Below are 109,286 nucleotides of genomic sequence, written 5' to 3' on the forward strand. Positions count from 1 at the left end.
TTTTTCTGTGTACAGGAAAGTTTCTTATCTTTGCGCATGCGCTGTTGTCCTAACCTTCACCCAGCGAGGACAATATTACAGACCGCTGGATATGTCTGAAAAGATAAAAGTTACGCTGCATATTTGTGTGTTATGATGTGATAAGATTTAATGTGTTTTGGTGTTAATTCAGATGTATTAAACTACAGATATTGTGAGACATGGGCTCTTGAACATGTATGTGCCCCCTCTGTTCCCTATTTTTATATACAGTTTATTGGTTTGCAGTAATTAATATTATCAGATGTATTATATTATTTTTTGTTTTATTGAATAACTAATTACAATTGTTTTGTTTTCACACATGAGGCGCGTGCTATGGTGCTGCCTAAATGTTATTTTGGAAAATGTGAGATGTTTTACAGGTAAATGATTGCAAGTCATTTTAAAGATAAGATGATTGTAAGTCATTTTTGTTCCAGGCTGTTGTGTATTACAGGGGGTTAAACTAGTGCCCCCCAGATAGAGTGCCCAACCTTATGTTGAGATGTAGTTTTGAACCCTGCTACATTACTTTCGCAGAGTCCACAACGGGGGGAATGGTGAAGGGAATGATCAGGTACAATTTTGGTTTGTTTTGAATTAATGAATTTGGTTCCAGGAGATCTACAAAATGTGTATCAGACCCCAATGAGTAATCCACATTAAGGCTATGTTCACACGGAGTATTTTGACGAGTTATTTGACGCGGAAACCGTGCCAAAAAACCCGTCAAAAACGGCCCGAAAATGCCTCCCGTCGATTTCAATGGGAGGCGGGGGCGGTTTTCTCCCGCGAGCAGTAAAACCGGCTCGCGGGAGAAAGAAGCTACATGCCCTATCTTCGGGCGTTTCCGCCTCTGACCTCCCATTGACTTCAATGGGAGGCAGAGAAAGCGTATTTCGCGGCGTTTTATGCCGCAGTGCCCAATGGCCTCGGGCGAAAAACGCCGCAAAAAACACTGCGAAAATCGGCGTGCAGGGAGAGGAAAATCTGCCTCAAACTTCCAAACTGAATTTTGAGGCAGAAATTCTGCCTGCAAAATACTCTGTGTGAACATAGCCTTAATGTGTATGAGAGTAACCTAAATGTTCAGGTTTTTCGGTGTAGATCCTTCCAGAACAGTAAATATGGCACTGGGTATGCTGTGCTGTAGTCTCCACCAAATATGAGGTATTGTGTAAGAGACCATCCCCCCTCCAGCAAATTGACCCAAGAGGCTGAGGTCACACATAGATGAGTCTTTACAGATTTAGGAGGGAAGGAACCTGATAAAGTGAGATTCCCAAAGTGTTCTGGATTATCAGATGAGTGTGGAGAAGTGTATAACATTTGTTTTATTTTAGAGAATGAAGACGCCATCCCTTTGAAATGTTCTATCTATATGTGACATGGGTTTTTAATGTAAATTTGTAATGTAGAAATACTTCATCATATACAGCATGTGTAGAACAGGATACGAGGCACCAGGTAAATCATCCAGAAACCACTCTCACCTTCTCATTCATCTCAAGGAGTGGAGCTGGAGGTGCTCGCTGAGGCTTGTAACCTGGCAACAGGTAAGACGGCCGACATTTACACTGACTCTAGGTACGCTTTTGGCATCGCCCACAATTATGGGCCCATTGGTAGTAGTAACTTTATTGGATCATCGGGTAAGCCAATTGAGAGCGTAAGAAAAGACAGAACTGACAAGGGTATGTGCGGTCAGGTGTCAGTAAATTGGCTTGTCCCTGGATACAATAATGCCACCGCTAGGTTTGTAGCAGCCGGCATGATGTGCGCACACATAGGTAAAACAGCAAAGGTACCTGTGAAAAGTGCAGCCCGGCCAGATTACCCGTCCCAGCGACTGCAGAACATACAACTGCCCAAGGTAGAAGTGTATGACAATGTGCTCGTGTGTGTAGACCTGTTCTCAGGGTGGCCTGAAGCCCGGCCAGTACCTTCCCCACTGCAGACGTTGTGTGTAGTGACAGGGGAACAGTGTTATCCCAAGTATTGACCTGGTGTTTGTACAATGATAAGATGTCATCAGTTCTCCAGATGTTATTCCAAAGTTAGTTTGTTTAATAACTGTATTTAAAGAGGCTCTGTCACCAGATTTTGCAGCCCCTATCTGCTATTGCATGTGATAGGCGCTGCAATGTAGATTACAGTAACGTTTTTATTTTTAAAAAACGAGCATTTTTGGCCAAGTTATGACCATTTTTGTAGTTATGCAAATGAGGCTTGCAAAAGTCCAAGTGGGTGTGTTTAAAAGTAAAAGTCCAACTGGGCGTGTATTATGTGCGTACATCGGGGCGTGTTTACTACTTTTACTAGCTGGGCGTTCTGATGAGAAGTATCATCCACTTCTCTTCAGAACGCCCAGCTTCTGCCAGATCACGCTGTGACGTCACTCACAGGTCCTGCATCGTGTCGGCACCAGAGGCTACAGTTGATTCTGCAGCAGCATCAGCGTTTGCAGGTAAGTAGCTACATCGATTTACCTGCAAACGCCGATGCTGCTGCAGAATCATCTGTAGCCTCTGGTGCCGGCTCGTCTGACACGATGCAGGACCTGTGAGTGATGTCACAGCGTGATCTCTCGAGAACACGCTGTGTCTGCACTGCCAGAAGCTGGGCGTTCTGAAGAGAAGTGGATGATACTTTTCGTCAGAAAGCCCAGCTAGTAATAGTAGTAAACACGCCCCGATGTACGCACATAATACACGCCCACTTGGACTTTTACTTTTCAACACGCCCAGTTGTACTTTTGCGAGCCTCATTTGCATAAATACAAAAATGGTCATAACTTGGCCAAAAATGCTCGTTTTTTAAAAATAAAAACGTTACTGTAATCTACATTGCAGCGCCGATCTGCTGCAATAGCAGATAGGGGTTGCAAAATCTGGTGACAGAGCCTCTTTAAGAAGTATTGTGGGAATATTAAATACTGAGGTTAAGTTTTATGGATAATTCGTGGTGTTGTATATCCCCCACCTGGATTATTGTGAATTCACTTCTCCGTAGTATCAAAATAAAGAAAGAATAGATCCGGAGTACTAAAATATAACTTTTACTGGTATAGGTAAAAAATGGACAAACATGTAAAACAACATGAGGATCCTATCTGCCAATACTGCGTACAAATATGTAATTATTTTCCATTAATTCGGAATATTGTCAAAATTTCCTGTTGACAGCAATAAATCAGTCCACTTTTTGTGTGGTTTCCTAGTATGAATGGTGCTTGATTCTTGGATCACATGTGGAAAAAGTGTAAGAAACAACAGTGGGGCAATTGCCCTCCTACCCCGTATTTGGTTGGTAGTCCTCCACGTGAATGTGTCCAGCGGAAAATATTGAATCCTCTCTTTGGAAGGTGGAAAACGACAGGTAATTCTCCCAACGCGTTTCCTGCTGACCAGGCAATTCCTCAGGGGAGATAGGTCGATGAAGCAGTGATGTCCAAAGTCAGGGCTTGCTGCTTGAAATGTAGCTGTCAATCTTGGTAGAGAGGAATGCTCAATAACTTAGAGCATGTTAGATCAAAGCAGCAGTTATTTTCAATGTGCTGCTTGGCTGTCATTTCTTGCACAAGGGAAAGCTCGATTAGAGCAAGTTTGCAGTGGCAAAAGGAATCCTTTAGAACAATCTTGCAGTGGCAACGATTATATCCTTCCTGGTAGGAGGTAAACAAAGAACATTTCAAGCAGCAAGCCCTGACTTTGGACATCACTGCTTCATCGACCTATCTCCCCTGAGGAATTGCCTGGTCAGCAGGAAACGCGTTGGGAGAATTACCTGTCGTTTTCCACCTTCCAAAGAGAGGATTCAATATTTTTCGCTGGACACATTCACGTGGAGGACTACCAACCAAATACGGGGTAGGAGGGCAATTGCCCCACTGTTGTTTCTTACACTTTTTCCACATGTGATCCAAGAATCAAGCACCATTCATACTAGGAAACCACACAAAAACTGGACTGATTTATTGCTGTTCATTGCTGTCAACAGGAAATTTTGACAATATTCCGAATTAATGGAAAATAATTACATATTTGTACGCAGTATTGGCAGATAGGATCCTCATGTTGTTTTACATGTTTGTCCATTTTTTACCTATACCAGTAAAAGTTATATTTTAGTACTCCGGATCTATTCTTTCTTGGTTAAGTTTTATGTAAAGTTCTGGACCAGCCTTAGCATTGGACTATTGGAGGCGTCAGTATTATGTTTGTGTAAATGATAACTTCACCGTGCAAGTAGATTCCTATTTGAAAATATTTTTGTTGTGAAAGGAGAATTTTAAAGCAGAGAATTCTGTGCAGTGTATATGTGTATGTGTAGATATAAAAAGAAGAATCAGTTTGTAGGTATCACTTCTAGTTACTGCCCAGTGTGAACGTTTAACATAAATCTGTCATAATTAATTTGAAGAAAAACATTAACAATCTGATTAAGATCAATTACTGATTATGCGATGGAAAGCTTGTTCTCCACAGGAAGTGTCCAACTGGGAGCGAAAGGCGTGAGAACCAGATTCTGACAGAATGTGGACTGATAAAGGCAGGTAAACCGGTAGCACCCAAGGCACTTGCATTGATGGTGTATGACCTCACATATGCCCCAAGACTGGAAGGATCGATGTGGTAAGAGCTAATTGGTATGTCCCAGGCTTTACAGCTGATGCTGATAAATTCTGTCCGAGCTGTTTGATTTGCCTACAGAACAGTCCTGGCAGACCGGTGCCAACCTTATCATACCCACCTCCCACAAAGAGAAGAGACCTTGAGAGGCCTTCCCAGGTAGAACGAACCAGAGTTGGGGGAGAAAAATTGGTTTGAGACACTTGTCAGATAAACATGTGGAATCTGTGTATATTTCTGTGAATAGGAGATGTTCCAGGTAATCAGCTCAGATCAAGGTACAAATCTTGCTGGAAAGTGTAAACACCAAGTGCAAATACAATGTGCCCAGTAATTACACGTCTTCTAGGTGCCCTGTCCAGTGGAACAGAGAAGGTTTTCTTACATAAAGGTGTTTGTTTGATGTCGTTTAAAGAGGCTGTCACCAGATTATCAAATCCCTATCTCCTATTGCATGTGATCGGCACTGCAATGTAGAAAACAGTAAAGTTTTGTTTTTTTTAAAAACGATTTTTGGCTAAGTTATGAGCAATTTTATATTTATGCAAATGAGCCTTTCTAATGGACAACTGGGCGTGTTTTCTGTTATTTCCAACTGGGCGTGTGTTGTGTTTTTAGCAACTGGGCATGTTTACTTGTTTCACTGCACAATCACACTGTGCTGTGGATCATGCTGGGCTGGAACAATGAGAAGTGTATGACACTGATTGGTCACTGATTGGTCAGCGTCATACACTCCTCTGTACAACACCCAGTTGGTAAAAAGTAAAAACACGCCCAGTTGTCCATTGAGATACTCATTAGCATAAATCTAAACTAGATCATAACTTCCTGAAAAATGATCGTTTTTCAAAATAAAAACCACTGCTGTTATCTACATTACAGCGCCGATCAGATTATGTAGGAGACAGGGCACTTATAATCTGGTGACAGAGCCACTTTAAGGGCCTGATTATTGTTGTATGTACTTAGAACAACGTTTATAGTGTATGCAGATGATGATATCACCAGATTAGTATTTATTTTAACAATAGACAAGGGTTGGGGGTCCCCGGCAAGTGCCAGTAAACATGAACTAGAAGACTTTTACTATGATGAACTCCATCACTGAGATGCGGCAGGCGCAGCCGGAGCCAGTACAATGCGTTTATCATGAACTGACGGCAGCAATGAGAGCCCGGAGGTTATGTTACTCGGGTGTCTTTAGGTTTGGGGAAGATGCTGCCCATGACCTGTTATATCTTCAGGGGTAAAAGTCCCATTAGGACAGTAAGTGACAGTGCGACAATTATTACCATTAATAAAATGTAGACTGGATTAATTATTTATATATATATATATTTATATTACAACCAGCAGCGGAGTAGCTCGTCTCAAGCTGGTGAAGAAATCTAAAACCCCTGCCTGGTTTGAGTGGTCAGTGGTAGGTTGCTAGGCAAGACTCCGGGATAGAGTAATAATATTTTTAGGGGGGGACTGTCAGGGATCATTACCATGTATATTGTTTGCAAAAATATTATCCTTACACATATATATATATCAGTATATTTCACAAAGAAATCGAATCAATGGAACACAAAGGAGCCTGCATGAGGGACACGCCTATGGAAGACACCGCCCCTGGAATGCAAGAGGAGTGTACAGAAGAACTTACAGCTGAGGAGCCAATGGGGCTTAAGCACGTCCCACATCTCTGGGAGAGAGGGGGGGGGGGGAGGAGGAGAAGAGAGATTGTGTTTCTTTCTTTGTTCAATAAAAAGTCTAGTTCTTACTTCCTACTTGACGGAGGGAGGATCTGTACCAACTTGTCTGCCTGGTATATTTTCTCCACGCATGCCCTCAGATTCCAACTTACGGCGGTGGTTATTCGGTGTGAGATAACAGGGAGAAGGCAGCTACCCTGACAAAGGATGTCATTTCCGACCATGAATTATAATTACGGAAACGGCATAGCTCATATGCTACACTGGTTCCGTAAATGCCATTCACTACTGATCGCTCGCTAAACTACGCAGTTTCCGTAACTGTGGTTTTCGTCTTCATAGTCGGAAATCACACTTCAGCCGTAACTGAGCGGTAGAACGGGTTTAGGGGACCGTGTTCTAGAGAGGTGCGGGTCCCAGAGGTGTAAAACTGCAGCTGTGGAACAAAAAAAGTCTATGATATTTCTATTTACGGTCAGTAAGTAGGGATTTTAAACAGTGAGGAATTAAAACCATCAATTAAAAAGCTGCAAAGTTCTGTGAATCCTTTTTAAAAGTGGTTTTCTGGTTTCAGTAAATCTGTGTATGATCGGCTTTCCAATATACTTTCTGTATTCTGTTTGATTTCTGCTTGCTGTCCTTCAGTGGGACCCTTCATAACCGGTCATGTGGCGGACCCAGGTGTACGGCTAGTTATAATCACATGACCGGCCAGGACAGATTTGTATTCACAGGAAGTAAACCATTGAAACGACAGCAAGTAGAGATCTTGAGGAATGGCTACCGAAAGTATATGGGAACATTGTATAACTTCACTATATGAATAATATTTATGGATATGTTCTTACAGGATATCAGACAAGGCCTCATGCACACGACAGTAGCCATGTGCACGGCCGTGTTTTTTGGGCCGGCCGCAGAGTGCCACCTGCGAGCCCACTATTTTCTACGAGCCTGGACCGCAGAACACGGCTGTAATAAGACAGGTCCGTTCTTTGTGCAGTCCGGGCTCCTGGGCAATGCACGGACAGTGGAAACCATGTGCGTGGGCCCATGGAAATGAATGGGGCCACAATTCTCCCATGGATTTTCGGGGAAATTGCGGCTGCAAAAGCACGTTTGTGTGCTTGGGGCCTAATCTCAGTCTCGGGATGGCCACATGTGCTTTCCTCTGCCTAGAAACACAGACTTGTAAATATACAGGGAAAGCTCTTTGGTTGTCACAGCTGCCACCATAGGGCCATGGTTATAATACATGGCAGGAAGCGGGCGAGGCTGGGGCTGTATTACTGCAAGATGCTCTGGTGCTAATATTTCTGCAGCTGCATCTCCTCCCCCTCCCCTCCTGATTTTTTTTTTTTTTAGTCTTATCCGCGGTGAATTGAATAGCCGGACACTGGAGCATTTCACATCTAGAAGCTTTTATTTCAACCTTTTACAATAGAAAGATCCACGATGTGGTGGAGATAATATTGCTATCAGTATAGAGGAAGAAGCAGGAACAGTACAGTCAGGAAGCCGCCATCGTGGCTTCTACCAGCAGCATGTCAAACATTGTCCCAGTCTTGTCCACATGAGACCTCACATACTGCAGGTACCCGCTCCTGGCTAGAGGGGGCGTTGTTTGCGATACCTGAACTGCCATTGAAGCAGAGTGAGCCATAATACTACAATGATTTGGGGCCTTGGTAGAAATGATAGATTACAAATACAACCCCAAATCAGCGAGGGTCCATGATTTGTCCTGTGCTCGTCGCTCTACAGAGATCTGATACAGGAGCCGCAGTGACGCAGAGCAGAGATCCCAGACATTAACTCTTCTTTGTCCAGGAAGTAACACGTAGCATTATTGTATCTTTCATCTACTTTTCATTTAGATCATGTCTTGTACTCCAATCACAACCAGAGCTGCATTCATGACCAGGGCTGATTCACCGTCAGCTCTTGGGTTGCATGATCTCAACACTGCCCCCTGTACAAAGCATGCTCTGATAAAGTGCATTATGGGAGAAAAATGAACTACACTAGATTGCAGTGAGTTCTGGTAACTCAGCAAATCTGTTACATGCGCGCCCTGCCCATCAATACAGAATTATGGACACGACAATATAAGCAGTTCGGCTGCGTTCACATCTGCGTTTGTTTGATTGTTACCTTATAGGAAGAGAAAAAAAACTAACAGCTGCGCTAGATCCGGCCCATGTGGTTATATTTTTTCTGGGGTCTGCGACGGTGGCTCCTTAACAGATGTGAAGAAAGCCTAAGCCTCGTGCAGCCGTCAGTATTTTGAAGCCAAAACCAGCAGCGGAACAGAGAAAACATAATGGAAAGACTTGCAGCTCTTCTGTATTTTGGACCCACTCCTGGTTTTGGCTTCCAAATACTGACCAGAATACGGACGTGTGTATGAGGCCTTATTACACCCCTTGACAGACCTCAGTAAACTTCTGATTCCCCCATTAGTGTCGGCTACAAAATGCATCCTGTAAATCTGCACTTATCCCGGGACCTCGGTCTAGACACAAGTTGCAGACGTTTGGCACTTAGTGACAGATTGTGGTGAATTCCGCTCACTGAGGAGGACGCGGCCCGGCCTCTACATCTCGCACAGGTCGCCCAGCCTGGCCCTACAGGGGGAACTACTATAGAGCAAGCTCACGCATGTTAGAAAGCAAACACATTCACCGGAGATAAGGGACACATTAGGGACACATATGTACAGAGTCCCCAAGACACCGCCCACTGCGCTGCCGGCGTCCTGAAAGACTGAGAAAAATCAACAAAACAGACTCCTAAAACGGACATCGCTATAACAAGTTTCTTTAGACGGACTTCCACCTTAAATCCCCATGGAACAGAGATCCTAGAGTTCTCCTTTATTTCATGTTGAAGGAAACCCTATTCAGCCGTTTCTTCGTTATATCAGTACCTGGGGAAAGCTGGGTGACTACCAATATTGAAACCGCCACAGGTGTGGCTGACCAAGTCCTTTAGTCCTGAATGAAATATCCTCAAAGAAGAGGCAGCAATACAAGAGCAGAGGATGTATCATGCCATACAAGATTTGCCATTCAGGAGCCTTGGAAAGCTGTGTGTTGAGGTCAGCCATATTTGTAGTCACTTAGTTTTCCAGTTAGACACAAGAGGATAATGCAAAGTTTTAAAGGGACATGCACTTTTAAAAAGAACCTATCAGTTAGTAGAAGCTTCTAAGAAAACCAAAACCCAACATGGAACAAAATTGCAGTGCCATCCTACAGGACAGTGCCCATCACACCCGCTGCTGCCCGCTCAGCACTACACCAGCCTCATGCTTTGGTTCTTGATCACATCTCACGTTTTACACTTCATCTAAACCTCAGGCATGAAGATTTCAGGATAAGAAATAAATGGCCGTGATATATACTGGTGAACATCGCGGGGGTCAAGCAGGGGCTGGACTAACCTGGAAGATACCAACACACAAGGGGAAGGGGGGGGGGGGAGAGAAACTGCAAGGAGTAGACAATACATCTTACAATAAAGGGATTGGAGTCCAATACAGCTGGGAGCATCTTAAAGGGGCACATACAACATGAAAGACGTTAAAGCCCAGTCACTCCACAATGCCCCCTCCCCCCCCCCCCATACACAGATCACTCATAACTTACTATCCACCTCATTTCTTTAATCTCTTGCCGCAGGGAATGACAAAAAAAACCAGGCAGAGTCAGTCTCCTGTATAGCACATAGAACCATCTACGACCAATGTACTTCATCAGTTGTCCCCCAGAGAAGGACCGGTCTAAAATCAGAGCACCTGTAGGGGTGCCTTTGGTTCCAGCTTCACTGCAGTCCACCCCAAACACTTGCAGAAAAATGTTCCCCTCTGGACCACAGTATTGGAGGTTGAGAGTCCGCGCTCCAAAGTAACGGGGCGAATACTTTCCATTCTAAAGCCCAGGCTACTCGGAGATACAAGTCCCATGAAGGCCGGACTTATGGCAATAGGCATCTCATGTGGCGCCGTAAAAATGACTGGACTGCAACACTGTGCAGCAAAGACAGCTGTGAAATCCAGGAGGACACTAAGATCCCGCAACTTCTCTCCCTGCTACATTAAAACAAACTTGTGACTGAGACCCCAACATGTTAGACCCCCCCCCCCCACCCTCAACTCATGCAGGATCATAGTCAGGGACCGGACACCCCACACAGCAGCACAGGGGGAGGGCGGGTTATTCCACGAGGAGCGACGGGGGAGACAGAAAGTGCGGGGAGTGGGGTAGATGGGAAGCGAGAACTTCTGCACAAGACAGACCATTTCTGTGTCATCCTGAAGCGTTCAGCATGGAAAACAAAGAGTTAAAGACTACCAGACACCACTGCAATTTTGTCACATTTTAATGTCATTTTATTAGAAATCATGCAACAATTTAATATATTTATATATAAAAATACAAGTGCAATAAGAACTGTGTAGGTCCAGGTGTTGGGGTACGGTAACACGGAGCCATCCTGAGCCCCCCTCTGTCTCTGCTCCCCCCACCCCCTTATAACGCTCGTTCAGCTTAATCCGAAACCTCAGAATAAATTATTTACACGTCAGTCCTTTAGTGTCGTCACAGCACGTAAAACGTTAGTTCAAACCACAAAACGTACAAAGAAGAAAAAAAAATAATAATCCAAAAATCCTTAATAAACCTTCAAAAATACATAGAAATAAAGTGTAATCGTTCCTTCTGTTCGGGTAAGACGTCGGCCGCAACGTTCCCCTTCCCTCATGTTCCTTCTTTCATCTAAAGCTTCCCGCCCGAAACGGCCTCAAAACAAGTCACGTGACACAAACCAACATGGCGGGTGCAGTAACCGTGGGCGACCGCCCTCCTGCGCCCGCCGACGCCTCCACTAAGCGCCCTTATTAAATACTACGTAGCTACGTCTTCCCCTTCCGACCCCACGCGCCCGTCCAGACTTCACCTACCGACAACTTTCCATTCTCGACATACATTAACCATAAACCTAAAAAAAACAAAACCCGTCACGACCTCTCGATATGTTAAGAGTTTCTAGCGATGCGAGAGAAGCGGCGGTTAGAGGGATTCCACACCAGCGCGACACAGTTGCGGAGCTTCTACAGTTACAGGCGGGTCCATGTTGTGTGAGTCATATATATATACTGAACATTAAGATTAAATTATAAACACAGGTTTGCAATGAGGATGATGTCAGAGCAACCCAAGGTGATCGGGGTCGACTGCCGCTCCTTATAGCCCCTCCCCCACCCGGTCTCTGGCTGGGTGATGCATGGATTGGACAAACTCTGGATAACCATACGGGGCTCCGTTACCTCCCACCTGCACCCCCTCCCCCCCCACAAGTCTTCCACAGATGATCTACGCTACGGTATAGGTTGTGTTGGTTCGGCCCAACTGCTAAAAACGTCCAATTCATAGAAAAACCATCTAAAAAAAGAAAGCCATAGGCAGAGCGGGTACCGTAACACCGGGCAGGACTACCCTGCCCATCATCCCATCACTGGAGCCAGACCCCGGGGGAAGGTGGCGGGCTGGCCGTGGCTTACAACGAGCAGATGGGAGCACAAGCCTTGCGGTGGAAGATAAGCAGCAGATGAAACGGTGGTAGCGGACGCCATGGCGGCTGTAGCGGTGGAGGTCACACGCCCTCTGCTGGTCGGATGTGCTATGGATAGTAAGAGTGGGGGATGGGGGTTGTAAGTGGTGGAGCGGGGTAGAGTTTTTGGGGGTTGCAGACGAGTTCTCCGTGGTCCATCTCTTGCCGGCAGCCGGGCGACACATCAATCTGCAGGGAAACAGTGTGACGATTTCGGAGGTGGGTGGAGAACAAGTGGGAAGGACAGATGATGGGAGTTGTACAGGGAGGAGATCAGACAATGAGAGAGATGGAAGACGACACCACAAATTCATCATTAGATGCCTGGAAAATAAAAGCATTTTGTATCTCAGATGTTGTAAATGAGAAGTAATGGCTCGGGATCTACGGCTCATCTGTACGCGGAACATTCCTTTAATCCGGAACGGGAAAGTCTGATGGTCGGGCAAAACACGGAACCGCACGAGATCAGAAACCGATGGGATTTCAGCATTTTATTCGGGGTGGTGCGACGACCGTTCGATAATCCAGAACATTTCATTGTCATTTCCCTCTAGAGCCGGATTAAAAGGAAGTTCTCTGCAGCCCTAGATTTCCTCACATACGTCAGTAAGATTAATCACTTCTGACCTACGATCGTGTTGGAGCTGCGATCTACATTCAAATACCCCGTGATGTCTAAATTAAAGGGCCGGTGTCCAGTCTTATGTAAACAAAGCTTACAAAGAAAGTTCTGCACCGTTTCAATTCACTTCCATTTTCAAGATCTCTGGATGTAAAATAGAACGTCCCATTCAGTATCGGGAAGCCGAGACTGAAACCCGGTAAAGAACTAGTCCTGCTCATACAGCGGAGGGTGAATACAACGTAGCGGTGTAGACAATCCCATGTGAGCAGGAAAGAGCAGCAGCACAGATTGCTCTCCTGCCCTGATAGTTTGTTACAATGTATCAGTCTGAAGTCCAGGTCATTTAGACTGGATACAATTGCAACCAACCAGCATGTTCAGCATCTGGATGTAAATAATAATGTTTCTATTCACCAACAGCAAGCAAAGATATTGAGAATGGTAAAGATTAAGATTGAAACACAAAGTCTATTAGAAACAAAGCTTTGTGTGAGGAAAAGTTCTACAAATCCTTAAAGCTCCTGGAGGGGGGGGGGGGGCACAGCGCGGGTTCACACACCGGCATTTCAAGGACTTTAAAGGTCACATGATCCTTCAAGACATTACCGTCTGCCCCTTCCCACTCCTCATAAGAACCTATAAAGGGTCGTCCTCTGCGTACATATAAATAAAAACTCAGGGCATAAGGAGTTGATTTGGGGGGGGGGGGACCCTCTCTAAGACACCCCCTTCAATAATCCAAAAGAGAAGAGGCAGGGAGCGCACCCTCACACCGTGCAGCACGGACACCTTTTATTTCTGGGGTTCATAGATGTTCTTACTTGTCTCTGGTATGAGAGAATTGAAGCTCTGGGTTTCCCTTTGATCGCTGCCATCTACGGGGGGAGTCTCCTCGACGCCATTTTCCCGCGTGTCCGCCGCCGTGTTGTCTGTGGGTGGGGCCTGGTCCCCGTTCTGTGGGGGTGCGATCTGCTCTCCACCGTTCTCCTGTGTTGGGGGTAAGAGAGGTTTTTGTTTTTTTTAGAGACGGGTCACGGCACCTACTTTCCAACCCCCCATATCCCATGTCTCAGGTATCCGCCGCCGCCTCCTCGGCCCCCCACCTTTATGCTCTCTTGAGGTTCCGGCTTTGTAGTTTCCGTCTTCTTCACGATCTTATCAGGTTTGGCATCAGCCCCACCTAGAAGAGGGGAACAAAGAGGTGGTTTATGGGAACCCATAACAAACACTAAATCAGGCGTCACACTAGGTTTCCTTTATACAGAGCCAAGTCCATCCTCCTACCACAGCGGAGCCCGCCACGTCCCACCGATCCAGCACCAGCCTAGATGTGTCCACCCCTTCTACCAGTAGTGAAACCCAATTACATCCCCCCCATCACACTTCACTACCTCCCACCCACCCGCTGAACCATTACAGCCCCCCTAAACCAACAGTCACACACCTGCTTCCCACTCCCCCACCACCAGCCAAGTTGAAATTTGGTCCACCCCTCCCCTAGTCATTTGTATTCTGCCCCTCCATCAGTCCCGACCCAAATCCCATCTATTCTTGTCAAACCCATCTCCACCCTCCACAAGTCGCCTCTACACCCCCCCCATACTAACCAAAGCCGAGTCTCACCAGAGCAAAGGCTCCGCAGCACCAGAGAATCATCCGCCGTCAGAGCAGCAGATCCTCAGTGTAAAATCCTACAGTGCCCCAAGTCACCGGCCAGATAATACACGCCAGTCAAAAACCCACAGCCCCATCTCAATATCTCCCTCCTGCCGAGTCTCCCAGACCCCCACCGCCAAACCCCAGCAGTCAAAGGGGTTGTCCAGGATTAGAAAAACACATCCGCTTATTTCCCCAAAAACAGCACCACACCTGTCCATGGGTTGTGTCTTGTATGGCAGCTCAGCCCCATTGAAATGAATAAAGGTGAGCTGCAATACCACACATAACCTGTGGACGGGTGTGGCGCTGTTATTGGAAAAGCGGCCATGTTGTTCTAATCTCCCTTCAGTCCTTACCTGGCTTGGCTTTAACATTGGGTTTTGAGCCGCACTTGGAGGAAACTTTCGATACGTCCACTTTTTTGCTCAAGATCTGAACCTGCGGAGAAGACAATGTACAGAAGACATCATCATCATCATCCTCATCAGCCGCGGCATCATCATCATCATCATCATCATCATCGTCGTCCCACATACTGACACATCACCATTTACAACAGAGAATAAGAACAGAACAAGATGAACCTGTCAAGGAGGAGTCAGGACACACCCAGTGGGTGTAAATGTCCCGCACGCCCCCCTCACCCCGCAGGGGCTCCTGATCAGGACCTTTAAAAGGGGATTTCCAGATATGTAACTTTCTAATCTTTGTGTTTCAATCCCTTGCCGTTTTCAAGATCTCTGCTTGTTGTCATTGAGTGGTAACAATCTTATTGACATTTTGAAGCCGACCAAGTCCTGCTCACACAGCTGAGGGTTGGTTGCAATGTATCAGCGTAGGTAACTCTAGGAGCTTCACACTGCACCCTTTGTCCTGAGCGCCGGGCTGTAATTTCTTATATCAATCGCCGTATAGGTAAGAGCAGGACTAGAAAAGGAGGGGGTAGCTAGCCTCGGATTATAAACCAGATTGCTACCACTCACTGACAGCAAGCAGAGATCTTGAAAATGACGAAGAACTGAAATACAAAAAAAATGAGAACGTTGCAGAACTTTTCTTTATGCAATGATGAAGATTAATGAAAACGGAAACCTCCTTTAATTCACTTCTGCACGGAGGGAACCCAACACCCGAGTGACAAGAAGAAATCAAGAGGAAGAAACAGTAAGACGCCAGGAGAGAGGGACGGCTCCTCAGATGCAACGCTGCCCCCCAGATACCAGTCTGTGCCCACCACGTCTGCCAAAACATCACCCAACTGCAGGCGTCCCGCGCCCCCAGCCCTATATACCTGCGCGGTCACGCATCAGGGGAGGGTTACATATTACTACATGAAGACGGCTTAGGAGCGGAGAGATGTCTTGCCAGATAGTGACCAAGGCCGCGGTGAGTTTTTCTATCCGGTGATTTGGGTCTTAGGACGGGCGCGGTCAGTTCTTACATCACAGGCCTAATCTTGAAAGTTAAGAATTGATAGAGACAGAGACGGGTGCGGAGGAGAGACCCTGGGAGGTGCTGGCCCCACATTACTCACGTTGGCACCGCCTGACTTGTGGTTGGTGGACGCTGGCGGCCGGCTGCTGCCTACGGATGGTTTGGCTGCATTTGTTACCTGTGGATAATACGTCATTTAGTTTGTTCTGGAGTTTTGGAAGAGACGCAGGAGAGACAGGGCAGATGGGAGAACAGCCAAAGACAGGAGGTGGAATTAAAGAAAAGTTTGGAAAGTTTTTTTTGCAGTGAAGTGACAGCAAAGCAAATCTATGAAGTGAAGCTCCGACAGCGCAATATCCTCGGGACCACTGCCGGATAACTGGAGGTGCTTATCCCCCACGAGTATATTCCTGCTGCCTGCACGTACAGGACAGCGCTGATCTCCGGCCCAGGAACATGTAGAAGTATTGACACGCTTATCTCTGCCTGCCACCTGTAAGTGACGCTGCCAGAAGGGGGGGGGTGTCTGAAAACCATAGACTTAGTACTTGTCCAGATTAGGTACAGGGGGTGATTTACATTTGGCTCGGAAGCAAAGTCGCATGGAGGCACCCATGGGTGTAAAGTGCTGGGTGGCATTTCCACAATGTGGCAGGCGTCTACTTTTATAAAATATATGGGTATGGGGGTGTCATTTGCTATTTGCTTCTTTTTGATCGATTAGGTTTTATTTGTGTGTGTGAAAATTGTACTGGCAGCAAAAGGGTTAACGCCCCTCCCCCCCTGCATGTTCCACATGACCGCAGATCGAGGTCGCAGCTGGTGCGGGATGATTAACGTATAGATCTATCATGATATAGTTTTTGGGGGGGGGGGGGGGGGTTCGCATATAAATATATAGACTGAGGACCTCCCCTCCCCCCATATATATTAGTGAGCCCCCGGCTGGGCACGCAGCGCACCCTGTGAGCTGGAGGACGGCGCTGCCATCTGCTGCACTGAGCGGAGCTGCCAAGATGCAGAACTTTGAATTCACACACAAAGAAATCCAATCTGTCCGCATATCGACTGAGTGAGAATTAATTAACCTTGCGAGAGACAAACGGGCGCAGCGCGGCCGCCATATGTAGCTCCACAGGAGCCGATGCCGTGCACACGCGCTGCTCCTCTATACTGTGCAAGACGATGGCGCGGTGTTCAGGGTCGCTGATAATTTACCACAGGTCATGTGACCTCCGAACGCAGGAGCATAGAAAATACATAAATCCCCCGAGGGTCAGGATGCGGAAGTCACTTGATCAAATCCAAATATTGCTGTGCGGAGAACTCTCCCCATCTGATCGCTGTACCTTGTTTATTTATTTTCCTATATCCGCCAGTCCTGCCTCAACTCCTCTTCATCTTTGTTTAGGTAGTAGCCAAAATACAGCAGACTAGTCACAGAGTCACCCAGGCTTCATAGATGTGCATAGCCCCTGCTCTCTCCTCCCCCTCCCTGTAGCTCCTCCTGCATTACACTGAATCCAATGCACTTTATTCTTTTCAGCTTTTCACCCCTTAGGTGCCATAGATAGATACATAGGATGCCGCTGGCAGGTTGTTGCTGCTGGAGGGTTTTCTACAGGTCAGGTGACAATTATGCAGATCAGCTGGTTGTCACTTGGAATCCATCAGCACTCTGCACAGTCACTATGACCCTAGCTCAAATCAACGCTCTGCTGCACTGCATTGTGGGAGACGCTACATCACCTTTAGTGCAATGCACAGACAACGAATCAGCAGGGCCTGCAGCAAACATGGAAGCATTTGCAAGAACCATTAAGCGAACGTGCAGTAAGATGAATTTGGAGCGCAGCTTTGGACGGAACTAGAGTACAGCATATGAGGTAACTATGAAACACATTTTCAAAGCTGCACAACTTTAGATTTAAAAAAAAAAAAAAAAACATGTTCAAGGAGGCGCTACAAAGTCCTTCCTGCGGTTATCACGCCGCGCTTCTCGTAGACGCTCGTACACACAGTATAACAAGGAAGATTACTCAGTGGTGGAAGGAAAAGCAGCAGAAAGCCGCCACCTAATGACAGTAGAGGCTTCGTATTACTGACTTCAGCTCTGCTACATCTGTATAACGTATCCAACCAAGACGGAAGCAATAAGATCATGTCATTTACCCCGAGACTAATAGAGACGGACAAGGCCCATGTTCAGTGCGGTCAGGAGGGACTCCCAGCGCTGGATGTGTCCCGAGCCCTATAGACCTGACGGATGAACATGTATATATTGGTCTGTATAATATATATATTTTATGTGATGCCACATATAACGTCCGGTGACATAAGCGCTTTACTTTATGTGCCAACAGTAAAGCCTGAACGCAGTGTGAACCGAGCCCAACACAGAAGCTGCCGGCTCCTGATCGGCCTAATAGACCAGAATACAGACCTGCTGAGCAGTTGAGGGGATGCGGGAGGCTATGCTGGGGAATAATGAGCGACTACCTTGCTACGCCCGCTAGAGAACAGATTAGATTTCTGCTACAATTACAATTCCACTTCCGGCATAAATTATAGCAAATCATTAATTTGATTGGACCCGCCCCTTTTTATTAAGCCACGCCCAAAAGTGGCCATATACCGCACTAATTGTGACTTACGGGCCTTTTGTATTAAGGTTAATAAACTCCCTCTCGTGTTTAAATTCTCCACCATTTCAAGATCTCTGCTTGCTGCCCATGATTGGATACACAATCTAGTCTGATCTGCGGGAAGCAAGTTATAGAGCAGGATGAGCTAAACTTATTCATGTCTAGTTTTGTAGGGAAAGGTTCAGGAGAACGTGTAACTTCTATCTCTGCTTAATGTGCGCTAAAGAGTCCAGTGGGCGGTCTCAACCAGAAGTAGCTGGCAATCACTGATTAGGACCGCCCACTGGACACTTAAGCCCAGAGTAGAAGTGTTTTAAATCAATAAATGCAGACGACAACTAGACCTCAATCTGCTCCGCTCACAGATCGGACGGCATGATTGACGTTCCCTTTTAATTCAAAGGCTGAAAGCTCACGATGACCTAGTCCTGCTCACACAGCTGACTAGCTTACAGAAAATTCTTCACACTGTTACAATCAAACACATCAGCAGCACAAATCTCTGATACATTGTAACAAACTATCAGGACAGCAGTCTCGAGTCCTGGCTGTTCAACTCAGAGGATGGTCTAAACTGGGTTCAATTGTAACAAACACCCAGCTGTCAAAAGAATTAGAACTGAACTGGTTTTAATGTTCTCACTCACTGCCAGAAAGCAGAGGTATTGAACACAAAGTTCTACACTTAATTTTAATGATGGTTTTTGGTTTTTTTTATGAGATGTGCAAACAAAACCACAAACCTCTTCAACCACTTGATAGGAAATCGGAGAAGCTCGTGCAACTCAACGCCATAGGGACACCAGTCTGTGCAGCGAATAGCAACTTTGGCGCGACTCGGAACAGTCAAACTCAGATATAAGTGAACGTGGGTCATAACTTTCCCTGAACACGTCTTTTGGAGCGCGAGTCAAAGCACGGGATGCAGCGACCCCATCACAGGAGCGAGCGGCACAGTCCGCGCGGCTGAAGACCATCAGTCCCTGGCCCAGTCCCTGGACTTTCAGCCGAAATCAATCCTCAGCAATTAAAAACGACCAAAACCAGCACCCCTCCCCCACCCGACATTTAGACAGTTAGTTCATGGAGAAGCAAACACGTATAAGGCACAATGGATATTAAAGCCCACAGAGAAGCGACATGCCCGGCAGCCATACTTACATTCCCACCACCAGGGACATGCTTAATATTGTCCTTGGAGCCACACTTGGACTGAACGTGGCCGTAGTTGAGTTTTTTGGAGACTATCTGGACCTGGAGCGTGACAGGATGGGGAGAAAAAAAAACAAACGAGACACAGAAGTGGAGAGGCAACGGTTAGAAAATCACATGACAGAATGACCAGGACAGTGTTAAGTGAATGACGACAGGGAGGGACAACGTGAAGCGAGGGGGGGGGGGTAAGCAGCGGCTACAGAGGAGACAGTAAAGCCTGACCGCTCGCCCTCATTATGTCCTCCAGAGCTACAATCTACAGAAGAGCAACGCCGATCCTCCGAGAAGTCTGAACGAGTTGTAGCGCGGCAAACACACTAAACAGATACATCGAATTAAGATTCAGCCCTGATCTGCAGGAATGATGTCACTTGTGGGAGGAGCTTCTCCATATGACATCACTATTTTAATCCCAGATCGCTTCATTAAATGCGGCAGGTTGGACACTCACTGACCCAGAGAACAAGCCAACCCCGTCCCACAAGGTGTCCCCTTACATCTCCCGTCACTTTCACCATTTGCATGTATGGCGCTATGAGAAACGGAGAGCGCAGGGCTGGCCCATTTTCAGGATTGTTGGGGGGGGGGGGGGGGGGGGGTCACCTGCACTGGACTCGTTTTAGGGTCCTATCAAAATCAATTCTTAGGTCCTGTCAGACTTGTCAAATATTATACATGTGGTAACGGAGCCGTTCACCTGTAAAGTAATTATAGTATGTATAATATAGGAGCCATGGGTACCCAGTTAGCCCATTAAACGGGTTAACCAGAATTAGAAAAACATGGCTGCTATCTTCCAAAAACAGTGCTATGACTGGTCCACAGGCTGTGTGTGGTATTGCAGCTCAGACCCATGGAGCAGCAATACAAGACAACCCATGGACAGGAAGACGGCAGCCATGTTTTTCTTATCTCGGACAATCCCTTTATTGGTGGTCCCTTCTGCTGGCACCTCCCTTTCCTTAAAAACCCCTCGTGGATCCAGTGTCAGGGACCGGCAGCCATATTCACCCTCCGTAGCAGTAGTACTGAGTGATCCCGACATCTTGTATCAGCAGGGACCATGCTGGATGTACGAGCGGGAGGTCCGGCACGGTTACATTTATATGAATAAAGCTTCATTGTCAAATAAAACAAGTTCTGTAACTTTCTAATGAACTTTATGTTTCCATTCCTGAGGATCAGTGAATGGGAACATATCAGAAACCTCATCCAGACCCAAGTCCTGCTCACACAGCTGAGTGTTAGTTACAATGTATCAATTTTTTTTTAGTTAATATCCATCCTGACCTAAATATTTTGACAGCTGGGGGGTTTGCTACAATTGTATCCGGTCTAGACAATCCACTGTGAGCTAAGGGGGGGGGGGGTTTCTGGTTTTAAATAACAAACAAGAGCGCTCTCCTTCACTGACAGCAAACAAAGATCTTATAAATCGTGAGAAATAGAAACAGAGTATATTAGAAAGTTGTAGAACTTTTCTAAAGTGATTAAGGGTTATTTATATGAAACCAAAAAACCCCTTTAAGACCCTCTACACACGGGACGGAAGTGCTGTGGATTTTCCATGAGGATTTGCGCACGGAAAACCTGCAGTGGATTCCAAAACCAGCCGCTTCTTCCACGCGCTGCGCAACATTTTCCGCACAAAAATCAGAACATGCTCATTCTGTTACAGATGATCATTCCCAATGTAGAAGGGGTGAAAACGCTGTGAATCTGCAGCAAAATCTGCAAAAACATGGAAATTGTGGCGGAGAAACCCTCCAGGATTGCGATAACCTTACAATTTGGCCTCCAGACCGATACATTTTACCTGGACTGACACATTGTAACAAACGATCAGGTAAGGAGAGAGACTTGTGCTGCTGATTTATCTCACAGAAGACTTTCTAGACTGGGTAAAATTGTAACAAACCCTCAGCTGTGAGGTATTTGGTCTGTACACGTTTTCAGCTTCTGCATGTAAACAAGAATCATTACTGACAGCAAGCAGAGATCTTGAAAATGCAGAGGATTCGAAGCACAAAATCAAATAGGTGGTTACAAAAAAAACCAAAAAAAAATTCTACAACGATTCAGATTTACGAAAAAAATAAAAAACTTTTGACGGAAAACCTGTGTATTCACCGCCATGTTTCCTGTTGTGGGCGAGTTTCCTGTATATCTTATGGATTCCGCTCGTGTTAAAGGGGTTGTCCAGGACTAGTAAAACATGGCTGCCATCTTCTAAAAACAGCGCCACTTCTGCCCACAGGTTGTGTGCGGCATTGCAACGGTCCCATTCACTTCAATAGGGTGGAGCTGCAATACCACTCACAACCTATAGGACAGGAGCGGCACTGTTTTTGGAAAACAGCCGCCATGTTTTTCTAATTCTGGACAACCCCTATAATTCCTTCATGCCCACCAGGAAATGTGAGCCCTCCAATCATTAGTATTGGCCAGTCACGTGTGATGTGTATCTGCAGTCGATGTATACACACTACTAGAACACGGCTGCGGAGGGCGCTGTCTGCACATTTTTACCGCTCTGATCTGGGTTTTATGGTGATCAAAATTCAGGTCAGTAAAACCAAAAAGGTGTCGCTGCCACTTTACAGTCGTCCCACGAGAACGTCGGTGAGTAATACAAGCGCCATATTATATTATGCCATTTTCCGGTTGTAGATCGACGAGCCCCTTCACGGTGATTTCTACACCAAAAATGAAAATCCTCAAATAAAACCTGATGCTAAATAATCCCAGCGCTGCCCCTCATCCACATAATTTTTACAGTTCGGGTCCCGGCGATCACTCGCACAATACTTACCCGATACCCTGCACATTTGCGCACTATCATTATATACTCAGAGGAGGCGCAGGATACAGGACAGGTAACAGGAGTGAGGAGGTGAAGAAAGTGAGAGATCATTAAGGTGAAGGTAGAAGTGACGAGGAGGAGGGGGAGGGGCGGCAGCGGCTCGTTGAACACTCACTTTCCCATTGCTTTGCTTTTGCGCGGTCTCTTTAGGGTCTGCCGGCTTAGTGCCGGCTGTTTTAGTGGCGGCTGGGGCTGGGACAGGTTTTCGGGCTGTGCTGACGGGCACAGGTTTTTTCTCTACTTTTGCCTGCTGGGGGGGAAATGTAAGAGGGTTTACAATTCAGCATTAAGACAATAGATAAGTCACCCCGGCCCCTTCTACTGGGGTGACCGCCCACGTCCTCGTATTGTTGTGTCAGGTCCAGGCAGAGTGCGGACAATGTATATAGACCAGACGAAGATCAAACACGACGAGCTGAACTCATAATTCTGCAGGCTTCAGAGCTGAAATCTCCCAGCATTGCCTGCTGGTACAGTATCGGATAGAGCTCGCTCTGATGATTTGCATTCTGGGAAGTGTCTAGTCATATGATGTATGAAACATTACTTATCCTGCACAGCAGTTATTTTATGTACAGAGTGACTCCACCAGCAGAATAGTGAGTGCAGCTCTGGAGTATAATACAGGATGTAACTCAGGATCAGTACAGGATAAGTAATGTAATGTATGTACACAGTGACTCCACCAGCAGAATAGTGAGTGCAGCTCTGGAGTATAATACAGGATGTAACTCCGGATCAGTACAGGATAAGTAATGTAATGTATGTAAACAGTGACTCCAGCAGCAGAATAGTGAGTGCAGCTCTGGAGTAGAATACAGGATGTAACTCAGGATCAGTACAGGATAAGTAATGTATGTACACAGTGACTCCACCAGCAGAATAGTGAGTGCAGCTCTGGAGTATAATACAGGATGTAACTCAGGATCAGTACAGGATAAGTAATGTCATGTATGTACAGTGACTCCACCAGCAGAATAGTGAGTGCAGCTCTGGAGTAGAATACAGGATGTAACTCCGGATCAGTACAGGATAAGATAAGTAATGTAATGTATGTACACAGTGACTCCACCAGCAGAATAGTGAGTGCAGCTCTGGAGTATAATAATGCCAAACATTAGCATCATGTGACTAGAGTCATCCTATAATCTAGCACAGACGCAGCACATGTTACAAGCAGCCGGGCAGCTCTCGCTTAAGAAATAAAATTACTACAAAATCCCACATCCAACCTCAGCTGCTCACTACTAGCAATGCGGACACCTCAGAGTTTATCGATTACCCCAGAGAACTTAGAATTTGCTACAAAAACTGAACAACCAACTCTGCAGCCACGACACATGACATGAGAGGGAATGGCACAATGTATAATGTGTTACATCACAAAACGAGAGGACATCCCTCCTGCTCACCTTCCCTCCTCCAGGCTGATGCTTCAGATTGTCCGTGGATCCGATTTTAGAGCGTACGTTCTTCAGATCGGGGGCCGTTGCTGGACGAGGCTGTTTAGGGGCCGCGGTGGGTTTGCTGGAGGCCAGTGCACTCGTAGGCTTACTGGCAGGTGCTGTGCCGCTTTTGTTTAGAGGAGCTGGGCGGGTGGCAGGCAGCTTCTTGGCATCGGCGGATGCACTGGGACCAGTAAGAGTTTTGGAAGCAGCTGGTTTACTGGTTTTGGGGCGGCTGGTCGCTGGGACGGTTGGAGCAGTTCCATTGCTCTTTGTTAGATCAGCTGGAACAGATTTGGGGCGACTTAATTCTGCAATAGTAAAGGAGGGGAAGGGGATAAGCAAAGCATCCTCACCTGATTGATAAAATTTAAGGCTTTTTCCACTTTTATATAACGAAGGGTTAAAGGGGTTTTCTTGGGCTTTAATACGGATGGTCTTTCCTTAAGCTGGGCCAACAATATTTGATCGATGGGGGTCCACACTGCCGATCAGCGGAATAAAAGGGCTGCGGTGCTACAGCATGTGACGCATCGCCTTCATTTTTTACACAGCGCCATACACATGGTAGTGGCTGTGCCTGGTACTGCAGCCAGACCCTCTCCGATTAAATACGGATGGCCTACCCTTAGGATGAGTCATCAATAAAGACCCAGAAAACTCCTTTAATCCTTGTGTGCCGTAAAGTTAATAAACGTTCTTGTGTATGGCCAGCTATATACTGCACAATCTACGCCGACGTGCAGCGCATATTCCGTATAGCGGTACGTGTCAGGCAGGCAAGAAGACTTACCAGTAGGGGATCTTGTGGGGTTTGTCTTCTTGGCATCTGCCGCCTTCACATCATTCTTGAGAGCTGTAAAGGAGGAGACGTCAGACAGGCAGCACTATGTAATCCATGTTATAGGTTTGAAACATTAACCCCTTAATGACTGACAATTTTTGTTTTTTCCTCCCTGCCTTCCAAAGGCCATGACTTTATTTTTTTCGTCGCCATAGCCGTATGAGGGCTCGTTTTTTGTGGGACAAGTTGTAGCTTTTCAAGGCACCATTTAATGTACCATAGAGTGTACTGGGAAAAGTGGGCAAAAAAAAACAGCGAATGCGCCACTTATTGGGGGTTCCGTTTTACAGCGTCCTTCGTGTGAAGTAAATACGAAATGTATTCTAGGGGTTGACACTATTACGGCAATACCAGATTTATATATATATATATATATATATATATATATATATATTAAAAAAAAAAGTGTATTTTAATGAAATTATTTTGTTTTTACGGCGTTCACGTTGCGTGTTAAAATTTTTTATATTGTAACAATTATGGAACATTTTATTTATTTTTTAAATTTATTTTCCTTCAAACATTTAAAAAAATAATAAAAAAAAAAAAAATTTATATATTTTTTTTTTTTTACAAAGTCTTAGCCTTTAACCAGCAATCGTCAGATCGCTTACAGGATATGCGGCCATACTAGTGTATTGCAGTATATTGTGTTTCTTACAGTCTCCTATGAAGTGCTAAGACTTTATAGGAGTACAAAGATGACAGTAGTGGGGGCCTTCATTAAGCCCCAAGCTGCAACAACGACCATCGGCACTCCACGGTCGCGTCGCTAGGGGTGCCGACGGAACATCCTTTGGGGCTGCCCCTACATTCTAACACATTAGATGCCCCGGTAGCGATTGACCGCGCATCTAAGGGGTTAAATGAGTGGAATCAAAGTATTACACAGCCGTCACCCGCTACTTATGGAGCTAGCTCAGCCCGCTCCACACTTCACCTTAACGGGTGCCACGTACATGGCATGTCGTTAAGGGGTTAAAGATGAATTCCTCTTCAAGCCTTAAATCAGTTATTCTGGAATCAAACTTAAAATCCCCCGCACCCCGCTGCTGTGCATGCCCACCTCAGATACCCGCCTGGGTGTCTTCTGATGCCACCTACAACTGCAGCTTCTTGTACGATTTCCTGTATTGGTGGTCTATATATACATACAATAGACAAAGTGGTCATCAAGTAGTGGGAATTTCCTATATAAACCACCAGGGGGCACAGGAAGGATGTCGGAAAGCTGAAGGTTCAGTGTGGAGCACAATCCCCCCCCCCCCCCATATCCAAGGAATTTATAAAGGAGAGATCAGATTTAAATCGCTATGTACACTAGAATAGTATTTGCTTTTGCAGCTGCTGCTTGGCGTTGAGCGCCGTTGCTTATATTACTACGCTATATATTTGTATTCCACTTAATGTATACGCAGCCACAGACTATTACTGTGGCCCAATTCAGATAAAAAGGTTTTGTAGGATTCAAGCCGGCGACTTACAAATTGGTCGTTTTGGGGGGACATTGGGTTTGGGAGCAGAAGTTCCGGTCGTATGCGCAGCTGTAGACGTGCCGAGTTTGGATGCCGATGGGGTGGTCCTCAGAGCAGGGCGAGGGGAAGTTGCAGATGTCAGGGGCTTCTTGTCTGGACTCTTCACTGGACTCTTAAGATCCAGACCCTATCAATAGAATGAAGAAAAACAACAACTTCACTGTAAGACTCACAATACTAGAATAAGCATCCGGGAGCACATCCAAAACTAATTCTACGGCACCATAGTATCGTCACCTCTCCACAGTCACTGTGCATTGCTCTCTGTTATCAGCTATGTCTGGCTAAATCAGATTAATTTTAGAGCCCAGATTATGGGGCTCCATAACAACTAAGAGATACCGTGCAAATAGGGGGGGGGGGGGGTGTGTTTAGCCATTCCGCTCATTGCAGATATCCTGCAGCGCCTCCCCCTGGATACTGAGATATATATAGAATCAGGGCTGAATTGCTCTGCGGACGGCCGTGCTGTCACCCACCTCGCCTCGCCAGGTCTGTATTCAGTCCCACCTACACATGAATTGCTCTGCAGGAAGGTGGAAAAGGTTTTGCATAGGAAGAAACCCCCGTCCACAATTCATCTCCGGAGCGATTGATTCACCATCCACTGACCTGAATCTTGATGGAAAAGGCCAGCGTGAAGGGTAACTAATTGGAGCGCTCTGCTGGGAAGTGAGAGGCTCTATTGTCCTTTTAATGACTATCGGCAGCCGGCCTCAGCGGCGGTAGGAGCGGCCGGCCTCCGGTTCTGGCTAAAGCGACAGGAGGATTTTCCATAGGAAATATGGGGTTTTCCTGCAGGGACTTGTAAGAAATAAGTCGACGATGCGGGTATTAAATATAGAAGCCGAGACGCTACAGGTGGCATCCAGGACATGGGTAGGAAACCTCTGGATAGAGCTACAGCTGGTAAGTGGGCATCACAGGGACATTGAGTGAGAGGCAACGACTCAGAAACCGCACTGAAAATAGGGAAGACTAGCGCTGTACATGCAGCCCAGACAGCCTGTACCGGCAGCACCCGGAGGCTGAGCAGCTCTATACTAGGGAGACAGACGTTTATGCGCGGTCATACTGGCGCCTTGGTTACGAGCACTTACATGCGGTTGGAGCGCCATCCGACGCAAGTGTACGGAGCTGAGAGCTTGTGCTTCGAGCCCAGTGGCACACATTTATGGCGCTGAGATTGTGGGGGAATAGTAGTTATGCCCGCACAACCAGCCCTCGCAATGGCCGGGATTACAGAAAACTCAAATCCAATTTGTTTAACCCTTGCAATGAAATTAAAGATGAGGGGGTCCCCTTTACTAGCAGATCGCCCCAGTGATGGATATTGCCAGATATCACGGTTCTCGGGAACAGTCACCAGGGTTGTCCTGTATAGTCATCGGTGTTATATTTTTTTCATACTTAGTTTTCTCTTTTTATTATAATGCATTGGAATACAGATCTCACACACTACACTTATTGTACGGGTTGTGGGAAATATTTAGGTTATGGTATAAACAAAAAAAAAACAATATTTAAAAAGGTGTTCAAAGAACTACGGAATAAAAGCGAAAAATAAAATAAAAAAAATAAAAAAAAATAAAAGCACAAAATTCCCACAAAACATCAGATAAAAAAAAAAACTGAAATCCCAGCATGCTCCAAAATACAGACTATTATTGTGTGACCCAAAATCATAAGCAGCTGCAGGACATTATGGCCGACGGCCTCATATAATCCAATGCATCCCGCGATCCCATACTTCTCTGGCAGTAAGAGGGTCGTATACTGGAAGTATCTAACACTAGGAACGTCCCCAGCAGTGACCTTATAACCTTACCTTGGCCTTTGTCTCTTTCGTGTCCTTCGGTGTTGCAGTTTTCGCTGCGCCCCCCAGAGGGCGCTTTGGAGTAGCGTTATTGACGGTGGCCAGGGCAGGGCTGCTGACTTTTTTGAGCTGGGTGGGTGTAGAAGAGAGCGGCTTCTTGGGGCTGGGGGCGGCAAGGGATCTGCCTTTAGGTGTTGCCGTAGCTTTGGATGGGGTCGCTGCTGCTGCTGGGGTCTAAATATTGAAGACAAATCAGGTTAACGGAGGAAAAAAAACGGAGGTCTTTATTGGGACTGCAGGACTGTATAGATAATAGGGAATTACTAGGGGATTGTCGGATGACACTGCTGAGCGTAAGTTGTCCAGCAAATTTGTCATTCAGGAGTTTAGAACAGATGTCACGCAGCTTTCTTAAAGTCTTGCATTGCAGATCTTCCATTCAGGACATTAGGAAAGCTGGGTGAGTTCTCCTGATCTTCACGAGTTTTATTCTTTCCTGCTGACCGCCATATTAAATAGCTACAGCGCCTTCCCAGAAACAGATAAAATCACTATTCAGACTGTTCTTAGATCTAACATCTTGACATGGGGGAGAACGACTCAAGGACTATTAATAATGCATGAGACCCCCCCCTTTACTTTGACCCCTGTACGATCACTGCCCCAGTCTCATACCTTAACCTTCTTCTCAGGACTTGCAGGGAGCTCCTTGGTTGGCGGAGCAGTGATGTCACTTCCTGCTTTGGCTTCTTCTGGCGCCGCAGCCATTTCCGATTTACCTGAAACAATGAGTTTTACAGATTAAACCGATCCGGTCAATAATCATTCTTAGAGACAATCAATATTGTACAGGTTATATAAATTGCTGTTAATTAGGATTAGTGCCCCCCACCTTGTACATACGATGTCACGTCTAAGGGTCATGTGATGTAATAGGCAATAGCCTCCTGCATCTGGGCTGATGACCCTCAGTAATGGAGCAGGAGTCCATGGACGACACGTCAGAACTACAATATACATTGTATCTGCTAATCGCGCATTTACTTGGATTTTCAAAAATCACATTACCCGGTCCTTTATTACATCCTGTATTATACTCCAGAGCTGCACTCACTATTCTGCTGGTGGAGTCACTGTGTACATACATTACATTACTTATCCTGTACTGGTCCTGAGTTATATCCTGTATTATACTCCAGAGCTGCACTCACTATTCTGCTGCTGGAGTCACTGTGTACATACATTACATTACTTATCCTGTACTGATCCTGAGTTATATCCTGTATTATACTCCGGAGCTGCACTCACTATTCTGCTGGTGGAGTCACTGTGTACATACATTACATTACTTATCCTGTACTGGTCCTGAGTTATATCCTGTATTATACTCCAGAGCTGCACTCACTATTCTGCTGCTGGAGTCACTGTGTACATACATTACATTACTTATCCTGTACTGATCCTGAGTTATATCCTGTATTATACTCCGGAGCTGCACTCACTATTCTGCTGGTGGAGTCACTGTGTACATACATTACATTACTTATCCTGTACTGATCCTGAGTTACATCCTGTATTATACTCCAGAGCTGCACTCACTATTCTGCTGGTGGAGTCACTGTGTACATACATTACATTACTTATCCTGTACTGATCCCGAGTTATATCCTGCATTATACTCCAGAGCTGCACTCCCTATACTTCTGGTGGAGTCACTGTGTGCATACATTACATTACTTATCCTGTACTGATCCTGAGTTACATCCTATATTATACTCCAGAGCTGCACTCACTATTCTACTGGGGGAGTCACTGTGTACATACATTACATTACTTATCCTTTACTGATCCGGAGTTACATCCTGTATTATACTCCAGAGCTGCACTCACTATTCTGCTGGTGGAGTCACTGCGTACAAACATTACATTACTTATCCTGTACTGATCCTGAGTTACATCCTGTATTATACTCCAGAGCTGCACTCACTATTCTGCTGGTGGAGTCACTGCGTACAAACATTACATTACTTATCCTGTACTGATCCTGAGTTACATCCTGTATTATACTCCAGAGCTGCACTCATTACGTAGGCGTTAGAGCTGAAACCTCCCAGTATTCCCTGCTGGTCCAGTATCTGCATAGAGCTTGCTCTGGTGACTTGCCTTCTAGTAAGCGTGGTCTTTACACTAGCTACTGCACAGTCATCTGTTATGAAGGGTAAGGGGGAAGAGAGAACCCCCCCCCCCCCCGCACATCATAGCTGCTCAGCTAAACGGTTAGCGGTGTGCCGGTCCACAACCTTCCTGATGGTTTCCAACAACAACCAGCAAAATAGTGAGTGCAGCTCTGGAGTATAACACAGAATATCACTCAGGATCAGTACAAGGTGAGTAATGACAAGTATTTACAAAAGTGGCAACTTTTTATGTAAAATATATATATATATATATATATATATATATATATATATATATAACTGTAAAATGTGCTCAACGGAGGACTTGCCCTTTAAATTCACCGATTCTGCTGTGGTTAATAGTGGCGTGGATTAAAAATTATTGAACACAACTTCTAGAACGTGCACAACAGCAGTGTCACCTCACACAGCAAACCACAGCAATAAGTAATGCAAACGAGCGCAACGTGGAGACCATCAGTAGTCACTGCAAGATACTAGAGAGCCACTAAATCTCAGGGAACGTCGACAAAACCGGAAGCGTGTGAAGGACCGCTCTAGAGAGAGGGCGAGAGAGATTGCCCCTGGGGAGGGGAGGCCAGAAATCACACTGCTGCATCTAGAGACCCATCATCCTCCCACATTCCTGGAAGAGGCTCCATAATTTGTACTGCGCAGCAGCCGCATCATGTGCTCAGGGTCGACGGACCCGAAACTGGTCAAACTTTTCAGTGACTTCAAATAAAAAAAGAGGAAATAAAAGGTTCTTTCAATACCAGCGCAGAGTGCGTCCTCCATAACACCCCCCCATCCCCCGGTCATAATAAGGCGGATGAATATATGCATACAGAATGCAGCCCGTTCCCAGGACGGTGAGCTCCGGCCTGTCACAAACAATTCCTTCCCCTCCACAGCTCAGGTCAGTAAAATGTCACCCCCTCTGTCTGAGATTCACAAGGTGAAAGGCAACAAGTTACAGACAGCGCACGCTCCGCATACGGCAGCGAATTATGGAGATGCGTGATGCGCTGCTCCTACAGAGACGTCATCCGTATAATATCCAGGAGCAATCACAGCCGGCTGCCAGGTACACCGAGAAAAAGAGGTCACCAACATGCAACGGAGCAGCTGCTATTCACACAAGGATGTAAATATCTCTGGAGGTTCTCAACAGAAGATGTGACGAAATAGTGATCATATGATCTACACAAACCGTGGAGTCACTGCGTACATGCGTATCTTCTACTGATCCTGAGTTATATCCTGTATTATACTCCAGAGCTGCACTCACTATTCTGCTGGTGGAATCACTGTGTACATACATTACATTACTTATCCTGTACTGATCCTGAGTTACATCCTGTATTATACTCCAGAGCTGCACTCACTATTCTGCTGGTGCAGTCACTGTGTACATACATTACATTACTTATCCTGTACTGATCCCGAGTTACATCCTGTATTATACTCCGGAGCTGCACTCACTATTCTGCTGGTGGAGTCACTGTGTACATACATTACATTACTTATCCTGTACTGATCCTGAGTAATATCCTGTATTATACTGCAGAGCTGCACTCACTATTCTGCTGGTGGAGTCACTGTGTACATACATTACATTACTTATCCTGTACTGATCCCGAGTTACATCCTGTATTATACTCCAGAGCTGCACTCACTATTCTGCTGGTCGAGTTACTGTGTACATACATTACTTATCCTGTACTGATCCTGAGTTACATCCTGTATTATACTCCAGAGCTGCACTCACTATTCTGCTGGTGGAGTCACTGTGTACATACATTACTGATCCGGAGTTATATCCTGTATTATACTCCAGAGCTGCACTCACTATTCTGCTGGTGTAGTCACTGTGTACATACATTACATTACTTACCCTGTACTGATCCTGAGTTATATCCTGTATTATACTCCAGAGCTGCACTCACTATTCTGCTGGTCGAGTTACTGTGTACATACATTACTTATCCTGTACTGATCCTGAGTTACATCCTGTATTATACTCCAGAGCTGCACTCACAATTGCATTTCCTGCTTGTTCAGTTTTTGCACAAATTTGCATTCTGGTTGGAACTGGTTGCACTTTGAGAACCGCCAGACACCCGTACATTGGTGTGAGACTGATTGGTGGCAGAGACAATTCTGGATATAGAACACCACTATAGTCGGCTTCTCCCTAGACTTAAATGTCTGGTAACCGAACAGTAAGGCCATGTTCACATGCAGTCAAAAACTTCTCAAAATAGGGAGCTGTTTTCAAGAGAAAACAGCTCCTGATTTTCAGACGTTTTTTGTGCCACTCGCGATTTTCACGGCCGTTTTTGGAGCTTTTTTCAATAGAGTCTATGGAAAACTGCTCCAAAAACATCCCAAGAAGTGTCCTGCAGTTTTTTTACGCGTAAAATAATGCCGCGAAAAACGCTCCGTCAGAATCAATGGACAGATGTTTAGAGGCGTTCTGCTTCCGATTTCTTTTGGCGTTTACGGCATGAAAAACGGCCGAAAATAGGCCGCGTGAACATACCCTAAATGGTCTTTTAACCATTTGCTGTGCGGGTTCACGAAGACTTTAGGGTGAGTTTCAAAGTATGTAAATCCCATGTAGATGACAGTGAATATATGATGGAATGTTCAGTGAGTGGAGACCATGCACACTAAGGGTTAACTTCGCTATTGTACGAGGTAAACATACAAGCCGATGCGCGGGCGCGCTATCACCATGGACAATTACGTTTTTTGTGAATAGAGGTTTTCATTCTCGTTGGCACGGCTACATCCAGGGACATGTAGATGATTCAACAGCAACGTTTTACGCTTACTAATCCCTCATCTACGTAACCATGACAACAGAAGAAAACCCTCCATGCTTTACACTGCAAGCTACATCCACAGTGCTGGCAAAGAGAACACAATTTGATGTCTCACCTGCTACCGGCATAATTTCCTGTACAAAAATCTAAAATAAAAAAAAGGCAGGAGAAGATGGTGAAGCTGGCACAGCGCGGACACGACCGGGACATCTGCAGGGCGACCACTCAGACCAGTGCATGAACCTAAGCAGCAATTTAGATAAGCGGCTAAAAAGAAAAATCATTTCCATTTTTTTCCTCTGTCTTTTACTACCAATCCCCAGCAGTGATTTAATCCGGCTTGAGGCTCGCGGCCACTTCAGTAATAACTGTCCCCGAATGATCCGTGCGCTCAAATAACGATGTATAAGGGTCAGTCCCGTCACCCGCTGGTTCTACCGCCCCTACGATGGGATCCGTGCCCGTATATATAAAAAAACAAAACAAAAAAAACACGGGACTGTATTGACGAATCATCCCCATAACCAGACAGTTTCTATTCGGTTTGGAAATGCCGAGTCCTAATGGCGGCTAAACCCAACTTTCCCCAACCTCCTGAAAGGCAAAATGCCTAATGTAGACCGTTACGTTTTCCATTCGGGATGCTAGGAACGTGGGTAGTTGCCCAGTAAATTTACCAGTGTCAATATTGGTTGGCACCCAGCCTTGTCAGACTCCTGAATGGTAAAGTGCAGCGAAATGCTGCAATAAATCCCACCCCTCCAGGCAGGTTTTGAGGAATGCAGAATAATTGGCCACTAACGGCGGTAAATACAGGTAGTCACCCAGTTTATTTAGACTGTTTCAGTGATCTGCCTTGATACGTGCACCCACCTCATTACTAGCGGTTTCTCATTCAGGGTTCTGGGAAAGCTGGGTTATGACTCCGGAGGACCATTCTGACTTATTTACTAGGGATTTTGCAGTTTTAGTGGAGAACATCTTAACCATTTAAGCGCGGCGTGGTGACATCTCGTGCGGCCAGACCTCACGCTTTTCCCGCTTTCATCGCTGGCCGAGCCGGGGTCCGGACCGCAGAGATTTTATATAATGCTCGGCGTGCGTGGTCCGATAATCGCCGCGGTCGGCATTATGTAAACGGCTGAGAACATTTTTATATCATCCTGATCTGAATTGACATTATATCGGATAGAGGAGTCTCCATAATCTGCTGTAATCTCGGCTGCATCCGACAGATGGGGGGATTAGAACCGCAGACGGGAACACAGAGATAACTGACTGAACAATCCACTCCCAGCCGCCTGAAATTCACTTTTCTCAACATATTTCCCCTGAATAAATAGAACACAACGACGCAACTCGTCCTCTGTCAAAGTCTTAAATACTCTGTTCAGCTGTCTCCAAAAACGGCATTACAATACCCAGTTTTCTTAAATTCCAGCAAATGCAGGACACCCCCCCCCCACCCCCCTCCAACCTTTGTATATAAATTTGTTTTTGCCATTGAGCAAAAGCTGGGTGACATCTGTCCTATGGGATCTGCAGCTGGTTTCCAGCTTTTCCGGACTCCTGAACGGCACACATGCCTACCTATTCAGCAGTAGGGGGCTGGGGCGCTGCTTAGCTAGGTAGATTTCCAGCTCTGAGGATCCCCTGTGGGATCTGTGATAGCCAAAAACAGATGTAACCAAGAAACGTTACAATTTTAAAAAAGGGGCTGTATCCTCTCGACAACCCCTCTCCACAAGCCTTATTAGGGCCAATGCATGTGAAATCTGGGGGTGTGGGGGGGGGGGGTTTCCCCTGTTCAGGACCCCCCTCTATTTCCCAAAGCGGAGAGCAGCACTCTATTGGCCCGTACCACCAGTTTGTTACATACGCAGACATTTGAATGGCAGCATGTAATACCACATTTCACCTGTAGGGGGCTGCTGGAGAGGAACTAAACAGCTCCTGACTATAAGGCCTCATTCACACAGTGGAATTCTCACGCAAATTCTGCAGCCTATTATTTTCAATGGGAATCTTCACCGTAGTTCAAAAAAAATAAAATAGTGTCGTCACTCCTTGACGTAGAAACCGATCCGGAAGCCGCACGCCGTCTGGGTGCGGATCTGTAGCATAAAAAGCTACAAATCTGAGGGTCAGTTTGATTTCGGACGCAGATTCTCCGACAAATCCGCAATCCTAAGGCCTTGTTCACACAGTGGATTTTTAAAGTGAATAAGTCCTACCTGGATTCGGCAGAAAATCATCAGAAACCCGAGGCCGACTATCAGATTTCTGCCACAGATTTGCAGTTTTATCGGTCCCGGATCTTTGGGTTTTTATTACCGCCTGTATGAACACTGGGGCGGTCTCCCATTAAAATAAAGGGAACGTCGCTTGTAGGCGGTTTTTACACCTATTTCGGCGTGATTCTCTGTGAGCAGGAAAATCAATGTCCCTTTAGGAGGAGAATATGGGGGGGGGGGGGGGGTGTCGTTTTGATAACCTAAACAGAAGAGGAGCCAGAGGAAAGGGACCAGACTACACGCATGGATTGTTTGCGGTCTGTAACCATGGAGACGCAGGTCTGCATTGGAGCTGTATACACAATACAGGAGTTTCTTAATTAGGACTATTTTTAAAGTTGTAACACTAAAGTCACATCGGCAATATGTGGACAGTCCGCTGCTCTGCTATACACTCGATACATTGTAAGCCAAAAGGGACACAAACGTTACATCATTTAAAGTGGTAGTCCACAAGAAAACTTCAGTGTCAGATGTCTGGGGTCTGGATGACGAGATCGCAACCAACGCCGAAGACGGGCTTTCCAAATTCTAGTCTTAATAATGAGGCGGCCTCCGCTGCAGGGTTAATGGAGGCCGATCGTTGGAAGAAACCCTTTAGGCCGGGGTCAGACGTAATGGAGAGCAGCAGGGCACAGTACAATACACGTGGACGAGGTATTCAAACACTCATACACATGTAGCGGAAGAAATTTGCGGAACTGAATTCATGTTGCGGGTTGATTAGAATTGTGGATTTCCACCATGGACCCCCACTCAATGTAACACGTGGATTTTGCGTCTGAATCGCCACAGACTTGAGGCGGATTTCTTCCGCTTTGTGTAGACCTACCCTTAAAGGGGTTTTTGTATCCCCCAACTACAGGATACATATGTGATCGCTGGGGGTCCGACCACTGGGACGCCCAGTGATGAGGAGAAAGGGGGACAGAAAATACCCTGGAGAGCTCAATGAGAATGGGGCGCATGCTTGGCCAGCGCTGCATTCGTTTTTATGGCACTTCCGGGACCAGGTCCTTGGCAGCTCCATAGAAATGAACGACCTTTGCATGGAGCACGTCTGGGGAGTTCCAATCCTCCGTACTCATCGCTGGGGGTCCCAGCGATCACACCTGTATCCCCTTATCCTGTAGATATGGGGATACGTGTTTGTGGGAAAACCCCTTTAAGACCTAACTACACAGGGGGACTGCGGTACAATATCAAATATCTTACACTCACCGGGGTCCAGGGAGCGGAGCTGTAGGGATCGGTTTGTAGGGTCCCTCACACTGTACAGCGGCTTTAGTCGGGGATCAACCCCAGATTTATGGAGAAAGTACAAAACGGAAGAGTCCGCAACAAGAGGAGAACGAAACCTCACAAACCCCAAACCATACAGATCCCCTCCAGGGTAACACCGCACAGAAAAGTCTTTGTTTAGGGAACGGTTGGGTGTTCGGCAGCACAGATGTGTAGGGGAACCTATAGGTTTCTGCAGACTTTCCACCACGCATTTCGCTGCAAAATCCAAACACGTCACAAGCAGATTTTGCCCTAAACATCGCAAGGAGTTTAATCCTCGGTGAAAAATCGCAACAGAATTGACGTGATGCCGATTTTTTTTAAGTCAATTCTACAATGATTTTACATGTGAATGAGATCTTTAGAAACCCCCATCCGCAGAGACTGCACGGTAAATTGCTCCGCTCCTGTGACTTCACCCAATCTGTGCGCATATATAGCAGAGCCGAATTTATTCCAACAGAATATCCCACAAAATGGATATACGACATGTAAGATGGGTGCCCCCACCCAGTCTTTGCCTAGAATGAAGGGGCCGTGCCTCGCGGACCCTCATTGAGCAGACATTGTCATATTGGGGGAAAACTGCTTCATCTCTTCCAGGCTGCATCATTTCTGCTTCTTGAAAACCCCCCTGGAGATGATCACAAAGAAAACCTGTAACAGCCATGAAAAGCCACAGACCGCAAGATAACCAGCTGTGCCAAGTGACACTCAGTAAGCTCTGCTACATCTCTCCATTGAAGAACAAAGCCGCTTTCAATACGGGCGCTAAAACCTTTTAGGACACCGCTTATGGCATTTTATGAAGGGTAGGGATAGGGGGGGCCGGGCATATCCCCCCGCGCCGTACACATCAGCTACATAATCCTTCACACAGAACATCTGTCACTAGAACTGAAGCCCAACAAAAATGTCAGAAAAGCCATTCAACCAGGGAGAATAAAAGGATTCCGCCATTAATCAGCTGGGTGACAACCTTCTTCGGAGCTCTAGTGGCAGCCATGTTGGTTGCCAACGGGATTTCCAGACTCCTGAATGGCAAATATGCCTGGTTATTCTGCCGTTCAGGTCTCTGGAAAAGCTGGGTGACACCGCCTGTGGTAACTTAACTTTCCCTTAGACCGATATTGCTGATTAGAATATTTACGACAGCTCAAGAACTTGGGGTTTTGGGGGATTTTAGTTGGAAATGATCCTTAAATTCTTCTAGGACTTTGCCCACGGTCCACCAAGACATCAATATACATAATACTTACCCTCCCGGATCTCTTTTTTAGTAGATAATGGCGAGGCACTGGCGCGGTCATTATCCGCCACGTTCTCGGTGCCTGTCCGGTAAGTCTTCAGTCTCATGTCCTCCTCAGAGACATTGGAAGGGATTGGAGACTCCATTTGCTTTAGGCCGTTCTTCTCTCCGGTGCCAGCTTCCGGGACGTCATCCAGCTTTCTCGATGGCATGGCCAAGGACAGAAGGTCCTGACTGGCTAATAGAGACCCATCTCCAACTTTTTCATCCTTAAAGCAGAGGTGCCCCTTCATAGGCGAGTAGGAGGAGAAGGCGGCAATGTCCTGCCTGGAGCTGAAGTCGTAGCCGCTCGTCTGCTCTTCAGCTACGGTCATGGACCTTTTCATAGAGTTGGCTTGTTTTTTGGCCAGGGTGTTCTGGTTGTGGTTCATGCCGCCAGGTGGTGACCATAGATCAGCGTTCTCTTTAGCTCCAGAAGTCTCGGGGTACTTATCGGCAACGTTGGCCGTTTGAGGAACAGCCAAGTGTGAGCACTCGGACATGGCGCGCCTGATCGCCTTCCTCTGATAGGAGGCTCTATCTAGTAGTGGACAATCCTCTAGACTGTCGAGCCGATCATCTGTGTCCACGTTGAACCCGTCTTCATCTAGGTCATTAGAGCGATTGGCAGGGATGGGCTTGAAGTCGTCCTGTGCCAGCTCCACCATGGTTCTCGGTGGATCAGAATGACCACGGGGGATTTGGACGGCACACCCGTTCTTGAGGTGGTTGTTAAAGATGCCAATGTTGGACGGAGAACACTTTTCTTTACTAAGGGAGTTGTCAGTCAGGATGGGGTTAAAATTGGAATTCCAAACCTTCATGCCATGGTTCTGGAAAAGCATCCCCGACTCAGACTGCCCGAAAAGCTGCTGTTTCTTCTCGTTGGTAGTCATCAAGCCGGTTCTAGTCGCAGCTTTTTCCTGGTCGGTGATCGCTTGGATCGGATCGAAGTCGTCAAAGATCCTACACGGTCCACCGGGGGGTAGGACGACATCGGCCGGCTTGGAGCAAGAGAATGGATCTACCAAGAAGGCGAGGGGGTCAGGATTGGAAGGGACCTGGTTACTTTTACTTTGCCCTTCACATTCCCCCTTCTCCTTGGGTCCCAGCTGCAGGCTTTTGTCTAGTTTGGTCTCGAAGAAGCAGAGCTTGTCTTCGTCCGTGAAGCCGGCGCTTTTAACGAGTCCGTCTTTTATTTGCCCTCCGCTGTTCACATTCAGACCGATCTCGTGCAGCTTCCCCTCTGTCCTCTGCCATTCGTACTCCGCTTTGGGGTATTCTCTCTGGGACTCTGTGCCCGGGATGGAGTCAGGGTTTCTGGCATTGCACAGCTGGCTGTATTCCGTGAGAGCGGCGGGTGGCTGATTGGAGAGAGACATTGTTTTCTGGTTTGGCTTGTCCTGGTGTCAGAGAGACGAACATGCAGCGAGTGTGCCTGCCTGCGCTGTGACATCACATCTGCTTCTCTCTTCATGGCAGAGGAGAAAAATTAATCTCCACCTCCTCCGAGCTGACAGAACAGCCTGGTATAGGAAGACAGAGACCCCCCCCCCCCCCCCACCGGCCCCATTGTGATCTGCTCAATACCTGCAATGACCGCCTAGTGCCCCTCATCCCATATCTGCCATAATATGAACTCAAGCGTGGAACAATATGATCGTGCAATATTATGTAACGAATATCCCTAGGTCACCATTTTATGATCGGTGGGGATCAGATTTCTATACCCCCCACCGCTCCTAAGAAAAAAGGGGCTGCAGCGCTAAATTCACTTGTAAATTCTCCCTGCAGATCGTTGCTCCCGGACACCCCGCTGTGCAGGGAACTGCAGCCGACCCCGTTTAGGTGAACCTTGCACTGCCGGGTTGCCAATAGCACCGCTCTGCAGGGCAACCCTACAAAGGGGGATTAGCGATGCAGCCCCTTTATTCTTAGCATCAGTGGGGTTCTATAAGTAGGACCCCCACCGATCAAAGTGATGGCATTAAAGGAAATTGTTCCTTTTGGCCAGCAGATATTCTCCTCCTCTGCCAGCCTTTGTCATAGGACAGTCTGGTTGCTAGGGATATACTGCCTAACAACCAGTGTCTCTTCTATGTGGTTGTCTGGCAGTGCTTCCCTAGCAACCAGTCTCTGGTTCCTCCTCTGCTCCAGGTTAAATTGTGACAGAACTGAGGGCAAGGCACTGAGAAACTTACAGCACACGTTGGTTTATTTCTTTAAGCCGGGCTTTACATTTTCACATTTCTATGCGCTTAATTGCCAGCTGTAACACACCCCAACCCCAGTTCATCCTGAGCTTCCTGGTCCATTAATAGAATTCCAGAACAGGAGATTGAGGCCGAAATCACACAGGAGGAGGAATATACCGCTCTATTCATGGTTTATGGAAAGCTGGGTGACAACTCTTCTAACAGCGGTGAGGTGGTCTCCAATATATCGCATCAGTTCAGGGTCTTTTTTGGAGGGGGGGGGGGTTAAATGTTATGAGACATCTAGAAGAATCAATGACTTATCTGTCGTCGTCCCGTCCGGTTACGCTCTGGTCGGATGTGTAATAATCCGATGTTTCTAAATGAATCTATTCCTCTTGTGTGGCCCCGGGCTCCGTGCAGACCTACTTAGCGTGGGTCCCCTGAAGTGACAGACTGCCCTCCACCGCCTCGCCTTTGGATATTTCAGCTACAAGACGCTGCTATTTCAGGGCCGTGTAGCATTGCATTAGCTGCTGTATACCCAGACACATAGATATGCGCCGCAGGAGGAATCTCACTGCGGTGGGTGAGTGGGCAGGACGGGTATGAATCTATAACACCTCATACCATGTAAACATAGATGCCACATTATAAAAACATGTGACCTTATAATATAGGGATCGGGTCATGTATGAGCAGAACGGGGGTCTGATCCCAAAACAGTTTAACGTCTCATACAGAATAACCGCAAATTCTCCGATGCACCAGCCCCAATTTGTAGTCAATACTGCTCTGTTTTTCAGAGAAAGAAAAGATCGGAAACTCTCTCATAGTTTGTGTGCCAATTTCTCACCTTCATAAATAGGTCTTCTTGCCGTCAGTGAATGGAAACCTCCATTGCATCTAGAAGCTGAAAACCTGTCCTAACCCAATACATCTCACTGATCGTGTTAGAACGCATCACTCTAAAAAATCCCATGTTAATTAAACAGTCTTGACTTCCGGAGGATACATGGTTACCTGAACTGATACATTGTAACAAAAGTATCAGGAGAGAGATGTGTGAGGTTTGCCGTGTTTGGCTCTGATGATTGTCTAGACTGGATACAATTGTTACAAACCCTCAACTGTGAGAACTATTAGGTCAGGCTGGGTTTTCAGCCTCAGGATGTAAACAGGAATGTTTCCATTCACTGACAGCAAGCAGAAATTTGTAAAATAGTAAGGAATTTTAACACAAAGTATATTAGAAAGTTGCAGAACTGCTCCATATACAATGATGAAGCTTTATTATACTATACCTACCCGCACCGTATTTACACACACACTTTACATGCCACCATGACGGGGAAAACGCATTTAGCGTTTCAATAAACCACGCGGCTATTTATTGAAAACAAACGTAAGCACCAAGACAAGTTACAACACCGTATTCCTGGGTCCCAAACGTCACGCCCGGCTCCTATACTGCCCATCAGGAGACCACTCGTGCAAAATATCCTCCCATAAGTACGAGGTCAATCTAAAATCTCCATTTGACTATTTCTCAGGTATATCTGCCCCTGGAAAACAGCCAATATAATAGTCATGGCAGTACCCTTAGTCCTGAACCTTTTCCTACAATCTGGACCCCTAAAAATGCCAACACTAATCTACGAGAGCGGGTCAGTGAACGAGGCGTTATACGGATTTATCCACATCTCTGGAAATCTGGAGGGGCAGGAATCCTTCCAGCACTGCAGGGGTTAAAACCATCTCGATCCCTCCACGCTACACGGAGTAATTCGCCCCCGCGCTATTTTTAGCTCGCTATTTTTTGCCGATTTAACGCTTTCCTTCCAGTTCTCAGTGAATCTCGCTCGCTGGTTTCCACGGCAACGTACCATAAGGAGGGTAACGAGGGAGTCAGAGGCGGCGAGGAAATGACAAATCTCCTGTAAGACGCAGAGGGTAAACGGAGCGCCCCTCCCTTTTTGTGAATAAAGATTTTTTTTTTCTTTATCTATTTCATGCACGTGTCTGCGATAGAACAAGAATGTCCGTCCGAGGCCAATGCAGAGGACGCCGCAATGACCAAACCCCAACCTGACATACAGGAACAGAACAGATTTCCCAGTAATAAAGGAAGTCCTTAAAATAAACTGTCAAGGGCTTAAAAAACAAAATCTTTAAAGCCGTTTCTAGGATGCATCTGTTCCTGGGAAAGCTGGGTGACTGCCGTCACAGCAGCTTCTGTAGGGATTTGTCACCCAACTTTTACAGACTCCTGAATGGCAAACCAGTCTACTCATGAAGGGCCGTGGGGCGCAATGGATGTAGTACAATGCAAATTTGGCATTCAGGGGGTCTGGAAAAGCTGGAGAAATTTCAGTTGTCACTCAGCTTTCCCAGATTACAGATTTAACAGATTAACCAAGGATGAACTGGGCCCAACATTGTGTTGATTATCTGTATCGGGGGTCCACATACAGAGTTCCAAACCCCCTACATAGACAGTTGAATGAAAAATTCTGTGTATCTGCAGCCACCACTAGAGGGAGCAGAGGAGAGCACTGCATACTGTGTTATTATGGAGCTCAATGTATAAACTGTATGCAGTGAGCTCCCCCTAGTGGTGGCTGCATGTAACCTGATTAATATTAAACTGTGTTGATCCCTTCAAAAGGGGATCAATTTAACCATCAAACTCCCAGGACGACAATCCGATGAACGCAGACGCTCAAATATCCCAGATAGTCAAACAGGCAGAGAAGAATTTATTAGCAGAGATCTGCCGGGTAGACGTACGTCCCAGATCACCACGGAGCCGCCAGCTATATGATTATGCAACTTCTTGTCAGCGCTTCTATTCCTGCAGGATATAATCAACCTTTCCTCTATCCCAGACAGTCCCAATCTGCCGGAGAACAGTCACTCGTGGAGGACAATGGGAGCCAAATGTCGCATGAACAACTCGACGGCAACTCCAGGAACCCGTAAATAAATCATCTCTCCACCTACAACAGAACCATGAAGGAAAAGCCGCAAATAAAATCCTCCGATCCCTCATTTAACCTGTTATTGTCGCGCTGACTGCAGCGTTCTAGCGCTCTGCACCAAAGAACGGTCACCGCAGGGTCAACAATTTTCAAGGAACAAGGCAGCACATCCAAAAATAGGAATTTTATTTACCCACAAGTGTGCGGTTTCAGTCCAGCAGGACCTTTCTCAAGCCTAGGTCCTTGAAAATTGTTGTTTCCATTTGTGGAACCTTGGATCCGGTTCCTGTAAAGGTTTGCACCCATCATATTACACCAAATCTTCTCTCCGGTGCGGTGATCACCTTCCTTTCTAGAGCGCAGGGTCAGACTTTCTAACCATGGCCAAACAACCCCCACCCCACCAGTGATATTGTCAGTGGGCTGTAGCCCCCCGGATGCAGTTATCAGTATAAACACACGTATTAATCAAGATTAGTCAAACCATGCAAAAAACTGTTTAATCAAAACTAGTTCGGGGAGGGGGGGGGGGGGTAGCTGCCCATAGTCGTGGTTGACCCCATCTTCACACCACATGGGGTATATGGACATCATAAACTGGACACTAGTCCTTTAAATGAGACTATCGGCGGCACTTTCCTGCCGTGTGTATATAAGAGGAGCCGGGTATGACCGGACGCGGTCACCGTTAATATTAGCAGTGCACCACACTCAAGCAGCGATGGCAGCAGCGAGACAGCCAACCCTCATGCCGTCGTGGTGGTGCGTGCAGCCATGCTTTGCTTGTAAACTCCATGCCAGAGGATGCAAAATAGAACGCACCTTTTTCCGGCCTTTGCTGACTCAGACGGGTCTCCTTTGGCCGTTTGGGTTTCTCCGTGGCCAGCCCGGCAGCTCTGGAAAGCGGCAGTGGAGGAGGAGCAGCACCTCTGGCCTTTGTAGGCCTCATGTAGCCTTTCAGAACTTCAGTTTTGGTTTTCTCCTCTGTCTTGTGACTCTTTGGAGGTTCCTTCCCTATAGGACGACGCTCCTTCAGACCAGGAGCCGAGGTCTTCACTTTGGTCTTGCTAATATCATTGGTGGCTTCTCCAGCCAGAGCTTCATGTGCGGCAGGCAAGACGGTTGGTTGCTCTTCAGCAATCAGTCCTGCTTTACCCCCATCTTCCATATTTAAAGACTTCATGTCACTTCCAGGAACATTTAGGACATCTTTGGGGACATTGACTTCAGTGAAGATTGAAGTATCTCCCAAAAATGAAGTCTCGCTGGAGACATCCAACTTGGGAGTGGTCGATTCCAAAATATCTCCTTGAAGGTTGAAATTATAGTCAGGCATGCTTAGGGGTGTTAAAGAACAACTCTTAATGGGTCTGGAAACCTCAGACGGTGGCTTCTCGGTTACATGAATGTCACTTGCATGGCCAAAACTTCTCTCCTTTACTGGAGATGCTGGAAAATCAGACAATCGTTCTTCAGGAACCATCGGATCCGATGCTCTGTGCACTTCTCCAGCTCCTAAAGTCTCCACAAATTGAGGAACCAAAATTACACTTGGGTCCAAGGTTATATTAGGGGGGTCCAATGTGTCCGACTTCAGTTCTAGTTTGTCTTGAGGTGTTTCTCCACCAAGTGTTGAGAGATCGTCACCCAGCCATCCTAATAACGGCGTCATGAGCGGAGTTTGTCGCTCTGGTTGGCCACTTCTTACATCATATGGAGGAAGGCTGAAATCTTGGTTAACAGGACACAGCCCTTGAGGAAGCTCCTGAATTACGTCCTCCAGTGGAGTAGAAGGATCTACAAGACCACCCGCTGAATCTTCTACATGATCATTTCTAATGAGACCACATTTTGCATCTACCAAAACTGGGCTTTCCTTTTTCTCTGAACTATAAGGACGCTTTAAAGACCCACGTTCGGCTTTCTTAGAACTTGAAAAATGTGCTTCCTGGGGTTGGTCACTTGGTTGCGGGATGACGGCCGATACCTCAAGACCTCGGTCACCAACATCAAACAAACCTTTTGCACCATTTGATTTTGCTTTTACTTTTCCCCTTTTGCTTTTTACTTGTCTCTCAAAGGAAACGCTTCCATCACTTTGAACAGTTTTTGGGGCTGGAAGTGGCTGGTCAGTTTGGACGATTGGCTCGGACTGGCTCTCTATCGCAGGAGAACTGAAAGGGAAGAGTTCCCTGCTCTCCATGGCTGTGCCAGGCTTATTTTCTGGAACAGGCTCATTACTCTTTAAGTCGGTGCCAGGCATATCTTCTGGAATGGGCACTTTGCCATCCTGGATTTTTCCAGGCGTATTCACTGTAACAAGTACTTTGTCATCCAGGGTTGTATCAGGTTTACTTTGTGGAAGGGGCTCCTTGTCGCCCAGGACTGTATTACCCTTACATTCTGGAGTATGCTCTTTGTCACCGAGGACTGAAGCAGGCTTGTGATCTGGAAAGGCCTCCTTGCCATTCAAGACTGGACCAGGTTCATTTTTTGGAGTAGGAGCTTTGCGGCCAAGAACTTTATCAGGCTTACCTTCTGGAATGGGCTCCTTGCTGCCCAGGACTGCATTATTCTTGTATTTTGGAGTATGCTCTCTGTTCCCCAGGATTGTTCTGGACTTATTTTTCGGAGTAGACTCTTTGTCACCTAGGACTGTAGTGGACTTCATATCCAGAAGGGGGTCATTTTCAGGTGCCGAATCTGTGTGTCCTAGAACTGTATCAGGCTTGCCTTCTGGAAAAGGCTCCTTGCTGGCTAGGACTGTACCGGACCTATTTTCAGGAACAAGCTCTTCACCATCCAGGAGCGTGCCAGGCTTAGTATCTGGAGCAGGTACATCCAGGTGTGTAACAGGTTCACTTTCTGGAATGGACTTTCTGCCAGCCAGCATTGTATCAGACTTTTTTGCTGGAAGGGTTTCTTTGCTGTCCAGTACTGTAACCGGCTTTTTTTCTGGAACGTGCTCCCTGCTGCCAAGAACTTTACCAGGCTTACTTTCTGGAACATGCCCTTTGCCCTCATTGACTGTGCCAGGCTTTATTTCTGGAGTTGGCACTCCTTCATCCTGGACTATACCAGGCTTTTTTTCTGGAACAGGCTCCTTGCTGTCTAGGACTGTACCAGGCTTACTTTCTGGAACAGGCACTTTGCCCCCTTTGACTGTGCCAGGCTTTATTTCTGGAGTAGGCACGCTCTCATCCAGGACTGTACCAGGCTTTTTTTCTGGAACATGCTCTTTGCTGTCTAGTACTGTACCAGGCTTACTTTCTAGAACCGGCTCCTTGCTGTCTAGGACTGTACCAGGCTTACTTTCTAGAACCGGCTCCTTGCTGTCTAGGACTGTACCAGGCTTACTTTCTAGAACAGGCTCATTGCTGTCTAGGACTGTACCAGGCTTACTTTCTAGAACAGGCTCCTTGCTGTCTAGGACTGTACCAGGCTTAATTTCTGGAACAGGCTCCTTGCTGTCTAGGACTGTACCAGGCTTAATTTCTGGAACAGGCCCTTTGCCCTCATTGACTGTGCCGGGCTTTATTTCTGGAGTAGGCACTCTCTCATCCAGGACTGTACCCGGCTTTTTTTCTGGAACATGGTCTTTGCGGTCTAGTACTGTACCAGGCTTACTTTCTGGAACGGGCTCCCTGCTTCCAAGGACTGTACCAGGCTTACTTTCTGGAACAAGCCCTTTGCCCTCATTGACTGTGCCAGGCTTTGTTTCTGGTGTAGGCACGCTCTCATCCAGGACTGTATTAGAGTTAGTTCCTAGTACAAGATTTTTGCCTTTTGGAACTGCATCAGTCTCCTTTTCTGGGAAAAGTGGTCTTAATTTGGGCTCTATGGACCCCAGCACCAACTCAACCACAGTATCGGTGAGCATTAAAGGCGAACACGGGATATCCTCTACTTTAGGTATGCCCGCACCCAAGCTAGCTGATACCTGGTGACTGACCGGTACAGCACTGGTTAATGTGTCCTGCTCATCAAAAGCTTTGCTGGGCGGCAGATCATCACTGTCTAATCCTGCGGAGGTTTCCTTAAATACCAGTAACTCTCTGGACACATTGTTAGGCTCTAGGCCATGACCAAAGTCCACAGCCAGGGGCTCGGTGGTGGCGGAGCGTACATTTTTATTGACATTTTTGCTTTTTAGTTTAGGATCTCTTACTTTAGAATTATGCAATTCATCTAGTGGTATTACAAGGGGTGAACGCTTTTTCTCATGGAGAACCTCCCTTTCTGGATATAATGGCGGCCCTATGGACATACTTCTGGCCTGCACATCTAACTCAAGGTCGTCTAAACTCCTCTGCCAATGCTTTGGGTCTTTCATGTGCCCTCCACGACTATAACTGCCAGTTCTCTTGTCCTTTTTAGGCTTATCCCACCTTCCCATTTCGACTCCAGCCCCCGGAAAAGCATAGTCTAAGTGCTCGTTCACACTTTGTATTTTTTCCAAGAGGATCTCCTTACTTTCATCTCTTTTTGACAAAGTTTTCAGGGTTTTCTCTGAAGTGGAGAGCAGCATTTCTGGATGTAAATAAGGGCATTTAGCGACATCTGTGTCAGCAATTCCAAATATAGCCTCCATAGGGGTGTCCGGTTTCCCACTTTCTCCCATGAGGGAAGGCCTTACATCGAAAAAGCTTTTATCCACTTGGTCGCCAGGTGGGGTTTCAGAGGGTATGACTGAGGGAGAATGTATTTTTTGTGGAGCTTGCTTTAGTTTCTCTGAGGAATACAATGTCAGGTCACCTTCCCTCCCTGCAGCGCTCTCCAGGGTACTCCCGGGTAGGGTAAGATTAGCGGCAGGCATGGTGCCATTTGCTGCACTGTGTGTCTCTCTCTTAGCAATACCCAGAGGTTGCTCCGACAGATGGTCTTGTCTTGTAAGAGGCGCCACGTGTCCCATCTGCCCCGCACTGGTGTATAAACGCTCGCTGCCAGTTCTGGCAAACGCAGAGACATCGTCATCACCAAACTCCAATTCTTTGGGTGCATAAGCTTTCCTCTGTTTTGTTTTCTTCTTTTTCTTTTTCATGGCTGTTTGGACGCCTTCTGGATCGCCCACATCCCTTGCAGCTTCCCTTCGGGTTTCCATCATATCGTGGGCTTTTTTATGCAATGCTTTGGCTCGAGAGGCCGATGTTTCGGAATAACCAGGCTGAACAGGGGGCGGATTTGGATTGGCTGAGAAAGGCTCTAGGATTGTGTCCGAAATGAGCGTTTGAGCAGTTTTGGCTCTGCCCAGTCGTCGGTCATTTGTTTTGTAAGTGTTTTGCTTTAGGGGCACTGTAGATATAACAGGAATGTGTGAGGTTTTTTCCAAACTAATCCAGATTTACACTAAACAGGTGTGAAGGATATGCATACATCTTACAGTCTGTGGCAATGCCCTGTGTGGACCCTTAAAGCCAACACAAAGAGCCTGTGGCTATCAATAACTAAACTCCTTTGTCTGGATTCTGGAGAATATACAGGAGGTTATCCTCATACCAAAAAGTAGAACATAACCCACAAATAAATCTACGCATTATAGGATTTTATGCTAAACATTATAAAAATCATCTATTCTGTACTTCAGTGCCCCATCTAAACCTAAAATTCAGTAAAGGCTGAAAATATTAGAAAACTGGAAAATACAATAGTGAGACACTGGAAAGACAAACCTGGAAAATTACTACAGCGCAGCCCAATGGAAACAAAGTGCCACAATTAGGAAAGAACATTACATTAATTCTTCTCCCTTACCTTGGTCTCCAGGATGAAGAGCATCTCTTCCGAGAGGAGTTTCCAGCTGTGCAGGTGGCACTTCAGGTGGAGGCTTTATTTCTGTAACAAGAGGAGTGAATGCTTCTCCTGGGATCTGGCTGACAGGTGAGGCAGGGGAGACCGGGGTCTCTACTGCCTGGGTTAATGTAGCAGGGGAGGCCGGAGCACCTGAGTCCTGAACTACAACAGGGGAGGCTGGAGCTTCGGCTTCCAGAACCAATGCAACCGGGGAGGCTGGAACCTCGTTTTCCTGAACCAATGCAACAGGGGAGGCTGGAGCTTCGGCTTCCTGAACCAATGCAACAGGGGAGGCTGGAGCTTCGGCTTCCTGAACTACAACCGGGGAGGCTGGAACCTCTGCTTGCTGGATCAATGCGACCGGGGAGGCTGGAACCTCGGCTTGCTGGATCAATGCGACCGGGGAGGCTGGAACCTCGGCTTGCTGGATCAATGCGACCGGGGAGGCTGGAACCTCGGCTTGCTGGATCAATGCGACCGGGGAGGCTGGAACCTCGGCTTGCTGAACCAATGCGACCGGGGAGGCTGGAACCTCGGCTTCCTGAACCAATGCGACCGGGGAGGCTGGAACCTCGGCTTCCTGAACCAATGCGACCGGGGAGGCTGGAACCTCGGCTTCCTGAACCAATGCGACCGGGGAGGCTGGAACCTCGGCTTCCTGAACCAATGCGACCGGGGAGGCTGGAACCTCGGCTTCCTGAACCAATGCGACCGGGGAGGCTGGAACCTCGGCTTCCTGAACCAATGCGACCGGGGAGGCTGGAACCTCGGCTTGCTGGATCAATGCGACCGGGGAGGCAGGAGCTTCTGCTTCTTGGAACAACTCAGCAGGGGAGGCTGGAGCCTTAGTTTCCTGGTCTACAGCAGCTGGGGAGACTGGACTGACTTCTTCCTGGACCGATTCACCAAGTGATGTAAGAGGTTCTACCTGGATCTCTGCAGGGAACGGCTCGACTGGAGAAACAGGGGAACTGCCCTGGATCAATTCAACAGGTGAAACAGGGGGCTCTGCAGAAATCTGTGCCGCAGGGGACAGAGGGGGCTCAGTACTGGTCTGACATTCAGGAGTCACCTGCTCTGCGTCAATGTCTTTAGGTTGGTCGCTGTCCCCAGATAGAAGGATGGAGGCAGCTTCGTCCCGACTATCTTCAGCAGCGGTGGGGTTGTCAGGACTTTCATGGACATCATTTTCTGTATTCGGATCAGGGCTTTCGATGGAGGTAGAACTTACGTCTTCATGGTAAAGATCAGACTTGGGCAAATCTTCTAGAAGAAAGGGAAAAAGAGAACATTACATTATAAGTAGATAAATGGATGATTGATGGAGGAGCACCGTATAGCTGAAGTGCGTCCATGTGCACATACAAGGTGTGACACCGCAGGCGATATCAAGTACTTCGTTAATACGACATTGTGGGCTCCAAGCATAGAAATTGTTTCATGCAAAAAAACGAGGGCAGAAGATGAAGCATGACCTGATAAAACTACAACAAATATACACACCAGAAGCTCGTTCTACAGATTGCCACGTCTCTCCGGGGTAGTTTACGGTGTATTAAAGATGGCCGCACGCAAACTTTGCGAGTCTCAATACGTAGAACATTGGCTACTACTTTTACCACAACTTAAAGTGCCCCTAAAGCTAAAGACCACAGCTCAAGAGGATCCTATAGGCGTTAAAAATACAAAAAAAAACAAACAGGGGGCGTGCGAGATTGAGTAGGGACAGCCATCTCCATCATGCACAGGCACAATCAAATAGGCCAAGCAGGTATGTTCATTGCATCGTGATCGGGGATAATTGACTGACGCCGCTTATCTCCTGGGGTTAAAAGATCTAACAATATAGTCTTTAAGGGGCAGCAGGACTAAAAAAAGAATATGCACGTTAACCATTAGATTGTAGACGGATGTGTACGCCCATATTAAAATCAATGCATGGGGGGGGGGGGGGGGGTGAGACACTTTTAGCCTCTCCTATGGGTGGAGTACTAAGGGCCGATTCCTGCCAGTTTCCAAGGAATAATCAGCGGGATGTCATGTTTACCTACTGAGATCAGATACTAGACATGGCACAATACAGTCTGCGCTGCTATAACAAAAATTCCTCCATCTATACAGCAAAACATGGTGGACACAAAATCGCATACCCAGCTGCTTCTAGGATCGGTCATACACGCCACAAGGGGGTTCTTAAAGTGTAACTAAACTTTTAAATAACTTGACATGTCAGAAGTCTTGATTGGTGGGGGTGCGAGAACTCATCTCTGAAGGCGTTTCCTTGGAGAATTGTATGGGCTTGATAGAAAGTCTATGGGACAGTAAACCGCTCGCTCAGTTTTCCTAAGAAAGTCGATCAGAAACAAAGCGGCACAGCGCTCACCCGACAGCTTCCACCGCAATCGGTAGGGGGTCTCAGTACTCGGACCCCCACCGATCAAAACTTCTGACATGTCACAAGTTATTTAAAAAGGCTTCGTTACACCTTAAACGGTTATTCGAGGTCTCCTTACCTGGGTAATGTTTTTCTAGATAAGCACTTTCCAATCCGGGTAGAAGTTGGCTCTCTGCGTTTGGAGCTTCATCAAACTGTGACTCCTCCTCAGGTGTCAGCGGGTTTCCTTCATGTTCTGAAATGCAGACAAACAGGCAGATAAAAAGAAATCCATGGGCATGGCTTCCTCAGTGCTAGAGGAACTACAAGTCCCAGCATTACCTGCCAGCAACAGGTGAAGCGGAAAAACTCAAAAACTAATAAAAAAGGCATTAAGAAACTTAATGCAGCGTCCAAAACACAGCAGCGTCCCAAGCAGGAAACCTACACCATACAGGGTCCAGCTGGCGCTGTGTAAATCACCGGGGATCCTCGCTTACAACAGGCAGAATCCAGACACGGGAAAGTTTTGAGTGAAGTGAACGATCACGCTGCAGAAGAAAACAGCTCAGAGAAAGAAAAGTTCTGTCCTGTCGTGTGTCAGCAAATTTGTCTTCAGACGACGAAGAGCAAGAGGCTTCTGGCAAATTAGACAGCGCTTCCTCAGCGATCCTGAGGGGACACAGGAGGCGTCCGCTGATTAAATGTGAATGAGGCTGAGGGACAGCTGCACGGGGCAGGCTATAAGACTACGCATGACAAGCCGCGGAGGAACGATCACTATGTCTGAAACTAGGAAAGTTACACAGGAACCGATTCCTAATTCCGAGACCTGTTCACTGCCAATATCCAAGAGTCTCCATCATAGACCGGGACCAGAATAGAAGCAGCCACGCTGGGATCACATCTACAATGGTTACGGGTATATGATCAGGGCAGACATGTGCTCATATAACTTGTGTTAGGACTCCCCGAGCACACAGCGAGAAAACACCCCCTGTGACTGGAGCTGCTGCTATTTTAGGAAGGTCACTTCAGGTCACGTTCACATTCCGGGACTCAAGTGTCAAAACCCACAACCAAAAACAAAAAGGGGGAGAAAAACAAACAATTTCCGACAAAAAAACAAGAACAAAAGCCACTTAATATAACACTTTTAGAGCTTCAGTATCTGTTATCCGTCACTGGGAAGTATGTGTCAATATTTCCAAGGAAAACGTCCAAAATTATCTCGCCCAGAGATTCCTCTAAATTCCAGAATGGTCAATCTGCCAATCTATGCAGTTACATGCGAGCGAGGGGTAATCACTGCATAGACAGGTTTGCTGTTCAATAAACTAGAAACGCTGGACACCACATAAGCAGATGTTGATGTACTTAAAAAAGTTGAGCGACTTTGTAAATACAATGCATTACTCATCCTGCACTGATCCTGAGTTACATCCTGTATTATACTCCAGAGCTGCACTCACTATTCTGCTGGTGGAGTCACTGTGTACATACATTACATTACTTATCCTGTACTGATCCTGAGTTACATCCTGTATTATACTCCAGAGCTGCACTCACTATTCTGCTGGTGGAGTCACTGTGTACATACATTACATTACTTATCCTGTACTGATCCTGAGTTATATCCTGTATTATACTCCAGAGCTGCACTCACTATTCTGCTGGTGGAGTCACTGTGTACATACATTACATTACTTATCCTGTACTGATCCTGAGTTACATCCTGTATTATACTCCAGAGCTGCACTCACTATTCTGCTGGTGGAGTCACTGTGTACATACATTACTTATCCTGTACTGATCCTGAGTTACATCCTGTATTATACTCCAGAGCTGCACTCACTATTCTGCTGGTGGAGTCACTGTGTACATACATTACATTACTTATCCTGTACTGATCCTGAGTTATATCCTGTATTATACTCCAGAGCTGCACTCACTATTCTGCTGGTGGGGTCATTGTGTACATACATTACATTAATGATCTTGTACTGATCCTGAGTTACATCCTGTATTATATTCCAGAGCTGCACTCACTATTCTGCTGGTGTCATGTATGTACAGTGTTTGCTGTTTATGTAGATTCATTCTATAGAAACGGGAAAATGTTGATGAAAGGTAAGAATCACCCTTTAAAGGAAAATCTAAAAAAAAGTTTTGAATGACTATATATAAAAAAGATCACAAAAAGAATTGTTTGACTTCTTTTCTTCAAGCAGATGTCAAACACAAGGCCTCCACTCACCTGGTGTATTATGGGAACCTAGCGCTATCTGTTCCTCTGCCGTCGGTTCCCATATATGTGAGTTCGGATCGTTCTGAGTAATTCGAAACGGGAGTTTTGCCGATTCATCACTTGGAGTTTCCCCTAAACAAAAATAAGACAAAATATTTAGATTAATGTTATTGAAACTGTACATTAACCAGACGCTTATGGCCGACCCCTCGTACTTTGATGGGATTCGCCAACCACCTAATCTTGCGAATGCGTCCACAACCTGCCAGGAAGTTATATGAACATTGATGTGGATGGTGATTTGGATCCACATGGCGTCCACGTGACAAGCGAGTAAGTGACATCTCATCTAGATCAGCAGTGCAGCCTCTGGCCCTGGGCCTGTAACTACAGGGAGCCACGTCTCCGATCTCTCCTGGAAGGTTTCGTCCTACGAAGTCGTTTGCTTTGGCAATTTCCTTTTTGTTAGTATCTCCTCCTGACAATCCGCTACTGATATGTGAGGAAACCGAGCGTTCAGAGGTCTCAATCTTACCGGTTGTTTTTTCAGACGTGTCTGCGCTCGGCGTGTCAGTGTCTCCGGATTTAGAGTAAGAATCAGTCAGCCATCCTTCATCATATGCGGCTTCAGAGGACTCTGCACAGGACATAAAATCAACAGAAGAAATAAAGGAATAAGCTGCATAATCATAAAAAGAAACGCAACGAAAGAGCCGTCTTTACTTGGCCCTATACTTAAAATAACCTTGGCCGTTTAACGCGCTCCGGTCAGACCTAGACGTATAGATCATCTTTAACGATCTAAACTATTTTGCCAGTGTTTGGCTCTGTTCACATCTGTGTTTGTATTTCCGTTTTTCTGTTCAGTCATAGGAATAGAAAACACAAAAAATAGAAAATCCGGATCAGTCACATGACAGGCACTAACAACGCTCGGACTCCATTGACTTTAAAGGTGGTCCGTTAGGTGTCCGCCATTTTGGCGTGCGGCATGCTGCACTATTTTAGCATTTTTACAGAATCTGCAACAGAGGCTCCTAACGCAGATGTGAATACAGCCATAAAAGGGTTATAAGCTATAAGGGTCTGATCGCCGAGAGCCCCACCGATCACAAGAATAGGAGGGTCCCGTGTCCTTTGTTTGAATGGAGCGAAGGTCGGATATGCACGCTGCTGCTCTATTTAACTGATACATTGTAACAAACTATCAGATTTGTGCAGCTGCTGCTGGTGTATTTGGCTCAGAGCATTGTCTAGACTGGAAACACTTGTGTTCACTTCTCAGCTGAGAGCAGGACTGGCTATGTACAGGATTTACTGTCTCTGAATGTAAACGAGAATGTTCCCATTCACTGACAGCAAGCAAATGTCTTGGAAATAGTAAGGAATTGAAGCACCGTCTATTAGAAATTTGTAGAACTTTATAGTGATAAAGGGTTTTATGTAAATAAGTCTTAAACACCAATGTTACAGGCGGATCGTCCCCTCACATCATGACAACTGTTGCTGCAGAGGGGCAGCTGTTCTGCTGAAATTGTCCTGATTTAGCCCATGACTTATAAACATCGGGTTTCAGTTTCCACAATGATACAGGGTTTTATCTGCATCAGTTCCCTGTCTACTCACGCGTTTTAGGTTCAGAGCAAACGTGTCCTGTACATATCACATTCATACAGGTAGTGTACTGAACAAGCTATATGTACACTCCACCAGCAGAATAGTGAGTGCAGCTCTGGAGTATAACACAGAATGTAACTCAGGATCAGTACAGGATAAGTAATGTAATGTATGTACACAGTGACTCCACCAGCAGAATAGTGAGTGCAGCTCTGGAGTATAATACAGGATATAACTCAGGATCAGTACAGGATAAGTAATGTATGTACACAGTGACTCCACCAGCAGAATAGTGAGTGCAGCTCTGGAGTATAATACAGGATGTAACGCAGAATCAGTACAGGATAAGTAATGTAATGTATGTACACAGTGACTCCACCAGCAGAATAGTGAGTGCAGCTCTGGAGTATAATACAGGATATAACTCAGGATCAGTACAGGATAAGTAATGTAATGTATGTACACAGTGACTCCACCAGCAGAATAGTGAGTGCAGCTCTGGAGTATAATACAGGATATAACTCAGGATCAGTACAGGATCAGTAATGTAATGTATGTACACAGTGACTCCACCAGCAGAATAGTGAGTGCAGCTCTGGAGTAGAATACAGGATGTAACTCAGGATCAGTACAGGATAAGTAATGTAATGTATGTACACAGTGACTCCACCAGCAGAATAGTGAGTGCAGCTCTGGAGTAGAATACAGGATGTAACTCAGGATCAGTACAGGATAAGTAATGTAATGTATGTACACAGTGACTCCACCAGCAGAATAGTGAGTGCAGCTCTGGAGTATAATACAGGATGTAACTCAGGATCAGTACAGGATAAGTAATGTAATGTATGTACACAGTGACTCCACCAGCAGAATAGTGAGTGCAGCTCTGGAGTATAATACAGGATATAACTCAGGATCAGTACAGGATCAGTAATGTAATGTATGTACACAGTGACTCCACCAGCAGAATAGTGAGTGCAGCTCTGGAGTAGAATACAGGATGTAACTCAGGATCAGTACAGGATAAGTAATGTAATGTATGTACACAGTGACTCCACCAGCAGAATAGTGAGTGCAGCTCTGGAGTAGAATACAGGATGTAACTCAGGATCAGTACAGGATAAGTAATGTAATGTATGTACACAGTGACTCCACCAGCAGAATAGTGAGTGCAGCTCTGGAGTATAATACAGGATGTAACTCAGGATCAGTACAGGATAAGTAATGTAATGTATGTACAGTGACTCCACCAGCAGAATACAGCAGATGGAGAGAACGCAGACTAGAGATGAAGAGCCCCTTGAATTATTCCAGAACTTGGACTTATTGTATACATGTATTTACACACGAGAGAAGCTAATGGACCGATGACCGGAGTATGACCCCTATCAGAGCATGGACAACTGGGTCAGGGATTTATGTGCAACGTCCACAGAACTAAACAAAAGGTCTTTGTCATCTTATTATTCCAATTATATCAGAGCACAAGGGCGAGTGCTGGAGAACTTGATGGTGACTTGAACAAAATCGCACATTTCTTGAGAAAAGCTGAGCAGAAGATCTCACCCCCTTCCAGCGCTCATTAAGATCAACTGCCCCCTTTAAAGTAAACTATACGAAAACTGAAGCACTCAACATTTCTTTATCTTCTGAGACACTGGAGCGCTTAAAGTCATCCTTTAATTTTAAATGGCAGGCGAGGTCAATCAAATATTTGGGAGTTCAGATTCCTAGGGATTTGGTAGATCTTTTCACTCTCAACTATCAGCCTTTACTGCAAACCACTCTTAAAAATCTACATTCATATGATCGAGCGCAGCTCTCATGGTTTGGCCGCATCAACGCAATCAAAATGGACATCCTCCCTCGGTTTTTATATATGTTTCCGGCTCTTCCAATATTAGTCCCCGGAACATTTTTTAAGGCATTGGCGAAAGCTTTTCGGAACTTTGTGTGGGGCACCCTGAGGCCACACCTCAATATGAAGTCACTGTCCCGTCCAAAGCTGAAGGGGGGAGCTGGACTCCCGGACTTGATCACTTCTCATCAGGCCGCAGTACTCGCAAGGGTGGTGGACTGGTTTCATAATAGATCCAAGAAACAATGGGTAGAGATTGAGCAATCTATAGTTGCGCTCTCACTTAGATCGCTGCCATGGATCCTTCCTGATTATAGACCGGCGCTTGCGACCCTGCCCTTGCTGACCCAGCACTGCATCACTTTAATGGGACAGTTGATGGTTAGAAAGGGCCTTTCACATAGACCCGGGCTTCTAAGCCCGCTGTTTGATCACCCAGAATTTTTACCAGCCGTCAATAAGAAACAGTTCATGATTTGGTCCTCTTCTGAAGACACGAGATGATGTCAGGTAATGTCGGATGGGGGGAGGCTCCCTCCTTGGTCCGAGCTGCAAGGATTGTGCCCGGGGAGGAAACTTTCTTGGATGGAACATGCCCAATTGTCCACATTTGTATGCCTGGCCCTACCGGGTGGGATACATATCGTCACTAACACAGCGTTTGAATTGCTGTTGCTTCAAACGGAGCCTCCGGCTCGGGTGATATCTAACCTGTATACCTTACTTTTAGAGGTTGGTGATGACCAGCCTCCTGCATACGTCAGCGCATGGGAGCGAGAATTGGGAGTAGCTCAGTCACTGGCTGAGTGGGATCGAATATTTTTTCTGTCTCACAAAATGCCGGTGGCATGTCAGGCACAGGAAAAAAAATTCAAAATCCTGACTAGATGGTACCGTTGTCCACAGAACCTGAACAGAATGTACCCTGTGTCGTCAGATTTGTGTTGGCGGTGCGGGACCGAGACCGGAACAATGTTGCACATCTGGTGGTCATGTCAAGTATTGCAGACCTTCTGGAAAGCGATTTTTGAAATCTACACGGAAGTGGAAGGTACGCAGCTGGTGCCCACCCCTCAGATGGCGTTGCTATCTCTAATCCCGGGCCCTTTGCCGAGTATTAGGAAGGGGCTACTGCGGCATTTCCTGACTGCGGCACGAACAGTGATTCTAAGACATTGGAAGTCCACCGTGCCGCCCTCGGTTGTAGAATGGGTAACAGAAATGGATTCTTTATGTCGAATGGAATCTCTGGTCGCAGAGGACAGTGATCGCATTGGTGCGGTTCTTTCTCTGTGGAGTACATGGTCGTCCTTCAAATCTGGTCCACACTTTGCTAAATGGCTAGGCGGAACCTCCCCATAGAGGGGTCGGTCAGAAGCAGTCTGCTAACTTGAGGGCCCCCGTCTGGGAGAAGGGTACCTCTTCTTTCTATTTTCATGCTCTTCCTTTATCGCTCTCTTTTCTTCTTCTTCTTCTTCCTCCCTCCTCTTGTGGGAATGGAAGGATATCACGCACTTTACACAAAGCTTTAAATATATCTATATGAGGAGACCTTATCAAATAGAGACAATACCTATAATTTGAGAGGTGAATTTATGTGTAAGGTGTGGGTGTAATATGTGGAAATATGCCAACATCTTACCTGAGAAATATAGACAATGCAAAACAACATGTATGTATACTGAGATGTTTTCTGGAGTTTGATTATTTGTATTTGTTGAAATTCTTAATAAAAATTCAGATTATGAAAAAAAAAAAAAAAGATCAACTGCCCCGAAAGTCAGGAAATCCCCGGTAATTAAAGTCCTCGGGTCGTCTTCCGTCTGGTTAGAAATCATACTCCTGTTTCTTGGTCACCTCTCCCCTACTGGTTGCCACCCAACTTTCCCAGAAATAGACAACTCCTCACACAGGGGTTGTCATCCAGCTTTTCTAGATTCCGGAATGGCAAGTCTGCTTAGTTATAGGGGTCATCACATCTGCTGCTTCCTATAAGGGAGAGGGATCACATATACCAGGGACCAAGCACCACTATTTCCAGGCTTGGGTCGGTCCCCAGCAATTGATCCGCCATAAATGTCTACAGTGGGAAAACTGCTGCATAAGGGGTTACTCTCTGACCCAGCTCTCCTGCAGACTGATAACCTAATAAGTGGTTTAACCTTATAACGGACCATAAGGGTATGTTCACACGACAGCGTCCGTAACGGCTGAAAATACGGGGCTGTTTTCAGGAGGAAACATCCCCGTAATTTCAGCCGTAACGGCATGTGCAGGCGCTTGAACGCCGCGTCAGTTACGGACGTAATTACGGCCAAAGTAGTGACAGGTCACTTCTTTGACGCGGGTGTCTATTTACGCGCCGTCATTTGACAGCGGCGTGTAAATATACACCTCGTGTGAACAGACAAACGTCAGCCCATTGCCTTCAATGGGCAGATATTTGTCAGCGCTATCGAGGCGCTTTTTTCGGACGTAATTCGGGGCAAAAACGCCCGAATTATGTCCGTAATTAGTGCGTGTGAACATACCCTAAAGCTGTAATATTGAGCTTTCCCAGGAACGGAAAACGAAAAACTGGATCAATAGAATTTGAAACTATCGGGCCGCCGCTCCATTCAAATGGGGGACAGGGCACACCGATTTTTGTGATTGGTAGGGGTCCCAGCAATCTAACTGTTATAAAAGAGACAGTGGGGAGGGGGGAGTTATCTATATAGGGGATGGTATATAACGGTTAGATCGCTAGGTCCCCTAGCGATCACGAAAACAAGGGGTCCTGTGTCCCTCATTGGAGTGGTGGTTGGGCACGTGCACTCCTGCTCTGTTCAACCCTGCACAGTCCCAGAGTACATCGCTCGGTTACATCAGTCCCATAGAGGTGAATGGCGCAACAGCACGTATGCCCAACCAACGTGCCATTCATATGGGGATACATGACACCCACCGATCTATCCAATATCACCTGTCCAATGGATCGGTTATAACCAGAATAGCCCTTTAAAGGGGTATTCTGGTTATCAGATATTTATGGCATATACGGTCAAAAAGTCTCAGATAAGTGGATGTCTGGAAGGAAAACCCCCATCAAGAGAAAGGGGGTCCTCTGCTACCAGGAGCGGAGGTCACCCATAAGCACGGTTATCTCCACTGTAATTTATGGGGATTATTCCCATATACTACAATGGAGAGAGCTGCAGTGCAAAAGATGATCGGGGCCGCACAGAATGACATCACAGGCCGTATGTCCCCCTCCCGTGGTTGTGTATCCCCCCCCCTGCTGTAGAGAATGGACTGGGCGCGTACATGATTAACACTTGCTAAGGCCTGATCGTTATACTGTGAAATCCCCCAATCAGGCCAACCCCCTCCCCAGGACGAGGCTGCAGTGGGAGAGGAGCAGCCAGGCCGTGATTTATTGCAGGCATCTGCTCGGATACTTTGACGGAGATGATAAATGAGCTGTCAGGCTTACTGTGCAGCTGAGCCATGTTTATATATAGACCCTGGGCTAGGAAACGTACCGGGTAGCTGCGCTGCGAAGGCAGGACAAATCTGTACTTGAGGAGGGGGGGGATGATCTGCCAAGACGTTTTCATCGTGGGTTGATCCGAGCGGATCTGAAAAATAAGAAAAAGGCAAAAACATTGAGGTTATTATTGCCAAACAACAAATATACAGATCCTGAATACGTACGGTATCCTAGTGGACCTCTGTACAGCGCTGCGCAATATGTTGGCGCTATATAAGTAACTGAGTGTTCTGCCTCCATGTCGGTCTTCACTGCAGCTCTGACATTCTATTCATGAATCAGGAGGCTCAGGCTGAACGTAGCTACAGATCAGGTAGAGCGACTCACCGGGTTAATCGTAAAATTAGTCATTTAAATACCCCCCCCCCCCCTCCACCCTATAGACTATGTATGAGATCCGAACTATTACAAGAGTGTAAAAACCTTCCCCTGATGACAAAGCAAAAACCCCGAGCGGCTGTCAGACGGAGATTAACAGGAATAAAGCTCCGTTCCAATAGCGGTGGAGATTTCACAGGCTTTTCCTCCTTTTTAATCGGACCGTGAACCATAAGTGAGCGAGTATCATAACTCTGAAACTCTGACCTACTTTCAGCCGGAGAGCAGGGGCGCCGCGCACTTTTCGGTTATATAAGAGGTGGAAATTCTGCAAGCAGCGCTCCTATGATCCGGGGCCTCATCCATTTACATTCCGCCGTGCCGCCGAGTCTCTTAATGAACGCTGGAGAGATTTCACGCATCGCCGCCTAAAGTACCAAGGGGGAAGTCTAAAGTGGAAGCTATTTCTGTCGGACAAGCGGAACTTAAAAAGCATCCAAAAAGAAGTAAAAAAAAAAAAAAAAAAGTTAAGGCAGCGAATACCTGGAGCGATACCGATGACTGGTTACTTCTAAGGCTGCAACCATCAGGCTAAAAACGTGAGCGCCAAAAGTAATGGAGGAAAGTGGGACAGAGACGGATGGGGGGCGGTTTCTCTCAATATAAGATTCAGTTACATTTTGCATTACTTATTTTTGCACAGATATAAAGTTGCAACAGGTTTTATACTCCAGTTACAAACAGAGCTGCATTTAAAAAGTTCAGAAAATTTGCAATTGGCTTTCAGAATGCAGCACTTCATATCTCCAAGCATCCCCTGCTGGTTCAGTGTCTGTACTAAGCATGAAGAGCTCGCTTGTGGCACATGGTAGGAGGTGGGCAGTAAGTATTACCTGCAGGACTAAATAGGATGGTCACCTTCCTTACTCCACAGACATGGAGGAGGATCAGGGATCGCCCAGGAAAGGTGGTTTAAGGGTCAAGACTAAGGAACGGAGAAGCAAAACATCGTGATTCTAAAGCGACCAATGCCGTTGATTTTTAAATCTTCTATTAACATTTAATACGCAGAGCCAAGCTGTTCGGTCACATGTCTGACAGCGGGAGTGCAGCTAAACTGCTGTCTGTTACCAAGGACAACGAATAGAAATTTTGAAAGCAGCTCTGGATGTGAGTAGAGAAAACAAGTACAATAAAGCAAAGCATTTGCAAAAGCCGCACAACTTTGTGGAGATATCAGCAGTCCTGACCGGAAGAGTAACGACGCATGTAGCGCTATTCTTCCTGTCAAAGTGACAGAACCCAGGACGGGCGCCGGTGGAATCGATCATATGACCAACCCTGCAGTGCATCGTGGATTCAGTTATAAAGTGTGAACGGCGATTAAACAGCGGGTTGGGGTGGGCGCAGCAAGGAGAGGGGTGACAGGCCAGTATAATAGAGAAAGACTGCTGGTGTAAACTTTGTGACCCCGGCATCCATATTTCTGTTTTCTCCCGGAATAGACGCACTCTCATCATGGCTATGGGCGCTTGTCACATTTAGTTAGCGATCAGGAAAAACGCTGGAAGCAACTGGCATGAGATCCAGAGCCGGCTGCCCGGTTACACAGCTGTATGTCCAGGATTCACTGTGTCTAGACAATACGCCCGGCTTCATGTCTCGCTGCAAAAACTGCAGGAAGAGGCTCCAACTCTGCTACATCACCTGTGCGCGATTATCTCAAGTGGCTAAAAACTCTATTAAGCCAATTCTTGCACTATCTGCTTCTGGGAAAGCTGGGTGAAAACCAATATGGCCCCCATGGCCGCTGTCACCCAGCTTTCTCAGACTCCTACATGGCAAGTCTGCCTAGTAATGCTGCTATAAGGAAGCAGGGGGTGTTTTGCTGGATATTTGGCAGATTATGTATCCTATAAAAGCTGCAGCGAGCACGCTCGGTGACCGTTCTGGCCAGGAAAAGATGGAGATCCCTAGTTTGAATAATTTTTGGGGTCCCAGCAGACCCTCTCTAATCTAACATCACCATGTAATTGGGGGGAGGGGCCCACAAAAGGCACAGATCATAATCATACAGCTTTATAGGTCTGGGCAGCTACAAATATTTGACCTCTTTGCACCAGCCTTAAGTTAGAACATGGTTTATACTCCAGTCACATCCAAAGCTGCATTAATCGGCAGGCATTTCTGCACGTAGCTTATATACTTCAGCATCTGCTGCAGTGCATATGTAATGGGGTGGACGTTCTACCAAGATATCAGATCCTGCAACGCAAGCGGAAACAGCAGAATTTTGAATGCAGCTTTGGATGTGAATAGAGTAAAAATACATTATGCAATTTAGGTTCTCGATAAGTCAAGCAAAATAATAGCAAAACTACTCATACGTAAATAATATCTAGAAGTCAAAAACGGTAAAATATTCCTCAGACATTTTTGATTATTGCTTTGCCATCTCAACCCGACGTCCGCAGTTCCGTAAACTATTAACTCCCGGATTGTTAAGGACTAAATATTTCCGGTTCTATTTCAGGATCCAGTTGCCTGGGTCTCACAGCTTTACAATACACTGGTCGTGGGTGGTTTTCAGCGGAAACGAAGGATAAAGCGTGGTTTCCATGACAACTAGAACTGCGCGCCGTTGACGCGTCTGCCACATCTAATCAGGACGAGTTGAGTTTTAGCAGCAGGAAGATTTTGCTTTGCAACCCCTATAAAAACACGGAGGTCGGCTGGAAGGATTTACATACACTACAGAACCAAAAGTAAGTGCACCCTCATAGGACGGCACCGCTCCAGAGTCAGGTGATCATTTTCCAGCCCTGGTCCCCTGTAAGAGCGGCTATTGTTGCCCCCTGGATGTGTCCACTTCACAACAGCCGCAAAGCGGTAGCCACACAAGAGCGGGGCTACATATAGAAAAGCATCTACCCGTCATTACAATAACAGAGATCATTATGCTCAATGCCAAGTGTCTGCTGGAGTGGGGTAAAGCCACCACCACTAATATCAAACAGTGGAAACGCATTTTCCCTCTTCACCATCTGGCTTTGGCAGATGCCAGGAGAACATTTCAAAAGCCCAGATATGTATATAGTCAAACGTAGAGTCTGGCGGAGGAGGAATAATGGTCGGGGGATGTTCTTCACTTGAACTAAAAACCCCAAACCCATGAAGAGAAATCAAAGCTGCAGTTAGTGACATTCTAGAGAAGTGAATCCAAATCCTAGATTACCATGGAGGGAACCCCTGACTGTCACCCCAGGGGTCCCCTATTATTCTTGCCTCAAACTACTTGGTATCAGGGAGGTAAAGCTTCTAAAACGTTTGGCCAGCGCCATATTCCGGCACAGAATTGTTGACTGTTTTGCCAAAAATCTGTCGGTCGGATGAAATTAGTCCATCCCTAGTGAAAAAGTGACCCGACTTCCTGCCGCCGCCCTTTGGGAAACACCTGACCAGGTACCAGTGGACCCTGGGTGTTCAGAACTTTAAGGCAACAGTTTAGGGGAGGCCCAGTTTTTGCACAAGATACTCATCAAGCCCACTTGGAGAGGGGTGAACATACTTTTGCCCATGTTGAGAATATCAAGACGAAGTGAATATCTAATGTGAAACTTGCATCGTTGGAGGTAAATATGTTGGAGCCCCTACCAATCGACATAACGAAGGGGCCCTCACGAGTACAAGGTCTGCACTCGGAGGTGGACGGCCTCTCCATAGACTTGAATGTGATTCTCATGCAAAATGGATTACCAAGCAGGGGGGGGCACTCGACGGCTATTCCTCCCGACTCACCCTCGATGGAGAACATATGTATCTTCAATGGGGAGTAAGGAATAAGCTGCTGCCAGACACCGCTTATCTCCCACAGGAACAAAGAATCGGTAACGTTGAAATACAATAAGTCGGACCCTTCTTTCCATCAACATCTGCCGCCTGGGGAGGCTCAGGCACATTAGATAGTCGCTCTCTGAAATCGGCAGGGCTTCATCTAATGTGTATGGCCACCCCAAAGGCCCGATGAGTGGGACTTTAAGGCTGGGTTCACACAATTTTTGCAGGAGGAAAATCTGGTGTTTGGAATTTTGAGGCAGATTTTCCTCTGCCGTAAACGCCCGAAGATGGGGCATGTCCCTTCTTTTTCCTGCGAGCCGGTTTTTCCGCTCGCTGGAAGAAAAAAAAAGCCTCTGCCTCCCACAGAAATCAATGGGAGGCATTTTCGGCCGTTTTTTGGCACGTTTTCAGACGCGGTTTCCGCGTCAAACAAACTGTGAACTGGCCCTAGGAATATAAAAAGGAGATTTATAAATACTTATTTTATGAAAACCTAGAACTTCCCCTTACTATAGGCTGACGCTCCTACCGCCCGGTCTCTGAGAAGATGTAGAGAAATCTTTAGCAGGACGTCTGCAGGGACGGGGAGGTCGCAGATTTTCTCTCCACCTGGTGCTTATAAAGCGGAAAGCTCGATCACTATCCCTGTATCTGGGGCAGGAGCTGCGTGCACCGCATAAGGAATAGACGTCATAGCGTTTCGGTGTGAACACATCACACAGAGGCGTCCAGACAAGGGTTAATACTTCGAGGTCACGCATATTTACATTTAAATCTGGTTAATGAACACAAGATCTTCTATTAACTGTAGCAGTTTCCTGACTAGGATGAAAAGATCCCACTGTCCATCCCAATCTTCACGGTTCATGAACAGAACTCCAGGACTACAGTTTAGACTGACATTTTGCAGAGGCAGAGAAGTAACCATGCACATTTTCGTGCCATTCAGGGTCTGATCTGCACAGAACAGATGACTATACTTGACTCCACAGGAGCATGTAGAGCCTGAGTGGTCACCTCTGCAGGCAGGTGTGTGAACTTATTAAAGCTCAGCCTAGTAAGATGAATAAAGATTACTATAGGCTACTGCAGAATTACATCTAGGAATAGTTCTAAGCGGATCCTCAGTTTATTGTCAAGGGATCCTTCTAACAAGTAGGGATCGTACAAAGCGGAGATCCCCTTTAATGTCTACTATACATATATGTCTGGGGACGGGCACAGTTTAAGGTACAGGTATACACATTTTCAAGTGTCCCAATAGTCCGATGTGTTCGCTTTATAGGGAATAAGGTGGCAGCAGGACGTCCCTAAATTTATCAGACTCACACGCAGAACATGGAGTGAATGATACAGACAGACAATGGCCATAAGATCCACCTTCTCCTATAACAAACCAATAGCCTCTATAATCTACAGCTCTACAAACCCGAGGCTCAATGTCACAGCTCGGCTAGTCTGGAGACGACAACTATCTGGTATCTGTCAGTGATCAGATGAGAGATAGGTCTATCCATCACAAATCCCCAATGCATTGGTCGCCACCTGCTGGTGTTTCTCTAAAATTACAGCCAAGAGTAGCTGGTCAGATGGGGAGCAATCTTTACAGCACAAAGAAAAAGTCCAAGTGCGCATCAGAAAAACGCCACAAGCGACACGCATATTTAAGACGTGCGCATTTATCTCCGTATACATCATGCAAGACGGGTCTGAAGGAAGTCTTAACGTGGTTGTACCAAGATTAATGAATTGAGCCATAGGAAAAAAAAAATATATTTGCATTTATGAACGAGCTTGAAAAGATGGAGAAAGTTTTCGATGTTGAGTTACACTAAATTTCTTGCAATTTAAGGGGAAAATAAATAATAATAATTGCCCACAAAGCTTACACTGCTCAGCAGCTCAATGTAGGTGGGGCTGTGGTGTGATTGACAGATCTGTACAAACCACCGGTCATGCCACAGTCCTGTGTAGGGAGATGACAGCAATCACACATCTGAAGAACGATGTGAGCGCATCCTCCAACTACACACAGCAACAACTACCTCCAACATCCACTCTTTAGGGTCTATGGACGTCTAGGAGAACTAGCCTCAAGCTGAAAACCAAGAGCATTAGTAGAGCAGAGCAGAGCATTAGTAGAGTAGAGCAGAGCAGAGCAGAGCATTAGTAGAGTAGAGCAGAGCAGAGCATTAGTAGAGTAGAGCAGAGCATTAGTAGAGTAGAGCAGAGCAGAGCATTAGTAGAGTAGAGTAGAGCAGAGCAGAGCATTAGTAGAGTAGAGTAGAGCAGAGCAGAGCATTAGTAGAGTAGAGTAGAGCAGAGCAGAGCATTAGTAGAGTAGAGTAGAGCAGAGCAGAGCATTAGTAGAGTAGAGTAGAGCAGAGCAGAGCATTAGTAGAGTAGAGTAGAGCAGAGCAGAGCATTAGTAGAGCAGAGCAGAGCATTAGTAGAGTAGAGCAGAGCATTAGTAGAGTAGAGCAGAGCATTAGTAGAGTAGAGCAGAGCAGAGCATTAGTAGAGCAGAGCAGAGCATTAGTAGAGCAGAGCAGAGCATTAGTAGAGCAGAGCAGAGCATTAGTAGAGCAGAGCAGAGCATTAGTAGAGCAGAGCAGAGCATTAGTAGAGCAGAGCAGAGCATTAGTAGAGCAGAGCAGAGCATTAGTAGAGCAGAGCAGAGCATTAGTAGAGCAGAGCAGAGCATTAGTAGAGCAGAGCAGAGCATTAGTAGAGCAGAGCAGAGCATGAGCAGAGCAGAGCATGAGCAGAGCAGAGCATGAGCAGAGCAGAGCATGAGTAGAGCAGAGCATGAGTAGAGCAGAGCATGAGTAGAGCAGAGCATGAGTAGAGCAGAGCAGAGCATGAGTAGAGCAGAGCAGAGCATGAGTAGAGCAGAGCAGAGCATGAGCAGAGCAGAGCAGAGCATGAGCAGAGCAGAGCATGAGCAGAGCAGAGCATGAGTAGAGCAGAGCATGAGTAGAGCAGAGCATGAGTAGAGCAGAGCATGAGTAGAGCAGAGCATGAGTAGAGCAGAGCATGAGTAGAGCAGAGCATGAGTAGAGCAGAGCATGAGTAGAGCAGAGCATGAGTAGAGCAGAGCATGAGTAGAGCAGAGCATGAGTAGAGCAGAGCATGAGTAGAGCAGAGCATGAGTAGAGCAGAGCATGAGTAGAGCAGAGCATGAGTAGAGCAGAGCATGAGTAGAGCAGAGCATGAGTAGAGCAGAGCATGAGTAGAGCAGAGCATGAGTAGAGCAGAGCATGAGTAGAGCAGAGCATGAGTAGAGCAGAGCATGAGTAGAGCAGAGCATGAGTAGAGCAGAGCATGAGTAGAGCAGAGCATGAGTAGAGCAGAGCATGAGTAGAGCAGAGCATTAGCAGAGCATTAGCAGAGCATTAGCAGAGCATTAGCAGAGCATTAGCAGAGCATTAGCAGAGCATTAGCAGAGCATTAGCAGAGCATTAGCAGATACATGGATTTCATGAGTGGCAGTTAAGGCCTCATGCACACGAACTTATTTTTTTCCTCCCGTAAATACGGGTCCTTGGTTACACGTAATCGACCCGTATTTACGGACACGTTCTCTCTGCACTAAATCGGCAGCCCCTTCTCTCTATCAGTTCTGAATAGAGAGAGAAGGGGCAGCCCTTTCGGGCAGAGTTTCCACAGCGATTGAAAGTAAAAAGAAGTTCATACGTACCCTGGCCGTTGTCTTGGTGACGCTTCCCTCTTTTGACATCCAGTCCGACCTCCCTGGATGATGCGGCCGTCCATGTGACCGCTGCAGCCTGTGATTGGCTGCAGCGGTCATGGGATGAAACGTCATCCCGGGAGGCCGGACTGAAGGAAGCAGCAGGTAAGTTAACTTTTAATACCATTAACTCCAGCGGTAGTCACTGTCCAGGGTGCTGAAAGAGTTACTGCCGATCAGTTAACTCTTTCAGCACCCTGGACAGTGACTATTTACTGACGTCGCCTAGCAACGCTCCCGTAATTACAGGTGCACACAAGTAGCCACCCGTAATTACGGGAGCCCCATAGACTTCTATGGGCCTGCCTGTGCAGATAATCTAGGGGAGACGTGTCGGACTGCCTGTGCCGTTATTACGGCCTGAAATAAGACATGTTCTATATTTTTCAACAGCACGGGCACCTTCCCGTAAGCAAACGGGGAGGTACCCGTGGCCAATAGAAGTCTATGGGGCCGTGATTACGTTCGTGTGCATGGGGCCTGACAGCAGCAAGGCGACAACTGTTTATCTGCGACACGTCTCCCCTAGATTATCTGTAATTGCTGCTACTTGTGGTAGAATACTTCCTACCGAGTAAGAAGCAGAGATCTTGAAAACCATGAGTTTTGTCTAAGAATAGTATATAGTGGAACTTCATTATACACAAAACATTAAATTAGCTGAAAACCCTTCAATCATTGTAATATTAAAAAAAAGTTTTGCAACTTTAATAGAGGTGGTTTCTCAATTCCTCACCATTTTCAAGATATCTGCTTGCCATCAGTGAATTAGAACTTTCTGGTTCCATCCAGGAACTAAAAACTTGTCCTGAAATATATGACTTCACAGCTGAGGGTTATCTAAAATTGTATCCAGTCTAAACGGAAACACCTGGATTTCAGACTGATACATTTTTACCTGCACTGATACATTGTAACAAACACTCAGGATAGGAGACAGACGTGATGCTGACGTGTTTACCCTTCAGAGTACTGACGAGACTGGATACAACTAAAACTCAGCTGAGAGTAGCATTAGCTCAGGATGGGTTTTTAGTCTCCTGTAAAACCAGAATGATCCCATTCACTGACCGAAACCAAAGATCTTATAAATGGTGAGGAATTGAAAAACAAAAAGTAATTTGTATGTAAAGCATGCGGAGAAGGGGAGGTCGTGCATGAGCGGTCACTATACGCGAACCGTCAGACAAACATGCTCGTCTGTTTCGGAGTCTCGACTGGACTAGGACAGAGTGACTGCGAGGAAGCGGGGCCAGGACACCAGGCGAGACCTCCACCAGGCGAGACCTCCACCAGGCGAGACCTCGCTTTGTGTAATGCCACAATGAACATGACCGTGAAAGTCATCAGCAATTACAGACCTATTCACTTCTATTGTCCACAGACACCTTCCCATTTCTTTACGGGAAGGTGTTCGGCCTGAAGAAAGCTGACGCAAAAGATACGACATGGTTTTGTTTTTTTACGGACTGCGCTCCCATACTTTGCAATCATGGGCAGTGATTACGGGCACAGCCGCATGCATGAGGCCTAGCTCTGCTGCAGGATGACCATGTCTGTGTATCAAGCCTACGGGTATATTCACACGTGGCAGCTTCGCTCTAAGGCTTTATTCCCATTGCTGCATTATGTGAGAAGCAAATATCAAGCTCCAATGATGGGCTATGCAACTCCCTACACAGACCATCCAATCCCAAGGTTTTTTGGGAAAGGTTTCCCCGCTTCTTATTTAGAAAGGATCTTCTCACACGGATAATTCTAGTGAAAATTGCGTCCCAAAAAGATTTTAAGTTATGAGCTTTTTTTCTAAAAATATGCAAACGAGACTATAATAGACAAGTGGGTGTCACCACCAGCGATTATCCTGAGGTGGAGCTCCTCCCAGCCTCAGACGCTGCCCAATCAGCATGAAGCTGCTTCACACGGCTGGAGGGAAGGGGGGGGGGGGTCACTTCAAATAGCCAGATCTCCGGTTGTGAACCACCTTGAACAGCGGCTCTGGTGGCATATGAAAGAGGAGATTCTAATCTGTCATATGATGGTTGGACAGCATCGTACAGAAAACATTACACCGCCCAAAGTTATTTAGTGAAAATAAAATGTAACCTCCTATTTGGCTATTCGAGCCGGATTAGCATATTTAGAAAAATGCTCATAACTTTGCAAATAAACGTTTTTGAAAACAAAAGGACAGTAGTTATGAGCATCGCAGCGTCTATTAGATCAGTTAGGAGATAGGGAATTGATAAGCTAGTGACCGAGCCTCATTAATACTCCGATATTTCTCGCATAGAGCCGCAATACAACAGTATGAATAAAGCCTAAGGGTCGCAAAAAAGCTGCACCAGCCGAAAATACACAGACAGGTTCCAAATATTACCCATATATGCAATAAACTACACATGAAACACCATTACTTTTACTTTAGTATTCGGTCTCTGCAGCAACCAAGTGAAAAGCTCTGTAGGCATCTCTTCCCCTCTCCCAGCAGAAAATCCCAGCAAAACCTTAAGGGGTTTTCTCAAAGACAACCCTTTAAAATGAAACCAGTCTGGTTTCTCCAACCCCTGGCTGATAAACGGTCACGCTAAGCCGAGGCCAATCACAAATTTCCCCTGCTTTGACTGCTGTAGCGGAAATGAAGAATTACATGTCGGCCATGCAAATGTACAGCTGTCCATGCAATGATGAACGCGCCGGGTTTGCCAGAGTGGGCTTTCTGTAAGGACCCCCCAATGACGTCGATTTACCCATATAGGGCACATGGACAGGGGTTGTCGTGGTGAGAGAATCCTTATCGGGGGCTTCATAAAACACAATAACCTGCATGTAATCACTAGTCGCCCTGAAAACCCGTTCCATACATGTGATCGGGGTGGTTTCTGCTGCGTGGATTTCGGCAACAAATCTGCTGCGTGTGAATATATCCCAATGATGAATGTTATCAGACGACCGTATACAACCCCAATAATGGATTAGTGATAAACAATGTTAGACAATTAAAACGAGAAGCGTGTGAGACTGTTAATAAGAGTTTATTCCAGGTTAGTGACATAATTAATAAAGATATCCGATGGCCCGGAACATGAATCATAAAGGCACTAATATCTAGATTGTGAAGGGGCGGCCGAGGGTCAGACAAGTGTCTTTACCGCTGGGCAGGGAATGTAAGGAAACTGTATGCAAGAAGTGTCCAGGAAAACCCATTCATACTCCATCTATGAGCGCTACATGTTCCATGGTACAGTAAAGAAACAAGAAGGGAACTAGAGAAGCAGGTCCTAAGGTCCATCGCGTGCTTACACGGAGGTGGGAAGGTTTCGGCAAGCACTGGTGTAAGGAGGAGCAGCCTTCAGCAGGGAGGGCACCTATGGCGGACAGCCGGGGCTTCTTCTATCGGGAGCAGAGATTGGAGGATAAAGCACTGAATGTGTAGAGCGGAAGCAGACTGGAGTCCAAGTGTGAGGAGAGGAGCGTTACTCTATAGGAAACAAGGAGCCGAGGGGGGAGGGAAGGGTTAAGGTGCTGAGATAGAAAGGGAGGAGAGGGAGAAAGGCACAGAGCACAAGGTTAGTAAAGACATATCCAGAAAGCAAAGCATCACATGACGGGTGTGAGATGACGTGTTGTGGAAGCCGAAGCCGACGTGACGCATGCACACAACCCATAGAGCTCAGCTACATCTACAGTCAGGTGTACAACACAGAGAAACAAAGCTAAAGGACCCCCCTTCGTCCCCAGCGTGCCTCATACCGGCGTGATGGATTAGTTCCCCCCTCCTTGTTTGCACTATCCGGCCACATCACGGGCTCTCTCCATGGCAGTAGACGCCTGTGTGAGCCGAGACGTTACATGGGCAAATAAAAGGGACCGTTTACGAGGAGGAGGTCTGCCTTGGCATCTATTTTCTCTACGGTGGCGCCGGCCACTACAGGATCGGAAACGTTGGACTGACCGTTTCTATTACTGTGCGCTGCGATAGCAAAAATGAAAAAAATATTACAACTCTCGCTCAGTATACGCGATGCTAGACGAGGGGACGACTTATGTATGAATTTCGGAAAACAAGGAAAATCTTCACTAGAACCGTCCTGAGATCTAATATAAATACATAGATCCACCTCTGACTACAGGTTACCTATAGATATAGTATACACAAACCGCATAGTAGGGATGCACGATGCATCGAAACTTCGATACGGTTTCGATACTCTGCATCCCCAAACGGTTCGATACCGTTATTTCATGTATTTCGATACTTCGCTGCGCAGCAGCCCAGCTCAGTATAGTAACACATGAATGTATGAGAGCGCGGCTGCGGCCGCCCAGCTCAGTATAGTAACACATGAATGTATGAGAGCGCGGCTGCGGCCGCCCAGCTCAGTATAGTAACACATGAATGTACGAGAGCGCGGCTGCGGCCGCCCAGCTCAGTATAGTAACACATGAATATATGAGAGCGCGGCTGCGGCCGTCCAGCTCAGTATAGTAACACATGAATATATGAGAGCGCGGCTGCCCAGCTCAGTATAGTAACACATGAATGTATGAGAGCGCGGCTGCGGCCGCCCAGCTCAGTATAGTAACACATGAATATATGAGAGCGCGGCTGCGGCCGTCCAGCTCAGTATAGTAACACATGAATATATGAGAGCGCGGCTGCGGCCGCCCAGCTCAGTATAGTAACACATGAATATATGAGAGCGCGGCTGCCCAGCTCAGTATAGTAACACATGAATGTATGAGAGCGCGGCTGCGGCCGTCCAGCTCAGTATAGTAACACATGAACGTATGAGAGCGCGGCTGCCCAGCTCAGTATAGTAACACATGAATGTACGAGAGCGCGGCTGTGGCCGCCCAGCTCAGTATAATAACACATGAATGTATGAGAGTGCGGCTGCGGCCGCCCAGCTCAGTATAGTAACACATGAATGTATGAGAGTGCGGCTGCGGCTGCCCAGCTCAGTATAGTAACACATGAATGTACGAGAGCGCGGCTGTGGCCGCCCAGCTCAGTATAATAACACATGAATGTATGAGAGTGCGGCTGCGGCCGCCCAGCTCAGTATAGTAACACATGAATGTATGAGAGCGCGGCTGCGGCTGTGTAATACAGTCATTGCCGCGCTCCTGAGTCCTGATAACAAGTGCGCGCTGTCAGGATGATGTGATGCGGCCGGTGTTGCACTAATGAGTGGCGGCACTGAAGACAGAACATGGCGGGCGCTCTACAAAACACCCCCCTGTTATGTCCTCAGTGCCTGAACCGCCGCTCATTACTGCAGCGCCGGCCGCATCTCCTCAGGCTGACCGCGCACGCACTTCCTGTCAGGATCGGGGCAATGACTATTACACAGCCGCAGCCCCGCTCTATAACCGGAGATCAGAGAAACCGCTCATCTCCGCCGCTATTCCCGTGAATGCTGCGATCACAGCGGACTGCAGCATTCAGGGAAAAATGAGAAGGGGGGATGCCCCTGGATCGCGTCACAGGGAATTCCTGTGACGCGATTGAGGGACATACCATATATGGGCAGACAGCCCAGGGTCCATTGAAGGACCCCAGGGCTGTGCTAACCGATTTCCTGTTAGGTATGTCCTAACAACTGCCTGTGTACTATCCGTACACAGGCTAATGTACTGTAATATAGATATATACTGTACATTACTATCTATCTATGCCAGCACATTAAAGTTGAAAAAATACACACACACACACACACACACACACACCCCCCTTTGTTACAATAAACATTAAAATAAGTCTCAATACATAAAACATTCACATATTTGGTATTGGCTGTAATAACCTGCACAACATTTTTTTTGCATCATTTACTGCTTTCTATCACTTATTGTGGGGCACCCGGCTGCATTAGGAATAATAGACCCCTAATGGGGCTATTCACACGACCGTCAAAAAATAGGACATGCTCTATCTTCACCCGGGTACCCGGCCCCCATAGAAGTCTATGGGGCCGGGTAATACACGGCCATCACCGGGATGTGTCCCAAGTGATGGCCGTGTTTCCCGGCGCTTGCGCTCTATCTCCTCCTCCTCACAGCGCAGAGTGCATGTGAGGAGGAGGAGTTGATGCCATTCTGACGAATGGCATCGCTGTACACTGTGTGGCAGGGCCGGGGTGTACAGCAGGTGGAAGGGAGCGCTGCGCTGGCTCCCTTCCCCTGCTTGTTTTAAAAGCACCCTGGCCCGGCGACACCTTCGATGGCGCCGCTAGTAGCAGCAGCTGCTGCGGCTGCACTACTGCAGCGACGCCACTATAGCAGAGCGGGGAGGTATCTCCCCGCTCTGCTATGTGCTAGCCGCACTTTAGCTCCTTGAAGGAGCGGAATCCCCATGTTTTCGGGGATTCCGCTCCTGGACAGAGCGCTTGATGTCTGTGTCCATATCTGGGCAGTGACATCAGGGGAAACTCCTGAAGCGGAATCCCCGAACACATGGGGATTCCCCTTCAGGAGTTGCCGCTGATGTCACTGTCCGGATCTGCCCGGCCCGGATGCAAAGCTTATGCAAACCGGCCGGGCAAAATGGCAGATTTTACCGGCCGACACTCGGGCTCGGGAACGACCCGGTCGTGTGAATCCAGCCTTACTGCTTTCTATCACTTATTATGGGCACGAGGTGCGATGAATTTAACCTCCATGTGCCTCACATTAATAGTAATTAACCCCATCATGTACCTCACACTAACCCATTATGACTGAGAAACATGATGGGGTTAATTACTATTAATGTGAGGCACGTGGAGGTTAAATTCATCATCATCATCATCATCACACCACGCGCTTCACATCAGAAAATGGAAGAACTTTTTTTTTTTTTATTACTGTTGGCGAAGTATCGAAATCGCAATACTAAACGAAGTATCGGTATCGAAGTCCAAATTCTGGTATCGTGACATCCCTACAGCATAGTCACTGGCTTATCTCAAACCAGTCTTAAAGTGGTTTTCCATGAGTCGATGTTGCGTGTTTACCACTTAAAACATTACAGCTTGTCGATCGGCGATCGATTGCTCCCCTTAAAAACAGAGCAAGAATAGTTTAGTGTGGGGACAAACGATCATTACTAGGATCGCTCGACCCTAAACCCCCCCCATCAGATCGGCAGCACGTCTCCCTGTTGGAAGATTGTGGAACCGACTAGCGAGCATTTTTTTTTTTTTACCCCATAAAAGATGTGATCGGCTGATGAACGAGCGTTTCCCGGTTCAATCGCTGCCCTGATTACACAACGAAACGATCGTGAACAAGCGTTCCTACGAGCGCTCATTCACCCCATCATTGACCCGCGTAAAGGGGCCTCTAGACAAAGCAGATGGTTGCAGGGATTGTCATTATTTTAAGGCGCGCGTCTCTTAATACATTAGACGCATTTTACAGAAAAACAACTTGATCTGCTCAGGTGAAGGCCTGACATTTTCCGGCTTTTAACCCCTTAATGACTGGGCCTGAAAAGGACCTAATGACCAGCGACATTTTTCAGTTTTTGACTCTCTGCAGCCATAACGTTATTTTTTCATTGACGTGGCTGTATGGGGCCTTGTTTTATGTGGCAGAAATTTTATTTTTGCATGGTTTGGAGGAAGAAAAAAAAATTTAGTGTGTAAGTTATTTATTTTCACGCTAAATAACCTGTTAAATTCTTCACGTTATTACGGTTGTGTAGATACCCAATATGCAGGTTTTTGTTTTTATGTAATGTATGGGCACTAAATTATATAATATGCAAAATAAGGGCCTGTTCACATCACCGTTCATTTCCGTTCCGGGGTTCCGTTGGATGAACCCCGCAACGGAAGGTGAAAGTGAAACCACAGCTTCCGTTTCAGTCACCATTGATCTCAATGGGGACGGAAACATCGCTAATGCTTTCCGTTAGTCACCATTCCGGCACGTATCCGGTTTTCCGACGGAATAGCGGAGTCGACCACGCTATTGATTTCATCGGAAAACCGGAAACCAGCCGGAATGGTGACGAACGGAAAGCATTAGCGATGTTTCCGTCCCCATTGAGATCAATGGTGACTGAAACGGAAGCTGTGCTGTCACTTTCACTTTCCGTTGCGGGGTTCACCCGACGGAAACCTCAAACGGAACCCCGGAACGGAAAGCGAAACAGTGATGTGAACAAGCCCTAAATGATTATTTTTTTTGGGAGATTTTATATTTTTTCACTTTTTTTTTTTTTTTTAACGCTCATTGAAAACTTTATTTACAACATTATTTTTTACTTACAGGAGTGTGCTTATACCTTATATGTCAATACATTACACTGTCTATGACATCAGATCATGTGCCCTAACCGCAGGCAAAATGGACAGACAGTCCTGGGGACATTTCTAGGTCCCCAGAGATGACTGCAGACAGATTCCCCGGTCTTCGATTGAGTCTCTGGGGAGTACCCTTTGATCATACCACAGTCACGGACCGCGGCGATCAACGGGTTAAACAGCTGGGGTCAGAAGGTCTTCCCACCACGGCTGTATTCAGACTTCTCTAAGTTCAGGAGCTGTAAGTTACAGCCCCTGCTTAGGACGACGAGCGCTCATCAGCCTCTCCTACAGCGCCGCCAAGACAGTGGGCGGTCATCAAACTTGACAAACTTAATCTCCTTGGAGAACACACACTTATCAATCCGGTGAGTGACGAGAAAAGTCAAAAAGGTTACTGCAAATTCTGAGGTCTGAGGGGTAAACACCTCCAGCGTCCCGTGTGTAATGTAAGGACCACTGAATTACAAGTCTAACATAGTATCATAGATCGGAAGACAAAGACAAAAGTCCTTCCAGTCCAGTCTATTATTCTGCAATGCTGACCCAGAGGAAGACAAAACCGCCATGAAACAGAAGCAAATATCCTCATCCTACCGACTCCAATACGACAAGCAGAAGAAATCCCTGATCAACGACTAATCTACAGTAATCTAGTAATTATATCTTGTAATATTCCTACACTGAAGTAAATTCACCAAGACACCTTCCTCTGGTAGAGGGTCCATAGTATGACTGATCTTACAGTAGAGGCTCCATAGTGTGACTGCTCTTACAGTAGAGGTTCCATAGTGTGACTGCTCTTACAGTAGAGGTTCCATAGTGTGACTGCTCTTACAGTAGAGGTTCCATAGTGTGACTGATCTTACAGTAGAGAGTCTATAGTGTGACTGATCTTACAGTAGAGGTTCCATAGTGTGACTGCTCTTACAGTAGAGGCTCCATAGTGTGACCGCTCTTACAGCAGAGGTTCCATAGTGTGACCGCTCTTACAGTAGAGGTTCCATAGTGTGACTGATCTTACAGTAGAGGTTCCATAGTGTGACTGCTCTTACAGTAGAGGTTCCATAGTGTGACTGCTCTTACAGTAGAGGCTCCATAGTGTGACTGCTCTTACAGCAGAGGTTCCATAGTGTGACCGCTCTTACAGTAGAGGTTCCATAGTGTGACTGATCTTACAGTAGAGGCTCCATAGTGTGACTGCTCTTACAGTAGAGGCTCCATAGTGTGACTGCTCTTACAGTAGAGGTTCCATAGTGTGACTGCTCTTACAGTAGAGGCTCCACAGTGTGACCGCTCTTACAGTAGAGGTTCCATAGTGTGACTGCTCTTACAGTAGAGGCTCCACAGTGTGACCGCTCTTACAGTAGAGGTTCCATAGTGTGACTGCTCTTACAGTAGAGGCTCTAGTGTGACTGCTCTTACAGTAGAGGCTCCACAGTGTGACCGCTCTTACAGCAGAGGTTCCATAGTGTGACTGCTCTTACAGCAGAGGTTCCATAGTGTGACTGCTCTTACAGCAGAGGTTCCATAGTGTGACTGCTCTTACAGTAGAGGTTCCATAGTGTGACTGATCTTACAGTAGAGGTTCCATAGTGTGACTGCTCTTACAGTAGAGGTTCCATAGTGTGACTGATCTTACAGTAGAGGTTCCATAGTGTGACTGCTCTTACAGTAGAGGCTCCATAGTGTGACTGCTCTTACAGTAGAGGTTCCATAGTGTGACTGTTCTTACAGTAGAGGTTCCATAGTGTGACTGTTCTTACAGTAGAGGTTCCATAGTGTGACTGCTCTTACAGTAGAGGTTCCATAGTGTGACTGCTCTTACAGTAGAGGTTCCATAGTGTGACTGATCTTACAGTAGAGGTTCCATAGTGTGACTGATCTTACAGTAGAGGTTCCATAGTGTGACTGCTCTTACAGTAGAGGTTCCATAGTGTGACTGCTCTTACAGTAGAGGTTCCATAGTGTGACTGCTCTTACAGTAGAGGTTCCATAGTGTGACTGCTCTTACAGTAGAGGGTTCCATAGTGTGACTGCTCTTACGGTAGAGGGTTCCATAGTGTGACTGCTCTTACGGTAGAGGGTCCATAGTGTGACTGCTCTTACAGTAGAGGTTCCATAGTGTGACTGCTCTTACAGTAGAGGTTCCATAGTGTGACTGCTCTTACAGTAGAGGTTCCATAGTGTGACTGCTCTTACAGTAGAGGTTCCATAGTGTGACTGCTCTTACAGTAGAGGTTCCATAGTGTGACTGCTCTTACAGTAGAGGTTCCATAGTGTGACTGCTCTTACAGTAGAGGGTTCCATAGTGTGACTGCTCTTACGGTAGAGGGTTCCATAGTGTGACTGCTCTTACGGTAGAGGTTCCATAGTGTGACTGCTCTTACGGTAGAGGTTCCATAGTGTGACTGCTCTTACGGTAGAGGTTCCATAGTGTGACTGCTCTTGCATCAGAGAGTCCGTAGTGTGACTGCTCTTGCATCAGAGAATCCGTAGTAGTCGCCCCCTTGTTACATTGCGGAGTATGTATAAATATATATGTCAGGTCTTTTTTCTAAACTAAATGTCCCTAATGTTGTCCTGTAGGCCTTTCAGTCCATTTATTACTCTGGTTGCCGCCGTTGTTCCAGCTCTGCTATGTCTTTCCCGTTCACTGGTGCTCTGTACAGTATATATAGATTAATATTCTCTAGGGATGAAAGATTTGACAGTGACTAGAGGAATGTTCTATGGGCGCAGTCCTGCTATATATTATGTAATGCTTCTAATAGTCTGCCAGTGATTATGACACCATAAAGCATCGCACCCATAAGATGTGACTCAGTGATTATATATATCCGGACTGCTGACAGCTTCTCGTCTAAACTATATATGAATCACTCCCTCCACCTGATCCTCGGTACCTTCAAGTTTTCGACCACCGCGTCTTTCTCCTCTGAACTGCAGGACCCCTGACAAGAAATATTTGGTCTTCGTAGCTTTAAATGTGTATCAGCGCTGGTTACAAGAGCGGCCTAGTAATAGGCTTAAAAATAGTCACCTGCTGTTTATGGTCTCTATTGATGGCTGCTGTTTACCGCTACTCCAGGCTGCAGCTCTGCCACTCCCTCATGCTTTACACTGCAGTCCTGCTCAGCTAGGCTGCAGCTATGATCAGCGACTCAGGCTTAGCTGTAGGGTCAATTGGAGTTTGAGGTAGTCTAAAATCAACCCTCTGTTTAATGAAAAGCTGAGGTTAATTCTCTGTTCTCCACCATGCTTTATACTGCAGTACTGATAGGAGTATGTGAATGTTACCTATTTGGGGAGGGGATGGATTATTTCTTTTAACATTTTTAGAAAATGAAGAATTCAGGAACTGCAAGCTTCAGCCTCTGCTACAATGGATGTTGGAGAATTGCAGTATTCCTACCCCAGGTCACGAGGTTATGGAGAGCAGCGTCACATCAACAGTAACCACTACTACCCCAGGCCACAAGGTTATGGAGAGCAGCGTCACATTAGCAGTAACCACTACTACCCCAGGCCACGAGGTTATGGAGAGCAGAGTCACATCAGCAGTAACCACTACTACCCCAGGCCACGAGGTTATGGAGAGCAGCGTCACATCAACAGTAACCACTACTACCCCAGGTCACGAGGTTATGGAGAGCAGCGTCACATCAGCAGTAACCACTACAGGTCACTAGGTTATTGAGTCAATGCCAGGACGTCTCCACGCAGCACTGAGTGCCCTGTCTCTCCACTCCCTGTGCAGTAGGTGGCGCTGTAATAAATGTATAGGTTGTATATCTAAATGTGGAAATATTTTTTTTTAAAGGAGTCTAAATACACAATATGCTTAAAGCTTGCTACTTTTTTAAAGTAAACGCAATATTCTTCGTGGGATAACCTCGTTAATAAGGGTCAGATTCCCTACAGGTAGCATGCTAGGGAGAGGATTCATTGTGGTCATTATTTGGGTATTATGTGGCCGTTGTATGGCAGTAATCAGCCTTGTCACTGCAGTATTCGGGTCTCGCAGAATATCCAGTAAAAACCAAGTAGTGAAAGATGAAGGAATATGATGTGGATCACTGATGGACGCGCACAGGAGGCAGACATCATTATGACTAACACGTAGAGCGGATAAGCAGGGTGCACACGCCGCAGACACGTGCTCATAGCCTCAAGGCTGTTCTAACAAATCCAAGGTAAACAACTGAAAATGAGGCGCTCTGTCAACACGGCCTCGGTTATACAGAACACGTAATCCGAATGCCTGGCAAGATCCGCAATCCATACCATGAGGCCCCTACCCAGATTTCCTTTAAATGCCTGTGCCAAGAAGAAAAGTCACACTGTGTTCTGGAGTTACCTTCAATTATGGAAGTGCACTATGAGCAATTTTCCCTAAAAGGGTGGTAAACTTCTTTCTATAAATAGTGTTTAAAAAATAAAAAAAATGTAAAAACATTTTGATGGCTCTCTGAATGCAGCCTGCACTGTAAAGAATGGAGGTTTTGATTATAAAGAAGACTGGGTTACAACCAATATAGATACCATACTGATCCCGTAGTATCACATGATGGGCAATAAAACAAATTCCAGCTTCTACTGAAACTACCTCGTATTTAAAAAGGGCCCCAAACCAGAGATTTATGGGAGACTTGGTTTTGTGCGACACTAAACCCAAGATGAAGGTGAAGCTTCTGATCACGTATGCCAATGCTACATAAAGTCACCCTGAAGCCTCAAAACACAGCGCTGCGGACTGATGCCAGATCTTGGTACCACATTAAAGCTTCAAAACGATACCAGGCTCAATATTCTAGCTGCAAGATTCGCTTTATTTTTATTGTCCCGATTTTTAGTTTGTCCCTTTCCTTATTTTCACCGAGAGCGGCTTTCAAAAGTCTGCCGGTCGCCCTTGACAGTCGTTTCGCTCGACCCAGCTGTCCTATAGGCGACGCTATAATCCGAGCTCCCACAATGCACCGCTCTCTGGTATAAGGAAGCTGGAATTCTAAATGCTATAGAGACATAAATGGAGAATACTAAAAGGAGCTTTGGGAACTTTACTGAAAATTGTAACAAACCCTCAGCTGTGAGAAGTTAGGCTGAATTAGTACAGTCGGTAACTGTAAAGTATTTTTAATAGGGGGTACAGAGACTACATCTTTCAGTGGATGCCCCAGGTCATGGACTCCGGCAGATTTCACTGTCTGCCAAAATTAACTAACAGAAGAAGGCACGATCAATATGTGAAGGACGATCTAAAGCGGTTAGGCCAACAGCTAGTCATCCCGATTCTCTACACGGCGAGACACCTCAAGCAGCGTCTGATCTCCTATGGGAGCAAAGGGTCGGGCATGGAGATACAACATCACCGATCCTTCTCTTCCCACCCCAACGACCTGTGCTGTTTGGGGGAGGATCGGGATAACCCCCGTACACATTATTCAGCCTCTCCTGAAGAAATCTACAGGTTCGGACAACTTTCATCTAATGTGTGTGATCTATAGAAAACCGACCGGTCCTGGTGGTGGCTGCAATCGCTTTATAGATCAAAGTTACAACAAAAACCCCTCCCCCCCCCAAACTGAATATGACTAGTCACTATTAAAACATGCAACAAATAAAATAAAAATATTTTTTATATTTCACATTCAAGAACGGACAAATGGGTTGGAGCAACTAAACAACGTAATGTAATACCTGACTCGCCGACATCTCCTGTGTGGTCTTCACCGTTTTCCAGCCTTGAGGGAGGATCACCTGACGAAGATATATAAAATTATATACATAAACTGACAAACGTTAAACATATCCAGAAACTGACTATTTTACAGACAACGGTAACAAACCATAAGCTTTGAGAAGGCCTAATGTTTTTCAGCTTCAAGGCGTAATCAGAAAGGTTTCATTTTCAAAAAGCAAGCAGAGATCAGTGAATTTAAAAAAAGTAATAAAGTATCCTGTACTGATCCTGAGTTACATGCTGTATTATACTCCAGAGCTGCACTCACTATTCTGCTGGTGGAGTCACTGTGTACATACATTACATTACTTATCCTGTACTGATCCTGAGTTACATCCTGTATTATACTCCAGAGCTGCACTCACTATTCTGCTGGTGGAGTCACTGTGTACATACATTACATTACTTATCCTGTACTGATCCTGAGTTATATCCTGTATTATACTCCAGAGCTGCACTCACTATTCTGCTGGTGGAGTCACGGTGTACATACATTACATTACTTATCCTGTACTGATCCTGAGTTACATCCTGTATTATACTCCAGAGCTGCACTCACTATTCAGCTGGTGGAGTCACGGTGTACATACATTACATTACTTATCCTGTACTGATCCTGAGTTACATCCTGTATTATACTCCAGAGCTGCACTCACTATTCAGCTGGTGGAGTCACGGTGTACATACATTACATTACTTATCCTGTACTGATCGTGAGTTACATCCTGTATTATACTCCAGAGCTGCACTCACTATTCTGCTGGTAGAGTCACTGTGTACATACATTACATTACTTATCCTGTACTGATCCGGAGTTACATCCTGTATTATACTCCAGAGCTGCACTCACTATTCTGCTGGTGGAGTCACTGTGTACATACATTAAATTACTTATCCTGTACTGATCCTGAGTTACATCCTGTATTATACTCCAGAGCTGCACTCACTATTCTGCTGGTGGAGTCACTGTGTACATACATTACTTATTCCTGTACTGATCCCGAGTTACATCCTGTATTATACTCCAGAGCTGCACTCACTATTCTGCTGGTGGAGTCACTGTGTACATATATTACATTACTTATCCTGTACTGATCCTGAGTTACATCGTGTATTATACTCCAGAGCTGCACTCACTATTCTGCTGGTGGAGTCACTGTGTACATACATTACATTACTTATCCTGTACTGATCCTGAGTTATATCTTGTATTATACTCCAGAGCTGCACTCACTATTCTGCTGGTGGAGTCACTGTGTACATACATTACATTACTTATCCTGTACTGATCCTGAGTTACAGCCTGTATTCTACTCCAGAGCTGCACTCACTATTCTGCTGGTGGAGTCACCGTGTACATACATTACATTACTTATCCTGTACTGATCCTGAGTTACAGCCTGTATTCTACTCCAGAGCTGCACTCACTATTCTGCTGGTGGAGTCAACGTGTACATACATTACATTAATTATCCTGTACTGATCCTGAGTTACAGCCTGTATTCTACTCCAGAGCTGCACTCACTATTCTGCTAGTGGAGTCACTGTGTACATACATAACATTACTTATTCTGTACTAATCCTGATTTATATCCTCACAAAGACTGCATCAGCACAATAGTGAGTGCAGCTCTGGAGTATAATACATGATATAACTCAGGATCAGTGCAGGATAAGTAATGTAATGTATGTACACAGTGACTCCACCAGCAGAATAGTGAGTGCAGCTCTGGAGTATAATACAGGATGCAACTCAGGATCAGTACAGGAGAAGTAATGTATTTACAGTTACTCTTTTATGTAGATTATATCACATTGTAAAACTGCGTTGATTGGTTTTCAAATGTCATTTTCATAAGTCTGCAGTTGGTCATTATACCCTCTATAATATTAATATTATAATATACAGTAGCTGTCTATGCATCACACAAATACAGAAGTTATATTACAATTTACCATCAGAGTGTTTGGTGACAGATCCTTTGGCTTCATCATCATCTAACAGTGGAATGTAGTCCGTTTTGTCACATTTCTCCCCAATGACATCATCATAAGGCTCCGCCTCCAGCGAGCTGATGAAATCCCGTTTGATCTCGGATTCAATCTGTGGTGGGGCATCAGTCAGGGCATCCCCAAGTTCCAGGTCTGCCATTTTCTACTTCAGGGTCTGGAAAAATGACAGGAACAATTGAGGAAAAGTTTGTGATATACGGTCGTTATTATTCTTGTTCTTCATCAAAGAGATTAGAAGCTGTAGAAATAAAATGATCGATTACTTTTAACCAAGACCTATTGCAAAGCTGCATTTTAGATTTTTTTTTTTCTTACAACTCTACATTGTATGTTCCTCTGTTATTCCTCCTAGAAACTTACGACTAAATTGACAACAGGGTTTTACCAATTTGAGGTGTGTCCCTACACAGACTGACACTGTCCAATCAGAGCTGAGAGTCTGATTATGTAGGGACGCGTCCTATTGACAAGAGGAATAGTAACACCCAGATGTCAATTAATTCCTACATTTCTAAGAGGAGTAACAGAGGAAAAGGTACAACACAGTTCTAAGAAAAGATGCTCCAGAATGGTTATGTTATGGAGAATACAAGTAATTACTATAATAGACAGGTCAGGAGCGTTGACCGGTCTTTCACAAAATGTGTGTAGAGAGGTGTAATGAGATTTTATTTTAGAATTTAGGTCATGTCAAAAGTGTGAAAAACGGTCGCGGCAGCGAAAGGGTTAAGAGGAAATTAAAAAGGATGAAAATAAGAATACATATTGAAGACTTCGCAGTTAACGTCGCCATAAAATGCTATCTTCTCGGCACGGATTAAGTGGCGCTGACACATATTAGATATAAATCCATGGGATGCGGCAGATGCGGTGAAGAGTCCCGGTAATACACAGGCCGTCCACAATAATCCCGAAGAGATTGTGACAAGCTCATCAAAACCGCTATAAATGTAACCTCAAGACGGCTGCAGGGGTCAATCCTGACAAACAGCAAGAAGTGACAGACACAAGAGCTACGGTGGCGCCCGGGGGAAATCTATGACATCACACACGAGACAATGACACCGCACAGACAATAGGACCAACACCTCAACTAACATCACGTCATATGGAAAGCGCTCTACGACTTCATAATATATATTATTTCAATTTATCACCATTTTCAAGATCTCTGCTTGCTGTTAACGAACAAGAATTACAATTATAACCATTCTTTTGGCGTAGTTTCGGTCTGGTCTAGTTTTACCCGGTCTAAATTTAAGGCTAAGTTCAGACGTGGTGAATTGTTTGGACGCAGATTTCGCTGCAGATCTCACTTTGCGTTCCTTGTATCAGTGCAGGTAAAATGTCTGGACAGAACGCAGATTTGTGCTGCTTTGTCGTCGAGCTCACAGAGCATTGTCCAGACTGGATACTTATCAAAACTGGAGCAAAGGAAAAGTGATGTAATTGCCTATCGCAACCAATCAGGTTCCACTTCTTTTTTTTTTTTTTAAAGACAACGAAAGCAGCGGCCCGATTCGTTTCAATGGGGAAATACTCCAGTTTCCCTCTGCACTAGTTTTGATAAATCTCCTCCATTGTAACAAACCTTCAGCTGTGAGAAGTATTTGATTAGGAGGAGGGTTTTCAGCCTCTTGTTCTAAAGAAAAACGCTCCCATATACTGACAACAAGCAGAGGAAGCCTATTCTTGTTATAATGGATCAGTGATTTGATACCTATGGCTCTGTGGCTATTGGGAAACTACAAGTCCCAGGAAGTGGCTGCTGACCACTAAAGACCAGGACAAACATTTGGCACCAAAAGGCTCACACAAGCGGCGGCTCCTCGGCGGACGGACTGCGGCATGAAATGATCGGCCACACGTTATTTTACCTCCAGCATTGCCTCGCTTTCCACAGACTCCAAAATAATTTTCTGTTAATCTTCTTAGAGGGGATTACGGGAAGAAAATTTTAAAGACAAGCGGTTACAAAAACAGGCAGACTTTCGGCCCCATCCTACAGAACAGCTGGTACGCCGCAGCCGAGGGGACACGATCGAGTGCTAATGAGAACTGAAGAGAATGTAGATCCACATCCTCCAAGAAACTTTATTTTATACAGGAGACCGCGCCTGCAATTTACCATCTCTTCGTTTGCGGAGCCAGCGAATACAGTCTATTGCTCCCTGTTATCAGCCATTTGGGCCGACTGCCGTTTTCTTCAATAGGATTAGTGGCAGGAAGTGTAGAAACCTCCCTGTCCCCATAATCTCTACTTTATGGTCACATCTCCAGTGCAATTATTATTACGGGCATTCTACTCATGAACCAGGCAGCGCAGGATGAACAGAAGTACAGGAATATTGCACGATGCAGGGCATGGAATTGTGATAAATGAAACTCCGCTCTGATATTCAGGATCAGTGCGACATCCGACGTTTATACAAGGAAGTCGGTGATTGAGACCGTGCAGGAAACTGAACTCTAGGTGGCAGCAGAGAGCAGCCCTGCCTGGCATTACAATGTGGAGTCTCTGTACCCCGGTAATCAATGTCTCAGAAGGAAATGGAACAAAAAGGTGGAGAGTATAAACCTTACCAGCCATTGTACGGCGGCTTCCTCACAGTCACAAAACATCTGCAATTTATGACTGCCACAAACCGGGCACTAGTATAAGAATGAAGAAAGGGAGGGGGCTGGGGGCAGCACCTGCAACCCTAATCTAGCCATTTCCTACACATATTCGGTCAATGACCTGCTGCGCACACAACTGATACACTCAAACCTCTCCTAGATCATACAGCGTGTCCTGCACTATGCATGGACTTCCACGGGACAAGCAAAGCTGCAGTGCAAAGTATAGAGGAGAGATGGAGCAACAACCTAATGAGGCAGGAGGTATAATTCAGACGCTCAATAGACAATGCAGCTAAGCTGGAGTCATAGATCATAGCTGTGCCCTATTAAAATAAAAGTAAATAAGTAACCGACACTGGGAGGAAAAATAGCAGCTAAGCAGCACCAGAGAATATCTAAGCCCGCAACTAGAGAAAACTTCAAAATAAGAAATTTTTAGGGAGCATTGCCACCTGCTACCACCCGTCAATAAGCTGCTCTATGCCAATAACTGGCTTTCCTCAATACTCTCCCCAAAAAAAGCTCTCTAGTTGGATGCTAAACATAGAATAGCGCCCGCCAGGGATCTGTCAGCTCTCCTGTGTGGTGTAGTATAGAGGAGCCGTCAGCTCTCCTGTGTGGTGTAGTATAGAGGAGCCGTCAGCTCTCCTGCGCGGGGTAGTATAGAGGAGCCGTCAGCTCTCCTGTGCGGTGTAGTATAGAGGAGCCGTCAGCTCTCCTGTGCGGTGTAGTATAGAGGAGCCGTCAGCTCTCCTGTGCGGTGTAGTATAGAGGAGCCGTCAGCTCTCCTGTGCGGTGTAGTATAGAGGAGCCGTCAGCTCTCCTGTGCGGTGTAGTATAGAGGAGCCGTCAGCTCTCCTGTGCGGTGTAGTATAGAGGAGCCGTCAGCTCTCCTGTGCGGTGTAGTATAGAGGAGCCGTCAGCTCTCCTGTGCGGTGTAGTATAGAGGAGCCGTCAGCTCTCCTGTGCGGTGTAGTATAGAGGAGCCGTCAGCTCTCCTGTGCGGTGTAGTATAGAGGAGCCGTCAGCTCTCCTGTGCGGTGTAGTATAGAGGAGCCGTCAGCTCTCCTGTGCGGTGTAGTATAGAGGAGCCGTCAGCTCTCCTGTGCGGTGTAGTATAGAGGAGCCGTCAGCTCTCCTGTGCGGTGTAGTATAGGAGCCGTCAGCTCTCCTGTGCGGTGTAGTATAGAGGAGCCGTCAGCTCTCCTGTGCGGTGTAGTATAGAGGAGCCGTCAGCTCTCCTGTGCGGTGTAGTATAGAGGAGCCGTCAGCTCTCCTGTGCGGTGTAGTATAGAGGAGCCGTCAGCTCTCCTGTGCGGTGTAGTATAGAGGAGCCGTCAGCTCTCCTGTGCGGTGTAGTATAGAGGAGCCGTCAGCTCTCCTGTGCGGTGTAGTATAGAGGAGCCGTCAGCTCTCCTGTGCGGTGTAGTATAGAGGAGCCGTCAGCTCTCCTGTGCGGTGTAGTATAGAGGAGCCGTCAGCTCTCCTGTGCGGTGTAGTATAGAGGAGCCGTCAGCTCTCCTGTGCGGTGTAGTATAGAGGAGCCGTCAGCTCTCCTGTGCGGTGTAGTATAGAGGAGCCGTCAGCTCTCCTGTGCGGTGTAGTATAGAGGAGCCGTCAGCTCTCCTGTGCGGTGTAGTATAGAGGAGCCGTCAGCTCTCCTGTGTGGTGTAGTATAGAGGAGCCGTCAGCTCTCCTGTGTGGTGTAGTATAGAGGAGCCGTCAGCTCTCCCGTGTGGTGTAGTATAGAGGAGCCGTCAGCTCTCCCGTGTGGTGTAGTATAGAGGAGCCGTCAGCTCTCCCGTGTGGTGTAGTATAGAGGAGCCGTCAGCTCTCCCGTGTGGTGTAGTATAGAGGAGCCGTCAGCTCTCCCGTGTGGTGTAGTATAGAGGAGCCGTCAGCTCTCCCGTGTGGTGTAGTATAGAGGAGCCGTCAGCTCTCCCGTGTGGTGTAGTATAGAGGAGCCGTCAGCTCTCCCGTGTGGTGTAGTATAGAGGAGCCGTCAGCTCTCCCGTGTGGTGTAGTATAGAGGAGCCGTCAGCTCTCCCGTGTGGTGTAGTATAGAGGAGCCGTCAGCTCTCCCGTGTGGTGTAGTATAGAGGAGCCGTCAGCTCTCCCGTGTGGTGTAGTATAGAGGAGCCGTCAGCTCTCCCGTGTGGTGTAGTATAGAGGAGCCGTCAGCTCTCCCGTGTGGTGTAGTATATAGGAGCCGTCAGCTCTCCCGTGTGGTGTAGTATAGAGGAGCGGTCAGCTCTCCCATGTGGTGTAGTATAGAGGAGCGGTCAGCTCTCCCATGTGGTGTAGTATAGAGGAGCGGTCAGCTCTCCCGTGTGGTGTAGTATAGAGGAGCGGTCAGCTCTCCCGTGTGGTGTAGTATAGAGGAGCGGTCAGCTCTCCCGTGTGGTGTAGTATAGAGGAGCCGTCAGCTCTCCCGTGTGGTGTAGTATAGAGGAGCCGTCAGCTCTCCCGTGTGGTGTAGTATAGAGGAGCCGTCAGCTCTCCCGTGTGGTGTAGTATAGAGGAGCCGTCAGCTCTCCCGTGTGGTGTAGTATAGAGGAGCCGTCAGCTCTCCCGTGTGGTGTAGTATAGAGGAGCCGTCAGCTCTCCCGTGTGGTGTAGTATATAGGAGCCGTCAGCTCTCCCGTGTGGTGTAGTATAGAGGAGCGGTCAGCTCTCCCATGTGGTGTAGTATAGAGGAGCGGTCAGCTCTCCCATGTGGTGTAGTATAGAGGAGCGGTCAGCTCTCCCGTGTGGTGTAGTATAGAGGAGCGGTCAGCTCTCCCGTGTGGTGTAGTATAGAGGAGCGGTCAGCTCTCCCGTGTGGTGTAGTATAGAGGAGCGGTCAGCTCTCGCGTGTGGTGTAGTATAGAGGAGCCGTCAGCTCTCCTGTGTGGTGTAGTATAGAGGAGCGGTCAGCTCTCCTGTGTGGTGTAGTATAGAGGAGCGGTCAGCTCTCCCGTGTGGTGTAGTATAGAGGAGCGGTCAGCTCTCCTGTGTGGTGTCGTATAGAGGATGCATGTCTAAATAAATACTTGTATTCCAAATAAAATAATTCCGGAGCATCTTTTCTTAGGATTGCGTTGTTCCATTCCTCTGTTATTCCTCCTGGTAATGTAAATTGACCACTTGGTGTTACCATCACCCCTTATCAATGATATGTGTCCTTACACACTGACAGCACTGCTTGTATTGTGTGAGATATTCATAGAGCACATCTAATTAATATGCCATCGATATTAGAAATCCCCTTCAGGCCGCTTTCAGAGAAGCATAATACAGGTGCATTTTTGCGTCCATAATATAGACACACCCGGACATCCCACAGTTCATCAGACTCGTTTGAAAGCCGCCTTAATAAATGAGGGTACAAACCATTCAGCTTCTTGCCTATAGAAGTTACAGGGAAACATGGGCAACTACAAATATGGCCTCCACTACAGCAGCCTCAGAAACAGATCCAACCAGAAGAACAGCGACAGGAAGACGACGGAGAGGATTTCATTTACAGATCGGATGAATGTGTAATCTATTCACTACCTGGAGGATGGAGCTACAGGTTCAACGTGTAATAAACGGCACCAGCTAAAGCCGGAACAGAGGCGCTGAAAGAGTAACGCAAAGCCAGGTAAAATCATGTTTCCAGAAAAGGGAGGTGCACGGCTCATACCTCTCGGATTAGAGCGCTGAACCCCAGAATTAGACAGGTGAGACATTGTATAACCTCTGAGCAGAGACCGCTTAAAGCCCTTCTCCAATTAGAAGACTAGATGAGTTACACCGTCATATACTCCAGCCACCTCCAGAGCTGCATACACAATTCCACTGGTTCTGTGTTACGCATGTGCAATGCAAGATTTGAGCTCCGGGGATGGTAAGAGAATGCTCAAATATTGGCACTACATGTGCAGATTAATGGCTTTCTGTTTCCAAATGCAGCCAGCAGAATTGTGAATACTGCTCTGAATGTAAAAACTTTTTGCAATATTCGTAAATTCTAAATAGTGTTTTCTGTCCTTCTGTAAAGTTTAATTTATAATGAAATGTTCTGCAACTTGATAAAAGTGTAATTAATCTGATATCAACATCAGCAAAACGCACACGTTGGAGGGCCCCGTTGCCAATTCCATAAGACTTGACGCGCAAAATACTGCTGCATGCAGCGCTAGTCCCGCTGTCTAAACGACAGACACCACAACCGAACCCTGATGGACCCCATCGGGTCCAGTGCCAGTGGTATCAGTTGCAACGACAGATCTGGCACTGCGTCGTGGCTTCCGTTATAAAAAGAACGACACCTACATGAACAGAGCCTAAAGACCATATTACACCGGCCAATAAAGCGAGCGCCGATCAACAAGACATCGTTGATCGCCGCTGATTTGCTCCGGTCACACGGAGCTATAGATGCGTTGCTCCGATTTCTCGTCCCTTCATTAGGTCGGCAGCGCGTTTACACCAAGATGCGCTGCCGACAACGATAACATTTCACTTTTTTTTTTAAACGATACGACCAGCAGATGACCCAGCGTTTGCTCGGTCATCTGCTGATCATTCCCCTGTTTACACAGGGTAATTATCGGCAAAGAACATTATATGAGCCCGATAATCGTCCTGTGTAAAACCCCCTTAAAGAGTCTCTGTCACCACATTATAAGTGGCCTCTCTTGTACATGATGTGATCGGCGCTGTCATGTAGATCACAGCAGTGTTTTTTGTTAGAAAAACGATCATTTTTGACGGAGTTATGACCTATATTAGCTTTATGCTAATGACTTTCTCAATGGACAACTGGGCGTGTTTTACTATATTACCAAGTGGGCGTTGTACAGAGGAGTGTATGACGCGGACCAATCAGTGACCAATCAGCGTCATACACTCCTCTCCATTCATTTATACAGCACATAGCGATATAATTAGATCACTATGTGCAGCCACATAAACACACTATAACATTACTGGAGTGTCCTGGCAATGAATATACATTACCTCCAGCCAGGACGTGACGTGTATTCAGAATCCTGACACTTCACTAATATAATCCCGACACTACAGCACAGCAAGTGTAATCTTGCGAGATTACGCTGTAAACTCATTTAAAACGAGATTACGCTTGCTGTGCTGTAGTGTCGGGATTATATTAGTGAAGTGTCAGGATTCTGAATACACGTCACGTCCTGGCTGGAGGTGATGTATATTCACTGTCAGGACACTCCAGTAACGTTATAGTGCGTTTATGTGGCTGAACATAGCAATATAGCTATATCGCTAGTGCAGTGTAAATGAATGGAGAGGAGTGTATGACGCCGATTGGTCACTGATTGGTCAGCGTCATACACTTCTCTCCACAACGCCCATTTGGCCAAAAAGTAAAATACGCCCAGTTGTCCATTGAGAAACTCATTAGCATAAAGCTAATATAAGTCATAACTCCGTCAAAAATGATAGTTTTTCTAAATAAAATAAAAAACACAGCTGTCATCTACATGACAGCGCCAATCACATCATGTACAAGACAGGCCACTTATAATGTGGTGACAGTCTCTTTAAAGGGAACCTGTCATCATCATTTCACCTATTAAACCAGCAATACCTGGTGGTAGTCGGTGAAAATTCATTTCTATATCACCTATAATTGTTTTCTTAGGCTATGTTCACACGGGGTCTTTTGCCGAGTTTTTTGACGCGGAAACCGCGTCGCAAAACTCGGCAGAAACGGCCCGAGAACGCCTCCCATTGATTTCAATGGGAGGCGTCGGCGTCTTTTTCCCGCGAGCAGTAAAACTGCCTCGCGGGAAAAAGAAGCGACATGCCCTATCTTCGGGCGCTTCCGCCTCCGACCTCCCATTGACTTCAATGGGAGGCAGGAGAAAGCGTGTTTTCTGCCCGCGGCGCTCAATGGCCGCGGGCGAAAAACGGCGCGATCATTGCTATTCACACGGAGTATTTTGGGGGAGGAATATCTGCCTCAAAATTCCGTTTGGAGCTTTGAGGCAGATATTCCTCCCCCAAAATACTCCGTGTGAACATAGCCTTAGTCGGCTCTGTGGCTTTAGTATTCAGTTTTTAGTGTTCCCACACCGTATGCTAATGAGCAGAAAAGAGTCATATCTTCATTCCTCAAGCCTTTCCGAGTTTACCCCGCCTCCTTACTTTTGATTGACAGCTCCTCGCCTTCCCCCAGCGCAAAAAATCCCACGTTTGTGCATTGATGTCCTCTTCTGGGGTGTGCGCACAAAGGAACACCGGATTATTACGATAAAAGGCGCAAAATGTTTGCAGACCGTTATTTACAGTTGGAGAAGTTTAGGAGAGGGGATAACGGTAATGAACTTTTGACAGCAGTGGCCAGTGAGGGATAAGTAAAGCTCAATAGGTGAAATGCTGGTGACAGGTTCCCTTTAAGTCAGGCCTGGCCTAGCCAAGAAGCAATCAACGACACACTGTAGTGCCAGATCAACACTGCCCAAAAGAGGATCAGTTAGCAAAAAATAACAAAAAAGTACAACAAATCTGCTACAACCGGGGATGTTGGAGTCTGGCCCTACAGGTCACTTGACCCTTTTCCCCAGTGGCCAGAATAGACCCCCTTAGTAATTCCAGTGGGTTCCCCAACATCCTTGACTGCACCCCCTCTTCCCATCACAGTAATCGTATTTGTGTTCCACACTCCCCTGCACTTCCTCAGTTATCAGGAGGCATCCAATTTACCCAGGAGTAACAGCAGTGCTCCCCGCTAGTTCAACAGCACCCAGACAGCAAGCAGAGATCTTAAAAATAGTGAGAATTCAAACAAAGTAAAGAAAAAAAGTTGCAGAACGTCTCATTTGACAACGATTAAGCTGGATGATCCCTACAGTAGCAGAGTCTTTTGTGTAGTAATGTAACAGGGACCAGTTTGGAGGAGACATAGTAATGAATCAGCAGGAAGTCAGGGTTGCGTGGACGCGGACACAAAAACATCACATACATACAAAAGGAAGTAAAACCGCAACAGACAGACGAATCTGCAGCTTCTGGAGTGTGAGGAGCTACAACCACTCCCAAGCTTCATCGGAGGACCCGGGGCCAACAATGACACATCAAGCCCGTCCTGGCAAAAACAAGGACGTAAATAAAAGGAGGCCGGGGCGAGAAGCACACGATCACGACTGAAAACCCTGCGCTCAGCCAGAGGATCCAGGAGTCACGTCAGACACAGAACATATGGAGCAGCTGCTGCCGCCACAAGGTCCTACAAATACACAAGCAGCTAAAAGCAGGACGCGTGTACAACCATCCACTGACCGTAAGCAGAGATCTTATATATACATATCTACATACACACAAGACTGGACGAGCCCTTAAACTTGAATATCCACTTTCACACATTCTCTAGAACAGACACGACCTTAATGCAACCTCCCCGACAACGGAGTCAAACCCATTTCCTGCTAAATAAAAAAGCAAAAACGCTTCTAAAAAGGAAAGCCCGGCTTCCTAAAATGGTTTGTCATGCAGATTATGGCCGGCAGCCAGAGCGTGAGTCAGAGACGAGTATTGTGTGTGCGGGTCAGAAGCAACGAGCGGAGCAGAGCACAGGTAACAGCCGCGAGTACCCAGACCGAGCGCTTAAAGGGGCTGTCCACCTCCCATCATGTCATACATTATTCTATGTAAGTCACATGACATTTATTTTCTACTAATCCTAAATTTTGGCCTATATTTTTGAATGGACCGCGTTGCGATTCCCTGAACAGCGGGAAAAGTAAAACAGACCAGTGTCCCTTCATTCTCTGGATATGCCGGGGTTGCAGCGGTCAGACGCCCACCGATAAAAACTATGGTATATCCCAGCCATAGGTCACATTATATGATGGGAACACCCCTCTAATCACAAAAAATTGACGGTCTACAGCACAAGCTGCAGACGCCAACCACGAGAACGGAAACATGGTCGTATGAGATCTATTTTGCACGACTTAAAGGAGCAATCCATGCAAAATTGATCAGTTATAAGGCCTTGTTCACACACGTATTCGACGCGTCTTTGCCACGTTTTAGTCACAGCAAAAACGCTTGCTTTAAGCTTCCCATTGACCTCAATGGGAAAACGCATTTTAGTGCATACGTGTTTCTTTTAAGCTAGTGTGTAAAAACGCGTGGTGTAAAAAAACAAGTGTCGGGTCAAGTCTCGACGCATAAATTGTGCCCAATTCCCATAGTCAATGGGAGTCCTAATTACGCGCCCAAAACACAGCGAAAAACACTTGTACTTTAAAAAGTGCTTTGCAAAAGCTATAGGTCTTTGTTTTAGCGGCGTGTGAACAAGGCCTTAAAAGGAGAATGCCTGAGGGGGCCAGCGCACGACGGGGAGTCTTTGGTTCTTTGAGTCTACGGGTCATGCACCACCCCTCAGATTTTGCACCAGCCATCAGTTTTACGCAGAGCTGTAGTCTGGGTAAAACATCTTTTAAAGGGGTATTTATGGCATATCCCTGGCTCTGCACTACAGAGCGGCGGAGATAAGGAGGTCACGTATGCACGCTGCTCTCTAGTGTCTTTTATGAGAGCTGCAAAACTCTGGGCTGGTTCTGAAAGGTGTCCCAATAGTAAACCCCCACCTGTCAGAGAAATAAGACATATACAGATAATGTGCAGAAGAGGTCCCAGATGGAAATTCCTCTTAAGTTTTATTGGGGCATTTGGGAGGGGTACAGTCGGGCAACGTGGCGCACCCCTGGTGTACAGATATTTAGTCGGGTGTGGGGGCCTTACAGAACGGATCACATGCTGGTATATACGCTACCTTATCTGCTGGCGTCCTTGTGCTCACCCGCTTACAGGTTTCCTGCAATGTAAAGAGACATCGGTTAGGCGGCTGCATACAGAATATAGCGATCACACAACTTATTTCCATCACTGATAAACAGAGCAACTTATGGACTCTTGCACACGACCAAGTGCCACTAGGACCGTTTTTAACGGACCCATTGACAGTGGGTGAACAGAGTCCGTGAAAATGACTCTTAGATCCATGGAAATATAGAACATGTCCCATCTTTCCACGGATGGGACTCGGCCGGGATACACGGTCATGTGCAAGAGCCCTACAGAAATCCTGGAGTCCTTAAAACCCTCATCAGCCGTTTCCACCTCCGTTATAAAAGGTCAACTATGCGTATGGTTTACCTCCCAAAGACAGGAGCGGATCCCATCAGAGGAAAGACTTTCCCACAGGAGGAATTTTCTGCTTTCTTCTAATAGGGTCCGCTCCCAATTTTTAGCAAGAAAAACATAAGTTTAACAACCTGTATGACGACAAAGGGGGTCTCCGCTATGTACAACCCCTACTTATTAGAAGGGCCCCTTGACAATAGGTAGATCACAAGATTTCTCCCCCCCCCCCCCCTGCTGGGACTCCCAGTGATTAGCTACTAGTCAGTGAAGGTTCAATCTCCCTGCAGCACCTCCACAGGGGAAATGAAGAATTACAGTGTCCATTCATATCAATGTGCGGTCTGTGTAATACAGGACAGGTCCTCCAGAGAAAGAAGACCAATGTAACCGCTCTCCACTCTGAAGACCCCCCCCCCCACTATTAACTCACAATTCCCTAGTAGGGTGGACAAAAAGTTTTCGAAACTAGACGATCCCTTTAATACAAAAGGTATGGATGCTCACTTATTCAGGGGTTTTACACTCCAATTAAACCATAAAAATGCAGATATGAGTGACAACCCTTGCAAGAGGTGCTGCAGCGGCCACATTGGTGGTCACCCAGCATTTCCTAGATACACATGTAATATAATAAATAGAAAAGTCCATATAGATAATGCAGGTCTGTGCAAGACCATAAGTATTTCTGGATTATGCAGTGACGGTTTAAAGTAAATTTCTATGTATATAACATTACTAGACCAAGAATCGGTCCGGAGTGCTCCTTTAAACAATGTTATATTTGTTAAAAAAAATAAAACGGAAGAAGAGTATGAAGTAACGGGCTTGCAGACTTGGTATATGGAAGCTGTGGCCTGAAGGCGGCCGCTGCATCCCTCGGGCTGACCAGCGAGTGACATTTGCACAGACGGTTTCCATAGTATTGATGAAGTAGCATTTTAAATAACAGAAGCCGTCTCTCTCCTCAGCAGTCACTTACTGAGCGGCCAAAGACTCCGCAGTCAGACGCCTTTTGTTTGAGAAATAGTTTCAGCATTGCACAATCCCAGTGACTTCATCCAGCGGGCAGAGCAGGAACGTCTCATCAGCCCCACTACCCAGCGCAACGTTTCCCTCAATATAAAACCTACACGATCCCGGATATCAAAACACGTCAGTCACATGAGAGGAAACCAGTCACTGACCTCACAGCAGGGGCGACAATTTACTTATCAGAGCACCGATCAGCCATAACATTACAACCACCGGCCTAATATTGTGTAGTCGCCCTCCTGCCCCCCACATCTGACCGGCCATGGACCCCACGAGACGTCTGCAGGTTCCGGTGGTCTCTGGCACAAGACGTTGGCAGCAGATCCTGTAAGTTGTGCGGTGCGGCCTCCGGAGATCAGACGATTCTCCAGCACATCCCACAGATCGATCGGATTGAGATCGGGTGATTTTGGAAACGACAACTTGAAGTCTTTATGTTCCTCATCATTCCTGGACAATGTCTGCAGTGTGGTGGACAGGGGGCGGGTGTTGTCCTGCAGACAGGGGGCGGGTGTTGTCCTGCAGACAGGGGGCGGGTGTTGTCCTGCAGACAGGGGGCGGGTGTTGTCCTGCAGACAGGGGGCGGGTGTTGTCCTGCAGACAGGGGGCGGGTGTTGTCCTGCAGACAGGGGGCGGGTGTTGTCCTGCAGACAGGGGGCGGGTGTTGTCCTGCAGACAGGGGGCGGGTGTTGTCCTGCAGACAGGGGGCGGGTGTTGTCCTGCAGACAGGGGGCGGGTGTTGTCCTGCAGACAGGGGGCGGGTGTTGTCCTGCAGACAGGGGGCACTGCCATTAGGGCAAGCCGCTGCAATGATGGGGGGGGGGGGGGGTCTGCAGCAATGTTTAGGTCGGTGGTACGTGTCACATCCACATGAATGTCAGGACTCAAGGTTTCCCAGATCACCACACTGCCCCCGCCGGCTTGTCTTCCCATAATGCATCCTGCTGCCATCTCTTCCCTAGATAAGTGACGCACCGGCCGTCCACATGATTCATCAGACCAGACGCCTTCTTCCATTGCTCCAGTTCTGATGATCACGTGACCATTGTAGGTACTTTCGGCACTTTTTAGCGGTACCGGGAACACCTCACAAGATCGGCAGTTTTGGAGAATCTCTGTCATCACAATTTGTCCCTGGTCACACTCGCTCAGATCCTTACACTTGCCCATTTTTCTGCTTCCAGCTTAATGAACTGACCGTTTACTTGCTGCCTAATAGCTTCCTTGTGGATAAATGTCTGTGATGGGAATATCCCTTTAAGTAAGGTGTGAGTGACATCATCACATGGTCACCCTATAAGATGCCCACCTTCAGGCTAGTGGCAGGATCATCACTAGGACGCAGTGCACATGGGTTGTCACGATTACAAGAGTTGGGACTGGATACGTAGCAGGTTTTCCACCTTCCCACACTCCGTCCATCCCACAGCACAGAAATGTAAGGAATTTCACAGAACAGCAGAATAACAGGGGAGGGTGTAAATAACCTACACGTGACATCAGCCCAGACATGATGGATGACGGAGAATAATCTGCACAGCAGCTGCACGGTGCAGGTGATCGAACGGCCGGTCCTTTGTAAATAAAGCTCAATCATCGTGGAGTAAAAAGTTTTGCAACTTTTTGATACTTTGTATTTCCATTCACCATTTTCAGGATCTCTGCTTGCCATCAGTGAACGGAGAAAAACCATCCTAAATTAATTATTCGCACAGAGATGATGGGTTTGTTACAACATTAAGCCGCTTCCACCAAAGCGTAATATGGATGCTTTTTTTGCGCCCGTATTCCAGACACCTGGACCTCCCGCTATTCACGAGAGCCGGCGTTAGAGCACCATAAAAGTCTATGGTCCTCTGGTTTGGATGAACTGCAGGAGCTCCGGTGTGATGAACCCGTAATACGGGTGGAAAAGGGCACTCCGGTTATGCTGGCGTGAAAGCGGAGGTAGGGTACCATCACAGGCAAATCTTGTGTTAAATGCAGATTTTTCTGCTAATTTGTACCGCAAAGGGTGAAATCCGCAGCCGTCCCTTCTAGATCTTTAGGGGTGTGGATCCGGATTCCCAGGTCAGAGCAGAGTTTCTCGGGAAAAGCCTATGAAGAGGATTGTTGGGGGCTTCTTTTTAGGCCTCATTTCCCTGAGTCCAAGTGCCGCAGTTACACAAAAATCTTCATCCAGGAGGCTCCGTTGCTTGTAGTTTATGATTATTCTATTCTTGTTGCAACGGAAATCCGCTCTCCAAGCACAAAGCTTGTGTCTATACACAGTAGCCAATCTGAGCAAGTAGAGTAGCAGTGTAAAGCATGGGGGAGAGACAGAAGCTCTTAATACCTCTTTGGAGGCAGGTGGTGCGCTGAACGTATGCATAGGGTCCCATTAACCGGACAGATGGTTAAAGGGCGTCCACAGTGCATATTTTTATTTTTTTTACTGTATGGAATAGTGTAGACTACACTACTCCATACAGAGGCATTACTTTAAAATAACAAAAATGTGCACTCTGTGCTGTTTTTTTTTTTTTTTAACATCAGCGCCTATAGGTGATTTGTGCTCACTTACATCAGGAAATCCTGCGACGCAAACCTCCAACGTACAGCGCAAACGTAGTGCGAATAAAGCCTTACAGAAAATTGCCCATAGCAAGGAAAGTGCAGCTTTGCTTTTTCCAGAGCAGTTTGCCTGTACACGTGGGTGAGAAGCAAACACGGTCTTACCGCAAATTGCGCTGCCGATTTTGGCTGCGTGGCTTGTACAGGTGAAGCACGTGGTTCAATGTCCTACTAACTGTACAAGCCTTACGGGCAAAAAACACAGCAATTCGGAGTAAGACCGGGGCACACCTCACCCTCCACATGGCTGCTACGTGTACGGGCAATACTTAAACGAATGCTGAGCTCTGATTGGTTGCTTTGGGTAACAGGCTAGCTTTTCATTTGGCCCCTTTTTAGTGGCATTTCAAAAACAAACACGCAAACGCTACAAAAACTATGCAAACCAAACCCTGCAGATGTAAACAGGCTTATATTTAAAGCACTACTGCCACGGATCAGTAAAGGGGAAAGAAAAGAACGCAAAGATATAAAACAGCAGTAAAAATGCTTTAATCCTACATTTTTGATCCGGAAAGTCTGATAATCCGGCACTTATCTAACAGAATTTCGCACTTCTATGACAATCCAATATTATGAATATTTGATAATCCAGCAGGTGCCCGATTAAGGGAATTTTACTGTAAAGACAGCTGCAGCCTATAAGCCCCCCTCGTGTTATGTCACATAATGTAATAAGACAGGACACAACCCCCGGCGGTGCGGAGAACGCTGACTCATGGACAGCAGCTGACGGCCGGAGGTGTGAAGTGCCGGGGACGTGGCTGGCTCACTCAGCAGCTTTCCAGTAATGGCAGGTAGAGGACGACGACCGTGCTACAACTTGTCACTATTTACTCTCCTGCACGGCTGAGAACGGTCGCGCTTCATTAAACGTGGGCAGGAAACGTCCCAGCCGCAAACCTTTCAGGAACCTCCTCAGGCAACGCAAGAGACTCACAGATTATACTTATTCTGAGGAAAATAAATATAAATCACCATTACACATATTAGAGTGGTCACCCAGCTTTCCCAGAATCCTGAACGGCAGGTCTGCATGCGATACAAAAGCAGCAGAGATAGGACTAAAGAAACAGGTCATTAGGCTTCACACAATTCTAGGAAAGTCACTGGGACCACCTACGGGGCACATGTACGGGCACCCTTAAAAGAAATATTCCAGTCCCAGCAGGCGAGGACAAATCGCTGGACTATGCCGCCTCCTGCCATCGTGGGCTCGGACTGCCAGTTTGTTTGTTTTTGTGCAGCAACTCCGTCCCATTAAGATTGCAGTTCATGTCCACCATGAAGCTGTGCAGTGCAAATGTCAGAATGGGCCACGGATAGCCACGGATGCTTCATTCAAGCAATCGTGGGGGGTCCCTAACAGCCTGACCCCTATCAATCTGCAAGTGACGGCATATCCCTGTATAGGTGCAAATGCCGTCTAGCACGGACCAGGGGAAGAAGCAAAGGCTGAATATCCTCCCACCTCTTTAGGACTTTTCTACCCGTGTCACGACTATAGACGATCACTGTATAGAATAATATAATGCAATGTGAAGAATTTAAGGCACGGAGGCAAAGAGAGCCAAGACTCCGGGTGATGGTGTTCAGGTAACTCCCAAGTAATTGTTTCCCATTGCCGAGTCGTTACATAATCACTCTGCGACGCGTGCGCCATGGAGAGGAGCGCCCAATATAAATCCTGTGTCCAAATTCTGAAGACCTGTTTCCACATAGCAATTGTAATAAGTCCAGCTATTTAAAGTAACACAACCCAATGGAGTGAATGGGGCTAAGCTGCAATACCACACACAACCTGTGGATGAGTGTGGCGCTGGATAACTCCTTTGAGCGTTTCATGGTGGTCTTCCAGAGAGCTGTTCTTTACCACAACACCCTGCTATGCCAAAGAGGGGATATAATTGGGGGCTCCCTATTAGTAACGGCCATACTCTAACCTCCACGCTACTAAACCAGCAGTGAGGAAAAGATCAGGAAACTACTGCTCCTTCCCTGTTCGGGTATGTTCACACGGCCTATTTTCGGCCGTTTTTCGGGCCGTAAACGCCGGGAAAACGGCCGAAAACTCGGAATGAGAACGCCTCCAAACATCTGCCCATTGATTTCAATGGGAAAACGGCATTCTGACTGAGCGTTTTATCGCAGCTTTTTTTACGCGTAAAAAAACGGACGCAAAAAAAAGCAGCGCAGGACAATTCTTGGGACGTTTTTGGAGCAGTTTTTCAAATACTATTGAGAAAAGCTCCAAAAACGGCCACAAAAAACGCAGCGAAAATCGCAAGTGGCACAAAAAAACTTCTGAAAATCAGGAGCTGTTTTCTCTTGAGCAGCTCCGTATTTTGAGACGTTTTTGGCTCTGCGTGTGAACATACCCTTAGAGAATTTCGGTCCTTGCTCTACACTCACTGACTCTGCGGAACTTGTGGGTCTACACAGCAGTCAATCGGAGTAGTGAGGCAGTATAAAGAATGGAGAAAAAAAAGAGCAGCAGCCTGACCCTCTGATAAGACGGGAAGTAGATTTCAAACACCAATAGACAATGCAGCGAAGCTGCAGTCACTGATCAAAGCTGTGCCCTAATGGAGCAGACCTGCAGTGTAAAGTAACGAGAAGCTACATCCCAGCAGTCTGACCAATAGACAATGGAGCTAGGTTGGAGTGTGCGCTATCTAGCAGATAATCACCACCCAAAAGGCAATGACAAAGAACATAGATAACTAAATAAATTGTGGAGTGAGCAGAGCTCAGTGCACAGAATAGGCTGGAAGTTGAACAGCAGAATAATTATGCTAGATTCCCTATAAAACATGGAGGCCGAGGAACTAGAGCTATAAAGCAAAAATAATTTTCATAAATTCACAGCATGCCGATCTAATGACAGGTGACCAGACACGAGGCCGTCAGCTACATAGTGATTGCCATGTGCCAAAGATCATCATGAGAATTACAACAAGGTCAATAGTCCAACAATACCACAACATACATTACTCACTATTCGCTTGTGGAGTCACTGTGTACATACATTACTCATCCTGAGTTACATCCTGTATTATACTCCAGAGCTGCACTCACTATTCTGCTGGTGGAGTCACTGTGTACATACATTACATTACTTCTCCTGTACTGATCCTGAGTTATATCCTGTATTATACTCCAGAGCTGCACTCACTATTCTGCTGGTGGAGTCACTGTGTACATACATTACATTACTTATCCTGTACTCATCCTGAGTTACATCCTGTATTATACTCCAGAGCTGCACTCACTATTCTGCTGGTGGAGTCACTGTGTACATACATTACATTACTTCTCCTGTACTGATCCTGAGTTACATCCTGTATTATACTCCAGAGCTGCACTCACTATTCTGCTGGTGGAGTCACTGTGTACATACATTACATTACTTATCCTGTACTGATCCTGAGTTACATCCTGTATTATACTCCAGAGCTGCACTCACTATTCTGCTGGTGGAGTCACTGTGTACATACATTACTTATCCTGTACTGATCCGGAGTTACATCCTGTATTATACTCCAGAGCTGCACTCACTATTCTGCTGGTGGAGTCACTGTGTACATACATTACTTATCCTGTACTGATCCGGAGTTACATCCTGTATTATACTCCAGAGCTGCACTCACTATTCTGCTGGTGGAGTCACTGTGTACATACATTACTTATCCTGTACTGATCCGGAGTTACATCCTGTATTATACTCCAGAGCTGCACTCACTATTCTGCTGGTGGAGTCACTGTGTACATACATTACTTATCCTGTACTGATCCGGAGTTACATCCTGTATTATACTCCAGAGCTGTGCTCAATTCTGGTTATTGAAAAAAGAGTCAGCAAGCTTTTAGACAGATATCCTCCTAACAGCACAGCTGAGCTCCTATAATGCAGTTTGTTTTCCCCACATCAGATGACTACAGACCCTGGCATAAAGACGACATTTCCCAGAATGCCAATCACACAGCAAGCTTGGTGCAGACACTGAATGAGCAGAGAATGCTGGGAGATTTCCCCTCTGAAGTAAGCAGAATAGGGAGTTCAGCTCTGCAGTATAATACAAGATGTTACTCAGGCCTTATTCACACAAACATATCCGTTTTGCGCACGAAAAAACACTGCGTTTTGCGCACGCATAAGGTCCGTGTGGCATCAGCATATGGTGCGTGGCTGCGTGATTTTCGCACAGCCGGCATAATTATGACACACTGTTTTTAGGTTTACAAACAGAAAAGCAGGAGGTGCTTTTCGGTTTTCATTCATTCTTTTTACTACTGTTGCGTGAATCACACCCAGCACCTGGAAGTGCTTCCGTTTGCCGAGCTCGATTTGCACTCACTTATTGACTTCAATGGGTGCGTGCTGCGCGAAACACGGGCAAGTACAGGACATGTCGTGAGTTTTACGCAGCGCACATACGCTGTGTGAAAATCACTTACATAGGTCCGTGCGACACGTGTGAAAATCACGCGCGTAGCACGGACGTATAACACGTTCGTGTGAATAAGGCCTCAGGATCAGTAATATATGTACACAGTGACTCCACCAGCAGAATAGTGAGTGCAGCTCTGGAGTATAATACAGGATATAACTCAGTATCAGTACAGGATAAGTAATGTAATGTATGTACACAGTGACTCCACCAGCAGAATAGTGAGTGCAGCTCTGGAGTATAATACAGGATGTAACTCAGGATCAGTACAGGATAAGTAATGTAATGTATGTACACAGTGACTTCACCAGCAGAATAGTGAGTGCAGCTCTGGAGTATAATACAGGATGTAACTCAGGACCAGTACAGGATAAGTAATGTAATGTATGTACACAGTGACTCCACCAGCAGAATAGTGAGTGCAGCTCTGGAGTATAATACAGGATGTAACTCAGTATCAGTACAGGATAAGTAATGTAATGTATGTACACAGTGACTCCTCCAACAGAATAGTGAGTGCAGCTCTGCAGTATAATACAGGATGTAACTCAGGATCAGTATAGGATAAGTAATGTAATGTATGTACACAGTGACTCCTCCAACAGAATAGTGAGTTCAGCTCTGCAGTATAATACAGGATGTAACTCAGGATCAGTACAAGACACACGGATAGAGAATTTCTGCCACAGATTTGTCTGCAATTTGTGGCAGACTCTGCAAGTTTAACATGCAGGTCACAGAATTATATGGAATTAGTGGGGGGGGGGGGGATGATGTGGTGTTTGGCGCTTTAATCTGTCAAGCAAGGAAGCATTGGCCATAAATAAGTCAAGTGTCGCCCCCTAGTAGCCAATCTCTGTGCTGATATTATACCCCAGCCTTGTCTAGATAAATGACAACTGGACAATGTGGCTGCTTGAATATTCGGTCAAGAGTTAGGAAATGCTGCCACGTGCCCATGCACGGAGCCGGAGTCACACCTGACAGGGAACATTTATACGCCAATAAAATAAAACTCGCTATAATCGTAGCAGCTCTAAATACCTGCCGGTGACACTGCAGAGTTTTATGGGTTGTGGAACAGGAGACGTTAAATACCCTATAAAAAAAAAAAACTGACAAATTGTACAGAGGATTAGACCGGGCTGACTACTAGACTGCAGCACATACGGCTTTACTGTATACAGGACAATAGCGCTGGGTTCCGGGTTTACCTATGGTAAATAAGCGGTGGAAAGTTCTGCAGCTTTCTAATAGACTTTCATGTGTTCTTACAAGTTAAGATCTCTGCTTGCGGTCAGTGAATGGGAACATATACGTGGTTGCAAACCTGTCCTGATAACATCCGCCTGACACGGGGCTCGTTTCCCGAGACAGGACCGACGTGCTGAAACGTCATCCAGATCAGAGGAATGAATGCCGACATTAGTTGACAGCAAGAAGAGATGAAGAATTAAAGGGGAAAAAAATAAAAATAAAAGTATAATAGGAAGTTGTGCAGCCACTCTATATTTGTACGGCTGCTTAGGGGAAATGCAAGTTGCAGAACTGGCACAATTTAGCACTAAATTTATCAAGCTGGAACATTTCACGATATACTAACTCAGGCCTCCGCCACCTCGTGGCTTGTCTTATAAGGTCCCCAGTATTATGCGCCAAATTAATACCCATTAATATCCACATCCTAAACAGTAACAGAGTGGACAGCGATTTGACATGACACCGTTTCAAAACAATAAATCTGGACAACACCAAAGCACAGGCAGGAAGTGTTGTCATGAGGACAGAGACCCTCACTAAAGCCTCCTCTGCAGCCAGGTCACATTTTCTATAAGACAAAGGCATGAAGCAATAATGAAGTGCTGCAGCCCTGTGCTTCCACGCTGACCGTGTGTGACACACTATCCCTCCTCTGATGTAATGTCGCAGCTATCTCCTCCTGACCGCCGCCGCATGGAGCCAATAGTCGCCTCATCCCAGACAGAATGAACAGAAGGCCGGCCACGCCTGGAGCTGGAAGCCGTGTCATCAGCCAACAAAGAGGAGACTCACCAGATTCAGCAGGAATACAGTATAATATAAGGGGCGGCTCCGTCAGGACAAACCTCGACCATATGTCCTAGAAGGGCACACGGACATCAAAGAGCGTGACCAGCTGCTCACATCCACAGATCACAGAACAGGCCTCCATGCAAGCCAAACGAGGAGGCTCCCGACTACGTGACCCCCCCTCTATTAACTCCTTACGTCCCAATAGAACATATATAAAGGGATCGGAGCTCCTAGATTTACAGTGCAGGAGAGAACGTGGTCGTCTACACCACACGGGACGTGGTCGCCGCTCACCTTATCTCACCTGTCAAGTACCTGGTAGCCCAGATACTATAGATAGACAATCTGATCAAATTTAAAGGTGCAGTTCAATTTTTTGCAGCAAAGCCATTCTCCTATTACTGCCCCTGCTACCCATACACCGTTGTGTAAGATTAACACAGTCACACCTTCATCGTTGTATGCGGCTGCCCCCCGTGACTGCAGCTGGCATGGAGTAGGACAGGGCCAAAGCTTCTTCGTGCCAATAACCCCCCCCTATAAGTGTCTGGCCTCCTACACTGCTGTTTGACAACCACTTTCTGCCCCCATTTCTGTGCCCACAGGGTTGTCATTCATCTTTCCAAACACCCTAAACGGCAAATAAATCAGTTCCACCTGTAGATGTGGTATTCTATCCATGCACCAGGCTGATCAGGATGAACAGAGCTACTGGGTGTTTATGATGTTGTCATCCTACCATTTATATATAGACACCATAAACAAGGCAGCAATGTACGAGGCCTCCTGGAGCAGTCCCAGTGCTGTATTACAGGGTGTAGGTCTTTCTTATGCCTCTGCCCATGTAACGCAGCAAAAATCAGCGATTAACAATTCATTACAAATAAAACGTCTGCAGCCGAGACACAGGCGGACGAGCCGCTTTCGAGCTCATGAAATAGTAAAGGCGGCCTCGATCCTGGTGATTATCTCAGACGTTCCTCCCAGTCTCTCCTGAAATAAACGTCGCCCTCAATCCGTCGCCATATGACGGACACGTCGGTCACGTACAGAGGCAATGAATAGTCCACCGTGTAATGCATAGAGTCCTCCAGAGCGGCAGCCGCTTGCTCCACGCTGGCTAATAACGGGGTCCCGAACAGAAGATCCCCCTCTATGACGCCCATAACCTCTAATAAGCCATAGCCCGGGGCTATCCTAAATGGGACAACCCACCGAAATAGAATTCCTTGCATCATTCTCTTCTGTCACGCATTAAAAATTCAATTTAGCCATTTCTTAAAATGATCTGGTTTTGGGAAAGCTGTGTGACAACCACGATTGCCTGTCATGTGCTCCCGCAAGAACTCTCACCAAGCTTGTTTAGGCCCCATTCACACATGCTGTTAGACACGGATTTTGGCACAGATTCTGTGCTCAAATCTGCAACCCCCTGCTCATGCAATGGAAAATTTACACGCGACTGCCACAAAAATACGTATCATGCTACTTATTTCGGACAGAAGTGCTGAGGACTTGTGCATTTAGGTAACAGGGATAAAGCTCGTGCGGATCGGCTGTCCATCCGCATATGAAATCCAACGGTCCGGTCCGCCTCCGATTTCTGCCGCAAATGGATTTTAAGCCGTTTTCTGCTTAGCAAGTCCGCCATTCAGCACTCTGGAAAAGCAAGGCAAAAACTAGTATGACCACCATCAAAGCTCAAACAGCGGCTGCCGAGACCCAACTTATACCAACCTGCCTAATGATATTGTATAATTAGCCAAATTGGACATTCAGCACCCTAGGAAAGCTGGGTGGCAGCCCTACGCCTGCCATATTGGTTATCACATAACTAAGAAACAATAGAACATGTAAGAACTTGACATGATTATATTAGGAGACCCCCGCACACAACCGGAGACGAGACACGAAGACTTATGGGGTCCGGCTCCCAAGTGGTTCCCTATTTAGGCAGCGTCGTAGATCCCTCCCACCCCCCCCATTGCTGAACATCTAACCAGAGAAATTAAGTTTTTGTTATGAATACCGGAGCAGCGCGCAGCAAGTGGAGCAGAAGGTGCGGGTACGAGTTAGGCACGAGCCAAGTGTGGAGAGGTCAATGCTTAACCATATCACCGCCAGCCGCCTGACAAAAAATCTGCGGGAGCCAAGGCCGGCCAGACCTGACTAACGCCAAGGTTCAATCCGATAGATGTGGGACATATTGTAAGATCGATCAGGACTGAGTTCTGCTGCAAATGACCACGTGTGATGGAACTTTATAAAAAAAATAAAAAAAATCGGAGTTGCGATTATTGCAGCGGAACCAGATTTTCCGCCACAAAAATGGCAACATCTGCTATTTGTTGCGGGTTTTACCTCCCCATCGATTTCAATGGGTAAAACCCGCAACAAAAAAGCAGCGATTACGCAACATAAACTGATAGTGAGAATTAAAAACACCACAACGCAGGTCAATTTCTGAGCTTTTTTCCCCGTTTATCATTCACGCACCTTGTGGATGAGACTTGCGCAAATCTCATCCACTCCGCTGCTACTGTATTATGTTGCGGAATTTGCAGTATTTCCTCTACGTGTGAACCCGGCCTATGGGTGACATATTGTGGCTCCAAACAAGACAAATCTGTAACACACGCGTACACAATGCCCTAGGCTGCATTTGAACGGGTGTAAGGCCTATCTCACAGGGGAGGGTCCAATTGGAGTCTACAAAAAACGGTCCCTTTTCATGCACAGGTCTGCGTTGCGTCGGTGCGGTTTCCATGCGTCATCCGTGTTTATGATCTGCAAACACTTTCTGGTTTTACTTATTTTTTTCTCCTCTGCATTTATTTAACGGTTGTGCGAGAAGCAGACCGCTCACAAATGTTGTCCGTGATT

General features: G+C 46.5%; 1 protein-coding gene across 15 annotated transcripts; it reads right to left on the minus strand.

The window, feature by feature from the left end:
• Positions 1–7,759: 7,759 nt before the first annotated feature.
• MAP4 (microtubule associated protein 4) lies at positions 7,760–106,548 on the minus strand. Of its 15 annotated transcripts, XM_075827841.1 has the most exons (22): positions 106,404–106,548; positions 95,885–95,926; positions 84,421–84,631; positions 82,422–82,481; positions 60,514–60,609; positions 54,050–54,151; positions 53,524–53,646; positions 51,406–51,522; positions 49,222–50,158; positions 48,854–49,185; positions 28,728–28,831; positions 28,065–28,286; positions 26,186–26,363; positions 24,651–24,713; positions 23,825–24,168; positions 22,528–22,662; positions 19,496–19,588; positions 15,790–15,867; positions 14,612–14,693; positions 13,700–13,776; positions 13,418–13,583; positions 7,760–12,292 (listed from the first exon to the last, which is right to left on the minus strand). In XM_075827841.1, exons 3-22 carry the CDS (start codon positions 84,614–84,616, stop codon positions 12,285–12,287), a joined length of 3,513 nt encoding a protein of 1,170 aa, XP_075683956.1. In that variant the 5' UTR covers positions 84,617–84,631; positions 95,885–95,926; positions 106,404–106,548; the 3' UTR covers positions 7,760–12,284. The 15 variants fall into 15 exon arrangements, with proteins under 15 accessions (XP_075683956.1, XP_075683955.1, XP_075683954.1 ...); XM_075827840.1 differs by having other exon boundaries at positions 48,854–50,155; XM_075827839.1 differs by having other exon boundaries at positions 22,528–22,659; positions 48,854–50,158.
• Positions 106,549–109,286: the final 2,738 nt, after the last annotated feature.

This window comes from Rhinoderma darwinii, chromosome 5 (assembly GCF_050947455.1).
Source record: "Rhinoderma darwinii isolate aRhiDar2 chromosome 5, aRhiDar2.hap1, whole genome shotgun sequence".
NCBI lineage: Eukaryota > Metazoa > Chordata > Amphibia > Anura > Rhinodermatidae > Rhinoderma > Rhinoderma darwinii.

Coding starts and splice junctions, on each gene's coding strand:
- MAP4 (XM_075827837.1), bottom strand. CDS start 84,616: ATGGCAGACCTGGAACTTGGGGATGCCCTGACTGATGCCCCACCACAG. Junction 26,364..28,064: donor CGAAAGAGACAAAGGCCAAG/GTAAGGTTATAA, acceptor TTCTATTGATAG/GGTCTGGATCTTAAGAGTCC. Junction 14,694..15,789: donor ACAAGTCAGGCGGTGCCAAC/GTGAGTAATGTG, acceptor TCTTCTCCGCAG/GTTCAGATCTTGAGCAAAAA.